This window comes from Urocampus carinirostris, chromosome 15, assembly GCF_059441175.1.
Source record: "Urocampus carinirostris isolate Australia breed hairy pipefish chromosome 15, RoL_Ucar_1.0, whole genome shotgun sequence".
NCBI lineage: Eukaryota > Metazoa > Chordata > Actinopteri > Syngnathiformes > Syngnathidae > Urocampus > Urocampus carinirostris.
In genome coordinates this window covers 15,150,766-15,294,944 of record NC_142363.1, presented here as the reverse complement: position 1 = coordinate 15,294,944, position 144,179 = coordinate 15,150,766, and the positions used below count along the sequence as shown (strand labels likewise).

The 144,179-nt window shown below is 46.7% G+C and overlaps 1 protein-coding gene and 1 non-coding gene across 2 annotated transcripts; one reads left to right on the top strand and one right to left on the bottom strand.

Annotated features, from left to right (window-relative positions):
- Positions 1-68,710: 68,710 nt before the first annotated feature.
- Positions 68,711-137,266, bottom strand: LOC148351672 (fibroblast growth factor receptor-like 1). Its single transcript, XM_088354663.1, has 7 exons — positions 137,013-137,266; positions 134,053-134,148; positions 98,130-98,402; positions 87,174-87,260; positions 86,785-87,069; positions 77,908-78,261; positions 68,711-73,737 (listed from the first exon to the last, which is right to left on the bottom strand). Exons 2-7 carry the CDS (start codon positions 134,114-134,116, stop codon positions 73,304-73,306), a joined length of 1,497 nt encoding a protein of 498 aa, XP_088210789.1. The 5' UTR covers positions 134,117-134,148; positions 137,013-137,266; the 3' UTR covers positions 68,711-73,303.
- On the top strand, positions 126,927-127,121 carry LOC148351673 (U2 spliceosomal RNA). Its single transcript, XR_015852969.1, has one exon. It is a non-coding gene; the product is annotated as a U2 spliceosomal RNA (small nuclear RNA).
- Positions 137,267-144,179: the final 6,913 nt, after the last annotated feature.

The window sequence follows — 144,179 nt, the reverse complement described above, 5'->3', positions numbered from 1 at the left end:
TGCGCGTATTATCGGGCCGGTGTTTGGGGATTTGCGCGCATATTATCGGCCCGGTGTTTGGGGAATTGTGCCCGCCACTAGTGGCTGAGAACTGGGCTAGTGTTGGGGGACTTGTGCCCTCCAATAGTGGCTGAAATCCGGGCCGGTGTTTGGGGAATTGTGCGCGTATTATCGGGCCGGTGTTTGGGGATTTGTGCGCGTATTATCGGGCCGGTGTTTGGGGAATTTTGCGCGTATTATCGGGCCGGTGTTTGGGGATTTGCGCGCGTATTATCGGGCCGGTGTTTGGGGAATTGTGCCCGCCACTAGTGGCTGAAATCCGGGCCGGTGTTTGGTGAATTGTGCGCGTATTATCGGGCCGGTGTTTGGGGATATGCGCGCGTATTATCGGGCCGGTGTTTGGGGAATTGTGCCCGCCACTAGTGGCTGAGAACTGGGCTAGTGTTTGGGGACTTGTGCCCGCCAATAGTGGCTTAAATGCGCACCGGGGCTATACCCGGGTCGGACGACCGATTTGCATCGACCAGAAAGTACAAGACCGTTAAATAGGTGAAAGTTCAATCGTTTGAGAGGCGGCGCTTTTGAATCCTCCCAAACGAGTGCCCTCCAGTGGCGCTTTTGCGGATGTGGCCTGCTCGTAGAGCTGTGCTGTCGGGGCCGGCGCCGGGATTGCCTCTTGCGGTTCGTTCTCGGCTTGTGTTTAGGCTGCGCGCCCCGTTAAAACCGCGCACGGGTGTCCGGCGGGTCACACGTCGGAGTGAGCTCATAAAAAAAAGTTTTTCAAATTTTAAAGTATTGAAACCGGACTTCTAGAGATGCCTTGGACGAGCGCGTTCCCCCTTGTGCCTGCCAATAGTGGCTGAAATCCGGGCCGGTGTTTGGGGAATTGTGCGCGTATTATCGGGCCGGTGTTTGGGGATTTGCGCGCATATTATCGGCCCGGTGTTTGGGGAATTGTGCCCGCCACTAGTGGCTGAGAACTGGGCTAGTGTTGGGGGACTTGTGCCCTCCAATAGTGGCTGAAATCCGGGCCGGTGTTTGGGGAATTGTGCGCGTATTATCGGGCCGGTGTTTGGGGATTTGTACGCGTATTATCGGGCCGGTGTTTGGGGAATTTTGCGCGTATTATCGGGCCGGTGTTTGGGGATTTGCGCGCGTATTATCGGGCCGGTGTTTGGGGAATTGTGCCCGCCACTAGTGGCTGAAATCCGGGCCGGTGTTTGGGGAATTGTGCGCGTATTATCGGGCCGGTGTTTGGGGATATGCGCGCGTATTATCGGGCCGGTGTTTGGGGAATTGTGTCCGCCACTAGTGGCTGAGAACTGGGCTAGTGTTTGGGGACTTGTGCCTGCCAATAGTGGCTTAAATGCGCACCGGGGCTATACCCGGGTCGGACGACCGATTTGCATCGACCAGAAAGTACAAGACCGTTAAATAGGTGAAAGTTCAATCGTTTGAGAGGCGGCGCTTTTGAATCCTCCCAAACGAGTGCCCTCCAGTGGCGCTTTTGCGGATGTGGCCTGCTCGTAGAGCTGTGCTGTCGGGGCCGGCGCCGGGATTGCCTCTTGCGGTTCGTTCTCGGCTTGTGTTTAGGCTGCGCGCCCCGTTAAAACCGCGCACGGGTGTCCGGCGGGTCACACGTCGGAGTGAGCTCGTAAAAAAAAGTTTTTCAAATTTTAAAGTATTGAAACCGGACTTCTAGAGATGCCTTGGACGAGCGCGTTCCCCCTTGTGCCTGCCAATAGTGGCTGAAATCCGGGCCGGTGTTTGGGGAATTGTGCGCGTATTATCGGGCCGGTGTTTGGGGATTTGCGCGCATATTATCGGCCCGGTGTTTGGGGAATTGTGCCCGCCACTAGTGGCTGAGAACTGGGCTAGTGTTGGGGGACTTGTGCCCTCCAATAGTGGCTGAAATCCGGGCCGGTGTTTGGGGAATTGTGCGCGTATTATCGGGCCGGTGTTTGGGGATTTGTACGCGTATTATCGGGCCGGTGTTTGGGGAATTTTGCGCGTATTCTCGGGCCGGTGTTTGGGGATTTGCGCGCGTATTATCGGGCCGGTGTTTGGGGAATTGTGCCCGCCACTAGTGGCTGAAATCCGGGCCAGTGTTTGGGGAATTGTGCGCGTATTATCGGGCCGGTGTTTGGGGATATGCGCGCGTATTATCGGGCCGGTGTTTGGGGAATTGTGTCCGCCACTAGTGGCTGAGAACTGGGCTAGTGTTTGGGGACTTGTGCCTGCCAATAGTGGCTTAAATGCGCACCGGGGCTATACCCGGGTCGGACGACCGATTTGCATCGACCAGAAAGTACAAGACCGTTAAATAGGTGAAAGTTCTATCGTTTGAGAGGCGGCGCTTTTGAATCCTCCCAAACGAGTGCCCTCCAGTGGCGCTTTTGCGGATGTGGCCTGCTCGTAGAGCTGTGCTGTCGGGGCCGGCGCCGGGATTGCCTCTTGCGGTTCGTTCTCGGCTTGTGTTTAGGCTGCGCGCCCCGTTAAAACCGCGCACGGGTGTCCGGCGGGTCACACGTCGGAGTGAGTTCGTAAAAAAAAGTTTTTCAAATTTTAAAGTATTGAAACCGGACTTCCAGAGATGCCTTGGTCGAGCTCGTTCCCCCTTGTGCCTGCCAATAGTGGCTGAAATCCGGGCCGGTGTTTGGGGAATTGTGCGCGTATTATCGGGCCGGTGTTTGGGGATTTGCGCGCATATTATCGGCCCGGTGTTTGGGGAATTGTGCCCGCCACTAGTGGCTGAGAACTGGGCTAGTGTTGGGGGACTTGTGCCCTCCAATAGTGGCTGAAATCCGGGCCGGTGTTTGGGGAATTGTGCGCGTATTATCGGGCCGGTGTTTGGGGATTTGTGCGCGTATTATCGGGCCGGTGTTTGGGGAATTTTGCGCGTATTATCGGGCCGGTGTTTGGGGATTTTTGCGCGTATTATCGGGCCGGTGTTTGGGGAATTGTGCCCGCCACTAGTGGCTGAGAACTGGGCTAGTGTTGGGGGACTTGTGCCCGCCAATAGTGGCTGAAATCCGGGCTGGTGTTTGGGGAATTGTGCGCGTATTATCGGGCCGGTGTTTGGGGATATGCGCGCGTATTATCGGGCCGGTGTTTGGGGAATTGTGCCCGCCACTAGTGGCTGAGAACTGGGCTAGTGTTTGGGGACTTGTGCCCGCCTATAGTGGCTTAAATGCGCACCGGGGCTATACCCAGGTCGGACGACCGATTTGCATCGACCAGAAAGTACAAGACCGTTAAATAGGTGAAAGTTCTATCGTTTGAGAGGCGGCGCTTTTGAATCCTCCCAAACGAGTGCCCTCCAGTGGCGCTTTTGCGGATGTGGCCTGCTCGTAGAGCTGTGCTGTCGGGGCCGGCGCCGGGATTGCCTCTTGCGGTTCGTTCTCGGCTTGTGTTTAGGCTGCGCGCCCCGTTAAAACCGCGCACGGGTGTCCGGCGGGTCACACGTCGGAGTGAGTTCGTAAAAAAAAGTTTTTCAAATTTTAAAGTATTGAAACCGGACTTCCAGAGATGCCTTGGACGAGCGCGTTCCCCCTTGTGCCTGCCAATAGTGGCTGAAATCCGGGCCGGTGTTTGGGGAATTGTGCGCGTATTATCGGGCCGGTGTTTGGGGATTTGCGCGCATATTATCGGCCCGGTGTTTGGGGAATTGTGCCCGCCACTAGTGGCTGAGAACTGGGCTAGTGTTTGGGGACTTGTGCCCGCCAATAGTGGCTTAAATGCGCACCGGGGCTATACCCGGGTCGGACGACCGATTTGCATCGACCAGAAAGTACAAGACCGTTAAATAGGTGAAAGTTCAATCGTTTGAGAGGCGGCGCTTTTGAATCCTCCCAAACGAGTGCCCTCCAGTGGCGCTTTTGCGGATGTGGCCTGCTCGTAGAGCTGTGCTGTCGGGGCCGGCGCCGGGATTGCATCTTGCGGTTCGGTCTCGGCTTGTGTTTAGGCTGCGCGCCCCGTTAAAACCGCGCACGGGTGTCCGGCGGGTCACACGTCGGAGTGAGTTCGTAAAAAAAAGTTTTTCAAATTTTAAAGTATTGAAACCGGACTTCCAGAGATGCCTTGGACGAGCGCGTTCCCCCTTGTGCCTGCCAATAGTGGCTGAAATCCGGGCCGGTGTTTGGGGAATTGTGCGCGTATTATCGGGCCGGTGTTTGGGGATTTGCGCGCATATTATCGGCCCGGTGTTTGGGGAATTGTGCCCGCCACTAGTGGCTGAGAACTGGGCTAGTGTTGGGGGACTTGTGCCCTCCAATAGTGGCTGAAATCCGGGCCGGTGTTTGGGGAATTGTGCGCGTATTATCGGGCCGGTGTTTGGGGATTTGTGCGCGTATTATCGGGCCGGTGTTTGGGGAATTTTGCGCGTATTATCGGGCCGGTGTTTGGGGATTTTTGCGCGTATTATCGGGCCGATGTTTGGGGAATTGTGCCCGCCACTAGTGGCTGAAATCCGGGCCGGTGTTTGGGGAATTGTGCGCGTATTATCGGGCCGGTGTTTGGGGATATGCGCGCGTATTATCGGGCCGGTGTTTGGGGAATTGTGCCCGCCACTAGTGGCTGAGAACTGGGCTAGTGTTTGGGGACTTGTGCCCGCCAATAGTGGCTTAAATGCGCACCGGGGCTATACCCGGGTCGGACGACCGATTTGCATCGACCAGAAAGTACAAGACCGTTAAATAGGTGAAAGTTCTATCGTTTGAGAGGCGGCGCTTTTGAATCCTCCCAAACGAGTGCCCTCCAGTGGCGCTTTTGCGGATGTGGCCTGCTCGTAGAGCTGTGCTGTCGGGGCCGGCGCCGGGATTGCCTCTTGCGGTTCGTTCTCGGCTTGTGTTTAGGCTGCGCGCCCCGTTAAAACCGCGCACGGGTGTCCGGCGGGTCACACGTCGGAGTGAGTTCGTAAAAAAAAGTTTTTCAAATTTTAAAGTATTGAAACCGGACTTCCAGAGATGCCTTGGACGAGCGCGTTCCCCCTTGTGCCTGCCAATAGTGGCTGAAATCCGGGCCGGTGTTTGGGGAATTGTGCGCGTATTATCGGGCCGGTGTTTGGGGATTTGCGCGCATATTATCGGCCCGGTGTTTGGGGAATTGTGCCCGCCACTAGTGGCTGAGAACTGGGCTAGGGTTGGGGGACTTGTGCCCTCCAAAAGTGGCTGAAATCCGGGCCGGTGTTTGGGGAATTGTGCGCGTATTATCGGGCCGGTGTTTAGGGATTTGTGCGCGTATTATCGGGCCGGTGTTTGGGGAATTTTGCGCGTATTATCGGGCCGGTGTTTGGGGATTTTTGCGCGTATTATCGGGCCGGTGTTTGGGGAATTGTTCCCGCCACTAGTGGCTGAGAACTGGGCTAGTGTTCGGGGACTTGTGCCCGCAAATAGTGGCTGAAATCCGGGCTGGTGTTTGGGGAATTGTGCGCGTATTATCGGGCCGGTGTTTGGGGATATGCGCGCGTATTATCGGGCCGGTGTTTGGGGAATTGTGCCCGCCACTAGTGGCTGAGAACTGGGCTAGTGTTTGGGGACTTGTGCCCGCCAATAGTGGCTTAAATGCGCACCGGGGCTATACCCGGGTCGGACGACCGATTTGCATCGACCAGAAAGTACAAGACCGTTAAATAGGTGAAAGTTCAATCGTTTGAGAGGCGGCGCTTTTGAATCCTCCCAAACGAGTGCCCTCCAGTGGCGCTTTTGCGGATGTGGCCTGCTCGTAGAGCTGTGCTGTCGGGGCCGAAGCCGGGATTGCCTCTTGCGGTTCGTTCTCGGCTTGTGTTTAGGCTGCGCGCCCCGTTAAAACCGCGCACGGGTGTCCGGCGGGTCACACGTCGGAGTGAGTTCGTAAAAAAAAGTTTTTCAAATTTTAAAGTATTGAAACCGGACTTCCAGAGATGCCTTGGACGAGCGCGTTCCCCCTTGTGCCTGCCAATAGTGGCTGAAATCCGGGCCGGTGTTTGGGGAATTGGGCGCGTATTATCGGGCCGGTGTTTGGGGATTTGCGCACATATTATCGGCCCGGTGTTTGGGGAATTGTGCCCGCCACTAGTGGCTGAGAACTGGGCTAGTGTTGGGGGACTTGTGCCCTCCAATAGTGGCTGAAATCCGGGCCGGTGTTTGGGGAATTGTGCGCGTATTATCGGGCCGGTGTTTGGGGATTTGTGCGCGTATTATCGGGCCGGTGTTTGGGGAATTTTGCGCATATTATCGGGCCGGTGTTTGGGGATTTTTGCGCGTATTATCGGGCCGATGTTTGGGGAATTGTGCCCGCCACTAGTGGCTGAAATCCGGGCCGGTGTTTGGGGAATTGTGCGCGTATTATCGGGACGGTGTTTGGGGATATGCGCGCGTATTATCGGGCCGGTGTTTGGGGAATTGTGCCCGCCACTAGTGGCTGAGAACTGGGCTAGTGTTTGGGGACTTGTGCCCGCCAATAGTGGCTTAAATGCGCACCGGGGCTATACCCGGGTCGGACGACCGATTTGCATCGACCAGAAAGTACAAGACCGTTAAATAGGTGAAAGTTCTATCGTTTGAGAGGCGGCGCTTTTGAATCCTCCCAAACGAGTGCCCTCCAGTGGCGCTTTTGCGGATGTGGCCTGCTCGTAGAGCTGTGCTGTCGGGGCCGGCGCCGGGATTGCCTCTTGCGGTTCGTTTTCGGCTTGTGTTTAGGCTGCGCGCCCCGTTAAAACCGCGCACGGGTGTCCGGCGGGTCACACGCCGGAGTGAGTTCGTAAAAAAAAGTTTTTCAAATTTTAAAGTATTGAAACCGGACTTCCAGAGATGCCTTGGACGAGCGCGTTCCCCCTTGTGCCTGCCAATAGTGGCTGAAATCCGGGCCGGTGTTTGGGGAATTGTGCGCGTATTATCGGGCCGGTGTTTGGGGATTTGCGCGCATATTATCGGCCCGGTGTTTGGGGAATTGTGCCCGCCACTAGTGGCTGAGAACTGGGCTAGGGTTGGGGGACTTGTGCCCTCCAATAGTGGCTGAAATCCGGGCCGGTGTTTGGGGAATTGTGCGCGTATTATCGGGCCGGTGTTTGGGGATTTGTGCGCGTATTATCGGGCCGGTGTTTGGGGAATTTTGCGCGTATTATCGGGCCGGTGTTTGGGGATTTTTGCGCGTATTATCGGGCCGGTGTTTGGGGAATTGTTCCCGCCACTAGTGGCTGAGAACTGGGCTAGTGTTCGGGGACTTGTGCCCGCAAATAGTGGCTGAAATCCGGGCTGGTGTTTGGGGAATTTTGCGCGTATTATCGGGCCGGTGTTTGGGGATATGCGCGCGTATTATCGGGCCGGTGTTTGGGGAATTGTGCCCGCCACTAGTGGCTGAGAACTGGGCTAGTGTTTGGGGACTTGTGCCCGCCAATAGTGGCTTAAATGCGCACCGGGGCTATACCCGGGTCGGACGACCGATTTGCATCGACCAGAAAGTACAAGACCGTTAAATAGGTGAAAGTTCAATCGTTTGAGAGGCGGCGCTTTTGAATCCTCCCAAACGAGTGCCCTCCAGTGGCGCTTTTGCGGATGTGGCCTGCTCGTAGAGCTGTGCTGTCGGGGCCGAAGCCGGGATTGCCTCTTGCGGTTCGTTCTCGGCTTGTGTTTAGGCTGCGCGCCCCGTTAAAACCGCGCACGGGTGTCCGGCGGGTCACACGTCGGAGTGAGTTCGTAAAAAAAAGTTTTTCAAATTTTAAAGTATTGAAACCGGACTTCCAGAGATGCCTTGGACGAGCGCGTTCCCCCTTGTGCCTGCCAATAGTGGCTGAAATCCGGGCCGGTGTTTGGGGAATTGGGCGCGTATTATCGGGCCGGTGTTTGGGGATTTGCGCACATATTATCGGCCCGGTGTTTGGGGAATTGTGCCCGCCACTAGTGGCTGAGAACTGGGCTAGTGTTGGGGGACTTGTGCCCTCCAATAGTGGCTGAAATCCGGGCCGGTGTTTGGGGAATTGTGCGCGTATTATCGGGCCGGTGTTTGGGGATTTGTGCGCGTATTATCGGGCCGGTGTTTGGGGAATTTTGCGCATATTATCGGGCCGGTGTTTGGGGATTTTTGCGCGTATTATCGGGCCGTTGTTTGGGGAATTGTGCCCGCCACTAGTGGCTGAGAACTGGGCTAGTGTTGGGGGACTTGTGCCCGCCAATAGTGGCTGAAATCCGGGCTGGTGTTTGGGGAATTGTGCGCGTATTATCGGCCCGGTGTTTGGGGATATGCGCGCGTATTATCGGGCCGGTGTTTGGGGAATTGTGCCCGCCACTAGTGGCTGAGAACTGGGCTAGTGTTTGGGGACTTGTGCCCGCCAATAGTGGCTTAAATGCGCACCGGGGCTATACCCGGGTCGGACGACCGATTTGCATCGACCAGAAAGTACAAGACCGTTAAATAGGTGAAAGTTCTATCGTTTGAGAGGCGGCGCTTTTGAATCCTCCCAAACGAGTGCCCTCCAGTGGCGCTTTTGCGGATGTGGCCTGCTCGTAGAGCTGTGCTGTCGGGGCCGGCGCCGGGATTGCCTCTTGCGGTTCGTTCTCGGCTTGTGTTTAGGCTGCGCGCCCCGTTAAAACCGCGCACGGGTGTCCGGCGGGTCACACGTCGGAGTGAGTTCGTAAAAAAAAGTTTTTCAAATTTTAAATTATTGAAACCGGACTTCCAGAGATGCCTTGGACGAGCGCGTTCCCCCTTGTGCCTGCCAATAGTGGCTGAAATCCGGGCCGGTGTTTGGGGAATTGTGCGCGTATTATCTGGCCGGTGTTTGGGGATTTGCGCGCATATTATCGGCCCAGTGTTTGGGGAATTGTGCCCGCCACTAGTGGCTGAGAACTGGGCTAGTGTTGGGGGACTTGTGCCCTCCAATAGTGGCTGAAATCCGGGCCGGTGTTTGGGGAATTGTGCGCGTATTATCGGGCCGGTGTTTGGGGATTTGTGCGCGTATTATCGGGCCGGTGTTTGGGGAATTTTGCGCGTATTATCGGGCCGGTGTTTGGGGATTTTTGCGCGTATTATCGGGCCGGTGTTTGGGGAATTTTGCGCGTATTATCGGGCCGGTGTTTGGGGATTTTTGCGCGTATTATCGGGCCGATGTTTGGGGAATTGTGCCCGCCACTAGTGGCTGAAATCCGGGCCGGTGTTTGGGGAATTGTGCGCGTATTATCGGGCCGGTGTTTGGGGATATGCGCGCGTATTATCGGGCCGGTGTTTGGGGAATTGTGCCCGCCACTAGTGGCTGAGAACTGGGCTAGTGTTTGGGGACTTGTGCCCGCCAATAGTGGCTTAAATGCGCACCGGGGCTATACCCGGGTCGGACGACCGATTTGCATCGACCAGAAAGTACAAGACCGTTAAATAGGTGAAAGTTCTATCGTTTGAGAGGCGGCGCTTTTGAATCCTCCCAAACGAGTGCCCTCCAGTGGCGCTTTTGCGGATGTGGCCTGCTCGTAGAGCTGTGCTGTCGGGGCCGGCGCCGGGATTGCCTCTTGCGGTTCGTTCTCGGCTTGTGTTTAGGCTGCGCGCCCCGTTAAAACCGCGCACGGGTGTCCGGCGGGTCACACGTCGGAGTGAGTTCGTAAAAAAAAGTTTTTCAAATTTTAAAGTATTGAAACCGGACTTCCAGAGATGCCTTGGACGAGCGCGTTCCCCCTTGTGCCTACCAATAGTGGCTGAAATCCGGGCCGGTGTTTGGGGAATTGTGCGCGTATTATCGGGCCGGTGTTTGGGGATTTGTGCGCATATTATCGGCCCGGTGTTTGGGGAATTGCGCCCGCCACTAGTGGCTGAGAACTGGGCTAGTGTTGGGGGACTTGTGCCCTCCAATAGTGGCTGAAATCCGGGCCGGTGTTTGGGGAATTGTGCGCGTATTATCGGGCCGGTGTTTGGGGATTTGTGCGCGTATTATCGGGCCGGTGTTTGGGGAATTTTGCGCGTATTATCGGGCCGGTGTTTGGGGATTTTTGCGCGTATTATCGGGCCGGTGTTTGGGGAATTGTTCCCGCCACTAGTGGCTGAGAACTGGGCTAGTGTTCGGGGACTTGTGCCCGCAAATAGTGGCTGAAATCCGGGCTGGTGTTTGGGGAATTGTGCGCGTATTATCGGGCCGGTGTTTGGGGATATGCGCGCGTATTATCGGGCCGGTGTTTGGGGAATTGTGCCCGCCACTAGTGGCTGAGAACTGGGCTAGTGTTTGGGGACTTGTGCCCGCCAATAGTGGCTTAAATGCGCACCGGGGCTATACCCGGGTCGGACGACCGATTTGCATCGACCAGAAAGTACAAGACCGTTAAATAGGTGAAAGTTCAATCGTTTGAGAGGCGGCGCTTTTGAATCCTCCCAAACGAGTGCCCTCCAGTGGCGCTTTTGCGGATGTGGCCTGCTCGTAGAGCTGTGCTGTCTGGGCCGAAGCCGGGATTGCCTCTTGCGGTTCGTTCTCGGCTTGTGTTTAGGCTGCGCGCCCCGTTAAAACCGCGCACGGGTGTCCGGCGGGTCACACGTCGGAGTGAGTTCGTAAAAAAAAGTTTTTCAAATTTTAAAGTATTGAAACCGGACTTCCAGAGATGCCTTGGACGAGCGCGTTCCCCCTTGTGCCTGCCAATAGTGGCTGAAATCCGGGCCGGTGTTTGGGGAATTGGGCGCGTATTATCGGGCCGGTGTTTGGGGATTTGCGCACATATTATCGGCCCGGTGTTTGGGGAATTGTGCCCGCCACTAGTGGCTGAGAACTGGGCTAGTGTTGGGGGACTTGTGCCCTCCAATAGTGGCTGAAATCCGGGCCGGTGTTTGGGGAATTGTGCGCGTATTATCGGGCCGGTGTTTGGGGATTTGTGCGCGTATTATCGGGCCGGTGTTTGGGGAATTTTGCGCATATTATCGGGCCGGTGTTTGGGGATTTTTGCGCGTATTATCGGGCCGATGTTTGGGGAATTGTGCCCGCCACTAGTGGCTGAAATCCGGGCCGGTGTTTGGGGAATTGTGCGCGTATTATCGGGCCGGTGTTTGGGGATATGCGCGCGTATTATCGGGCCGGTGTTTGGGGAATTGTGCCCGCCACTAGTGGCTGAGAACTGGGCTAGTGTTTGGGGACTTGTGCCCGCCAATAGTGGCTTAAATGCGCACCGGGGCTATACCCGGGTCGGACGACCGATTTGCATCGACCAGAAAGTACAAGACCGTTAAATAGGTGAAAGTTCTATCGTTTGAGAGGCGGCGCTTTTGAATCCTCCCAAACGAGTGCCCTCCAGTGGCGCTTTTGCGGATGTGGCCTGCTCGTAGAGCTGTGCTGTCGGGGCCGGCGCCGGGATTGCCTCTTGCGGTTCGTTCTCGGCTTGTGTTTAGGCTGCGCGCCCCGTTAAAACCGCGCACGGGTGTCCGGCGGGTCACACGTCGGAGTGAGTTCGTAAAAAAAAGTTTTTCAAATTTTAAAGTATTGAAACCGGACTTCCAGAGATGCCTTGGACGAGCGCGTTCCCCCTTGTGCCTGCCAATAGTGGCTGAAATCCGGGCCGGTGTTTGGGGAATTGTGCGCGTATTATCGGGCCGGTGTTTGGGGATTTGCGCGCATATTATCGGCCCGGTGTTTGGGGAATTGTGCCCGCCACTAGTGGCTGAGAACTGGGCTAGGGTTGGGGGACTTGTGCCCTCCAATAGTGGCTGAAATCCGGGCCGGTGTTTGGGGAATTGTGCGCGTATTATCGGGCCGGTGTTTGGGGATTTGTGCGCGTATTATCGGGCCGGTGTTTGGGGAATTTTGCGCGTATTATCGGGCCGGTGTTTGGGGATTTTTGCGCGTATTATCGGGCCGGTGTTTGGGGAATTGTTCCCGCCACTAGTGGCTGAGAACTGGGCTAGTGTTCGGGGACTTGTGCCCGCAAATAGTGGCTGAAATCCGGGCTGGTGTTTGGGGAATTGTGCGCGTATTATCGGGCCGGTGTTTGGGGATATGCGCGCGTATTATCGGGCCGGTGTTTGGGGAATTGTGCCCGCCACTAGTGGCTGAGAACTGGGCTAGTGTTTGGGGACTTGTGCCCGCCAATAGTGGCTTAAATGCGCACCGGGGCTATACCCGGGTCGGACGACCGATTTGCATCGACCAGAAAGTACAAGACCGTTAAATAGGTGAAAGTTCAATCGTTTGAGAGGCGGCGCTTTTGAATCCTCCCAAACGAGTGCCCTCCAGTGGCGCTTTTGCGGATGTGGCCTGCTCGTAGAGCTGTGCTGTCGGGGCCGAAGCCGGGATTGCCTCTTGCGGTTCGTTCTCGGCTTGTGTTTAGGCTGCGCGCCCCGTTAAAACCGCGCACGGGTGTCCGGCGGGTCACACGTCAGAGTGAGTTCGTAAAAAAAAGTTTTTCAAATTTTAAAGTATTGAAACCGGACTTCCAGAGATGCCTTGGACGAGCGCGTTCCCCCTTGTGCCTGCCAATAGTGGCTGAAATCCGGGCCGGTGTTTGGGGAATTGGGCGCGTATTATCGGGCCGGTGTTTGGGGATTTGCGCACATATTATCGGCCCGGTGTTTGGGGAATTGTGCCCGCCACTAGTGGCTGAGAACTGGGCTAGTGTTGGGGGACTTGTGCCCTCCAATAGTGGCTGAAATCCGGGCCGGTGTTTGGGGAATTGTGCGCGTATTATCGGGCCGGTGTTTGGGGATTTGTGTGCGTATTATCGGGCCGGTGTTTGGGGAATTTTGCGCATATTATCGGGCCGGTGTTTGGGGATTTTTGCGCGTATTATCGGGCCGTTGTTTGGGGAATTGTGCCCGCCACTAGTGGCTGAGAACTGGGCTAGTGTTGGGGGACTTGTGCCCGCCAATAGTGGCTGAAATCCGGGCTGGTGTTTGGGGAATTGTGCGCGTATTATCGGCCCGGTGTTTGGGGATATGCGCGCGTATTATCGGGCCGGTGTTTGGGGAATTGTGCCCGCCACTAGTGGCTGAGAACTGGGCTAGTGTTTGGGGACTTGTGCCCGCCAATAGTGGCTTAAATGCGCACCGGGGCTATACCCGGGTCGGACGACCGATTTGCATCGACCAGAAAGTACAAGACCGTTAAATAGGTGAAAGTTCTATCGTTTGAGAGGCGGCGCTTTTGAATCCTCCCAAACGAGTGCCCTCCAGTGGCGCTTTTGCGGATGTGGCCTGCTCGTAGAGCTGTGCTGTCGGGGCCGGCGCCGGGATTGCCTCTTGCGGTTCGTTCTCGGCTTGTGTTTAGGCTGGGCGCCCCGTTAAAACCGCGCACGGGTGTCCGGCGGGTCACACGTCGGAGTGAGTTCGTAAAAAAAAGTTTTTCAAATTTTAAATTATTGAAACCGGACTTCCAGAGATGCCTTGGACGAGCGCGTTCCCCCTTGTGCCTGCCAATAGTGGCTGAAATCCGGGCCGGTGTTTGGGGAATTGTGCGCGTATTATCTGGCCGGTGTTTGGGGATTTGCGCGCATATTATCGGCCCAGTGTTTGGGGAATTGTGCCCGCCACTAGTGGCTGAGAACTGGGCTAGTGTTGGGGGACTTGTGCCCTCCAATAGTGGCTGAAATCCGGGCCGGTGTTTGGGGAATTGTGCGCGTATTATCGGGCCGGTGTTTGGGGATTTGTGCGCGTATTATCGGGCCGGTGTTTGGGGAATTTTGCGCGTATTATCGGGCCGGTGTTTGGGGATTTTTGCGCGTATTATCGGGCCGGTGTTTGGGGAATTTTGCGCGTATTATCGGGCCGGTGTTTGGGGATTTTTGCGCTTATTATCGGGCCGATGTTTGGGGAATTGTGCCCGCCACTAGTGGCTGAAATCCGGGCCGGTGTTTGGGGAATTGTGCGCGTATTATCGGGCCGGTGTTTGGGGATATGCGCGCGTATTATCGGGCCGGTGTTTGGGGAATTGTGCCCGCCACTAGTGGCTGAGAACTGGGCTAGTGTTTGGGGACTTGTGCCCGCCAATAGTGGCTTAAATGCGCACCGGGGCTATACCCGGGTCGGACGACCGATTTGCATCGACCAGAAAGTACAAGACCGTTAAATAGGTGAAAGTTCTATCGTTTGAGAGGCGGCGCTTTTGAATCCTCCCAAACGAGTGCCCTCCAGTGGCGCTTTTGCGGATGTGGCCTGCTCGTAGAGCTGTGCTGTCGGGGCCGGCGCCGGGATTGCCTCTTGCGGTTCGTTCTCGGCTTGTGTTTAGGCTGCGCGCCCCGTTAAAACCGCGCACGGGTGTCCGGCGGGTCACACGTCGGAGTGAGTTCGTAAAAAAAAGTTTTTCAAATTTTAAAGTATTGAAACCGGACTTCCAGAGATGCCTTGGACGAGCGCGTTCCCCCTTGTGCCTACCAATAGTGGCTGAAATCCGGGCCGGTGTTTGGGGAATTGTGCGCGTATTATCGGGCCGGTGTTTGGGGATTTGCGCGCATATTATCGGCCCGGTGTTTGGGGAATTGTGCCCGCCACTAGTGGCTGAGAACTGGGCTAGTGTTGGGGGACTTGTGCCCTCCAATAGTGGCTGAAATCCGGGCCGGTGTTTGGGGAATTGTGCGCGTATTATCGGGCCGGTGTTTGGGGAATTGTGCGCGTATTATCGGGCCGGTGTTTGGGGAATTTTGCGCGTATTATCGGGCCGGTGTTTGGGGATTTTTGCGCGTATTATCGGGCCGGTGTTTGGGGAATTGTGCCCGCCACTAGTGGCTGAGAACTGGGCTAGTGTTGGGGGACTTGTGCCCGCCAATAGTGGCTGAAATCCAGGCTGGTGTTTGGGGAATTGTGCGCGTATTATCGGGCCGGTGTTTGGGGATATGCGCGCGTATTATCGGGCCGGTGTTTGGGGAATTGTGCCCGCCACTAGTGGCTGAGAACTGGGCTAGTGTTTGGGGACTTGTGCCCGCCAATAGTGGCTTAAATGCGCACCGGGGCTATACCCGGGTCGGATGACCGATTTGCATCGACCAGAAAGTACAAGACCGTTAAATAGGTGAAAGTTCAATCGTTTGAGAGGCGGCGCTTTTGAATCCTCCCAAACGAGTGCCCTCCAGTGGCGCTTTTGCGGATGTGGCCTGCTCGTAGAGCTGTGCTGTCGGGGCCGGCGCCGGGATTGCATCTTGCGGTTCGTTCTCGGCTTGTGTTTAGGCTGTGCGCCCCGTTAAAACCGCGCACGGGTGTCCGGCGGGTCACACGTCGGAGTGAGTTCGTAAAAAAAAGTTTTTCAAATTTTAAAGTATTGAAACCGGACTTCCAGGGATGCCTTGGACGAGCGCGTTCCCCCTTGTGCCTGCCAATAGTGGCTGAAATCCGGGCCGGTGTTTGGGGAATTGTGCGCGTATTATCGGGCCGGTGTTTGGGGATTTGCGCGAATATTATCGGCCCGGTGTTTGGGGAATTGTGCCCGCCACTAGTGGCTGAGAACTGGGCTAGTGTTGGGGGACTTGTGCCCTCCAATAGTGGCTGAAATCCGGGCCGGTGTTTGGGGAATTGTGCGCGTATTATCGGGCCGGTGTTTGGGGATTTGTGCGCGTATTATCGGGCCGGTGTTTGGGGAATTTTGCGCGTATTATCGGGCCGGTGTTTGGGGATTTTTGCGCGTATTATCGGGCTGGTGTTTGGGGAATTGTGCCCGCCACTAGTGGCTGAGAACTGGGCTAGTGTTGGGGGACTTGTGCCCGCCAATAGTGGCTGAAATCCGGGCTGGTGTTTGGGGAATTGTGCGCGTATTATCGGGCCGGTGTTTGGGGATATGCGCGCGTATTATCGGGCCGGTGTTTGGGGAATTGTGCCCGCCACTAGTGGCTGAGAACTGGGCTAGTGTTTGGGGACTTGTGCCCGCCAATAGTGGCTTAAATGCGCACCGGGGCTATACCCGGGTCGGACGACCGATTTGCATCGACCAGAAAGTACAAGACCGTTAAATAGGTGAAAGTTCAATCGTTTGAGAGGCGGCGCTTTTGAATCCTCCCAAACGAGTGCCCTCCAGTGGCGCTTTTGCGGATGTGGCCTGCTCATAGAGCTGTGCTGTCGGGGCCGGCGCCGGGATTGCATCTTGCGGTTCGTTCGCGGCTTGTGTTTAGGCTGCGCACCCCGTTAAAACCGCGCACGGGTGTCCGGCGGGTCACACGTCGGAGTGAGTTCGTAAAAAAAAGTTTTTCAAATTTTAAAGTATTGAAACCGGACTTCCAGAGATGCCTTGGACGAGCGCGTTCCCCCTTGTGCCTGCCAATAGTGGCTGAAATCCGGGCCGGTGTTTGGGGAATTGTGCGCGTATTATCGGGCCGGTGTTTGGGGATTTGCGCGCATATTATCGGCCCGGTGTTTGGGGAATTGTGCCCGCCACTAGTGGCTGAGAACTGGGCTAGTGTTGGGGGACTTGTGCCCTCCAATAGTGGCTGAAATCCGGGCCGGTGTTTGGGGAATTGTGCGCGTATTATCGGGCCGGTGTTTGGGGAATTGTGCGCGTATTATCGGGCCGGTGTTTGGGGAATTTTGCGCGTATTATCGGGCCGGTGTTTGGGGATTTGCGCGCGTATTATCGGGCCGGTGTTTGGGGAATTGTGCCCGCCACTAGTGGCTGAAATCCGGGCCGGTGTTTGGGGAATTGTGCGCGTATTATCGGGCCGGTGTTTGGGGATATGCGCGCGTATTATCGGGCCGGTGTTTGGGGAATTGTGCCCGCCACTAGTGGCTGAGAACTGGGCTAGTGTTTGGGGACTTGTGCCCTCCAATAGTGGCTTAAATGCGCACCGGGGCTATACCCGGGTCGGACGACCGATTTGCATCGACCAGAAAGTACAAGACCGTTAAATAGGTGAAAGTTCTATCGTTTGAGAGGCGGCGCTTTTGAATCCTCCCAAACGAGTGCCCTCCAGTGGCGCTTTTGCGGATGTGGCCTGCTCGTAGAGCTGTGCTGTCGGGGCCGGCGCCGGGATTGCATCTTGCGGTTCGTTCTCGGCTTGTGTTTAGGCTGCGCGCCCCGTTAAAACCGCGCACGGGTGTCTGGCGGGTCACACGTCGGAGTGAGTTCGTAAAAAAAAGTTTTTCAAATTTTAAAGTATTGAAACCGGACTTCCAGAGATGCCTTGGACGAGCGCGTTCCCGCTTGTGCCTGCCAATAGTGGCTGAAATCCGAGCCGGTGTTTGGGGAATTGTGCGCGTATTATCGGGCCGGTGTTTGGGGAATTTTGCGCGTATTATCGGGCCGGTGTTTGGGGATTTGCGCGCGTATTATCGGGCCGGTGTTTGGGGAATTGTGCCCGCCACTAGTGGCTGAAATCCGGGCCGGTGTTTGGGGAATTGTGCGCGTATTATCGGGCCGGTGTTTGGGGATATGCGCGCGTATTATCGGGCCGGTGTTTGGGGAATTGTGCCCGCCACTAGTGGCTGAGAACTGGGCTAGTGTTTGGGGACTTGTGCCCGCCAATAGTGGCCTAAATGCGCACTGGGGCTATACCCGGGTCGGACGACCGATTTGCATCGACCAGAAAGTACAAGACCGTTAAATAGGTGAAAGTTCTATCGTTTGAGAGGCGGCGCTTTTGAATCCTCCCAAACGAGTGCCCTCCAGTGGCGCTTTTGCGGATGTGGCCTGCTCGTAGAGCTGTGCTGTCGGGGCCGGCGCCGGGATTGCCTCTTGAGGTTCGTTCTCGGCTTGTGTTTAGGCTGCGCGCCCCGTTAAAACCGCGCACGGGTGTCCGGCGGGTCACACGTCGGAGTGAGTTCGTAAAAAAAAGTTTTTCAAATTTTAAAGTATTGAAACCGGACTTCCAGAGATGCCTTGGACGAGCGCGTTCCCCCTTGTGCCTGCCAATAGTGGCTGAAATCCGGGCCGGTGTTTGGGGAATTGTGCGCGTATTATCGGGCCGGTGTTTGGGGAATTGTGCCCGCCACTAGTGGCTGAGAACTGGGCTAGTGTTGGGGGACTTGTGCCCTCCAATAGTGGCTGAAATCCGGGCCGGTGTTTGGGGAATTGTGCGCGTATTATCGGGCCGGTGTTTGGGGATTTGTGCGCGTATTATCGGGCCGGTGTTTGGGGAATTTTGCGCGTATTATCGGGCCGGTGTTTGGGGATTTTTGCGCGTATTATCGGGCCGGTGTTTGGGGAATTGTGCCCGCCACTAGTGGCTGAGAACTGGGCTAGTGTTGGGGGACTTGTGCCCGCCAATAGTGGCTGAAATCCGGGCTGGTGTTTGGGGAATTGTGCTCGTATTATCGGGCCGGTGTTTGGGGATATGCGCGCATATTATCGGGCCGGTGTTTGGGGAATTGTGCCCGCCACTAGTGGCTGAGAACTGGGCTAGTGTTTGGGGACTTGTGCCCGCCAATAGTGGCTTAAATGCGCACCGGGGCTATACCCGGGTCGGACGACCGATTTGCATCGACCAGAAAGTACAAGACCGTTAAATAGGTGAAAGTTCAATCGTTTGAGAGGCGGCGCTTTTGAATCCTCCCAAACGAGTGCCCTCCAGTGGCGCTTTTGCGGATGTGGCCTGCTCGTAGAGCTGTGCTGTCGGGGCCGGCGCCGGGATTGCCTCTTGCGGTTCGTTCTCGGCTTGTGTTTAGGCTGCGCGCCCCGTTAAAACCGCGCACGGGTGTCCGGCGGGTCACACGTCGGAGTGAGTTCGTAAAAAAAAGTTTTTCAAATTTTAAAGTATTGAAACCGGACTTCCAGAGATGCCTTGGACGAGCGCGTTCCCGCTTGTGCCTGCCAATAGTGGCTGAAATCCGGGCCGGTGTTTGGGGAATTGTGCGCGTATTATCGGGCCGGTGTTTGGGGATTTGCGCGCATATTATCGGCCCGGTGTTTGGGGAATTGTGCCCGCCACTAGTGGCTGAGAACTGGGCTAGTGTTGGGGGACTTGTGCCCTCCAATAGTGGCTGAAATCCGGGCCGGTGTTTGGGGAATTGTGCGCGTATTATCGGGCCGGTGTTTGGGGATTTGTGCGCGTATTATCGGGCCGGTGTTTGGGGAATTTTGCGCGTATTATCGGGCCGGTGTTTGGGGATTTGCGCGCGTATTATCGGGCCGGTGTTTGGGGAATAGTGCCCGCCACTAGTGGCTGAAATCCGGGCCGGTGTTTGGGGAATTGTGCGCGTATTATCGGGCCGGTGTTTGGGGATATGCGCGCGTATTATCGGGCCGGTGTTTGGGGAATTGTGCCCGCCACTAGTGGCTGAGAACTGGGCTAGTGTTTGGGGACTTGTGCCCGCCAATAGTGGCTTAAATGCGCACCGGGGCTATACCCGGGTCGGACGACCGATTTGCATCGACCAGAAAGTACAAGACCGTTAAATAGGTGAAAGTTCAATCGTTTGAGAGGCGGCGCTTTTGAATCCTCCCAAACGAGTGCCGTCCAGTGGCGCTTTTGCGGATGTGGCCTGCTCGTAGAGCTGTGCTGTCGGGGCCGGCGCCGGGATTGCCTCTTGCGGTTCGTTCTCGGCTTGTGTTTAGGCTGCGCGCCCCGTTAAAACCGCGCACGGGTGTCCGGCGGGTCACACGTCGGAGTGAGTTCGTAAAAAAAAGTTTTTCAAATTTTAAAGTATTGAAACCGGACTTCCAGAGATGCCTTGGACGAGCGCGTTCCCCCTTGTGCCTGCCAATAGTGGCTGAAATCCGGGCCGGTGTTTGGGGAATTGTGCGCGTATTATCGGGCCGGTGTTTGGGGATTTGCGCGCATATTATCGGCCCGGTGTTTGGGGAATTGTGCCCGCCACTAGTGGCTGAGAACTGGGCTAGTGTTGGGGGACTTGTGCCCTCCAATAGTGGCTGAAATCCGGGCCGGTGTTTGGGGAATTGTGCGCGTATTATCGGGCCGGTGTTTGGGGATTTGTGCGCGTATTATCGGGCCGGTGTTTGGGGAATTTTGCGCGTATTATCGGGCCGGTGTTTGGGGATTTTTGCGCGTATTATCGGGCTGGTGTTTGGGGAATTGTGCCCGCCACTAGTGGCTGAGAACTGGGCTAGTGTTGGGGGACTTGTGCCCGCCAATAGTGGCTGAAATCCGGGCTGGTGTTTGGGGAATTGTGCGCGTATTATCGGGCCGGTGTTTGGGGATATGCGCGCGTATTATCGGGCCGGTGTTTGGGGAATTGTGCCCGCCACTAGTGGCTGAGAACTGGGCTAGTGTTTGGGGACTTGTGCCCGCCAATAGTGGCTTAAATGCGCACCGGGGCTATACCCGGGTCGGACGACCGATTTGCATCGACCAGAAAGTACAAGACCGTTAAATAGGTGAAAGTTCAATCGTTTGAGAGGCGGCGCTTTTGAATCCTCCCAAACGAGTGCCCTCCAGTGGCGCTTTTGCGGATGTGGCCTGCTCATAGAGCTGTGCTGTCGGGGCCGGCGCCGGGATTGCATCTTGCGGTTCGTTCGCGGCTTGTGTTTAGGCTGCGCACCCCGTTAAAACCGCGCACGGGTGTCCGGCAGGTCACACGTCGGAGTGAGTTCGTAAAAAAAAGTTTTTCAAATTTTAAAGTATTGAAACCGGACTTCCAGAGATGCCTTGGACGAGCGCGTTCCCCCTTGTGCCTGCCAATAGTGGCTGAAATCCGGGCCGGTGTTTGGGGAATTGTGCGCGTATTATCGGGCCGGTGTTTGGGGATTTGCGCGCATATTATCGGCCCGGTGTTTGGGGAATTGTGCCCGCCACTAGTGGCTGAGAACTGGGCTAGTGTTGGGGGACTTGTGCCCTCCAATAGTGGCTGAAATCCGGGCCGGTGTTTGGGGAATTGTGCGCGTATTATCGGGCCGGTGTTTGGGGAATTGCGCGCGTATTATCGGGCCGGTGTTTAGGGAATTTTGCGCGTATTATCGGGCCGGTGTTTGGGGATTTGCGCGCGTATTATCGGGCCGGTGTTTGGGGAATTGTGCCCGCCACTAGTGGCTGAAATCCGGGCCGGTGTTTGGGGAATTGTGCGCGTATTATCGGGCCGGTGTTTGGGGATATGCGCGCGTATTATCGGGCCGGTGTTTGGGGAATTGTGCCCGCCACTAGTGGCTGAGAACTGGGCTAGTGTTTGGGGACTTGTGCCCTTCAATAGTGGCTTAAATGCGCACCGGGGCTATACCCGGGTCGGACGACCGATTTGCATCGACCAGAAAGTACAAGACCGTTAAATAGGTGAAAGTTCTATCGTTTGAGAGGCGGCGCTTTTGAATCCTCCCAAACGAGTGCCCTCCAGTGGCGCTTTTGCGGATGTGGCCTGCTCGTAGAGCTGTGCTGTCGGGGCCGGCGCCGGGATTGCATCTTGCGGTTCGTTCTCGGCTTGTGTTTAGGCTGCGCGCCCCGTTAAAACCGCGCACGGGTGTCTGGCGGGTCACACGTCGGAGTGAGTTCGTAAAAAAAAGTTTTTCAAATTTTAAAGTATTGAAACCGGACTTCCAGAGATGCCTTGGACGAGCGCGTTCCCGCTTGTGCCTGCCAATAGTGGCTGAAATCCGAGCCGGTGTTTGGGGAATTGTGCGCGTATTATCGGGCCGGTGTTTGGGGAATTTTGCGCGTATTATCGGGCCGGTGTTTGGGGATTTGCGCGCGTATTATCGGGCCGGTGTTTGGGGAATTGTGCCCGCCACTAGTGGCTGAAATCCGGGCCGGTGTTTGGGGAATTGTGCGCGTATTATCGGGCCGGTGTTTGGGGATATGCGCGCGTATTATCGGGCCGGTGTTTGGGGAATTGTGCCCGCCACTAGTGGCTGAGAACTGGGCTAGTGTTTGGGGACTTGTGCCCGCCAATAGTGGCCTAAATGCGCACTGGGGCTATACCCGGGTCGGACGACCGATTTGCATCGACCAGAAAGTACAAGACCGTTAAATAGGTGAAAGTTCTATCGTTTGAGAGGCGGCGCTTTTGAATCCTCCCAAACGAGTGCCCTCCAGTGGCGCTTTTGCGGATGTGGCCTGCTCGTAGAGCTGTGCTGTCGGGGCCGGCGCCGGGATTGCCTCTTGCGGTTCGTTCTCGGCTTGTGTTTAGGCTGCGCGCCCCGTTAAAACCGCGCACGGGTGTCCGGCGGGTCACACGTCGGAGTGAGTTCGTAAAAAAAAGTTTTTCAAATTTTAAAGTATTGAAACCGGACTTCCAGAGATGCCTTGGACGAGCGCGTTCCCCCTTGTGCCTGCCAATAGTGGCTGAAATCCGGGCCGGTGTTTGGGGAATTGTGCGCGTATTATCGGGCCGGTGTTTGGGGATTTGCGCGCATATTATCGGCCCGGTGTTTGGGGAATTGTGCCCGCCACTAGTGGCTGAGAACTGGGCTAGTGTTGGGGGACTTGTGCCCTCCAATAGTGGCTGAAATCCGGGCCGGTGTTTGGGGAATTGTGCGCGTATTATCGGGCCGGTGTTTGGGGATTTGTGCGCGTATTATCGGGCCGGTGTTTGGGGAATTTTGCGCGTATTATCGGGCCGGTGTTTGGGGATTTTTGCGCGTATTATCGGGCCGGTGTTTGGGGAATTGTGCCCGCCACTAGTGGCTGAGAACTGGGCTAGTGTTGGGGGACTTGTGCCCGCCAATAGTGGCTGAAATCCGGGCTGGTGTTTGGGGAATTGTGCTCGTATTATCGGGCCGGTGTTTGGGGATATGCGCGCGTATTATCGGGCCGGTGTTTGGGGAATTGTGCCCGCCACTAGTGGCTGAGAACTGGGCTAGTGTTTGGGGACTTGTGCCCGCCAATAGTGGCTTAAATGCGCACCGGGGCTATACCCGGGTCGGACGACCGATTTGCATCGACCAGAAAGTACAAGACCGTTAAATAGGTGAAAGTTCAATCGTTTGAGAGGCGGCGCTTTTGAATCCTCCCAAACGAGTGCCCTCCAGTGGCGCTTTTGCGGATGTGGCCTGCTCGTAGAGCTGTGCTGTCGGGGCCGGCGCCGGGATTGCATCTTGCGGTTCGTTCTCGGCTTGTGTTTAGGCTGCGCGCCCCGTTAAAACCGCGCACGGGTGTCCGGCGGGTCACACGTCGGAGTGAGTTCGTAAAAAAAAGTTTTTCAAATTTTAAAGTATTGAAACCGGACTTCCAGAGATGCCTTGGACGAGCGCGTTCCCGCTTGTGCCTGCCAATAGTGGCTGAAATCCGGGCCGGTGTTTGGGGAATTGTGCGCGTATTATCGGGCCGGTGTTTGGGGATTTGCGCGCATATTATCGGCCCGGTGTTTGGGGAATTGTGCCCGCCACTAGTGGCTGAGAACTGGGCTAGTGTTGGGGGACTTGTGCCCTCCAATAGTGGCTGAAATCCGGGCCGGTGTTTGGGGAATTGTGCGCGTATTATCGGGCCGGTGTTTGGGGATTTGTGCGCGTATTATCGGGCCGGTGTTTGGGGAATTTTGCGCGTATTATCGGGCCGGTGTTTGGGGATTTGCGCGCGTATTATCGGGCCGGTGTTTGGGGAATTGTGCCCGCCACTAGTGGCTGAAATCCGGGCCGGTGTTTGGGGAATTGTGCGCGTATTATCGGGCCGGTGTTTGGGGATATGCGCGCGTATTATCGGGCCGGTGTTTGGGGAATTGTGCCCGCCACTAGTGGCTGAGAACTGGGCTAGTGTTTGGGGACTTGTGCCCGCCAATAGTGGCTTAAATGCGCACCGGGGCTATACCCGGGTCGGACGACCGATTTGCATCGACCAGAAAGTACAAGACCGTTAAATAGGTGAAAGTTCAATCGTTTGAGAGGCGGCGCTTTTGAATCCTCCCAAACGAGTGCCCTCCAGTGGCGCTTTTGCGGATGTGGCCTGCTCGTAGAGCTGTGCTGTCGGGGCCGGCGCCGGGATTGCCTCTTGCGGTTCGTTCTCGGCTTGTGTTTAGGCTGCGCGCCCCGTTAAAACCGCGCACGGGTGTCCGGCGGGTCACACGTCGGAGTGAGTTCGTAAAAAAAAGTTTTTCAAATTTTAAAGTATTGAAACCGGACTTCCAGAGATGCCTTGGACGAGCGCGTTCCCGCTTGTGCCTGCCAATAGTGGCTGAAATCCGGGCCGGTGTTTGGGGAATTGTGCGCGTATTATCGGGCCGGTGTTTGGGGATTTGCGCGCATATTATCGGCCCGGTGTTTGGGGAATTGTGCCCGCCACTAGTGGCTGAGAACTGGGCTAGTGTTGGGGGACTTGTGCCCTCCAATAGTGGCTGAAATCCGGGCCGGTGTTTGGGGAATTGTGCGCGTATTATCGGGCCGGTGTTTGGGGATTTGTGCGCGTATTATCGGGCCGGTGTTTGGGGAATTTTGCGCGTATTATCGGGCCGGTGTTTGGGGATTTGCGCGCGTATTATCGGGCCGGTGTTTGGGGAATTGTGCCCGCCACTAGTGGCTGAAATCCGGGCCGGTGTTTGGGGAATTGTGCGCGTATTATCGGGCCGGTGTTTGGGGATATGCGCGCGTATTATCGGGCCGGTGTTTGGGGAATTGTGCCCGCCACTAGTGGCTGAGAACTGGGCTAGTGTTTGGGGACTTGTGCCCGCCAATAGTGGCTTAAATGCGCACCGGGGCTATACCCGGGTCGGACGACCGATTTGCATCGACCAGAAAGTACAAGACCGTTAAATAGGTGAAAGTTCAATCGTTTGAGAGGCGGCGCTTTTGAATCCTCCCAAACGAGTGCCGTCCAGTGGCGCTTTTGCGGATGTGGCCTGCTCGTAGAGCTGTGCTGTCGGGGCCGGCGCCGGGATTGCCTCTTGCGGTTCGTTCTCGGCTTGTGTTTAGGCTGCGCGCCCCGTTAAAACCGCGCACGGGTGTCCGGCGGGTCACACGTCGGAGTGAGTTCGTAAAAAAAAGTTTTTCAAATTTTAAAGTATTGAAACCGGACTTCCAGAGATGCCTTGGACGAGCGCGTTCCCCCTTGTGCCTGCCAATAGTGGCTGAAATCCGGGCCGGTGTTTGGGGAATTGTGCGCGTATTATCGGGCCGGTGTTTGGGGATTTGCGCGCATATTATCGGCCCGGTGTTTGGGGAATTGTGCCCGCCACTAGTGGCTGAGAACTGGGCTAGTGTTGGGGGACTTGTGCCCTCCAATAGTGGCTGAAATCCGGGCCGGTGTTTGGGGAATTGTGCGCGTATTATCGGGCCGGTGTTTGGGGATTTGTGCGCGTATTATCGGGCCGGTGTTTGGGGAATTTTGCGCGTATTATTGGGCCGGTGTTTGGGGATTTTTGCGCGTATTATCGGGCTGGTGTTTGGGGAATTGTGCCCGCCACTAGTGGCTGAGAACTGGGCTAGTGTTGGGGGACTTGTGCCCGCCAATAGTGGCTGAAATCCGGGCTGGTGTTTGGGGAATTGTGCGCGTATTATCGGGCCGGTGTTTGGGGATATGCGCGCGTATTATCGGGCCGGTGTTTGGGGAATTGTGCCCGCCACTAGTGGCTGAGAACTGGGCTAGTGTTTGGGGACTTGTGCCCGCCAATAGTGGCTTAAATGCGCACCGGGGCTATACCCGGGTCGGACGACCGATTTGCATCGACCAGAAAGTACAAGACCGTTAAATAGGTGAAAGTTCAATCGTTTGAGAGGCGGCGCTTTTGAATCCTCCCAAACGAGTGCCCTCCAGTGGCGCTTTTGCGGATGTGGCCTGCTCATAGAGCTGTGCTGTCGGGGCCGGCGCCGGGATTGCATCTTGCGGTTCGTTCGCGGCTTGTGTTTAGGCTGCGCACCCCGTTAAAACCGCGCACGGGTGTCCGGCAGGTCACACGTCGGAGTGAGTTCGTAAAAAAAAGTTTTTCAAATTTTAAAGTATTGAAACCGGACTTCCAGAGATGCCTTGGACGAGCGCGTTCCCCCTTGTGCCTGCCAATAGTGGATGAAATCCGGGCCGGTGTTTGGGGAATTGTGCGCGTATTATCGGGCCGGTGTTTGGGGATTTGCGCGCATATTATCGGCCCGGTGTTTGGGGAATTGTGCCCGCCACTAGTGGCTGAGAACTGGGCTAGTGTTGGGGGACTTGTGCCCTCCAATAGTGGCTGAAATCCGGGCCGGTGTTTGGGGAATTGTGCGCGTATTATCGGGCCGGTGTTTGGGGAATTGCGCGCGTATTATCGGGCCGGTGTTTAGGGAATTTTGCGCGTATTATCGGGCCGGTGTTTGGGGATTTGCGCGCGTATTATCGGGCCGGTGTTTGGGGAATTGTGCCCGCCACTAGTGGCTGAAATCCGGGCCGGTGTTTGGGGAATTGTGCGCGTATTATCGGGCCGGTGTTTGGGGATATGCGCGCGTATTATCGGGCCGGTGTTTGGGGAATTGTGCCCGCCACTAGTGGCTGAGAACTGGGCTAGTGTTTGGGGACTTGTGCCCTCCAATAGTGGCTTAAATGCGCACCGGGGCTATACCCGGGTCGGACGACCGATTTGCATCGACCAGAAAGTACAAGACCGTTAAATAGGTGAAAGTTCTATCGTTTGAGAGGCGGCGCTTTTGAATCCTCCCAAACGAGTGCCCTCCAGTGGCGCTTTTGCGGATGTGGCCTGCTCGTAGAGCTGTGCTGTCGGGGCCGGCGCCGGGATTGCATCTTGCGGTTCGTTCTCGGCTTGTGTTTAGGCTGCGCGCCCCGTTAAAACCGCGCACGGGTGTCTGGCGGGTCACACGTCGGAGTGAGTTCGTAAAAAAAAGTTTTTCAAATTTTAAAGTATTGAAACCGGACTTCCAGAGATGCCTTGGACGAGCGCGTTCCCGCTTGTGCCTGCCAATAGTGGCTGAAATCCGAGCCGGTGTTTGGGGAATTGTGCGCGTATTATCGGGCCGGTGTTTGGGGAATTTTGCGCGTATTATCGGGCCGGTGTTTGGGGATTTGCGCGCGTATTATCGGGCCGGTGTTTGGGGAATTGTGCCCGCCACTAGTGGCTGAAATCCGGGCCGGTGTTTGGGGAATTGTGCGCGTATTATCGGGCCGGTGTTTGGGGATATGCGCGCGTATTATCGGGCCGGTGTTTGGGGAATTGTGCCCGCCACTAGTGGCTGAGAACTGGGCTAGTGTTTGGGGACTTGTGCCCGCCAATAGTGGCCTAAATGCGCACTGGGGCTATACCCGGGTCGGACGACCGATTTGCATCGACCAGAAAGTACAAGACCGTTAAATAGGTGAAAGTTCTATCGTTTGAGAGGCGGCGCTTTTGAATCCTCCCAAACGAGTGCCCTCCAGTGGCGCTTTTGCGGATGTGGCCTGCTCGTAGAGCTGTGCTGTCGGGGCCGGCGCCGGGATTGCCTCTTGCGGTTCGTTCTCGGCTTGTGTTTAGGCTGCGCGCCCCGTTAAAACCGCGCACGGGTGTCCGGCGGGTCACACGTCGGAGTGAGTTCGTAAAAAAAAGTTTTTCAAATTTTAAAGTATTGAAACCGGACTTCCAGAGATGCCTTGGACGAGCGCGTTCCCCCTTGTGCCTGCCAATAGTGGCTGAAATCCGGGCCGGTGTTTGGGGAATTGTGCGCGTATTATCGGGCCGGTGTTTGGGGATTTGCGCGCATATTATCGGCCCGGTGTTTGGGGAATTGTGCCCGCCACTAGTGGCTGAGAACTGGGCTAGTGTTGGGGGACTTGTGCCCTCCAATAGTGGCTGAAATCCGGGCCGGTGTTTGGGGAATTGTGCGCGTATTATCGGGCCGGTGTTTGGGGATTTGTGCGCGTATTATCGGGCCGGTGTTTGGGGAATTTTGCGCGTATTATCGGGCCGGTGTTTGGGGATTTTTGCGCGTATTATCGGGCCGGTGTTTGGGGAATTGTGCCCGCCACTAGTGGCTGAGAACTGGGCTAGTGTTGGGGGACTTGTGCCCGCCAATAGTGGCTGAAATCCGGGCTGGTGTTTGGGGAATTGTGCTCGTATTATCGGGCCGGTGTTTGGGGATATGCGCGCGTATTATCGGGCCGGTGTTTGGGGAATTGTGCCCGCCACTAGTGGCTGAGAACTGGGCTAGTGTTTGGGGACTTGTGCCCGCCAATAGTGGCTTAAATGCGCACCGGGGCTATACCCGGGTCGGACGACCGATTTGCATCGACCAGAAAGTACAAGACCGTTAAATAGGTGAAAGTTCAATCGTTTGAGAGGCGGCGCTTTTGAATCCTCCCAAACGAGTGCCCTCCAGTGGCGCTTTTGCGGATGTGGCCTGCTCGTAGAGCTGTGCTGTCGGGGCCGGCGCCGGGATTGCATCTTGCGGTTCGTTCTCGGCTTGTGTTTAGGCTGCGCGCCCCGTTAAAACCGCGCACGGGTGTCTGGCGGGTCACACGTCGGAGTGAGTTCGTAAAAAAAAGTTTTTCAAATTTTAAAGTATTGAAACCGGACTTCCAGAGATGCCTTGGACGAGCGCGTTCCCGCTTGTGCCTGCCAATAGTGGCTGAAATCCGGGCCGGTGTTTGGGGAATTGTGCGCGTATTATCGGGCCGGTGTTTGGGGATTTGCGCGCATATTATCGGCCCGGTGTTTGGGGAATTGTGCCCGCCACTAGTGGCTGAGAACTGGGCTAGTGTTGGGGGACTTGTGCCCTCCAATAGTGGCTGAAATCCGGGCCGGTGTTTGGGGAATTGTGCGCGTATTATCGGGCCGGTGTTTGGGGATTTGTGCGCGTATTATCGGGCCGGTGTTTGGGGAATTTTGCGCGTATTATCGGGCCGGTGTTTGGGGATTTGCGCGCGTATTATCGGGCCGGTGTTTGGGGAATTGTGCCCGCCACTAGTGGCTGAAATCCGGGCCGGTGTTTGGGGAATTGTGCGCGTATTATCGGGCCGGTGTTTGGGGATATGCGCGCGTATTATCGGGCCGGTGTTTGGGGAATTGTGCCCGCCACTAGTGGCTGAGAACTGGGCTAGTGTTTGGGGACTTGTGCCCGCCAATAGTGGCTTAAATGCGCACCGGGGCTATACCCGGGTCGGACGACCGATTTGCATCGACCAGAAAGTACAAGACCGTTAAATAGGTGAAAGTTCAATCGTTTGAGAGGCGGCGCTTTTGAATCCTCCCAAACGAGTGCCCTCCAGTGGCGCTTTTGCGGATGTGGCCTGCTCGTAGAGCTGTGCTGTCGGGGCCGGCGCCGGGATTGCCTCTTGCGGTTCGTTCTCGGCTTGTGTTTAGGCTGCGCGCCCCGTTAAAACCGCGCACGGGTGTCCGGCGGGTCACACGTCGGAGTGAGTTCGTAAAAAAAAGTTTTTCAAATTTTAAAGTATTGAAACCGGACTTCCAGAGATGCCTTGGACGAGCGCGTTCCCGCTTGTGCCTGCCAATAGTGGCTGAAATCCGGGCCGGTGTTTGGGGAATTGTGCGCGTATTATCGGGCCGGTGTTTGGGGATTTGCGCGCATATTATCGGCCCGGTGTTTGGGGAATTGTGCCCGCCACTAGTGGCTGAGAACTGGGCTAGTGTTGGGGGACTTGTGCCCTCCAATAGTGGCTGAAATCCGGGCCGGTGTTTGGGGAATTGTGCGCGTATTATCGGGCCGGTGTTTGGGGATTTGTGCGCGTATTATCGGGCCGGTGTTTGGGGAATTTTGCGCGTATTATCGGGCCGGTGTTTGGGGATTTGCGCGCGTATTATCGGGCCGGTGTTTGGGGAATTGTGCCCGCCACTAGTGGCTGAAATCCGGGCCGGTGTTTGGGGAATTGTGCGCGTATTATCGGGCCGGTGTTTGGGGATATGCGCGCGTATTATCGGGCCGGTGTTTGGGGAATTGTGCCCGCCACTAGTGGCTGAGAACTGGGCTAGTGTTTGGGGACTTGTGCCCGCCAATAGTGGCTTAAATGCGCACCGGGGCTATACCCGGGTCGGACGACCGATTTGCATCGACCAGAAAGTACAAGACCGTTAAATAGGTGAAAGTTCAATCGTTTGAGAGGCGGCGCTTTTGAATCCTCCCAAACGAGTGCCGTCCAGTGGCGCTTTTGCGGATGTGGCCTGCTCGTAGAGCTGTGCTGTCGGGGCCGGCGCCGGGATTGCCTCTTGCGGTTCGTTCTCGGCTTGTGTTTAGGCTGCGCGCCCCGTTAAAACCGCGCACGGGTGTCCGGCGGGTCACACGTCGGAGTGAGTTCGTAAAAAAAAGTTTTTCAAATTTTAAAGTATTGAAACCGGACTTCCAGAGATGCCTTGGACGAGCGCGTTCCCCCTTGTGCCTGCCAATAGTGGCTGAAATCCGGGCCGGTGTTTGGGGAATTGTGCGCGTATTATCGGGCCGGTGTTTGGGGATTTGCGCGCATATTATCGGCCCGGTATTTGGGGAATTGTGCCCGCCACTAGTGGCTGAGAACTGGGCTATGGTTGGGGGACTTGTGCCCTCCAATAGTGGCTGAAATCCGGGCCGGTGTTTGGGGAATTGTGCGCGTATTATCGGGCCGGTGTTTGGGGATTTGTGCGCGTATTATCGGGCCGGTGTTTGGGGAATTTTGCGCGTATTATCGGGCCGGTGTTTGGGGATTTTTGCGCGTATTATCGGGCTGGTGTTTGGGGAATTGTGCCCGCCACTAGTGGCTGAGAACTGGGCTAGTGTTGGGGGACTTGTGCCCGCCAATAGTGGCTGAAATCCGGGCTGGTGTTTGGGGAATTGTGCGCGTATTATCGGGCCGGTGTTTGGGGATATGCGCGCGTATTATCGGGCCGGTGTTTGGGGAATTGTGCCCGCCACTAGTGGCTGAGAACTGGGCTAGTGTTTGGGGACTTGTGCCCGCCAATAGTGGCTTAAATGCGCACCGGGGCTATACCCGGGTCGGACGACCGATTTGCATCGACCAGAAAGTACAAGACCGTTAAATAGGTGAAAGTTCAATCGTTTGAGAGGCGGCGCTTTTGAATCCTCCCAAACGAGTGCCCTCCAGTGGCGCTTTTGCGGATGTGGCCTGCTCATAGAGCTGTGCTGTCGGGGCCGGCGCCGGGATTGCATCTTGCGGTTCGTTCGCGGCTTGTGTTTAGGCTGCGCACCCCGTTAAAACCGCGCACGGGTGTCCGGCGGGTCACACGTCGGAGTGAGTTCGTAAAAAAAAGTTTTTCAAATTTTAAAGTATTGAAACCGGACTTCCAGAGATGCCTTGGACGAGCGCGTTCCCCCTTGTGCCTGCCAATAGTGGCTGAAATCCGGGCCGGTGTTTGGGGAATTGTGCGCGTATTATCGGGCCGGTGTTTGGGGATTTGCGCGCATATTATCGGCCCGGTGTTTGGGGAATTGTGCCCGCCACTAGTGGCTGAGAACTGGGCTACTGTTGGGGGACTTGTGCCCTCCAATAGTGGCTGAAATCCGGGCCGGTGTTTGGGGAATTGTGCGCGTATTATCGGGCCGGTGTTTGGGGAATTGTGCGCGTATTATCGGGCCGGTGTTTGGGGAATTTTGCGCGTATTATCGGGCCGGTGTTTGGGGATTTGCGCGCGTATTATCGGGCCGGTGTTTGGGGAATTGTGCCCGCCACTAGTGGCTGAAATCCGGGCCGGTGTTTGGGGAATTGTGCGCGTATTATCGGGCCGGTGTTTGGGGATATGCGCGCGTATTATCGGGCCGGTGTTTGGGGAATTGTGCCCGCCACTAGTGGCTGAGAACTGGGCTAGTGTTTGGGGACTTGTGCCCTCCAATAGTGGCTTAAATGCGCACCGGGGCTATACCCGGGTCGGACGACCGATTTGCATCGACCAGAAAGTACAAGACCGTTAAATAGGTGAAAGTTCTATCGTTTGAGAGGCGGCGCTTTTGAATCCTCCCAAACGAGTGCCCTCCAGTGGCGCTTTTGCGGATGTGGCCTGCTCGTAGAGCTGTGCTGTCGGGGCCGGCGCCGGGATTGCATCTTGCGGTTCGTTCTCGGCTTGTGTTTAGGCTGCGCGCCCCGTTAAAACCGCGCACGGGTGTCTGGCGGGTCACACGTCGGAGTGAGTTCGTAAAAAAAAGTTTTTCAAATTTTAAAGTATTGAAACCGGACTTCCAGAGATGCCTTGGACGAGCGCGTTCCCGCTTGTGCCTGCCAATAGTGGCTGAAATCCGAGCCGGTGTTTGGGGAATTGTGCGCGTATTATCGGGCCGGTGTTTGGGGAATTTTGCGCGTATTATCGGGCCGGTGTTTGGGGATTTGCGCGCGTATTATCGGGCCGGTGTTTGGGGAATTGTGCCCGCCACTAGTGGCTGAAATCCGGGCCGGTGTTTGGGGAATTGTGCGCGTATTATCGGGCCGGTGTTTGGGGATATGCGCGCGTATTATCAGGCCGGTGTTTGGGGAATTGTGCCCGCCACTAGTGGCTGAGAACTGGGCTAGTGTTTGGGGACTTGTGCCCGCCAATAGTGGCCTAAATGCGCACTGGGGCTATACCCGGGTCGGACGACCGATTTGCATCGACCAGAAAGTACAAGACCGTTAAATAGGTGAAAGTTCTATCGTTTGAGAGGCGGCGCTTTTGAATCCTCCCAAACGAGTGCCCTCCAGTGGCGCTTTTGCGGATGTGGCCTGCTCGTAGAGCTGTGCTGTCGGGGCCGGCGCCGGGATTGCCTCTTGCGGTTCGTTCTCGGCTTGTGTTTAGGCTGCGCGCCCCGTTAAAACCGCGCACGGGTGTCCGGCGGGTCACACGTCGGAGTGAGTTCGTAAAAAAAAGTTTTTCAAATTTTAAAGTATTGAAACCGGACTTCCAGAGATGCCTTGGACGAGCGCGTTCCCCCTTGTGCCTGCCAATAGTGGCTGAAATCCGGGCCGGTGTTTGGGGAATTGTGCGCGTATTATCGGGCCGGTGTTTGGGGATTTGCGCGCATATTATCGGCCCGGTGTTTGGGGAATTGTGCCCGCCACTAGTGGCTGAGAACTGGGCTAGTGTTGGGGGACTTGTGCCCTCCAATAGTGGCTGAAATCCGGGCCGGTGTTTGGGGAATTGTGCGCGTATTATCGGGCCGGTGTTTGGGGATTTGTGCGCGTATTATCGGGCCGGTGTTTGGGGAATTTTGCGCGTATTATCGGGCCGGTGTTTGGGGATTTTTGCGCGTATTATCGGGCCGGTGTTTGGGGAATTGTGCCCGCCACTAGTGGCTGAGAACTGGGCTAGTGTTGGGGGACTTGTGCCCGCCAATAGTGGCTGAAATCCGGGCTGGTGTTTGGGGAATTGTGCTCGTATTATCGGGCCGGTGTTTGGGGATATGCGCGCGTATTATCGGGCCGGTGTTTGGGGAATTGTGCCCGCCACTAGTGGCTGAGAACTGGGCTAGTGTTTGGGGACTTGTGCCCGCCAATAGTGGCTTAAATGCGCACCGGGGCTATACCCGGGTCGGACGACCGATTTGCATCGACCAGAAAGTACAAGACCGTTAAATAGGTGAAAGTTCAATCGTTTGAGAGGCGGCGCTTTTGAATCCTCCCAAACGAGTGCCCTCCAGTGGCGCTTTTGCGGATGTGGCCTGCTCGTAGAGCTGTGCTGTCGGGGCCGGCGCCGGGATTGCATCTTGCGGTTCGTTCTCGGCTTGTGTTTAGGCTGCGCGCCCCGTTAAAACCGCGCACGGGTGTCCGGCGGGTCACACGTCGGAGTGAGTTCGTAAAAAAAAGTTTTTCAAATTTTAAAGTATTGAAACCGGACTTCCAGAGATGCCTTGGACGAGCGCGTTCCCGCTTGTGCCTGCCAATAGTGGCTGAAATCCGGGCCGGTGTTTGGGGAATTGTGCGCGTATTATCGGGCCGGTGTTTGGGGATTTGCGCGCATATTATCGGCCCGGTGTTTGGGGAATTGTGCCCGCCACTAGTGGCTGAGAACTGGGGTAGTGTTGGGGGACTTGTGCCCTCCAATAGTGGCTGAAATCCGGGCCGGTGTTTGGGGAATTGTGCGCGTATTATCGGGCCGGTGTTTGGGGATTTGTGCGCGTATTATCGGGCCGGTGTTTGGGGAATTTTGCGCGTATTATCGGGCCGGTGTTTGGGGATTTGCGCGCGTATTATCGGGCCGGTGTTTGGGGAATTGTGCCCGCCACTAGTGGCTGAAATCCGGGCCGGTGTTTGGGGAATTGTGCGCGTATTATCGGGCCGGTGTTTGGGGATATGCGCGCGTATTATCGGGCCGGTGTTTGGGGAATTGTGCCCGCCACTAGTGGCTGAGAACTGGGCTAGTGTTTGGTGACTTGTGCCCGCCAATAGTGGCTTAAATGCGCACCGGGGCTATACCCGGGTCGGACGACCGATTTGCATCGACCAGAAAGTACAAGACCGTTAAATAGGTGAAAGTTCAATCGTTTGAGAGGCGGCGCTTTTGAATCCTCCCAAACGAGTGCCCTCCAGTGGCGCTTTTGCGGATGTGGCCTGCTCGTAGAGCTGTGCTGTCGGGGCCGGCGCCGGGATTGCCTCTTGCGGTTCGTTCTCGGCTTGTGTTTAGGCTGCGCGCCCCGTTAAAACCGCGCACGGGTGTCCGGCGGGTCACACGTCGGAGTGAGTTCGTAAAAAAAAGTTTTTCAAATTTTAAAGTATTGAAACCGGACTTCCAGAGATGCCTTGGACGAGCGCGTTCCCGCTTGTGCCTGCCAATAGTGGCTGAAATCCGGGCCGGTGTTTGGGGAATTGTGCGCGTATTATCGGGCCGGTGTTTGGGGATTTGCGCGCATATTATCGGCCCGGTGTTTGGGGAATTGTGCCCGCCACTAGTGGCTGAGAACTGGGCTAGTGTTGGGGGACTTGTGCCCTCCAATAGTGGCTGAAATCCGGGCCGGTGTTTGGGGAATTGTGCGCGTATTATCGGGCCGGTGTTTGGGGATTTGTGCGCGTATTATCGGGCCGGTGTTTGGGGAATTTTGCGCGTATTATCGGGCTGGTGTTTGGGGAATTGTGCCCGCCACTAGTGGCTGAGAACTGGGCTAGTGTTGGGGGACTTGTGCCCGCCAATAGTGGCTGAAATCCGGGCTGGTGTTTGGGGAATTGTGCGCGTATTATCGGGCCGGTGTTTGGGGATATGCGCGCGTATTATCGGGCCGGTGTTTGGGGAATTGTGCCCGCCACTAGTGGCTGAGAACTGGGCTAGTGTTTGGGGACTTGTGCCCGCCAATAGTGGCTTAAATGCGCACCGGGGCTATACCCGGGTCGGACGACCGATTTGCATCGACCAGAAAGTACAAAACCGTTAAATAGGTGAAAGTTCAATCGTTTGAGAGGCGGCGCTTTTGAATCCTCCCAAACGAGTGCCCTCCAGTGGCGCTTTTGCGGATGTGGCCTGCTCATAGAGCTGTGCTGTCGGGGCCGGCGCCGGGATTGCATCTTGCGGTTCGTTCGCGGCTTGTGTTTAGGCTGCGCACCCCGTTAAAACCGCGCACGGGTGTCCGGCGGGTCACACGTCGGAGTGAGTTCGTAAAAAAAAGTTTTTCAAATTTTAAAGTATTGAAACCGGACTTCCAGAGATGCCTTGGACGAGCGCGTTCCCCCTTGTGCCTGCCAATAGTGGCTGAAATCCGGGCCGGTGTTTGGGGAATTGTGCGCGTATTATCGGGCCGGTGTTTGGGGATTTGCGCGCATATTATCGGCCCGGTGTTTGGGGAATTGTGCCCGCCACTAGTGGCTGAGAACTGGGCTACTGTTGGGGGACTTGTGCCCTCCAATAGTGGCTGAAATCCGGGCCGGTGTTTGGGGAATTGTGCGCGTATTATCGGGCCGGTGTTTGGGGAATTGTGCGCGTATTACCGGGCCGGTGTTTGGGGAATTTTGCGCGTATTATCGGGCCGGTGTTTGGGGATTTGCGCGCGTATTATCGGGCCGGTGTTTGGGGAATTGTGCCCGCCACTAGTGGCTGAAATCCGGGCCGGTGTTTGGGGAATTGTGCGCGTATTATCGGGCCGGTGTTTGGGGATATGCGCGCGTATTATCGGGCCGGTGTTTGGGGAATTGTGCCCGCCACTAGTGGCTGAGAACTGGGCTAGTGTTTGGGAACTTGTGCCCTCCAATAGTGGCTTAAATGCGCACCGGGGCTATACCCGGGTCGGACGACCGATTTGCATCGACCAGAAAGTACAAGACCGTTAAATAGGTGAAAGTTCTATCGTTTGAGAGGCGGCGCTTTTGAATCCTCCCAAACGAGTGCCCTCCAGTGGCGCTTTTGCGGATGTGGCCTGCTCGGAGAGCTGTGCTGTCGGGGCCGGCGCCGGGATTGCATCTTGCGGTTCGTTCTCGGCTTGTGTTTAGGCTGCGCGCCCCGTTAAAACCGCGCACGGGTGTCTGGCGGGTCACACGTCGGAGTGAGTTCGTAAAAAAAAGTTTTTCAAATTTTAAAGTATTGAAACCGGACTTCCAGAGATGCCTTGGACGAGCGCGTTCCCGCTTGTGCCTGCCAATAGTGGCTGAAATCCGAGCCGGTGTTTGGGGAATTGTGCGCGTATTATCGGGCCGGTGTTTGGGGAATTTTGCGCGTATTATCGGGCCGGTGTTTGGGGATTTGCGCGCGTATTATCGGGCCGGTGTTTGGGGAATTGTGCCCGCCACTAGTGGCTGAAATCCGGGCCGGTGTTTGGGGAATTGTGCGCATATTATCGGGCCGGTGTTTGGGGATATGCGCGCGTATTATCGGGCCGGTGTTTGGGGAATTGTGCCCGCCACTAGTGGCTGAGAACTGGGCTAGTGTTTGGGGACTTGTGCCCGCCAATAGTGGCCTAAATGCGCACTGGGGCTATACCCGGGTCGGACGACCGATTTGCATCGACCAGAAAGTACAAGACCGTTAAATAGGTGAAAGTTCTATCGTTTGAGAGGCGGCGCTTTTGAATCCTCCCAAACGAGTGCCCTCCAGTGGCGCTTTTGCGGATGTGGCCTGCTCGTAGAGCTGTGCTGTCGGGGCCGGCGCCGGGATTGCCTCTTGCGGTTCGTTCTCGGCTTGTGTTTAGGCTGCGCGCCCCGTTAAAACCGCGCACGGGTGTCCGGCGGGTCACACGTCGGAGTGAGTTCGTAAAAAAAAGTTTTTCAAATTTTAAAGTATTGAAACCGGACTTCCAGAGATGCCTTGGACGAGCGCGTTCCCCCTTGTGCCTGCCAATAGTGGCTGAAATCCGGGCCGGTGTTTGGGGAATTGTGCGCGTATTATCGGGCCGGTGTTTGGGGATTTGCGCGCATATTATCGGCCCGGTGTTTGGGGAATTGTGCCCGCCACTAGTGGCTGAGAACTGGGCTAGTGTTGGGGGACTTGTGCCCTCCAATAGTGGCTGAAATCCGGGCCGGTGTTTGGGGAATTGTGCGCGTATTATCGGGCCGGTGTTTAGGGATTTGTGCGCGTATTATCGGGCCGGTGTTTGGGGAATTTTGCGCGTATTATCGGGCCGGTGTTTGGGGATTTTTGCGCGTATTATCGGGCCGGTGTTTGGGGAATTGTGCCCGCCACTAGTGGCTGAGAACTGGGCTAGTGTTGGGGGACTTGTGCCCTCCAATAGTGGCTGAAATCCGGGCCGGTGTTTGGGGATTTGCGCGCGTATTATCGGGCCGGTGTTTGGGGAATTGTGCCCGCCACTAGTGGCTGAAATCCGGGCCGGTGTTTGGGGAATTGTGCGCGTATTATCGGGCCGGTGTTTGGGGATATGCGCGCGTATTATCGGGCCGGTGTTTGGGGAATTGTGCCCGCCACTAGTGGCTGAGAACTGGGCTAGTGTTTGGGGACTTGTGCCCGCCAATAGTGGCTTAAATGCGCACCGGGGCTATACCCGGGTCGGACGACCGATTTGCATCGACCAGAAAGTACAAGACCGTTAAATAGGTGAAAGTTCAATCGTTTGAGAGGCGGCGCTTTTGAATCCTCCCAAACGAGTGCCGTCCAGTGGCGCTTTTGCGGATGTGGCCTGCTCGTAGAGCTGTGCTGTCGGGGCCGGCGCCGGGATTGCCTCTTGCGGTTCGTTCTCGGCTTGTGTTTAGGCTGCGCGCCCCGTTAAAACCGCGCACGGGTGTCCGGCGGGTCACACGTCGGAGTGAGTTCGTAAAAAAAAGTTTTTCAAATTTTAAAGTATTGAAACCGGACTTCCAGAGATGCCTTGGACGAGCGCGTTCCCCCTTGTGCCTGCCAATAGTGGCTGAAATCCGGGCCGGTGTTTGGGGAATTGTGCGCGTATTATCGGGCCGGTGTTTGGGGATTTGTGCCCGCCACTAGTGGCTGAGAACTGGGCTAGTGTTGGGGGACTTGTGCCCTCCAATAGTGGCTGAAATCCGGGCCGGTGTTTGGGGAATTGTGCGCGTATTATCGGGCCGGTGTTTGGGGATTTGTGCGCGTATTATCGGGCCGGTGTTTGGGGAATTTTGCGCGTATTATCGGGCCGGTGTTTGGGGATTTTTGCGCGTATTATCGGGCCGGTGTTTGGGGAATTGTGCCCGCCACTAGTGGCTGAGAACTGGGCTAGTGTTGGGGGACTTGTGCCCGCCAATAGTGGCTGAAATCCGGGCTGGTGTTTGGGGAATTGTGCGCGTATTATCGGGCCGGTGTTTGGGGATATGCGCGCGTATTATCGGGCCGGTTTTTGGGGAATTGTGCCCGCCACTAGTGGCTGAGAACTGGGCTAGTGTTTGGGGACTTGTGCCCGCCAATAGTGGCTTAAATGCGCACCGGGGCTATACCCGGGTCGGACGACCGATTTGCATCGACCAGAAAGTACAAGACCGTTAAATAGGTGAAAGTTCAATCGTTTGAGAGGCGGCGCTTTTGAATCCTCCCAAACGAGTGCCCTCCAGTGGCGCTTTTGCGGATGTGGCCTGCTCGTAGAGCTGTGCTGTCGGGGCCGGCGCTGGGATTGCATCTTGCGGTTCGTTCTCGGCTTGTGTTTAGGCTGCACGCCCCGTTAAAACCGCGCACGGGTGTCCGGCGGGTCACACGTCGGAGTGAGTTCGTAAAAAAAAGTTTTTCAAATTTTAAAGTATTGAAACCGGACTTCCAGAGATGCCTTGGACGAGCGCGTTCCCCCTTGTGCCTGCCAATAGTGGCTGAAATCCGGGCCGGTGTTTGGGGAATTGTGCGCGTATTATCGGGCCGGTGTTTGGGGATTTGCGCGCATGTTATCGGCCCGGTGTTTGGGGAATTGTGCCCGCCACTAGTGGCTGAGAACTGGGCTAGTGTTGGGGGACTTGTGCCCTCCAATAGTGGCTGAAATCCGGGCCGGTGTTTGGGGAATTGTGCGCGTATTATCGGGCCGGTGTTTGGGGATTTGTGCGCGTATTATCGGGCCGGTGTTTGGGGAATTTTGCGCGTATTATCGGGCCGGTGTTTGGGGATTTGCGCGCGTATTATCGGGCCGGTGTTTGGGGAATTGTGCCCGCCACTAGTGGCTGAAATCCGGGCCGGTGTTTGGGGAATTGTGCGCGTATTATCGGGCCGGTGTTTGGGGATATGCGCGCGTATTATCGGGCCGGTGTTTGGGGAATTGTGCCCGCCACTAGTGGCTGAGAACTGGGCTAGTGTTTGGGGACTTGTGCCCGCCAATAGTGGCTTAAATGCGCACCGGGGCTATACCCGGGTCGGACGACCGATTTGCATCGACCAGAAAGTACAAGACCGTTAAATAGGTGAAAGTTCGATCGTTTGAGAGGCGGCGCTTTTGAAACCTCCCAAACGAGTGCCCTCCAGTGGCGCTTTTGCGGATGTGGCCTGCTCGTAGAGCTGTGCTGTCGGGGCCGGCGCCGGGATTGCCTCTTGCGGTTCGGTCTCGGCTTGTGTTTAGGCTGCGCGCCCCGTTAAAACCGCGCACGGGTGTCCGGCGGGTCACACGTCGGAGTGAGTTCGTAAAAAAAAGTTTTTCAAATTTTAAAGTATTGAAACCGGACTTCCAGAGATGCCTTGGACGAGCGCGTTCCCCCTTGTGCCTGCCAATAGTGGCTGAAATCCGGGCCGGTGTTTGGGGAATTGTGCGCGTATTATCGGGCCGGTGTTTGGGGATTTGCGCGCATATTATCGGCCCGGTGTTTGGGGAATTGTGCCCGCCACTAGTGGCTGAGAACTGGGCTAGTGTTGGGGGACTTGTGCCCTCCAATAGTGGCTGAAATCCGGGCCGGTGTTTGGGGAATTGTGCGCGTATTATCGGGCCGGTGTTTGGGGATTTGTGCGCGTATTATCGGGCCGGTGTTTGGGGAATTTTGCGCGTATTATCGGGCCGGTGTTTGGGGATTTTTGCGCGTATTATCGGGCCGGTGTTTGGGGAATTGTGCCCGCCACTAGTGGCTGAGAACTGGGCTAGTGTTGGGGGACTTGTGCCCGCCAATAGTGGCTGAAATCCGGGCTTGTGTTTGGGGAATTGTGCGCGTATTATCGGGCCGGTGTTTGGGGATATGCGCGCGTATTATCGGGCCGGTGTTTGGGGAATTTTGCCCGCCACTAGTGGCTGAGAACTGGGCTAGTGTTTGGGGACTTGTGCCCGCCAATAGTGGCTTAAATGCGCACCGGGGCTATACCCGGGTCGGACGACCGATTTGCATCGACCAGAAAGTACAAGACCGTTAAATAGGTGAAAGTTCAATCGTTTGAGAGGCGGCGCTTTTGAAACCTCCCAAACGAGTGCCCTCCAGTGGCGCTTTTGCGGATGTGGCCTGCTCGTAGAGCTGTGCTGTCGGGGCCGGCGCCGGGATTGCCTCTTGCGGTTCGGTCTCGGCTTGTGTTTAGGCTGCGCGCCCCGTTAAAACCGCGCACGGGTGTCCGGCGGGTCACACGTCGGAGTGAGTTCGTAAAAAAAAGTTTTTCAAATTTTAAAGTATTGAAACCGGACTTCCAGAGATGCCTTGGACGAGCGCGTTCCCCCTTGTGCCTGCCAATAGTGGCTGAAATCCGGGCCGGTGTTTGGGGAATTGTGCGCGTATTATCGGGCCGGTGTTTGGGGATTTGCGCGCATATTATCGGCCCGGTGTTTGGGGAATTGTGCCCGCCACTAGTGGCTGAAATCCGGGCCGGTGTTTGGGGAATTGTGCGCGTATTATCGGGCCGGTGTTTGGGGATTTGTGCGCGTATTATCGGGCCGGTGTTTGGGGAATTTTGCGCGTATTATCGGGCCGGTGTTTGGGGATTTTTACGCGTATTATCGGGCCGGTGTTTGGGGAATTGTGCCCGCCACTAGTGGCTGAGAACCTGGCTAGTGTTGGGGGACTTGTGCCCGCCAATAGTGGCTGAAATCCGGGCTGGTGTTTGGGGAATTGTGCGCGTATTATCGGGCCGGTGTTTGGGGATATGCGCGCGTATTATCGGGCCGGTGTTTGGGGAATTGTGCCCGCCACTAGTGGCTGAGAACTGGGCTAGTGTTTGGGGACTTGTGCCCGCCAATAGTGGCTTAAATGCGCACCGGGGCTATACCCGGGTCGGACGACCGATTTGCATCGACCAGAAAGTACAAGACCGTTAAATAGGTGAAAGTTCTATCGTTTGAGAGGCGGCGCTTTTGAATCCTCCCAAACGAGTGCCCTCCAGTGGCGCTTTTGCGGATGTGGCCTGCTCGTAGAGTTGTGCTTTCGGGGCCGGCGCCGGGATTGCATCTTGCGGTTCGTTCTCGGCTTGTGTTTAGGCTGCGCGCCCCGTTAAAACCGCGCACGGGTGTCCGGCGGGTCACACGTCGGAGTGAGTTCGTAAAAAAAAGTTTTTCAAATTTTAAAGTATTGAAACCGGACTTCCAGAGATGCCTTGGACGAGCGCGTTCCCCCTTGTGCCTGCCAATAGTGGCTGAAATCCGGGCCGGTGTTTGGGGAATTGTGCGCGTATTATCGGGCCGGTGTTTGGGGATTTGCGCGCATATTATCGGCCCGGTGTTTGGGGAATTGTGCCCGCCACTAGTGGCTGAGAACTGGGCTAGTGTTGGGGGACTTGTGCCCTCCAATAGTGGCTGAAATCCGGGCCGGTGTTTGGGGAATTGTGCGCGTATTATCGGGCCGGTGTTTGGGGATTTGTGCGCGTATTATCGGGCCGGTGTTTGGGGAATTTTGCGCGTATTATCGGGCCGGTGTTTGGGTATTTTTACGCGTATTATCGGGCCGGTGTTTGGGGAATTGTGCCCGCCACTAGTGGCTGAGAACTGGGCTAGTGTTGGGGGACTTGTGCCCGCCAATAGTGGCTGAAATCCGGGCTGGTGTTTGGGGAATTGTGCGCGTATTATCGGGCCGGTGTTTGGGGATATGCGCGCGTATTATCGGGCCGGTGTTTGGGGAATTGTGCCCGCCACTAGTGGCTGAGAACTGGGCTAGTGTTTGGGGACTTGTGCCCGCCAATAGTGGCTTAAATGCGCACCGGGGCTATACCCGGGTCGGACGACCGATTTGCATCGACCAGAAAGTACAAGACCGTTAAATAGGTGAAAGTTCTATCGTTTGAGAGGCGGCGCTTTTGAATCCTCCCAAACGAGTGCCCTCCAGTGGCGCTTTTGCGGATGTGGCCTGCTCGTAGAGCTGTGCTGTCGGGGCCGGCGCCGGGATTGCATCTTGCGGTTCGTTCTCGGCTTGTGTTTAGGCTGCGCGCCCCGTTAAAACCGCTCACGGGTGTCCGGCGGGTCACACGTCGGAGTGAGTTCGTAAAAAAAAGTTTTTCAAATTTTAAAGTATTGAAACCGGACTTCCAGAGATGCCTTGGACGAGCGCGTTCCCCCTTGTGCCTGCCAATAGTGGCTGAAATCCGGGCCGGTGTTTGGGGAATTGTGCGCGTATTATCGGGCCGGTGTTTGGGGATTTGCGCGCATATTATCGGCCCGGTGTTTGGGGAATTGTGCCCGCCACTAGTGGCTGAGAACTGGGCTAGTGTTGGGGGACTTGTGCCCTCCAATAGTGGCTGAAATCCGGGCCGGTGTTTGGGGAATTGTGCGCGTATTATCGGGCCGGTGTTTGGGGATTTGTGCGCGTATTATCGGGCCGGTGTTTGGGGAATTTTGCGCGTATTATCGGGCCGGTGTTTGGGGATTTTTGCGCGTATTATCGGGCCGGTGTTTGGGGAATTGTGCCCGCCACTAGTGGCTGAGAACTGGGCTAGTGTTGGGGGACTTGTGCCCGCCAATAGTGGCTGAAATCCGGGCTGGTGTTTGGGGAATTGTGCGCGTATTATCGGGCCGGTGTTTGGGGATATGCGCGCGTATTATCGGGCCGGTGTTTGGGGAATTGTGCCCGCCACTAGTGGCTGAGAACTGGGCTAGTGTTTGGGGACTTGTGCCCGCCAATAGTGGCTTAAATGCGCACCGGGGCTATACCCGGGTCGGACGACCGATTTGCATCGACCAGAAAGTACAAGACCGTTAAATATGTGAAAGTTCAATCGTTTGAGAGGCGGCGCTTTTGAAACCTCCCAAACGAGTGCCCTCCAGTGGCGCTTTTGCGGATGTGGCCTGCTCGTAGAGCTGTGCTGTCGGGGCCGGCGCCGGGATTGCCTCTTGCGGTTCGGTCTCGGCTTGTGTTTAGGCTGCGCGCCCCGTTAAAACCGCGCACGGGTGTCCGGCGGGTCACACGTCGGAGTGAGTTCGTAAAAAAAAGTTTTTCAAATTTTAAAGTATTGAAACCGGACTTCCAGAGATGCCTTGGACGAGCGCGTTCCCCCTTGTGCCTGCCAATAGTGGCTGAAATCCGAGCCGGTGTTTGGGGAATTGTGCGCGTATTATCGGGCCGGTGTTTGGGGATTTGCGCGCGTATTATCGGGCCGGTGTTTGGGGAATTGTGCCCGCCACTAGTGGCTGAAATCCGGGCCGGTGTTTGGGGAATTGTGCGCGTATTATCGGGCCGGTGTTTGGGGATATGCGCGCGTATTATCGGGCCGGTGTTTGGGGAATTGTGCCCGCCACTAGTGGCTGAGAACTGGGCTTGTGTTTGGGGACTTGTGCCCGCCAATAGTGGCTTAAATGCGCACCGGGGCTATACCCGGGTCGGACGACAGATTTGCATCGACCAGAAAGTACAAGACCGTTAAATAGGTGAAAGTTCTATCGTTTGAGAGGCGGCGCTTTTGAATCCTCCCAAACGAGTGCCCTCCAGTGGCGCTTTTGCGGATGTGGCCTGCTCGTAGAGCTGTGCTGTCGGGGCCGGCGCCGGGATTGCCTCTTGCGGTTCGTTCTCGGCTTGTGTTTAGGCTGCGCGCCCCGTTAAAACCGCGCACGGGTGTCCGGCGGGTCACACGTCGGAGTGAGTTCGTAAAAAAAAGTTTTTCAAATTTTAAAGTATTGAAACCGGACTTCCAGAGATGCCTTGGACGAGCGCGTTCCCCCTTGTGCCTGCCAATAGTGGCTGAAATCCGGGCCGGTGTTTGGGGAATTGTGCGCGTATTATCGGGCCGGTGTTTGGGGATTTGCGCGCATATTATCGGCCCGGTGTTTGGGGAATTGTGCCCGCCACTAGTGGCTGAGAACTGGGCTAGTGTTGGGGGACTTGTGCCCTCCAATAGTGGCTGAAATCCGGGCCGGTGTTTGGGGAATTGTGCGCGTATTATCGGTTCGGTGTTTGGGGATTTGTGCGCGTATTATCGGGCCGGTGTTTGGGGAATTTTGCGCGTATTATCGGGCCGGTGTTTGGGGATTTTTGCGCGTATTATCGGGCCGGTGTTTGGGGAATTGTGCCCGCCACTAGTGGCTGAGAACTGGGCTAGTGTTGGGGGACTTGTGCCCGCCAATAGTGGCTGAAATCCGGGCTGGTGTTTGGGGAATTGTGCGCGTATTATCGGGCCGGTGTTTGGGGATATGCGCGCGTATTATCGGGCCGGTGTTTGGGGAATTGTGCCCGCCACTAGTGGCTGAGAACTGGGCTAGTGTTTGGGGACTTGTGCCCGCCAATAGTGGCTTAAATGCGCACCGGGGCTATACCCGGGTCGGACGACCGATTTGCATCGACCAGAAAGTACAAGACCGTTAAATAGGTGAAAGTTCAATCGTTTGAGAGGCGGCGCTTTTGAAACCTCCCAAACGAGTGCCCTCCAGTGGCGCTTTTGCGGATGTGGCCTGCTCGTAGAGCTGTGCTGTCGGGGCCGGCGCCGGGATTGCCTCTTGCGGTTCGGTCTCGGCTTGTGTTTAGGCTGCGCGCCCCGTTAAAACCGCGCACGGGTGTCCGGCGGGTCACACGTCGGAGTGAGTTCGTAAAAAAAAGTTTTTCAAATTTTAAAGTATTGAAACCGGACTTCCAGAGATGCCTTGGACGAGCGCGTTCCCCCTTGTGCCTGCCAATAGTGGCTGAAATCCGGGCCGGTGTTTGGGGAATTGTGCGCGTATTATCGGGCCGGTGTTTGGGGATTTGCGCGCGTATTATCGGGCCGGTGTTTGGGGAATTGTGCCCGCCACTAGTGGCTGAAATCCGGGCCGGTGTTTGGGGAATTGTGCGCGTATTATCGGGCCGGTGTTTGGGGATATGCGCGCGTATTATCGGGCCGGTGTTTGGGGAATTGTGCCCGCCACTAGTGGCTGAGAACTGGGCTAGTGTTTGGGGACTTGTGCCCGCCAATAGTGGCTTAAATGCGCACCGGGGCTATACCCGGGTCGGACGACTGATTTGCATCGACCAGAAAGTACAAGACCGTTAAATAGGTGAAAGTTCTATCGTTTGAGAGGCGGCGCTTTTGAATCCTCCCAAACGAGTGCCCTCCAGTGGCGCTTTTGCGGATGTGGCCTGCTCGTAGAGCTGTGCTGTCGGGGCCGGCGCCGGGATTGCCTCTTGCGGTTCGTTCTCGGCTTGTGTTTAGGCTGCGCGCCCCGTTAAAACCGCGCACGGGTGTCCGGCGGGTCACACGTCGGAGTGAGTTCGTAAAAAAAAGTTTTTCAAATTTAAAAGTATTGAAACCGGACTTCCAGAGATGCCTTGGACGAGCGCGTTCCCCCTTGTGCCTGCCAATAGTGGCTGAAATCCGGGCCGTTGTTTGGGGAATTGTGCGCGTATTATCGGGCCGGTGTTTGGGGATTTGCGCGCATATTATCGGCCCGGTGTTTGGGGAATTGTGCCCGCCACTAGTGGCTGAGAACTGGGTTAGTGTTGGGGGACTTGTGCCCTCCAATAGTGGCTGAAATCCGGGCCGGTGTTTGGGGAATTGTGCGCGTATTATCGGGCCGGTGTTTGGGGATTTGTGCGCGTATTATCGGGCCGGTGTTTGGGGAATTTTGCGCGTATTATCGGGCCGGTGTTTGGGGATTTTTACGCGTATTATCGGGCCGGTGTTTGGGGAATTGTGCCCGCCACTAGTGGCTGAGAACTGGGCTAGTGTTGGGGGACTTGTGCCCGCCAATAGTGGCTGAAATCCGGGCTGGTGTTTGGGGAATTGTGCGCGTATTATCGGGCCGGTGTTTGGGGATATGCGCGCGTATTATCGGGCCGGTGTTTGGGGAATTGTGCCCGCCACTAGTGGCTGAGAACTGGGCTAGTGTTTGGGGACTTGTGCCCGCCAATAGTGGCTTAAATGCGCACCGGGGCTATACCCGGGTCGGACGACCGATTTGCATCGACCAGAAAGTACAAGACCGTTAAATAGGTGAAAGTTCTATCGTTTGAGAGGCGGCGCTTTTGAATCCTCCCAAACGAGTGCCCTCCAGTGGCGCTTTTGCGGATGTGGCCTGCTCGTAGAGCTGTGCTGTCGGGGCCGGCGCCGGGATTGCATCTTGCGGTTCGTTCTCGGCTTGTGTTTAGGCTGCGTGCCCCGTTAAAACCGCGCACGGGTGTCCGGCGGGTCACACGTCGGAGTGAGTTCGTAAAAAAAAGTTTTTCAAATTTTAAAGTATTGAAACCGGACTTCCAGAGATGCCTTGGACGAGCGCGTTCCCCCTTGTGCCTGCCAATAGTGGCTGAAATCCGGGCCGGTGTTTGGGGAATTGTGCGCGTATTATCGGGCCGGTGTTTGGGGATTTGCGCGCATAATATCGGCCCGGTGTTTGGGGAATTGTGCCCGCCACTAGTGGCTGAGAACTGGGCTAGTGTTGGGGGACTTGTGCCCTCCAATAGTGGCTGAAATCCGGGCCGGTGTTTGGGGAATTGTGCGCGTATTATCGGGCCGGTGTTTGGGGATTTGTGCGCGTATTATCGGGCCGGTGTTTGGGGAATTTTGCGCGTATTATCGGGCCGGTGTTTGGGGATTTGCGCGCGTATTATCGGGCCGGTGTTTGGGGAATTGTGCCCGCCACTAGTGGCTGAAATCCGGGCCGGTGTTTGGGGAATTGTGCGCGTATTATCGGGCCGGTGTTTGGGGATATGCGCGCGTATTATCGGGCCGGTGTTTGGGGAATTGTGCCCGCCACTAGTGGCTGAGAACTGGGCTAGTGTTTGGGGACTTGTGCCCGCCAATAGTGGCTTAAATGCGCACCGGGGCTATACCCGGGTCGGACGACCGATTTGCATCGACCAGAAAGTACAAGACCGTTAAATAGGTGAAAGTTCTATCGTTTGAGAGGCGGCGCTTTTGAATCCTCCCAAACGAGTGCCCTCCAGTGGCGCTTTTGCGGATGTGGCCTGCTCGTAGAGCTGTGCTGTCGGGGCCGGCGCCGGGATTGCCTCTTGCGGTTCGTTCTCGGCTTGTGTTTAGGCTGCGCGCCCCGTTAAAACCGCGCACGGGTGTCCGGCGGGTCACACGTCGGAGTGAGTTCGTAAAAAAAAGTTTTTCAAATTTTAAAGTATTGAAACCGGACTTCCAGAGATGCCTTGGACGAGCGCGTTCCCCCTTGTGCCTGCCAATAGTGGCTGAAATCCGGGCCGGTGTTTGGGGAATTGTGCGCGTATTATCGGGCCGGTGTTTGGGGATTTGCGCGCATGTTATCGGCCCGGTGTTTGGGGAATTGTGCCCGCCACTAGTGGCTGAGAACTGGGCTAGTGTTGGGGGACTTGTGCCCTCCAATAGTGGCTGAAATCCGGGCCGGTGTTTGGGGAATTGTGCGCGTATTATCGGGCCGGTGTTTGGGGATTTGTGCGCGTATTATTGGGCCGGTGTTTGGGGAATTTTGCGCGTATTATCGGGCCGGTGTTTGGGGATTTTTGCGCGTATTATCGGGCCGGTGTTTGGGGAATTGTGCCCGCCACTAGTGGCTGAGAACTGGGCTAGTGTTGGGGGACTTGTGCCCGCCAATAGTGGCTGAAATCCGGGCTGGTGTTTGGGGAATTGTGCGCGTATTATCGGGCCGGTGTTTGGGGATATGCGCGCGTATTATCGGGCCGGTGTTTGGGGAATTGTGCCCGCCACTAGTGGCTGAGAACTGGGCTAGTGTTTGGGGACTTGTGCCCGCCAATAGTGGCTTAAATGCGCACCGGGGCTATACCCGGGTCGGACGACCGATTTGCATCGACCAGAAAGTACAAGACCGTTAAATAGGTGAAAGTTCAATCGTTTGAGAGGCGGCGCTTTTGAAACCTCCCAAACGAGTGCCCTCCAGTGGCGCTTTTGCGGATGTGGCCTGCTCGTAGAGCTGTGCTGTCGGGGCCGGCGCCGGGATTGCCTCTTGCGGTTCGGTCTCGGCTTGTGTTTAGGCTGCGCGCCCCGTTAAAACCGCGCACGGGTGTCCGGCGGGTCACACGTCGGAGTGAGTTCGTAAAAAAAAGTTTTTCAAATTTTAAAGTATTGAAACCGGACTTCCAGAGATGCCTTGGACGAGCGCGTTCCCCCTTGTGCCTGCCAATAGTGGCTGAAATCCGGGCCGGTGTTTGGGGAATTGTGCGCGTATTATCGGGCCGGTGTTTGGGGATATGCGCGCGTATTATCGGGCCGGTGTTTGGGGAATTGTGCCCGCCACTAGTGGCTGAAATCCGGGCCGGTGTTTGGGGAATTGTGCGCGTATTATCGGGCCGGTGTTTGGGGATATGCACGCGTATTATCGGGCCGGTGTTTGGGGAATTGTGCCCGCCACTAGTGGCTGAGAACTGGGCTAGTGTTTGGGGACTTGTGCCCGCCAATAGTGGCTTCAATGCGCACCGGGGCTATACCCGGGTCGGACGACCGATTTGCATCGACCAGAAAGTACAAGACCGTTAAATAGGTGAAAGTTCTATCGTTTGAGAGGCGGCGCTTTTGAATCCTCCCAAACGAGTGCCCTCCAGTGGCGCTTTTGCGGATGTGGCCTGCTCGTAGAGCTGTGCTGTCGGGGCCGGCGCCGGGATTGCCTCTTGCGGTTCGTTCTCGGCTTGTGTTTAGGCTGCGCGCCCCGTTAAAACCGCGCACGGGTGTCCGGCGGGTCACACGTCGGAGTGAGTTCGTAAAAAAAAGTTTTTCAAATTTAAAAGTATTGAAACCGGACTTCCAGAGATGCCTTGGACGAGCGCGTTCCCCCTTGTGCCTGCCAATAGTGGCTGAAATCCGGGCCGGTGTTTGGGGAATTGTGCGCGTATTATCGGGCCGGTGTTTGGGGATTTGCGCGCATATTATCGGCCCGGTGTTTGGGGAATTGTGCCCGCCACTAGTGGCTGAGAACTGGGCTAGTGTTGGGGGACTTGTGCCCTCCAATAGTGGCTGAAATCCGGGCCGGTGTTTGGGGAATTGTGCGCGTATTATCGGGCCGGTGTTTGGGGATTTGTGCGCGTATTATCGGGCCGGTGTTTGGGGAATTTTGCGCGTATTATCGGGCCGGTGTTTGGGGATTTTTACGCGTATTATCGGGCCGGTGTTTGGGGAATTGTGCCCGCCACTAGTGGCTGAGAACTGGGCTAGTGTTGGGGGACTTGTGCCCGCCAATAGTGGCTGAAATCCGGGCTGGTGTTTGGGGAATTGTGCGCGTATTATCGGGCCGGTGTTTGGGGATATGCGCGCGTATTATCGGGCCGGTGTTTGGGGAATTGTGCCCGCCACTAGTGGCTGAGAACTGGGCTAGTGTTTGGGGACTTGTGCCCGCCAATAGTGGCTTAAATGCGCACCGGGGCTATACCCGGGTCGGACGACCGATTTGCATCGACCAGAAAGTACAAGACCGTTAAATAGGTGAAAGTTCAATCGTTTGAGAGGCGGCGCTTTTGAAACCTCCCAAACGAGTGCCCTCCAGTGGCGCTTTTGCGGATGTGGCCTGCTCGTAGAGCTGTGCTGTCGGGGCCGGCGCCGGGATTGCCTCTTGCGGTTCGGTCTCGGCTTGTGTTTAGGCTGCGCGCCCCGTTAAAACCGCGCACGGGTGTCCGGCGGGTCACACGTCGGAGTGAGTTCGTAAAAAAAAGTTTTTCAAATTTTAAAGTATTGAAACCGGACTTCCAGAGATGCCTTGGACGAGCGCGTTCCCCCTTGTGCCTGCCAATAGTGGCTGAAATCCGGGCCGGTGTTTGGGGAATTGTGCGCGTATTATCGGGCCGGTGTTTGGGGATATGCGCGCGTATTATCGGGCCGGTGTTTGGGGAATTGTGCCCGCCACTAGTGGCTGAAATCCGGGCCGGTGTTTGGGGAATTGTGCGCGTATTATCGGGCCGGTGTTTGGGGATATGCGCGCGTATTATCGGGCCGGTGTTTGGGGAATTGTGCCCGCCACTAGTGGCTGAGAACTGGGCTAGTGTTTGGGGACTTGTGCCCGCCAATAGTGGCTTAAATGCGCACCGGGGCTATACCCGGGTCGGACGACCGATTTGCATCGACCAGAAAGTACAAGACCGTTAAATAGGTGAAAGTTCTATCGTTTGAGAGGCGGCGCTTTTGAATCCTCCCAAACGAGTGCCCTCCAGTGGCGCTTTTGCGGATGTGGCCTGCTCGTAGAGCTGTGCTGTCGGGGCCGGCGCCGGGATTGCCTCTTGTGGTTCGTTCTCGGCTTGTGTTTAGGCTGCGCGCCCCGTTAAAACCGCGCACGGGTGTCCGGCGGGTCACACGTCGGAGTGAGTTCGTAAAAAAAAGTTTTTCAAATTTAAAAGTATTGAAACCGGACTTCCAGAGATGCCTTGGACGAGCGCGTTCCCCCTTGTGCCTGCCAATAGTGGCTGAAATCCGGGCCGGTGTTTGGGGAATTGTGCGCGTATTATCGGGCCGGTGTTTGGGGATTTGCGCGCATATTATCGGCCCGGTGTTTGGGGAATTGTGCCCGCCACTAGTGGCTGAGAACTGGGCTAGTGTTGGGGGACTTGTGCCCTCCAATAGTGGCTGAAATCCGGGCCGGTGTTTGGGGAATTGTGCGCGTATTATCGGGCCGGTGTTTGGGGATTTGTGCGCGTATTATCGGGCCGGTGTTTGGGGAATTTTGCGCGTATTATCGGGCCGGTGTTTGGGGATTTTTACGCGTATTATCGGGCCGGTGTTTGGGGAATTGTGCCCGCCACTAGTGGCTGAGAACTGGGCTAGTGTTGGGGGACTTGTGCCCGCCAATAGTGGCTGAAATCCGGGCTGGTGTTTGGGGAATTGTGCGCGTATTATCGGGCCGGTGTTTGGGGATATGCGCGCGTATTATCGGGCCGGTGTTTGGGGAATTGTGCCCGCCACTAGTGGCTGAGAACTGGGCTAGTGTTTGGGGACTTGTGCCCGCCAATAGTGGCTTAAATGCGCACCGGGGCTATACCCGGGTCGGACGACCGATTTGCATCGACCAGAAAGTACAAGACCGTTAAATAGGTGAAAGTTCTATCGTTTGAGAGGCGGCGCTTTTGAATCCTCCCAAACGAGTGCCCTCCAGTGGCGCTTTTGCGGATGTGGCCTGCTCGTAGAGCTGTGCTGTCGGGGCCGGCGCCGGGATTGCATCTTGCGGTTCGTTCTCGGCTTGTGTTTAGGCTGCGCGCCCCGTTAAAACCGCGCACGGGTGTCCGGCGAGTCACACGTCGGAGTGAGTTCGTAAAAAAAAGTTTTTCAAATTTTAAAGTATTGAAACCGGACTTCCAGAGATGCCTTGGACGAGCGCGTTCCCCCTTGTGCCTGCCAATAGTGGCTGAAATCCGGGCCGGTGTTTGGGGAATTGTGCGCGTATTATCGGGCCGGTGTTTGGGGATTTGCGCGCATATTATCGGCCCGGTGTTTGGGGAATTGTGCCCGCCACTAGTGGCTGAGAACTGGGCTAGTGTTGGGGGACTTGTGCCCTCCAATAGTGGCTGAAATCCGGGCCGGTGTTTGGGGAATTGTGCGCGTATTATCGGGCCGGTGTTTGGGGATTTGTGCGCGTATTATCGGGCCGGTGTTTGGGGAATTTTGCGCGTATTATCGGGCCGGTGTTTGGGGATTTGCGCGCGTATTATCGGGCCGGTGTTTGGGGAATTGTGCCCGCCACTAGTGGCTGAAATCCGGGCCGGTGTTTGGGGAATTGTGCGCGTATTATCGGGCCGGTGTTTGGGGATATGCGCGCGTATTATCGGGCTAGTGTTTGGGGACTTGTGCCCGCCAATAGTGGCTTAAATGCGCACCGGGGCTATACCCGGGTCGGACGACCGATTTGCATCGACCAGAAAGTACAAGACCGTTAAATAGGTGAAAGTTCTATCGTTTGAGAGGCGGCGCTTTTGAATCCTCCCAAACGAGTGCCCTCCAGTGGCGCTTTTGCGGATGTGGCCTGCTCGTAGAGCTGTGCTGTCGGGGCCGGCGCCGGGATTGCCTCTTGCGGTTCGTTCTCGGCTTGTGTTTAGGCTGCGCGCCCCGTTAAAACCGCGCACGGGTGTCCGGCGGGTCACACGTCGGAGTGAGTTCGTAAAAAAAAGTTTTTCAAATTTTAATGTATTGAAACCGGACTTCCAGAGATGCCTTGGACGAGCGCGTTCCCCCTTGTGCCTGCCAATAGTGGCTGAAATCCGGGCCGGTGTTTGGGGAATTGCGCGCATATTATCGGCCCGGTGTTTGGGGAATTGTGCCCGCCACTAGTGGCTGAGAACTGGGCTAGTGTTGGGGGACTTGTGCCCTCCAATAGTGGCTGAAATCCGGGCCGGTGTTTGGGGAATTGTGCGCGTATTATCGGGCCGGTGTTTGGGGATTTGTGCGCGTATTATCGGGCCGGTGTTTGGGGAATTTTGCGCGTATTATCGGGCCGGTGTTTGGGGATTTGCGCGCATATTATCGGCCCGGTGTTTGGGGAATTGTGCCCGCCACTAGTGGCTGAGAACTGGGCTAGTGTTGGGGGACTTGTGCCCTCCAATAGTGGCTGAAATCCGGGCCGGTGTTTGGGGAATTGTGCGCGTATTATCGGGCCGGTGTTTGGGGATTTGTGCGCGTATTATCGGGCCGGTGTTTGGGGAATTTTGCGCGTATTATCGGGCCGGTGTTTGGGGATTTTTGCGCGTATTATCGGGCCGGTGTTTGGGGAATTGTGCCCGCCACTAGTGGCTGAGAACTGGGCTAGTGTTGGGGGACTTGTGCCCGCCAATAGTGGCTGAAATCCGGGCTGGTGTTTGGGGAATTGTGCGCGTATTATCGGGCCGGTGTTTGGGGATATGCGCGCGTATTATCGGGCCGGTGTTTGGGGAATTGTGCCCGCCACTAGTGGCTGAGAACTGGGCTAGTGTTTGGGGACTTGTGCCCGCCAATAGTGGCTTAAATGCGCACCTGGGCTATACCCGGGTCGGACGACCGATTTGCATCGACCAGAAAGTACAAGACCGTTAAATAGGTGAAAGTTCAATCGTTTGAGAGGCGGCGCTTTTGAATCCTCCCAAACGAGTGCCCTCCAGTGGCGCTTTTGCGGATGTGGCCTGCTCGTAGAGCTGTGCTGTCGGGGCCGGCGCCGGGATTGCATCTTGCGGTTTGTTCTCGGCTTGTGTTTAGGCTGCGCGCCCCGTTAAAACCGCGCACGGGTGTCCGGCGGGTCACACGTCGGAGTGAGTTCGTAAAAAAAAGTTTTTCAAATTTTAAAGTATTGAAACCGGACTTCCAGAGATGCCTTGGACGAGCGCGTTCCCCCTTGTGCCTGCCAATAGTGGCTGAAATCCGGGCCGGTGTTTGGGGAATTGTGCGCGTATTATCGGGCCGGTGTTTGGGGATTTGCGCGCATATTATCGGCCCGGTGTTTGGGGAATTGTGCCCGCCACTAGTGGCTGAGAACTGGGCTAGTGTTGGGGGACTTGTGCCCTCCAATAGTGGCTGAAATCCGGGCCGGTGTTTGGGGAATTGTGCGCGTATTATCGGGCCGGTGTTTGGGGATTTGTGCGCGTATTATCGGGCCGGTGTTTGGGGAATTGTGCGCGTATTATCGGGCCGGTGTTTGGGGATTTGCGCGCGTATTATCGGGCCGGTGTTTGGGGAATTGAGCCCGCCACTAGTGGCTGAAATCCGGGCCGGAGTTTGGGGAATTGTGCGCGTATTATCGGGCCGGTGTTTGGGGATATGCGCGCGTATTATCGGGCCGGTGTTTGGGGAATCGTGCCCGCCACTAGTGGCTGAGAACTGGGCTAGTGTTTGGGGACTTGTGCCCGCCAATAGTGGCTTAAATGCGCACCGGGGCTATACCCGGGTCGGACGACCGATTTGCATCGACCAGAAAGTACAAGACCGTTAAATAGGTGAAAGTTCTATCGTTTGAGAGGCGGCGCTTTTGAATCCTCCCAAACGAGTGCCCTCCAGTGGCGCTTTTGCGGATGTGGCCTGCTCGTAGAGCTGTGCTGTCGGGGCCGGCGCCGGGATTGCCTTTTGCGGTTCGTTCTCGGCTTGTGTTTAGGCTGCGCGCCCCGTTAAAACCGCGCACGGGTGTCCGGCGGGTCACACGTCGGAGTGAGTTCGTAAAAAAAAGTTTTTCAAATTTTAAAGTATTGAAACCGGACTTCCAGAGATGCCTTGGACGAGCGCGTTCCCCCTTGTGCCTGCCAATAGTGGCTGAAATCCGGGCCGGTGTTTGGGGAATTGTGCGCGTATTATCGGGCCGGTGTTTGGGGATTTGCGCGCATATTATCGGCCCGGTGTTTGGGGAATTGTGCCCGCCACTAGTGGCTGAGAACTGGGCTAGTGTTGGGGGACTTGTGCCCGCCAATAGTGGCTTAAATGCGCACCGTGGCTATACCCGGGTCGGACGACCGATTTGCATCGACCAGAAAGTACAAGACCGTTAAATAGGTGAAAGTTCAATCGTTTGAGAGGCGGCGCTTTTGAATCCTCCCAAACGAGTGCCCTCCAGTGGCGCTTTTGCGGATGTGGCCTGCTCGTAGAGCTGTGCTGTCGGGGCCGGCGCCGGGATTGCCTCTTGCGGTTCGTTCTCGGCTTGTGTTTAGGCTGCGCGCCCCGTTAAAACCGCGGACGGGTGTCCGGCGGGTCACACGTCGGAGTGAGTTCGTAAAAAAAAGTTTTTCAAATTTTAAAGTATTGAAACCGGACTTCCAGAGATGCCTTGGACGAGCGCGTTCCCCCTTGTGCCTGCCAATAGTGGCTGAAATCCGGGCCGGTGTTTGGGGAATTGTGCGCGTATTATCGGGCCGGTGTTTGGGGATTTGCGCGCATAATATCGGCCCGGTGTGTGGGGAATTGTGCCCGCCACTAGTGGCTGAGAACTGGGCTAGTGTTGGGGGACTTGTGCCCTCCAATAGTGGCTGAAATCCGGGCCGGTGTTTGGGGAATTGTGCGCGTATTATCGGGCCGGTGTTTGGGGAATTGCGCGCCTATTATCGGGCCGGTGTTTGGGGAATTGTGCGCGTATTATCGGGCCGGTGTTTGGGGATTTGCGCGCGTATTATCGGGCCGGTGTTTGGGGAATTGTGCCCGCCACTAGTGGCTGAAATCCGGGCCAGTGTTTGGGGAATTGTGCGCGTATTATCGGGCCGGTGTTTGGGGAATTGTGCGCGTATTATCGGGCCGGTGTTTGGGGATTTGCGCGCGTATTATCGGGCCGGTGTTTGGGGAATTGTGCCCGCCACTAGTGGCTGAATCCCGGGCTAGTGTTGGGGGACTTGTGCCCGCCAATAGTGCCTGAAATCCGCGCCGGTGTTTGGGGACTTATAGGCCGACACTAGTGCCTCAAAACCGGGCTGCTGTTTGGGGACTTGTCGGGCCAACATTGGCTTGCAGCACTTGGAAAATTGCACTAAGTCCGATTGTCGGGTCACCAGGGGCTCGCGGGACTTAGAATTTCTGCCACTCCCTGGCCGGTGTGCCGGTGTTTGGGGACTTATAGGCCGACACTAGTGCCTCAAAACCGGGCTGCTGTTTGGGGACTTGTCGGGCCAACATTGGCTTGCAGCACTTGGAAAATTGCACTAAGTCCGATTGTCGGGTCACCAGGGGCTCGCGGGACTTAGAATTTCTGCCACTCCCTGGCCGGTGTTTGGGGACTGGCTGCCGCCTCTTGTGGGCCGGTCCCCGGCCGCTGTTTGGGGACCGGCTGCCGCCTCCTGTGGGCCGGTCCCCGGCTTTTGTTTGGGGATTTGTGCGCGTATTATCGGGCCGGTGTTTGGGGAATTGTGCCCGCCACTAGTGGCTGAATACATAATAATAATAATAATAATAATAATAATAATAATTTCCTTGTATTGTCATTCTGTGTAACAATGTACACAGAACGAAATGTCGATTGCACTGGGCTAGTGTTGAGGGAACGTCGGGCCCTCAAGTTCGGTGGCTTGGAGCGGATTTTTGAGGTACTGCACTCCCATTGGAAATGCATTGGCCATAGGAATACATGGGCGCTCCGTCCACTACCATGTAATTCCCCCACAATATCTGCCCCCGCGTGGCCGCGGGATGCTACCGCAGCCCCGGTGGGAATGAATGGGCCTTTCGGAGGCCATAAATACAGCGCCGGGCCGGTGTTTGGGGAATCGTGCCCGCCACTAGTGGCTGAATCCCGGGCTAGTGTTGGGGGACTTGTGCCCGCCAATAGTGGCTGAATCCCGGGCTAGTGTTTGGGGACTTGTGCCCTCCAATAGTGGCTGAAATCCGGGCCGGTGTTTGGGGAATTGTGCGCGTATTATCGGGCCGGTGTTTGGGGATTTGTGCGCGTATTATCGGGCCGGTGTTTGGGGAATTTTGCGCGTATTATCGGGCCGGTGTTTGGGGATTTGCGCGCGTATTATCGGGCCGGTGTTTGGGGAATTGTGCCCGCCACTAGTGGCTGAAATCCGGGCCGGTGTTTGGGGAATTGTGCGCGTATTATCGGGCCGGTGTTTGGGGGTTTGCGCGCATATTATCGGCCCGGTGTTTGGGGAATTGTGCCCGCCACTAGTGGCTGAGAACTGGGCTAGTGTTGGGGGACTTGTGCCCTCCAATAGTGGCTGAAATCCGGGCCGGTGTTTGGGGAATTGTGCGCGTATTATCGGGCCGGTGTTTGGGGATATGCGCGCGTATTATCGGGCCGGTGTTTGGGGAATTGTGCCCGCCACTAGTGGCTGAGAACAGGGCTAGTGTTTGGGGACTTGTGCCCGCCAATAGTGGCTTAAATGCGCACCGGGGCTATACCCGGGTCGGACGACCGATTTGCATCGACCAGAAAGTACAAGACCGTTAAATAGGTGAAAGTTCAATCGTTTGAGAGGCGGCGCTTTTGAATCCTCCCAAACGAGTGCCCTCCAGTGGCGCTTTTGCGGATGTGGCCTGCTCGTAGAGCTGTGCTGTCGGGGCCGGCGCCGGGATTGCCTCTTGCGGTTCGTTCTCGGCTTGTGTTTAGGCTGCGCGCCCCGTTAAAACCGCGCACGGGTGTCCGGCGGGTCACACGTCGGAGTGAGTTCGTAAAAAAAAGTTTTTCAAATTTTAAAGTATTGAAACCGGACTTCCAGAGATGCCTTGGACGAGCGCGTTCCCCCTTGTGCCTGCCAATAGTGGCTGAAATCCGGGCCGGTGTTTGGGGAATTGTGCGCGTATTATCGGGCCGGTGTTTGGGGATTTGCGCGCATATTATCGGCCCGGTGTTTGGGGAATTGTGCCCGCCACTAGTGGCTGAGAACTGGGCTAGTGTTGGGGGACTTGTGCCCTCCAATAGTGGCTGAAATCCGGGCCGGTGTTTGGGGAATTATGCGCGTATTATCGGGCCGGTGTTTGGGGATTTGTGCGCGTATTATCGGGCCGGTGTTTGGGGAATTTTGCGCGTATTATCGGGCCGGTGTTTGGGGATTTTTGCGCGTATTATTGGGCCGGTGTTTGGGGAATTGTGCCCGCCATTAGTGGCTGAGAACTGGGCTAGTGTTGGGGGACTTGTGCCCGCCAATAGTGGCTGAAATCCGGGCTGGTGTTTGGGGAATTGTGCGCGTATTATCGGGCCGGTGTTTGGGGATATGCGCGCGTATTATCGGGCCGGTGTTTGGGGAATTGTGCCCGCCACTAGTGGCTGAGAACTGGGCTAGTGTTTGGGGACTTGTGCCCGCCAATAGTGGCTTAAATGCGCACCGGGGCTATACCCGGGTCGGACGACCGATTTGCATCGACCAGAAAGTACAAGACCGTTAAATAGGTGAAAGTTCAATCGTTTGAGAGGCGGCGCTTTTGAATCCTCCCAAACGAGTGCCGTCCAGTGGCGCTTTTGCGGATGTGGCCTGCTCGTAGAGCTGTGCTGTCGGGGCCGGCGCCGGGATTGCATCTTGCGGTTCGTTCTCGGCTTGTGTTTAGGCTGCGCGCCCCGTTAAAACCGCGCACGGGTGTCCGGCGGGTCACACGTCGGAGTGAGTTCGTAAAAAAAAGTTTTTCAAATTTTAAAGTATTGAAACCGGACTTCCAGGGATGCCTTGGACGAGCGCGTTCCCCCTTGTGCCTGCCAATAGTGGCTGAAATCCGGGCCGGTGTTTGGGGAATTGTGCGCGTATTATCGGGCCGGTGTTTGGGGATTTGCGCGCTTATTATCGGCCCGGTGTTTGGGGAATTGTGCCCGCCACTAGTGGCTGAGAACTGGGCTAGTGTTGGGGGACTTGTGCCCTCCAATAGTGGCTGAAATCCGGGCCGGTGTTTGGGGAATTGTGCGCGTATTATCGGGCCGGTGTTTGGGGATTTGTGCGCGTATTATCGGGCCGGTGTTTGGGGAATTTTGCGCGTATTATCGGGCCGGTGTTTGGGGATTTGCGCGCGTATTATCGGGCCGGTGTTTGGGGAATTGTGCCCGCCACTAGTGGCTGAAATCCGGGCCGGTGTTTGGGGAATTGTGCGCGTATTATCGGGCCGGTGTTTGGGGATATGCGCGCGTATTATCGGGCTAGTGTTTGGGGACTTGTGCCCGCCAATAGTGGCTTAAATGCGCACCGGGGCTATACCCGGGTCGGACGACCGATTTGCATCGACCAGAAAGTACAAGACCGTTAAATAGGTGAAAGTTCTATCGTTTGAGAGGCGGCGCTTTTGAATCCTCCCAAACGAGTGCCCTCCAGTGGCGCTTTTGCGGATGTGGCCTGCTCGTAGAGCTGTGCTGTCGGGGCCTGCGCCGGGATTGCCTCTTGCGGTTCGTTCTCGGCTTGTGTTTAGGCTGCGCGCCCCGTTAAAACCGCGCACGGGTGTCCGGCGGGTCACACGTCGGAGTGAGTTCGTAAAAAAAAGTTTTTCAAATTTTAATGTATTGAAACCGGACTTCCAGAGATGCCTTGGACGAGCGCGTTCCCCCTTGTGCCTGCCAATAGTGGCTGAAATCCGGGCCGGTGTTTGGGGAATTGCGCGCATATTATCGGCCCGGTGTTTGGGGAATTGTGCCCGCCACTAGTGGCTGAGAACTGGGCTAGTGTTGGGGGACTTGTGCCCTCCAATAGTGGCTGAAATCCGGGCCCGTGTTTGGGGAATTGTGCGCGTATTATCGGGCCGGTGTTTGGGGATTTGTGCGCGTATTATCGGGCCGGTGTTTGGGGAATTTTGCGCGTATTATCGGGCCGGTGTTTGGGGATTTGCGCGCATATTATCGGCCCGGTGTTTGGGGAATTGTGCCCGCCACTAGTGGCTGAGAACTGGGCTAGTGTTGGGGGACTTGTGCCCTCCAATAGTGGCTGAAATCCGGGCCGGTGTTTGGGGAATTGTGCGCGTATTATCGGGCCGGTGTTTGGGGATTTGTGCGCGTATTATCGGGCCGGTGTTTGGGGAATTTTGCGCGTATTATCGGGCCGGTGTTTGGGGATTTTTGCGCGTATTATCGGGCCGGTGTTTGGGGAAATGTGCCCGCCACTAGTGGCTGAGAACTGGGCTAGTGCTGGGGGACTTGTGCCCGCCAATAGTGGCTGAAATCCGGGCTGGTGTTTGGGGAATTGTGCGCGTATTATCGGGCCGGTGTTTGGGGATTTGTGCGCGTATTATCGGGCCGGTGTTTGGGGAATTTTGCGCGTATTATCGGGCCGGTGTTTGGGGATTTGCGCGCGTATTATCGGGCCGGTGTTTGGGGAATTGAGCCCGCCACTAGTGGCTGAAATCCGGGCCGGAGTTTGGGGAATTGTGCGCCTATTATCGGGCCGGTGTTTGGGGATATGCGCGCGTATTATCGGGCCGGTGTTTGGGGAATCGTGCCCGCCACTAGTGGCAGAGAACTGGGCTAGTGTTTGGGGACTTGTGCCCGCCAATAGTGGCTTAAATGCGCACCGGGGCTATACCCGGGTCGGACGACCGATTTGCATCGACCAGAAAGTACAAGACCGTTAAATAGGTGAAAGTTCTATCGTTTGAGAGGCGGCGCTTTTGAATCCTCCCAAACGAGTGCCCTCCAGTGGCGCTTTTGCGGATGTGGCCTGCTCGTAGAGCTGTGCTGTCGGGGCCGGCGCCGGGATTGCCTTTTGCGGTTCGTTCTCGGCTTGTGTTTAGGCTGCGCGCCCCGTTAAAACCGTGCACGGGTGTCCGGCGGGTCACACGTCGGAGTGAGTTCGTAAAAAAAAGTTTTTCAAATTTTAAAGTATTGAAACCGGACTTCCAGAGATGCCTTGGACGAGCGCGTTCCCCCTTGTGCCTGCCAATAGTGGCTGAAATCCGGGCCGGTGTTTGGGGAATTGTGCGCGTATTATCGGGCCGGTGTTTGGGGATTTGCGCGCATATTATCGGCCCGGTGTTTGGGGAATTGTGCCCGCCACTAGTGGCTGAGAACTGGGCTAGTGTTGGGGGACTTGTGCCCTCCAATAGTGGCTGAAATCCGGGCCGGTGTTTGGGGAATTGTGCGCGTATTATCGGCCCGGTGTTTGGGGAATTGTGCCCGCCACTAGTGGCTGAGAACTGGGCTAGTGTTGGGGGACTTGTGCCCTCCAATAGTGGCTGAAATCCGGGCCGGTGTTTGGGGAATTGTGCGCGTATTATCGGGCCGGTGTTTGGGGATTTGTGCGCGTATTATCGGGCCGGTGTTTGGGGAATTTTGCGCGTATTATCGGGCCGGTGTTTGGGGATTTGCGCGCATATTATCGGCCCGGTGTTTGGGGAATTGTGCCCGCCACTAGTGGCTGAGAACTGGGCTAGTGTTGGGGGACTTGTGCCCTCCAATAGTGGCTGAAATCCGGGCCGGTGTTTGGGGAATTGTGCGCGTATTATCGGGCCGGTGTTTGGGGATTTGTGCGCGTATTATCGGGCCGGTGTTTGGGGAATTTTGCGCGTATTATCGGGCCGGTGTTTGGGGATTTTTGCGCATATTATCGGGCCGGTGTTTGGGGAATTGTGCCCGCCACTAGTGGCTGAGAACTGGGCTAGTGTTGGGGGACTTGTGCCCGCCAATAGTGGCTGAAATCCGTGCTGGTGTTTGGGGAATTGTGCGCGTATTATCGGGCCGGTGTTTGGGGATATGCGCGCGTATTATCGGGCCGGTGTTTGGGGAATTGTGCCCGCCACTAGTGGCTGAGAACTGGGCTAGTGTTTGGGGACTTGTGCCCGCCAATAGTGGCTTAAATGCGCACCTGGGCTATACCCGGGTCGGACGACCGATTTGCATCGACCAGAAAGTACAAGACCGTTAAATAGGTGAAAGTTCAATCGTTTGAGAGGCGGCGCTTTTGAATCCTCCCAAACGAGTGCCCTCCAGCTGCGCTTTTGCGGATGTGGCCTGCTCGTAGAGCTGTGCTGTCGGGGCCGGCGCCGGGATTGCATCTTGCGGTTTGTTCTCGGCTTGTGTTTAGGCTGCGCGCCCCGTTAAAACCGCGCACGGGTGTCCGGCGGGTCACACGTCGGAGTGAGTTCGTAAAAAAAAGTTTTTCAAATTTTAAAGTATTGAAACCGGACTTCCAGAGATGCCTTGGACGAGCGCGTTCCCCCTTGTGCCTGCCAATAGTGGCTGAAATCCGGGCCGGTGTTTGGGGAATTGTGCGCGTATTATCGGGCCGGTGTTTGGGGATTTGCGCGCATATTATCGGCCCGGTGTTTGGGGAATTGTGCCCGCCACTAGTGGCTGAGAACTGGGCTAGTGTTGGGGGACTTGTGCCCTCCAATAGTGGCTGAAATCCGGGCCGGTGTTTGGGGAATTGTGCGCGTATTATCGGCCCGGTGTTTGGGGAATTGTGCCCGCCACTAGTGGCTGAGAACTGGGCTAGTGTTGGGGGACTTGTGCCCTCCAATAGTGGCTGAAATCCGGGCCGGTGTTTGGGGAATTTTGCGCGTATTATCGGGCCGGTGTTTGGGGATTTTTGCGCGTATTATCGGGCCGGTGTTTGGGGAATTGTGCCCGCCACTAGTGGATGAGAACTGGGCTAGTGTTGGGGGACTTGTGCCCGCCAATAGTGGCTGAAATCCGGGCTGGTGTTTGGGGAATTGTGCGCGTATTATCGGGCCGGTGTTCGGGGATATGCGCGCATATTATCGGGCCGGTGTTTGGGGAATTGTGCCCGCCACTAGTGGCTGAGAACTGGGCTAGTGTTTGGGGACTTGTGCCCGTTAATAGTGGCTTAAATGCGCACCGGGGCTATACCCGGGTCGGACGACCGATTTGCATCGACCAGAAAGTACAAGACCGTTAAATAGGTGAAAGTTCAATCGTTTGAGAGGCGGCGCTTTTGAATCCTCCCAAACGAGTGCCCTCCAGTGGCGCTTTTGCGGATGTGGCCTGCTCGTAGAGCTGTTCTGTCGGGGCCGGCGCCGGGATTGCATCTTGCGGTTCGTTCTCGGCTTGTGTTTAGGCTGCGCGCCCCGTTAAAACCGCGCACGGGTGTCCGGCGGGTCACACGTCGGAGTGAGTTCGTAAAAAAAAGTTTTTCAAATTTTAAAGTATTGAAACCGGACTTCCAGAGATGCCTTGGACGAGCGCGTTCCCCCTTGTGCCTGCCAATAGTGGCTGAAATCCGGGCCGGTGTTTGGGGAATTGTGCGCGTATTATCGGGCCGGTGTTTGGGGATTTGCGCGCATATTATCGGCCCGGTGTTTGGGGAATTGTGCCCGCCACTAGTGGCTGAGAACTGGGCTAGTGTTGGGGGATTTGTGCCCTCCAATAGTGGCTGAAATCCGGGCCGGTGTTTGGGGAATTGTGCGCGTATTATCGGGCCGGTGTTTGGGGATTTGTGCGCGTATTATCGGGCCGGTGTTTGGGGAATTTTGCGCGTATTATCGGGCCGGTGTTTGGGGATTTGCGCGCGTATTATCGGGCCGGTGTTTGGGGAATTGTGCCCGCCACTAGTGGCTGAAATCCGGGCCGGTGTTTGGGGAATTGTGCGCGTATTATCGGGCCGGTGTTTGGGGATATGCGCGCGTATTATCGGGCCGGTGTTTGGGGAATTGTGCCCGCCACTAGTGGCTGAGAACTGGGCTGGTGTTTGGGGACTTGTGCCCGCCAATAGTGGCTTAAATGCGCACCGGGGCTATACCCGGGTCGGACGACCGATTTGCATCGACCAGAAAGTACAAGACCGTTAAATAGGTGAAAGTTCTATCGTTTGAGAGGCGGCGCTTTTGAATCCTCCCAAACGAGTGCCCTCCAGTGGCGCTTTTGCGGATGTGGCCTGCTCGTAGAGCTGTGCTGTCGGGGCCGGCGCTGGGATTGCCTCTTGCCGTTCGTTCTCGGCTTGTGTTTAGGCTGCGCGCCCCGTTAAAACCGCGCACGGGTGTCCGGCGGGTCACACGTCGGAGTGAGTTCGTAAAAAAAAGTTTTTCAAATTTTAAAGTATTGAAACCGGACTTCCAGAGATGCCTTGGACGAGCGCGTTCCCCCTTGTGCCTGCCAATAGTGGCTGAAATCCGGGCCGGTGTTTGGGGAATTGTGCGCGTATTATCGGGCCGGTGTTTGGGGATTTGCGCGCATATTATCGGCCCGGTGTTTGGGGAATTGTGCCCGCCACTAGTGGCTGAGAACTCGGCTAGTGTTGGGGGACTTGTGCCCTCCGAAAGTGGCTGAAATCCGGGCCGGTGTTTGGGGAATTGTGCGCGTATTATCGGGCCGGTGTTTGGGGATTTTTGCGCGTATTATCGGGCCGGTGTTTGGGGAATTGTGCCCGCCACTAGTGGCTGAGAACTGGGCTAGTGTTGGGGGACTTGTGCCCGCCAATAGTGGCTGAAATCCGGGCTGGTGTTTGGGGAATTGTGCGCGTATTATCGGGCCGGTGTTTGGGGATATGCGCGCGTATTATCGGGCCGGTGTTTGGGGAATTGTGCCCGCCACTAGTGGCTGAGAACTGGGCTAGTGTTTGGGGACTTGTGCCCGCCAATAGTGGCTTAAATGCGCACCGGGGCTATACCCGGGTCGGACGACCGATTTGCATCGACCAGAAAGTACAAGACCGTTAAATAGGTGAAAGTTCAATCGTTTGAGAGGCGGCGCTTTTGAATCCTCCCAAACGAGTGCCCTCCAGTGGCGCTTTTGCGGATGTGGCCTGCTCGTAGAGCTGTGCTGTCGGGGCCGGCGCCGGGATTGCCTCTTGCGGTTCGTTCTCGGCTTGTGTTTAGGCTGCGCGCCCCGTTAAAACCGCGCACGGGTGTCCGGCGGGTCACACGTCGGAGTGAGTTCGTAAAAAAAAGTTTTTCAAATTTTAAAGTATTGAAACCGGACTTCCAGAGATGCCTTGGACGAGCGCGTTCCCCCTTGTGCCTGCCAATAGTGGCTGAAATCCGGTCCGGTGTTTGGGGAATTGTGCGCGTATTATCGGGCCGGTGTTTGGGGATATGCTCGCATATTATCGGCCCGGTGTTTGGGGAATTGTGCCCGCCACTAGTGGCTGAGAACTGGGCTAGTGTTGGGGGACTTGTGCCCTCCAATAGTGGCTGAAATCCGGGCCGGTGTTTGGGGAATTGTGCGCGTATTATCGGCCGGTGTTTGGGGATTTGTGCGCGTATTATCGGGCCGGTGTTTGGGGAATTTTGCGCGTATTATCGGGCCGGTGTTTGGGGATTTGCGCGCGTATTATCGGGCCGGTGTTTGGGGAATTGTGCCCGCCACTAGTGGCTGAAATCCGGGCCGGTGTTTGGGGAATTGTGTGCGTATTATCGGGCCGGTGTTTGGGGATATGCGCGCGTATTATCGGGCCGGTGTTTGGGGAATTATGCCTGCCACTAGTGGCTGAGAACTGGGCTAGTGTTTGGGGACTTGTGCCCGCCAATAGTGGCTTAAATGCGCACCGGGGCTATACCCGGGTCGGACGACCGATTTGCATCGACCAGAAAGTACAAGACCGTTAAATAGGTGAAAGTTCTATCGTTTGAGAGGCGGCGCTTTTGAATCCTCCCAAACGAGTGCCCTCCAGTGGCGCTTTTGCGGATGTGGCCTGCTCGTAGAGCTGTGCTGTCGGGGCCGGCGCCGGGATTGCCTCTTGCGGTTCGTTCTCGGCTTGTGTTTAGGCTGCGCGCCCCGTTAAAACCGCGCACGGGTGTCCGGCGGGTCACACGTCGGAGTGAGTTCGTAAAAAAAAGTTTTTCAAATTTTAAAGTATTGAAACCGGACTTCCAGAGATGCCTTGGACGAGCGCGTTCCCCCTTGTGCCTGCCAATAGTGGCTGAAATCCGGTCCGGTGTTTGGGGAATTGTGCGCCTATTATCGGGCCGGTGTTTGGGGATATGCGCGCATATTATCGGCCCGGTGTTTGGGGAATTGTGCCCGCCACTAGTGGCTGAGAACTGGGCTAGTGTTGGGGGACTTGTGCCCTCCAATAGTGGCTGAAATCCGGGCCGGTGTTTGGGGAATTGTGCGCGTATTATCGGGCCGGTGTTTGGGGATTTGTGCGCGTATTATCGGGCCGGTGTTTGGGGAATTTTGCGCGTATTATCGGGCCGGTGTTTGGGGATTTGCGCGCGTATTATCGGGCCGGTGTTTGGGGAATTGTGCCCGCCACTAGTGGCTGAAATCCGGGCCGGTGTTTGGGGAATTGTGTGCGTATTATCGGGCCGGTGTTTGGGGATATGCGCGCGTATTATCGGGCCGGTGTTTGGGGAATTATGCCTGCCACTAGTGGCTGAGAACTGGGCTAGTGTTTGGGGACTTGTGCCCGCCAATAGTGGCTTAAATGCGCACCGGGGCTATACCCGGGTCGGACGACCGATTTGCATCGACCAGAAAGTACAAGACCGTTAAATAGGTGAAAGTTCTATCGTTTGAGAGGCGGCGCTTTTGAATCCTCCCAAACGAGTGCCCTCCAGTGGCGCTTTTGCGGATGTGGCCTGCTCGTAGAGCTGTGCTGTCGGGGCCGGTGTTGTGCCCGGCAGGCCACATGTGGCCCGGCAGGCTTCTGGATTCGGCCCTCCAAACCAACGTGGTCAAAATATGACGATAGTAAATTAATTACTACTTATAAAACACGATTTTGGTGGCAACTTTGTTCCCGTTGGACCTTTGTGTGTCTATGACAACACAAACTACAGAGATACCAAAAATACTATGAAATGACCACGAAACCAAATATCAAATTCAAAAACAGTGATCTATATATTATTTTACTTTCATTCAGAAAAGAAATACTAAAGAAAAACTAAAAAAAAAAAAAAAAACGACAACGGTAATACTATGATACAAATATACTAAGACAGAATTATTACCCCAGAAATACAACAAAAATACTCCTACAGTAATACCAGAGTTCTACTGTGGAAATAATACTCAAATACAAGAAAAATAAAACTAATACTACAAAAATACTACAGATATACAACAGAATTTCTACAAAGGAAATACGACAAAAGTACTACAGAAATACTACAAAAATACAACAATCAAACTGCAGTAAAAACACAGAACTAATACAGCTGTATACTGTACCACAATCTACTATAAAAACACAATAAAAATTAAAAAATACGACTGCAAAAGTAATAAAAAATATCTACAAAAATGAAATGACAGTAAAACTACAATAAAAATCAGAATTAAGAAATATTACAAAAATACAACAACAAAAAACTACACCGATACTACAAAACTATATATCAAATGAAATGCTTAAATAAGGGACATAATATATAAATTTATATTGTTCTATAACCAATTTGATGAGAGTAAATGGTGAAAGTAAGAAAATGTGTCAAATATAGTTTAAACTCCAACACAAACCCCTCAAAAAGAGAAAAAAGTTTATACGAGCGCGTCGCAGAAAAGAACTTACCTGCACTCGCCACACAAGCAGCTTGAAAGAGGCTTCAAAGATGATTTGATCCAGAATTTGGCGTCAGCAAATAGAACATTTTCAAATTCTGGACAGCAGCTTTAAATATGAGAATAGTGATTTCATAATGCAGATCTTAGAGTTTGCTCATTTAGACCGCATTGTTTTTATCATATATGAAATTCAGATTTAATACCATTACATGTGTACCAATACCTGTAATAACTATGGATATGTGTTTGTTAAATATATGTATTTTAATAAGGAAAAAGACCAAATTGAATGAATTGGTAAATAAAGTTTTGCTTAATACTAGAAATGTTCATGAACAATTTGTTTATATGTAAATCAGTAATTGCAGTTTGTACTTGTAATAATAACAGGCAGTTGTTAAAAACGTTTTATGTTTTTGGCAATAGTTGTTTGTAGCTATGATTTTTTGTAAGGTTGAGGCAAATTCCGGTGCTGTGAAATGCCCTCGGACATTTGATCTGCAACCTCAGTGTGTTTAAATCTAGACATAAAACACACATATGTCGAAGTGACACTGAATCTCTAATACCCCCAATAAGCAGGTAGGCCCCTTGCATGGCTGCCTCCCTGTTGGCGTGTGAGTGTGTGTGTGTGAATGGGTAAGTGTGAAGCACATTGTAAAGCGCTTTGGGAGGACATTGACTTGAAAACCGCTATATAAATGCAGACCATTTACCATTTAGTAATCTCTTTCACAAGAAATATAACATGTAGATGTTTACAAATGTATTCATTAATGACCAAATGGCATAGGTCTCCAGGATGTGCCCCTTGGCCACATTTTTGAACCCATTGCAGCCCCTGACTCTAAATAGTTGCCCACCTTTGCTCTAAGGACTATTTTTTAGATAGCTTTTTGTTTTTGTCATAACAATACAAATCAGTTCCTCACTTTACTGTTCTTTGGTGGCAATCTGAGGAGCAAAGCCAAAGCCAGGGGGTGGGGGTGGGTTTAAGTACAAGCTTGAAACATATGAAACCGTCTGAAGTACATTGATTTGGACAAAAGATGGCGCCAGTGACTAGCCGCCCATGTTTCACCAAACGCTTTAATCTTAAAGATCCACAATTGTGTTTTTATTTTTCAAACAAGCATGCGTCTGTTTATAAAGATGGTCAAGTGCAAGGCAAGTCGAAAGAGGTCAAGTTAATTCTCTTTTGTCCAAACACAAAATTCGGCATTTCTTACGTCCAAATCCTTTTCACTTGTTTTTATTACCTCTTTATTTCTAACTTTTTTTAAACCCCTTTTTTTGATATTTTATTCCTTTTTCTCTATCCTTTTTTTCTTTTTTTATATTCCTCATTTTCTTCTTTGAATATTTCCCTATTTTTGCTTATATTTTTCTCCTTTTTAAAATTTTTTCCTCACCTTTTCTCATTTTTTTCTTTGTTTTATTTTACTTTCTTTTTCATTTTCTTCTTTCATGACCTTGCTTATCATTTTTGTGCTTTACTTAATTTTTACACTCATTATTCACTTTTTCCCGTTTTCTTTTTTTTATTTATATTTCTTAATTTTTCTTTTCTTGTTTAGCCTATTCTCTTATTTTTTTTAAAAAAATTCTGTTTCTTCTTTTTCCCCCGTTTTCATACTTTTTCTGTATTTGTCTCTTCTTTCTTTTTCCTTGTTTCCTTTTCTACATGTTCTTCTTTTTTTGCCTCTTTATTCTTTTTTCCCATTCCCCTTTTTCTGTGTTTCTTCCGAAAGGCTGGGCAAAGACGATGTGAAGAAAATGTTGCATTTTGGTCACTTTGAGTCTCTGTAGTCTGTAATCCTCATTTTGTTTGTAGCACTTGTTTACAGTTGCACCACACAATACAGCGACATACAGTTGCCAAATATTACACACTGTCCCTTTAATGACAGAAATAGCCGCGTCACTTCGTCTTCTAGACGCATTTGTAATAATTGTAGACCCTATGTGTTAATCTCGTATGAGCTTGGGGCCACATGGTTTAAAAACTGTCAAGGGGGGCGGACTAGATGTTTAAAGAGAAAGAAAGAAGGAGGGAGAGGGAGTACGAGAGATAGAGAAAGACGAGATTAAGAGGGAAAAAGAAAGAGAGAAAGCAAGGGAAAATGAGAGAGAGAGAAAAGTAAAAGTAGAAGGGAAAGAGAAGAGTGAGAGAAAATGAGAAACAGGATACAGTAAGAAAGACAGAATCAAGAGAGCGAGGGAGAAAGGAGACAGAGAAAGAAGGAAAAGAGAGGGGAATAGAGAACAAGAGAAAGAAAATATATAGAGAAAGACAAAGAGTGACACAGAGTAAAAGAGAAAGTCAGAGTGACAGAAAAATAAAGGGGGAAAGAGAGAGAAAAAGACACACAACAAGAAAAAAACAGAGAAAGGCAAAGAGAGGAGAAAGTCCAAGAACGAGGCAGAGAAAGAGAGAAGAGAGCAGAAAAATACTGCTCGTCTATGAGAGTGACGCCTGGCTTTGGCGACATAAAGTGGACACATTCAAAACAGCAGCTACCAAAGCACTTAAATCAGCGTTGTCTCGCGCGCCGCCTTCAAACCGTTTGCGGGCTTGATCCGGCCCACGGGCCGCATTTTTGGCACACCTGTTGAAACTTATTCGAAACAAAGTGAAACTCAATCCAAAATGTTATTTAGTTTGGACCTTATGAAACGAGGGTGGAGGATTTTAATCACGGTGTAGAACAAGAACACTGGAGATAAACAAAAAATGCGTTCGGATCTTTCTAATAAATATCAAATAAAGGAAAGCGGCGTCGAAGCGCCGATGGTTTTCGAACAGAACATTTGAGATTGTCCGGAATAAAAACATTTGCATACACAACTAAAAGAACTACTTGTGAATAAACTGTACTTCAAATATACCTACCACGACACAAAGAATACTTCAAATAACACCACAAAAAATGCTGAAACGCAGAAAAATAGAACTTCTTTTGATACAATAAATTAAGTATTCATCAATCGGTTGGATGACAAACGAACACCAACGCACAGAATTCGGTGAGGAAATAATACAATCTAATAGGACCTTGTTTTTCTTTTCTTTTTTGTCCCACTAGGCAACATAAGGTACTCGACTCATTCCTTGCAGTCGCAGACATTGGAAGTAGACATATTTCTTTTTCTTACTTCAGATGACGCTTAGCTTGTGAGCAATCTCCCCTCTAAGAAGCTTTTCCGCTCACAAGAAAATAGAGCCAGCTCACAAAAATCAGGGCTCAAAATTGCTAATTAAGAAGCGAATTAAGTCAAAGTTACAGTGCATGAAGGTAAAATACACGGGTTCCCCTGACGTTGTCTTCTAAATGCGGTATTTTGAAGTCCATGTCAAAGTAGAACAAAGTTGAGTAAAGTCGGTAGAGTTTTTCGAGAACCGGCTTCTTCGACTCGGCTCACTAAAAAGAACCGGCTCTTTCGGGTCCCAAACGGCTCTTCAGGTTGTTTTTGCTTCTTTAATCCCAACATGTCCAAATATTATGTAAAATTATGCACAAAAAAAGAAGGGGGGAATAGAACAAAAAAGAAAAAATACCAAAATGAAAAAGTAGTAAAAAGCAGAGAAAAAATAAACAAAGAAAGAAACAAATGAAAAAAGTAAATAGAGAACATAAAGAAAAAATAACTGTTAGGAAAAAATAAACAAAGAGATTTTTTTTAAAAGGAATTTAAAAAACTGGAAAAAAAACAGGGAAAAAGAAGAAAAAGTTTGTGTTGCATACAAATAATTTCCAATTATACCAAGTCAGTCTTGTTGCCAACATTGTACTTCCACTACAAAATGTGATCAAATACAGTTGTGTATCGTGCAACCGACTAAATAAGCCCCCAAAAATGTTAGTATTATGAGACAAAAGATACCAGGAAAAAAAAGAAATGGAAATCTTCTGAAAGAATTGTTGTAAAAACAAATTACGTTTAAAGGCCGTACAACCTTTGCAATAATACATGAGTCAATTCATTCAAAAGTGAAAATTTTTTTTGCATTGCCGGAAACTCAGCAAAATGTAACTTGATGTTAAGTTTTGGACATGTTTGATAATGACTTAGTTGCCACACTTGGGACTGCTGTTGCTCACTGTTGTTTCAAGCGTTGCTCACCAACTTTGTGTGAACGCTGAAAATTAGAGGGAACATTGGTAACATCGTGTATTTTGTCGTGTATTTTGTCACCTATTTGGTCCCATATTATTTTACATGTTTTGTGGTGTATTGTGTCGCATACTTTCTTCATTATTTTGGCATGTATTTGGTCGTGTTTTTTTGTCAATTATTTCGTCATGTATTTTTCCACATGTTTTGTCTTGTTATGTTGCATATAAGGTTGCATATTTTCTAATGTTTTATGTCATGTATTTAGTCGAATATTTTGTGATGTTGCGTAATGTCGCATTTTTTGTCGAATATTTTCTTACGTATCATGTCGCATATTCCGTCATGTATTTTGTCACACCTTTTTGCGTATTTTGTTTTGTGAAATAGTGTATTTTGTTGTGTATTTCGTGGCATATTTTGTCCCTTATTATTTCACGCGTTACTTTATGCATTTTGTTGCGTTAAATGAATACATGACAAAAAGAATGACAAGATGTATACATAAAAGTAGCAATTTGCATTTATGTCATATATTTAAGAATGAAATCATCTATGTGTGTGGCCTACAGAACATTTGTAGGTATCGATTTAGTTATACTTTCATGTCTACGTATGGCAGGTTCAGTCCCCAATACTCATCTCAAATGAATACAAGATCTTTGCTTTGTAACCGATCTTCACCGAACGAGATTTGATTGCAGTTTTCGTCCAAGCTAAATCAAAACTCTTCAACGGAGCTTTGCGAACGTGTCATTGAACTCAGCATCAGCACTGGAAAACAATGAGGAATCGTGCAGGTCGGCTTCATATTTTGTCCAGAGAAACAGATAGTGGTCAACATTCCAAAAGGACAACCTGAGTGGGATGTCACAAACCCTTACAAACGATTCCGGTGAAAATCGTCTCCAAAACGGACGTTTTCTCCGTCACGCAAACGCGACGACCCGACTTTCTTAAATTGAGTTCACAGGCGAGGAGAGGAAGAGCTTTTGTGGCAACGTTTGGACACAATGGAGGAAAAAAAATCCAGTCATATGTATTAATACATGTACATACAAATATATGCCATGCTGATGCCATTTACACAGAGAAAATACATAATAACTTAATCAATGACCCAAACAGAATTTATTCCTTTACTTATGCATTTTGTCATCTATTTATTTTAATATTTATTTTGTCATATATTTTGTCCATTTATCGTGTAATTTATCGTGCATCCTGTCGCGTACTTTGTCATTTATTTAACTGTGTATTTGCTCGAATTTTTTGTATTGTTTCATTTTGTCAAGTACTGTGTGATTTTTTTTGCCATATTTTTTATTAGGTATTTTGTCAGGTACTTTTGAAGGTATTTTGTCGTTTTTCTGTGTGCATTCTGTCATTTGTTTGTTGTGTATTGTGTCATGTATTATGTTGTGTATTTCATCATGTACAGTACTTTGTCGGGCATTTTTTCATGTATTTTGTTGTGGATTTTATGTGATAATTTGTCAGGTATTTTGTTGTGTATTTCATCATGTACAGTGCTTTGTCGGGTATTTTTTCATGTATTTTGTTGTAAATGTCAGATATTTTGTCATTTATTTAATTGTTTATTTTGTGGTTTATTCATTATGTATCTTGCGCATTTTGATCACAAAACACAAGACAAAATTAATGACAAAATACACAAAAAAGGTATTTAAACACCATCCCGTTTGTGTTTTCTTATTTTGCCATGTATTTGTATTTTTCTTTATATTTGATCACAAAATGCACGACAAAATACACGACAAATGTATTTATAGAGTATTTAGTCATTTTCTCTGTATTTCTTTTGTAATTTCTTTTGTTGCTCATTTTGTCATGTATTTTGTCGTGTATTTCATCACAAAATACAAGGCAAATTTATTATAGAGTCATGCAGTTTGTCATTTATTTTGTGATTTATTTTGTCATGAAAAATACAAGACAAAAAATATAGAAACAAATAAATAAAAATAAATGATAAACTGCATAAATAGATATAAAAATTGCATTTATGTCATATAAATAGTAATTTATTTATGGGTTCCGTTCTTGTATGGCATACATTTGTAGGTATTCATGTCTTTATACATTTATTCGTACATGTGGAAGGACCTGTCCTCCACAGGATGCACACAAATACACAAAATACAAGCAACATCCCCGTTATTTCATGTTTTTTCGACTGGCCGATAGGTCCCCCACCCCACCTCCTTTGATCCGCTAACACTGAAAATGAATGTGTTGATGCTGGTGCACTTTTCCGTCCACGTGCGAGTGCGTGTGCGTGTGAATGTCAGTGTAAATTTTGGGATAGATTTTCGTGTTGTTGCCTCCCTGGTTGAGGAGGAGCTGCTGCTGCTGCTGCTGCTGCTGCTGCGCCAGATATTCCTCGTAATTGAGGGAGCCCATGCAATCTTTGTCCGGGCTGGATGATCCGGAAGACGGCGCCGCGCAGTTTCGATCCCGCTCCCGACACGGCGTTACCCGGTGGGGGGCGGCCGAGGGCGGGGGCGGACACTGCTTTTTACTTTGGCAGAACCACAACAGCACAGAGCCGAAGATAAAGACGATCCCGGCGGGAATTCCGATGATGACTGGCCACGGAAGCGAGTTGGAGGTGGCGGGGAAGATTGGCATGACGGGGGGCTTGGTGTCTGCAAAAGAGGGCAGGAGATATTAGATATATAATTAGTGATAACATAGTTACAACTCGAGGTAAGATCTTAGTCCTGAGCCTGACCCGAAAACATCCTCCCTCCTCCCGAGTCCTCACAAATAAAAATCCGGTTACCTGGTTAGTTCGGACTTAAATACCTGCGGGCCAGGGTCAGGCTGGATATTTTAGGCCTGATACTACCTCTAGGTACAACATAGTCAAACCATAGTGATTACACAATAACAGGTGATATTATATACCGTATTTTACGGACTATAAGGTCCACCCAAAAAAGATATAATTGGCCAGAAATGACAAGATTTTAAGTCACGGTACCAGATATGTTAGCAAAATGAAATAACAGGAATTAAAAAACGCAATAAAATTTTGTTTCACTTTTCCTCACCTCAAAATAAGCATTATTGTAACTACTTACTATGTGACAAACGTTTTAAATAAGTGCAGCCATGTGTTTATATCTTTCAGGATGAGCAATACACTTCCCACAATGCCTTTCTCGTCATTTAGTTCAGAATTGTTTGCACTTCCCGAAAACTTGTGCGTCAGAGATACAATACCGTATTTCAGTGGTTCCCAACCGCTTCTGTGCCATGGACCGGTTTCAAGTCTGGTAATATTCTCGCTGCCTAGACCAATAACATCAACCCTTTGGTTGTGGGTATTCCCCTTAACCACTAAGGTTGTAGGGAGCACCAAGTCCTGTGGTGTGTCTTGGGCAAGTACAGCTTAGTGGCGCCCATTCCTCTTCAGGCCAACAAATTGGTACTGTGACTAAAAATGGCTTGATGATGAAAACAAACCTAATGCGTTATCATGTAGCCCTCATGCAGGGCTTCTCAGTTTTTTTCTGCCAGGGGTGCGCCTCACTATTGGAGAATCACTTCCCAAGTGGTAGAGGTAAGATCTTAAGCCCGAACCTGACTCGAACCAACCCGAGCCTGAACGGAAATGTCAATCATTACTTTGGGTTCGTGTCGGGCTGGGCTTGACACATTAGTTAGCCAATGAAAATCGATATTTAATTTTATGCCATTTTCCAGGAGTGTATTCAAATCACAGCTGAAAATAACATGGACAAGACAATCCGTAATTCATTTTTACGCACTATTATTACACGCAAGAGTGAAGAATCATTGATTTGACTTCTGGAAAAAGAAGTCAAACATTTACAACTCTTTCACAATGTCTAATAATTGGACAAAGTAAAATACATATATTCCAAACAGGCACTTTTGGAAACGTCTAAACTAAACCTACCATGGAAAAAGTTGGAAAATACAATGTTGCAAAAAAAATATTTCAGGCATGAATAAAAAAATGTTCATTTCTGCGTGTTCCAACTCAGATTACTCAATGAAAGGAGCACTTACAGTAATTATTTTAGTATTAAATTTCAAAAAGAGACCAAAACCGTGCATCTGTCCATCCATTATCTGCACCGCTTATCCTCACTTGGGTCACGGCGGGTGTTGGAGCCCATCCCAGCTATCTTCGGGCAGTGGGCAGGGGTCACCCCGAACTGGTTGCAAGCCAGTCGCAGGGCACACAGAGACAAACCACACCTTCGCTCATTTACACCTTGGACCGGCCAATTAACCTGACATGCATGTTTCTGGAATGTGGGAGGAAACCAAAGTGCCCGGAGGAAACCCACACAAGCAAGAGGAGAACATGCAAACTCCGCAATGGAAAGCCTGGAAGCCGGATTCGAACTCATGACCTTAGAGCTGTACCACGGACCCGCTAACCACTTAGCTACAGTGCTGCACTAAAAGCATCCATATTCTCCTAATGGTTTAGGAACAGCATTCATTTTACTGTGGGTACGACTTGGATTAGGATTTTAGGCGAATTTTACAGGAACATTAAGGGGTTAAGTAACTGCAGAAGGGAGACTTATTTTAATTGGTTTATTGATATTGATATGGGACACTGGCTCTGGCATTATTATTATATAATACATTTTATCAAATCATCAAACGTCACACAGTAAAACAAAATGCGCTGAAGAATTAACTTTTGTCTGGAGAGGGGGTTTAGTGGTCTTGTTCTATTTCGTCTTAAAATATATGGTGTGGCTCTCTGAAGAAAAATATTTTTGCTTTTATGGCTCTTTGGGTCAAAAAGAATTCTGACCCCTGCTCTACCAAGTGGTCTTGACTTTACTGGGGCTACCAAACCCTACTAGTTTCATATGAGCATTCACCGAACCCTAAAGAGCGTCATATGGAGGTGCGAAAATCGTTTATTAATGGGTACAAATCCAAGAGCAGGCCGAGTGGCCTTATCATGGAATCTTTGGGACTCCTTTATATAAATCATCGCCAAGATTTGGTTCAAATTGAGGACACCCGATGCAAGCGCTCAGCAACCGAGCCGCTTTATAAAATGCTTTCTTACGCAGAAAGGAGAAGGCCTCCAATCTCGTTTTACTTGTGTATAATGACATTAAGACCATCAATTCGACTGCAGTTCTGTGTTGTGTGTTATTGTTTATAAATCTATAGTTGTTATTTTGTTAAAGTCATATACGCTCAGTTGCTCATGACGTCATCTTGAGGTAAGTTTAACTCTTTTCGTGGGTGGTTCTGGTTCACATTCACCATGAAATCCGAGGGATCTTTGTACTTGTATGGAACGGTAAAAACAACATACCTGCCGGTTTGATGCTGGATCAAACGCTTCAAACACATAATCGAAAATCTCTGCTCATTTCCCTAATTAGCTATTGTCACTTTCCACAATACACCCACCACTTTGTCAAACTCTGCAGAAAATCAATTAAATTCCAATTTCCATCTTGTTGAAATGTTTCATTAATGACTTTTGTTTGGATACATTCAGTTATGTGCTTGTTAATTAATGTATGTTTGTTTTTGGACAAATTAGTAATTTATTGTCAACTATACGGCTGCAACAAATAATTTATAAAATCGATTAAAATCAATCATGAAGAGCATTGGCAACAAAATAGATAATTAGATCATCAATTCGTTTTAGCAAGTAACTTATAGTCACCAATGCAAACAAGAGTCATACAATTCTGCTGTGATGCTGAGAGTTGTAGTAGGGCTTTGGTCCGGCAGAGGAGGCCATTTTATTTACTTTTTTTTTAGATTAAAAAAAGGTGTTGCATTTTCTTAAATTGTAAATATTAAACATTGCATCGCTACAACAAAATTGAAATGTGTTTGACTGTTTCATCATGAAACAAATTTTCAAGGGAACAGGCAGTGCTGCAGAAATACAGAGAAAAAATATGTAAGTAACACGTTTAACTCTACACAAGAGGCAGACTCTTAAGCATATATAATTTTCATATTGGGAATGTTAATCATATTCCAAAATTTAAAACAAGTTTGTTGAAAAAAAAATGAAAGGTGTGTTTACATTTGTGATATATTTTTTTGTGGATAAATAAAAAATGTGATACACTGTACATAAATTGAAATATTTTGCTCTTTCTTAATTGTCTTGTATGATAAGTCCAAATACAATATAAGGATAAGGTGGTAGGAAAAGATGATTTTACATATTTGTACGTTTATAGCATACGCTTCTCTGTATTTTTGCTTATTGTCAAGTTAATTGACAAACGCTTATATTTTTTTATTGTTTTATACAACAGAATAAACTGTTATTTTGTGCACTATGTTTAATCTCTCCAAAACTTCAATATTTGAATGAAGGAGGAAATTAAAAAACATCTTTAAAAAATCTGTTTCATCGATTAATCGAAAAAATAGTCGACAGATTCATCAATTATAAAAATAATTATTAGTTGCAGGCCTTGTCAAATAAATGAACCGCATTTTCATGAATAAAAGAGTAGATTTTCAAAATTATGAGACTGAGTGTTAATTTATAGAGTGGACATTTTGCGTCCTCCTTCAGGAATCTTGAGGTAACCGCAATCAGGACTCGATTTAATTATAAACACGAGATAAAAACTCTATAGCAAGAACAGATTAATGAGCATACCATCATTTCTTATGGGGATAAAATAAAATTAGACCTCAATAAAATTATATTAAGTCCGGATTAAGTTTGAAAACTGAGGTACCACTGTATTGGGTTGGTCCCATAATTGACCCAAGTATTTTTGGAGTGTGTGTTTGCATCATGGTATAACTTTGTGGGCCCCCACCTGGCATCACAGTGAGGAAGGCGCTGCGGAAGCTGTACCCCATGGTGTTGGCACCTAAGCAGATGTACATGCCGGCGTCCTCCTCCTTTGCTCGGGTAATGAGAAGCTTGTTGAGGTAGGAGCCGTCGGGTCGCGACCACACCTCCCCCGTGGGCAGCACCACAAAGCGGTGGTCTCCCACTTCAATGGTGGAATTGTAGCGGTTCTCCTCGTTGCTCTCCACTCGTTTCAGCCATTGGATCACCGGCTTCACATCGCTCCTCACTTTGCACTGAAGCGAAGTGGTGGCGCCATAGTCCACCGTGGTGTTGAGAGGGTGAGTGCCCGTCAGAACCGGTTTGGAGTTGGTCCTCTCTGCAGACGCAAATTAAGACATGTTTTCGGTGGATAAAATACAGAGCTTGGCCTCAGGCTCACGACCCTGAAAGAGGATAGAGGAGCAGATGTAAGGCTCTAAGTATGTGTGATTAGTTTCCTCTTTTTCTTTGCTCCTGGTTGTACAGTGCAGGCAGCTGGACTTTAATCAGAACCAGATTGAGTGGTGGGCTTTTGAGTTAAAACGTCCCCGCCCCCCCAGGGCCTCCCTCTCCTCTCCGCTTCCTCAATTTGCTTCTCATGAACGTGCGCTCAACCAGCATGATGCGATGGAGTCAGCGGTAGGTACAATAATGTTTGAAAGCCTACAGTCCTTCCACTATGAGAAACTAAAAAATGCAAGCAATAACGAGCATGCTTTATGTATTTTTACATCCATACTAGCAAAAATATATAACAAAAAGATTTTCTTTTCTATTTTTAGATCACAATGAAGTTGCTCCATCCCAATTTTTATACTTCAAATGACAGCTTTCCATTAAGCTGCATCTGTAGTTATTTTACTACACGTTCCCCACACTGCAGGGGTTTCCAAACGTTCCCTCCTATTACCACATATAGAAAAAATTGTGATAAGTTTAGGTAAGTTCACAGTTGTATAAAAACAACAAATTTGATTAAAAAATGATGAAAAACATCAAAATCTTACCCTAGACAAACGTCTTATTGCTTACTCTATCTACACCGATTTCTACTGTAAAATAGGAAAAGTAATCCAGAGGTGGGGAGCATGGCAGGGCAGTGGTTAATGGTTGATGTCATGAGATCGAACTTCCTGTGTGGAGTTTGCATGTTCTCCCCGTGCTTGCGTGGGTTTCCTCCGGGCACTACGGTTTCCTCTCACGTTCCAAAAACGTGCATTTCAGGTTAATTGGCTGGTCCAAATTGTCCCTAGGTGTGAATGAGTGAGTGAGTTGTCTGTCTAAGGGTGCCCTGGGATTGGCTGGCAACCAGTTCAGGGCTGACCACTGCCTGAAGATAGCTCTGATGGGCTCCAGCACCCCCGCGACCCTACTGAGGATAGGCGGTGCAGATAATGGATAGATGGATGGATAATCCAGAGGTGGCAACTTTTCAGATTTTGAAAATAAAGTCCCAATAACATTTAAGAGTGCCATTTTTACCTTAAAAGTGCTGCTTAGACAATGTTGTGACTTTAAATAGTAAATACAGTAAGACCTCGGTATTTTTTAATTTTATTTATTTATTTAAATTTTTTTAGACCCGGTTAATAGGGAGCAAAACCACCCGCTAAAAGTGAAAATATGCGAAGTAGCGACGCCCCTTCAAAAAAATAAAATAAAAATTATATATATACATATATATATATATATATATACATATATATATATATATATATATATATATATATATATATATATATATATATATATACTGGACTGTCTCAGAAAATTAGAATATTGTGATAAAGTTCTTTATTTTCTGTAATGCAATTAAAAAAACAAAAATGTCATACATTCTGGATTCATTACACATCAACTGAACTATTTCAAGCCTTTTATTATTTGAATATTGCTGATTTTGGCTTACAGCTGAAAAAAACTCAAAAATCCTATCTCAAAATATTAGAATACTTCCTCAGACCAAGTAAAAAATAATTTTATAACAGCAAAACTAAATCAAACATTTGAAAATGTCCATTGATGCACTCAGTACTTGGTTGGGAATCCTTTTGCACGGATTACTGCATCAATCCAGCGTGGCATGGAGGCAATCAGCCTGTGGCATTGCTGAGGTGTTATTGATGCCCAGGATGCTTCGATAGCGGCCTTCAGCTCATTTGCATTTGCAGGTCTGGTGTCTTTCATCTTCTTCTTAACTATACCCCACAAATTCTCGATGGGGTTCAGGTCAGGGGAATTAGCAGGCCAATCAAGGACAGTGATGCCATGGTCAGTGCACCAGTTACTGGTGGTTTTGGCACTGTGGGCAGGTGCCAGATCATGCTGGAAAATTAAATCCTCATCTCCATAGAGCTTTTCAGCAGATGGAGGCATGTAGTGCTCTAAAATCTCTTGGTACACAGTTGCATTTACTCTGGACTTGATGAAACACAGTGGACCAACACCAGCAGCTGACATGGCTCCCCAAACCATTGCTGACTGTGGGAACTTCACACTGGATTTCAAGCAACTTGGATTTTGCTCCTCTCCAGCCTTTCTCCATACTCTGGCGCCTTGACTTCCAAATGAAATGCAAAACTTGCTTTCGTCTGAAAAGAGGACTTTGGACCACTCTGCAACTGTCCAGTGCTTCTTCTCCATAGCCCAAGTCAGACGCTTCTTCCGTTGTCTTGAGTTCAGAAGTGGCTTGACCATGGGAATACGGCTATTGTAGCCCATTTCCCGGACACGTCTGTGAACTGTGGCTTTTGATACCTGGACTCCAGCTTCAGCCCACTGTCTTTGAAGCTCCCCCAAATTCTGGAAGCGGCTCTTCTTCACAATTGTGTTAAGGCTGCGGTCATCTCTCTTGGTTGTGCAGCGTTTCCGGCCACATTTTTCCCTTCCAACAGACTTTTTGTGGATATGCTTTGAAACTGCACTCTGTGAACCGCCTGCTCTTTGAGAAATTTATTTTTGTGTCTTACCCTCCTGATGGAGGGTATCAATGATGGTCCTCTGGACAGCAGTCAGATCAGCAGTCTTCCCCATACTTGTGATTTAGTTTACTGAACCAAGCTGAGTGTTTTTAAGGCTCAGGAAACCTCGCAAGGTGTTTTGAGTTAATTAGATGATTCAGGTGATTAGTTGAATAGCCTACTTGTATACTTTTTCATGATATTCTAATATTTTGAGATAGGATTTTTGAGTTTTCTTAAGCTGTAAGCCAAATTCAGCAATATTAAAATAATAAAAGACTTGAAATAGTTCAGTTGATGTGTAATGAATCCAGAATGTATGACATTTTTGTTTTTTTAATTGCATTACAGAAAATAAAGAACTTTATCACAATATTCTAATTTTCTGAGACAGTCCAGTATATACTCTTTTTCTTTGCTCCTGGTTGCGAGGGTTTCCTGAGCCTTAAAAACACTCAGCTTGGTTCAGTAAACTAAATCACTGCTGATCTGACTGCTGTCCAGAGGACCATCATTGATACCCTCCATCAGGAGGGTAAGACACAAAAAGAAACTTCTCAAAGAGCAGGCTGTTCACAGAGTGCAGTTTCAAAGCATATCCACAAAAAGTCTGTCGGAAGGGAAAAATGTGGCCGGAAACGCTGCACAACCAAGAGAGATGACCGCAGCCTTAACAAAATTGTGAACAAGAGCCGCTTCCAGAATTTGAGGGAGCTTCAAAGACAGTGGGCTGAAGCTGGAGTCCAGGTATCAAAAGCCACAGTTCACAGACGTGTCCGGGAAATGGGCTACAATAGCCGTATTCCCATGGTCAAGCCACTTCTGAACTCAAGACAACGGAAGAAGCGTCTGACTTGGGCTATGGAGAAGAAGCACTGGACAGTTGCAGAGTGGTCCAAAGTCCTCTTTTCAGACGAAAGCAAGTTTTGCATTTCATTTGGAAGTCAAGGCGCCAGAGTCTGGAGAAAGGCTGGAGAGGAGCAAAATCCAAGTTGCTTGAAATCCAGTGTGAAGTTCCCACAGTCAGCAATGGTTTGGGGAGCCATGTCAGCTGCTGGTGTTGGTCCACTGTGTTTCATCAAGTCCAGAGTAAATGCAACTGTGTACCAAGAGATTTTAGAGCACTACATGCTTCCATCTGCTGAAAAGCTCTATGGAGATGAGGATTTCATTTTCCAGCATGATCTGGCACCTGCCCACAGTGCCAAAACCACCAGTAACTGGTGCACTGACCATGGCATCACTGTCCTTGATTGGCCTGCTAATTCCCCTGACCTGAACCCCATCGAGAATTTGTGGGGTATAGTTAAGAAGAAGATAAAAGACACCAGACCTACAAATGCAAATGAGCTGAAGGCCGCTATCGAAGCATCAATAACACCTCAGCAATGCCACAGGCTGATTGCCTCCATGCCACGCCGGATTGATGCAGTAATCCGTGCAAAAGGATTCCCAACCAAGTACTGAGCGCATCAATGGACATTTTCAAATGTTTGATTTAGTTTTGCTGTTATAAAATTATTTTTTTTACTTGGTCTGAGGAAGTATTCTAATATTTTGAGATAGGATTTTTGAGTTTTTTTCAGCTGTAAGCCAAAATCAGCAATATTCAAATAACAAAAGGCTTGAAATAGTTCAGTTGATGTGTAATGAATCCAGAATGTATGACATTTTTGTTTTTTTAATTGCATTACAGAAAATAAAGAACTTTATCACAATATTCAAATTTTCTGAGACAGTCCAGTATATGTAACCGCGGTGTACTTGTCCCACCAAAAGATCCACATTCACACATTTTATTGAGACAGCTCTGATCAAGGTAACAAATGATCTCCTACTGGCAATGGATTCTGGCGCTTCATCACTTTTGCTGCTGCTGGATCTTAGTGCTGCTTTTGACACTGTGGACCATAATATCTTACTAGAACGGCTCAAAAAATGGATTGGTCTCTCAGGAACCGTCCTCTCATGGTTCAGATCCTACCTCTCAGATAGGACGCACTGTGTTAAATATGGTGAAATGACATCTGAGCCCTTTAATGTTACCTGCGGTGTTCCGCAGGGTTCAGTGCTTGGCCCCCTTCTTTTCAGCATTTACATGCTTCCATTAGGTGATATTATTCGCAAGTACAATATCAGCTTCCACTGCTACGCAGACGACACTCAACTATATCTTCCGTTGGAGGAATCTCCCACACTAAACTGTGGAAATTTGGAGGCCTGCCTCATTGAGATAAAAGAGTGGATGTCACTCAATTTCTCTCGTCTTAACTCTGAAAAGACCGAAATGTTAGTCATTGGTCTATCTAAATGCCGTGACTTATTCTCAAAAACTGCTGTGAACATTGACAAATGTCACATCACACAGAGTGACTCAGTTAAAAATTTAGGTGTCATATTTGACCCTGATCTATCCTTTGAAATGCATATAAAGAAAATTACTAGAACCGCTTTCTTCCATCTTCGTAACATTGCTAAAATCCGTTCAATACTGTCTCAGTCTGATGCGGAAATTATAATTCATGCATTTGTTACCTCCCGTCTCGATTACTGTAATGCACTACTCTCTGGTCTCCCGAAGTCTAGAATCAAGTCTCTTCAGCTGGTACAAAATGCCGCAGCGAGGCTTTTAACTAGGACAAAAAAGTACGATCACATAACACCGATTTTGGCTAACCTGCATTGGCTCCCAGTTAGCCATAGATGTGACTTCAAGGTTCTCTTAGTATTGTACAAAATCATACACGGACTTGCTCCCTCTTATCTTTCAGATCTGATTTGCCCCTATGTCCCGGTCCGAAGCCTACGATCTGAGAGTGCCGGTCTTCTGGTGATCCCAAGAGCAAAGAAGTGTTCTGCTGGTTCGAGAGCGTTCTCCATCCGGGCACCGGTGCTGTGGAATGCTCTTCCCCCTGAGATCCGATCTGCAACTTCAGTGGAAATGTTTAAATCTAAACTTAAAACTCACTTCTACTCCATAGCATATGAATAACCTACTCTTCTTGTCGGCTGAAAAATAGTCTGTGTAATATAGTGTAATAATCTGTGAAGCCCTTTGAGACTCTTCGTGATTTAGGGCTATACAAATAAAGATGACTTGACTTGACTTGACGCTGGACTGGATGATGAGGTTTTTATTACAGTTACTGCAAATGGATGAGTCACAACATTAGCTTTTCTGTTGGCTTTGATCTCTTTGATCTCATTGCAGTTCTCTCTCTTGTAAGACTGCCGACAAAGCATATCAAAGAGCTTTCTTTTCACTTTACAGAAAATACATTTTAGAATATCACAATACATTTTTACATCTTTACATTTTAACAAGATACTTTTAACAAGAGATCGTATAGTGGATTTTTAACGTTTACAATGGATTCAACATATTTTTCTTTCGTCTGAATTTTAACCAACATCATCCTTTTTTAATGTATATGGAAAAATAGAAATAAAAACAATAATGAGTATAAAGTTCGGGTACAAGTTACCTGCAAATGGATGAGTCACAACATTAGCTTTTCTGTTGGCTTTGATCTCTTTGATCTCTACAAGGGGAATTAATATTTAGTAAAACAGAAACAAAACGAAAATAAACCCAAACAGCTTGACAATATCAATCACATTACTGTGCATGTTGAGATATTTGTCAGCTGGGGTTATAATGTTTAAAATTAACTTCATTTGTGGAGCACCAAAATAGGTGTCTTACCATTGCAGTTCTCTCTCTTGTAAGACTGCCAACAAACCCCGCCTCCCTGTCACATGTCAGAAGCCAAAGCCAAAACCAAACCCCACACCAGCAGATAGCACTGTTGGACTCATCATTGCAGGACATTTACCAAAAACTATACACATATTTCAGCAGGAATTTCAATAAAACAAAAGTTATTATTACACCCGTTACATATATATATATATATATATATATATATATATATATATATATATATATATATGTGCCCTGCAATTGGCTGGCAACCAGTTCAGGGTGTCCCCTGCTCATTGCCCGGAGATGGCTGGGATGGGCTCCAGCCCCCCCGCGACCCTAATGAGGATAAGCGGTACGGATGATGAGATGAGATATATATATATAATAATAATAATAATAATTTCCTTTGTATTGTCATTCTTTGTAACAATGTACACAGAACGAAATGTCGATACACCTGACCCGTTGTAGCGAGTCGATGCAGCCGCAGCCAGAGGGCGCCATATACTATATATATATATATATATATATATATATTTTTTTTTTTTTTTTTTTTTTTTAACCATTACAGACCGCGAAGCTCTGAAGCTGCGAACGTCGAACCGCGAAGTCCCACTGTAGTCTATATATAGTATAGTTTATATAGCATGTTTTCAAGGATTAACACTATACATTGCTTGACTTTATTTAGGTTTTCATAGAAAATGTGTTCTTTTTAAGTTGCTATGAACTAGCAATTGTAGCGTGTAGTTGAATTGCTGAAAATCCTTTCCTGAGGCTATCAGATAGCATCCATATTAGTGTGGATGCGCCTCCACCAGGTCCCTTTCCTCACATGGTAGGTAAGTACCTTGCCATAGGTGTGTTCAGTATATAATTGTACAAGCAAAATGGCTCGGCGTTGCTGCACCAATATATGATAGGATTCGGCTGGTTGGAATGGTCGGGAGCTGCAGTACACAGTTTGGCTGCCAGTGGGCATTTAGAGACCCCACGAAAGCAGACCACTCGAAAGCAGATGTTTTTATCAAACTTGTCTACAGGGAGTGCCTTGACACGAAACCTAACAAAGGACACTAACAGAGGTGTAAAGTACAACTGTGTAAATGTTCATGAAAATTGGTTCTGCTGTTCTAGAGTTTAACATGCACACACACACACACACACACACACACACACACACACACACACACACACACACACACACACACACACACACACACACACACACACACACACACACACACACACACACACACACACACACACAATTATAATTTATAAAGTAGTTAAGATTAAATTGAGCTTATATTTAATGGATGGATAACTCATTTAATGCCATAATGTATAAATATGTTTGCAAATGAATTGTCCCTTAGTGCCGAAACGTAAAATTGTGTCTTTCTTGTTTTATTTTAAAAAACTATTAAAAATGGTTTCATCAGTAAGTATCAATCCTCTGAAATGGTTTCAATATAATAAATCACCATTACATGGATGGAGTTTTTTTTATCAGGGAAGCCCTTTCATCCTATATCCGGCTAATACATGTGTATAGGCGGCCCCATATGGCAGGTAGGTCGTAGTGAAGCAATGTTGTAAGTCGCAAGGCATTGACTGATACCGATAACTCTTTAACAGCTTTTTCGTTTTAAAAAAAAAGATGACAGCGTCCCATTGTCATCGTCCGGTCGGAGAGGGTTGACTCTACATGCATGTCTACAGGGAATGTGACCTCCATCGCCATGGTGACCAAAATTGTGTGATCCATTCACCAGAAACATCGGGTGCTAAAAAGTTCTCGCAAAGTTCATGTATCATTCCTTCATTAGTTCATGCTTAGTTCATCCAGCAGTTCAGTATTCTTGCAATAAACTGTTATTTTGCAAGCAAAGTGCCCTTGTGTTGTTTACGGAGAGCATTGTTAAGATATTGGAGGTATCACAACAGCAAAAAACAAAAGCACCAAAGTGAAAGTTCTGCTTGAAATGCATCCTTTCACATAACGCCATTTTTCCATTTTCAAAAATGTTCAACTGTTGCTTACTACACGAACGAACTGTATTTGCGGTTCTTGGTTTTTGGGAAAAAGGAGGGAATTTCTATTTTCTTACTGTACATTGAATGTTTTTGTACACTTTGAGTGTCAATTAATTGGCTGAAAAATGCTTTTAAAATCGGATTTGATACTCACGTATGACCTCCACTTTATACGTAGCGTTGATTTCCCCCACCCGATTGGACACCCTGCAGGTGTACCTGCCGCTGTGCTCCGGCATCAGGTTCTTCAGGGTCAGGGTCCACTTGTTCTGGCGGCCCTCGCCCACTTCTCGCTCGGTTAGCGGCCGGTCGTCTTTCAACCAAACGATTTCCGGCTGAGGAGTCCCACTCGCCGTGCATTTGAGGCGGACCGAGCTGCCCACGGGCCGGGCTATCACCCTTTTCCTCATTTTGGAGGGTTGGGTAAAGCGGGGGCGCACTAATGACCAAGCACAAAAACAAAAGAGAATTCCTCACTCTTCTAATAAATCTTGGCTTATCTTATTATTACAGTCATGTGGAATTGAGCTGGGCAAGACTTACCGAGCTTTCCTGATAAGCCGTCAGAATCGTGCTCTGAATGTGCTTCGTCCAACACGGCCGGTCTGGTCCTACCAGAACCCGAGTCATCTGGTGAAACAGCAGAAAAATGCTAAATGTGCTGAAGTCATAGAATCTATTTTCATTTATTCTGCAGAACCAAATTTACACGTATTTGCTATAAAACACACCTTTTGTAACACTAGTTATCTTAACCATTTATTCTAGTAATTTGGAAAGTGCACTGAACAAGCCCACAGACTATTTTTGTTTGATCAGATTTATTCAATTTTGCACGTTAATTAGCATGCTGCTTAAAGGGACAGAGTGCATTATTTGACCATTAGATGTCACTGTAATGTATTGTGCAACTGAAAATGAATGCTAAAAAGCACAGGAAGAATGCAAACTACAGAGACTCAAATTAAGCCAACTTCACTATCTTTCTTCTCATTTTTTGTCCAGCCATTTGCGAGATTTTCGGTGTCACGTAGCAGCAATATATAAGATACAAAATTCATCAGCTGCCTTTAGGTGAGGCTAATGGTATGGAAAATAAATGCAAATTTTTCCTGACCTGGGAGTATTATAAAAAATGCATGTTAAAGGTAAAATGTTGCTTAATATTTAAATCAAGATTACATATAAAAATAAATTAAGTGAATTATTTCAAATTAGACAAACAGAAGAACTAAACAAAAATAACTAAACAAGAAAGTTTGATATTTCAATTAATTATTTGTCCTTCTTATCCTTTAAAAAATGTGTTCTCTATCGTCAAACACCGTAGCCAATTTTTAATCATACAAAAATAATAACTTGTTAAATAGGTTAAGTAATATCTAAAATGAGCAAAATTATCTGACAACAAACTTGAATTATTATTATTATTAATTGGAAAGATTAGTATTTCACTCACTTTGCCTTATTTTTTTCCTCTATAATTCTAATAGAATTTCTGCAGCTTACTAAAGGTTTCGTTTCAATTTTTCATAAACTTCTAAATACAGTAAAATACCATACCATATGTTACTCAATAAAGAATGGTGCAAGTATAGCCTGGTGGCGCTTATCCATTAGGGGACATTGTAGATGGTTTCGACGAGTATATGTCACTATATTGTGTAGTGCAACCGACAACATGTTCTATAAAGCAGAAAGAAGAATACAGACTACGGTGACTCAAAGTGACCAAAATCAAATTATTATTTGTCTCTTTTTTTTGGACCAGATTTACGCAAGGTTTAGGGTTTTTCGGGTACTGGTAGCAGCAAGATGGTGGACAATCATGTCCGCTTCCTCCAGATAATGCTCATGGTATGTAAAATAAATGAAAATTTCTCTACCTAAGAGTTCATATGAGTTATAAGTAATTACGGTAAGATATTATTTAAATCATTATTATTTTTCTAATGATTGAATTTCTTACCATCAGGAGGCGCCTAATAACACACTGACCTTTAAAGTTAAAAAGTTAACTAAATTACTAATTTTAGAACCTTTATTATTATTATTTTAAAAATCTTTAAAATCTACAATTATAAAACTTTCTGCTAGCTGAAAATAAAAAAAAATTCACAAGGGATCCATCATTTTCAAAAAAAGGTTCAAAGCCACTAATGTAGGGCATACAATATCGTAGTGCGGTTATATTACAAAAACAGGACCTCAATGACCTCGAGCAACGCCGCCAAGTTGCCCCCCTAAGGACCCCGTTAGCAAATCCTATGGACCTTTCCAAACAGCCATTGGCCAGTGAATGAGGCAAAATGGTAAGCAGAGTAGCGTAAAAACAAAGCAGGCCCCGCATTTACCATTCAAATGACGCTGGGACGGTATCACCCCAGCCCCTTCTTGGCGCCATCTCTGTAAATGTATGCACGCATGCATTGCATGTAATACGATGCGTTTTTCATGAGTGCAATTCCAGGAGAGACAGCTGTGGTGTTTCTGTCATTGGCTGACATCATGCTAAGACGCAGCTTACGGTAAGTAGAATGACAAAAACCAGGTTGAGAATTTATGACCTTTTAATTAGGCAGTGATTCATTTGCCAATTATTTCAATAATAATTAGAGGACAGTTTGAGAAAGCATAGGCAGGGATCAGAAACATGGTGTGGCTCTTTTGATGGTACAATCTAGATCGGCGATAAAACAAAATATAACTCATATAAGCCAGGGGTGAACTAAGCTGTGTTATACCACTAAGTCAAAATAAACAAACTCGTGAAATAATTTCTAATACGGCCGCTAACCTTTGACCTTTTGATTGACACAAATCTTGGCCAATTGCAAGCATTTTTGTCATGGTCCTTAGCCTGCCATAGCCTTTAAATACCTGTATGAATATCTGAATGTTATAGCCAGTAGTGACCGATTCAAATGTTGATTGACACATTGGTTGGCCAATGAAATTCTGAAAAGAACGATACACAGATGTACGGAGTGTATTCAAATAAAACCCCTTATTAAACATGCGTAACGCCACTCGTGATTCATTTTCACGCACCGTTATTACGCGTAAGTGTGCACAATAGTGATAGAAACACGGAAAGAAAAGTCAAGCATTCACTACTCTTTCAAAATGTCGAAAATATTGGCTAAAGTAAATTATACAGTTGCCAAGGTTTAAAGCTGTAGACTGGTTGTCTTCAAATGGCCATTTATAGTAAGGCCTAGACTTACTTTTAGAATTGATTCATAAAATACAATGTTTTGTTTATCAGATTGTGATCAAATTTGATAAGGTACCAGGTAAGGCTGCAAGCTATTGTCTCACTTGTTTTCCAGCTAAGATGTGCATGCTACACTCATCTGCAGGCATTTGATTAGGAAAAAAAAATTTGTGTGTTATTTTCAAAAGAGACCAAAATCGTTCATATTCTCCAAACAGTTCAAGAACAGCATTCAAATTACTTTGGGTACGTCTTGGATTGGGATTTTAGGCGAATTACAATGTACTTCTGTTCTTATTCTGCCAAATTTTACGTTTTAATATCCTAAAAATGTTCCATAAAGTATTTAAATATGACTGGTTGATGGGACTTTTGAGATATAAGGGGCCTAGATCACATGATAGCTGGAATTTAAAAAAGCCTTCCCAGTAGACTTTTGCAAAACACGCTATTGAGACATTTAAAAAACAACCGCATGACCTCGAGAAAAGTTTCTACTGAGTTGAATAGAAATTCATATAGTATATCAGTCCAATTTCTGTGCCTTTTTGGCGCAATTTTGTCATTGTTGAATAGTACTTTTGGCGATATGATATTTGAAGCTTTTTTGCGCCACTCTCAAACTGTGTGTGCCTAGGTAAAAGCATCGTCGCTGTCACTGCTTTACACACCTTTACAGTCTGGCATGCTCCAGTACCTTGAAGGGTTCCACTGGGTCGGGTAAAGAGAGCAGATGTGACTTCTAACCCCTCCTCGTCCCTCCACCTCCCAAAAACCCTGAAAGCTCCGGAGGGTTGGAGGTACAAGCCCTCCTTTGTTTGTCCCCTACAGGACCAGGCCTAACCATGATGTCACGGCTATTTGAAGGGCCTTCCACTGGCCAACTATAATAACCCATTCCTTTAAAAACATTCTGCACTGGAAGAAATCTCTCTCTGTTTGGCGCTCCACATTCCACCCGGTTCCTGAACCTCCCAATCCAAACAGAACGTGGTCCCTCATAGCCGGGGCTTTTTTGATGGTGCCCCCAAACCCACCCCTGCAGACATCCAATTCCTTTCTACGTTGTGGCAAAATTTAGGAAACAATGCTGCCCTTTATGCACTGCTTATGGCTAATCTTGCCGCAATTGTATATACAATTGTTGGCGTACGAGGCTGCGTAGACGGAGGTGAGGTTGGACATCACATGACTGCCAATAGATTATTTTTTTTATACTTCCAAATTAACAGAAGTGGTTTTATATTGCAAAGTGAATACAGGCTACAACTTATATTTATGGAGGAGATACATATATTTTTACTATAAGTCAGTGTTTCTCAAACGGTGTTATACATGTTACTAGGGGGCACATAATATTCAAAATAAAATAAAAAATATATCTATAAAGTCACTAAAAAAGGTGTGACTATATCTGGAAAATGTATGTACTGTGCATAAAATACCTGTTCATTCAGAGGGCTATTTATTTTAAAATATAAGGTAATCATTTCTGGTTTAGTAAAAAAACATATTCTGAGCACATTGATATGGTGATAATGTATGTGTAAAATACCTCTATCCCCAAAAAACTGTTGTGTCGGCAGAATGTTTCTTTTTTGACATATATATTCTACAAACTTATTCAAGAATAACGAGAAACTTTGTTAGATCAAATCAAAAGATATCAAATATGGAAAAAGGCATTATACATTTTTTAAATGTAATATATATTTTTTAATAATTTAAATGGTTCTTAAAATAATTCTAGAAAAAAAATAATTAAAATGGGAAGAATTACATGCCATTAAACAAGTAAATTTTACATGGAAATATATCTTTTAACTCATTTTACTTAACGCTTTGATTCTGTTTTTTTTATTCTTTTTTTTTAACTGGGTAAAATAATTTTATTTTAAAATTGTCAAAGGAAGAATACCATATAGACCACAGGTGTCAAACAGGCGGCTCGCGGGCCACATCAGGCCCGCTAAGGGATTCAATCCGGCCCACGAGACAACACTCAGAGAAGCGCAAGAGAAAAACAAGCTGCAGGTTGAAATATGTCAACTTGATGTTGCCAAAGCCAGGTGCCTCTCACAAAGACACTGTCCGTCTGTCTCTCTCTCTCTCTTCCACACCTTTTCTCCCACTCTCTGTCTCTGTCTCTTTCACTCTCTGTGTCTCTCTTTTTCTCTTCCTTTGTTGCTCTTTGTCTCTTTCTCTCTGTGTGTCTTTTTAACTTATTTTGCTCTAACTTCATTTTTTCCTTTTCTCTCTTTTCTCTTTCTCTCTTCCTACCCTTTGCGCTTTCTCTTTTCTTTTATCTGCTTCTGTCTTTGTATTTCTCTTTGGATTTCTTTCTTCCTCTCCCTTTCTTTCCCCCTCTCTCACGACTTCTCTTTTTATCTCTTTTGTTTCTCACGCTGTCTCACTCTCCCTTTTTCTTTGTCCCGCTCTCTCTCTTCTTTTCCCTCCCTCTTTCTCTTATTTCTTTATCTCTCTTTTTCTTTCTCTTTAATCTACTAGTCCAGCCCCAACAGAATGTTTGTTCTATCGTGTGGCCCCCGAGTTAAAATGAGTTTGACACCCCTGATATAGACTAAGGTGTCAAGTTTAAATAAATTAGATTCAATAATTTCTTTTAGGTCATTTTTTATATACCTCCAAACAAATAGGTCTGCGCTAATTAGGGGTACTTAGCAAAAACAAATATTTTCCAAGGGGAACATAACTAAAAAGATTCAAAATAAGAACCACTGCTTTGAGTAATAGTTTGGCTCTTAAAGAGACATTGTGTTTTATAAAGCGCCTCCTTTTGGTAAATAAAATGAATTGAAAACAACAACAACAAAAAACACTGATTTGAATAATAGGCAAAAATACACCAACTGTCATATAAACGTGCATTTTTAAAATTTCCTGTCATTAAAGAATGTTTTAATTATTTTACATAAAATAAGGCTCGCCTGGTGGGAGCATAATTGTCTGCCATCTTGCTGCCAAGGCAGGTATGTCCAGAGTTTAGCCCGGGGAACAGTGACGGCCCGTGATCAAATTTCTACTAGCCGGCGGCCTCTGTCATAAAATAATAATATGTGACCCGCCAGTAATGTTGACCGCAGTATAAAATAATTTTTTACCAAAAATAAATAAATAGGCAGCATTTCACCAGATGATGGCAGTGTCCCTTTGGCTACCTTGTCCTTGGCTTTCTGTAAGAATTTTAGACCACCCCATTTCCGACATGGCGACTGTAAATAAAAAAAGTAAAGTTAGCTGTGAGGGCCGCCGCTTGTAGGACAAGTGGAAATTGGAGTACTTTTTTCACCGAAATCTGAAACAAGTGCGTATGCCTAATTTGCCAAGAGACAGGCTGTTTTTAAAGAATACAATATCAAGTTGCACTGCCAGATTAAATATGCTGACTACAAAAGCTAACTGGAAACAAACGCTGTGAAAAGGTGAAGCAACCATATGCTGTTTAAACGACACAACAGCACTTTTCCATGAGACCCTGCGAGTGAAATGAAAATTCTACAGAAGCCCTCAAACATTTTCAGCTACCAAATCTGGTTCGCCAAATATGGACAGCCCTGTGCTAACGGTCCCAGCAAAAAACAAAAACCTTGCGAAATGCTGGGCAAAAAAACTGAGAAGTAAAATGGTGCGTTTTGTCACTTTGAGATTCTGTAGTTTGTATTCTTCCATGTGCTTAATAGCTCTCATTTCTGGTTCCATTAGACAATACACCAACATCTAGTGGTCCCTTTAAACAAAGTTTGCAAATTAATTTATGGCATATAACAAGCTTAGTCATAATCTACATACAGTATGAGTAGCTATATTTTCATGAATTATGCATGTCGAATAAGTATTAAAAAGGTTTAAAATTAGTTATCCTCATCTGAACATTTTGCATAGGATTTTCCATCAACAAAAATGTCTTTAAATAAGTGTTGTTGGATGGAGTTTATTGGTTGAAATCAATTACATATCATAATTGAATAGACAGAGAGATAAACTGCTGTCTTGCTGCTAAAGCTACCCAAAAATGTTCAAGTTAAAGGCTGGTCACTGGGTCTCTGTAGTTTGTATTCTTCCTTGTGTTTTCTATCACTCATCTACACAATACAGCGACATCTAGTGGTCGAATGATAAACAGTGAAAGTAATGTATAAAGAGCAGGAGTTCACATAGTTAAAAAAGAGGCTTGCAATGCAATCAGCCCGAATCCTTGCACTCTCCTGTTACAGTGATTGGGTAGCTGACGCCATCCGCTCCCACTTCATTCACAAATCCAGTTACAGGAAACAGGTCTCTGGCCTCCTGTGCCAGCTGAATCACAGGAAAAAGCCGGATGATTTGGGGCCTCAATGAGCTCCAGATGTTAATGGCGACAAGAGGATGCAAGGGGAAAGTTCATCACACTCCGCTTCCACAGGTGATTAAGGACACACAAAACTCGCTGTTAAGCCTCAAATCATCATCGGATCGGAGGAGGAAAAAAAAAGAAGAAGAAATGCGATCAGCTCTCAATTATTCCCTGGTTTGTTGCTAATAAAATCCACACATAAACACGACATGCGTATGTTTATGTGTCTTGCTAGATCCTAAAGAGGGGGTCTGGAAGTGATGGGGCCAGTTGTCAGGAGACCACCCTAAATAGGCCTAAACAGACAGCTGGAGGGATTGAGGAGGCGCCGCGCTGCAGCGACTGACAAAGATTCTTCAGATAGTTTGAGGGAGGACAGGCTGTCCACAGCAGATGGGGAAAAGACCCACCTCCTTACGTTCCATCCCAACATTTTCATCCCCGCTCTCACATCCGTACTGATGAGTCGATGCATCTTCATCTACGCTTAGTGAGTTTTGCCTCAAGGTGAATTGACCGCCTGCTAACATGATTTAGTGCCTAAATCTGAGCACATGCTTGGATTTCATTAGCCAGGAAATGTTGCTAATTTCAAGCAGTGTTGGGAATAACTCTGTTATAAATAACAGCATTACGTAACGCCGTTATTTTTTTAGTAACGGGATAATCTGACTTTGTATTTTTTCCGCGCCGTTCCAACGCTGTTATCGTTACTGACGGTCAAATGCTGTGCGTTACTTTGGCTGCAGAACGCCAACGGCAGCATGTCCCTGCACACCTGACGATATTTCCAGTGGCGCGTTTTTTGCTCTCCTTAGAGTTCGTTAAGTCACGTCTTTTCGGATCATGTAACTGTTCAAAATGCTATATAGTTAAATAGCGAGTACGAATGTAGTATTTACTAATGTCCCAAAAGGAAAGACGGGCTACGTCTCAACTGACTAGTGAGCAGACAAAGTGTCTCTATGAGCCAGCTCTTGGAAGTGGGAGCCAGCTACCGACCATCAAGAGCTGGTTCTCTTCGAGATGCTCATTTTTTCTTGTGATTGGTGAAATGTATTTTTTCTGAAATTCTGTGCTGTTGACGTTGACTTTGTTTAGTATAAAAAAAAGGTTAACGTTGTTTTGTATTTTGTATTTTACTTTGTAGATTTATAAATATTTTAATTTATGTTTCCTTTGTTATTCAGTGTTAAAATTATGTGTATTTTTTTCTTTATTTTTTACCTTTTTAATAGCCAGAAAAAGAAAGCTTTCATGTGAAACTTAAGAAACTATTGTTGAGCTACCAAATGAACCCATACCATGTGATAAATTGCCAGGAAGCTTAAGATCTCCTACAACGGTGTGTACTACTCCCTTTAGAGAACAGTACAAACAGGCTCTAACCAGAGCAGAAACAAAAGTGGGAGGCCCTGTTGCAAGGACATTAGCGTGTCTAGTTTGAGAAAAATACATCTTAAGGGTCCTCATCTAGCAGCTTGGTTAAATAGTTCCCGCAAAAAAAACATCCTCAGTGAAGAGAGGACGCTGAGATGCTGGCCTTCAAAGGCAGAGTGGCAAAGACAAAGCCATATCTGAGACTGATTATTTTTGGCCAACAAAAAAAAAATAAATGGAGAAATCATTTGATAAATAACATTGTGACTTTTTGATGGACAACTAAAACTTGTCTAAGTGACACCAAACTTTTGGTAAATGGTGAGGGAATACTCTAAATTAATTATTTTCATTTAGTATGTATGAATCATTTCTTTTATACACCACGTTTTGCAGTACTGTAATACAAAGTCATCAATTTAAGCAAAATAAACTACCAAATGAATGACACTAGCAATAACATTTTCTATAGCTCCTCTCAGACTCTACACTCAGGGTTTGCACACCACTAGAAGGCATCTATATTTACTCCCTTAAAGGGGTCATAAAAAAATCTAGAAAAAGACCAATGTAAAGGGAGGCTAAAAATGACATGTGATCAATTCAGAACTAACTCCACATGAAAGCGTCTGTAAAAAAACTGAATGGCCTTTACGTAATGACGCTAACAAGGCCGACTTTGATAACATACGGCATGCGCAACGAACCTTGACATTAAAGCCGTCTGTTATCCTCCACTGTAATCTTTCATTTCAGAACAATCGGCAAGGAGACTGGAAATAAACATGCGTCCATTCGATTCCCAACACACAGCCTGTTTTATTACAGTAACGCACCTAATTCTAAACACGCTTCCACATCTGCCTGATTATGGTCCTTCTTCTAAAGCCAGCGACGGTGCACATTCTCCAGCCCTAATTAGGCATCTTAGAGTAATTAGAGTAAACACAACCTTTACGCTCCACTCCGCTCATTCATCATGCTCCGCCCCTGCCCAAAAGGAAATACACCCGGTGCACACAGACAAACAGGCACAAAAGCTGTTGTTTGCCACATTTCACCCTTTACGCCTCATTCATCAGCTGTGGTGACAGTTTCCATGGATTGCATTTTCTGAGGTTGTCCCTCCTGCCAACAGAGAATAGCCTACAGAGGAGGAAGATCCCCAGATCTATTTGATTCACCAAGGATGAAGTAGTATGAAACAATATCCTTTGCTGCTGTTGACTTTGGGCACTGAGAGGTAGCGGGTGTAGCACACTCAAACGAGAAAAGGATTTAGCACTAAACCCCTGTAAAGCCACTTGCTTCTAAACATCACCTCAAGGGCCTGAGGGTCTTTCTTCAATGAATTCAACTGCAATCAGATTTTAGTAAATTAATGTGATATGTTAAGAAAAAAATTCCACCTTTTCAGATTTGTTATCGGCAACAGATTGTTCACACTATCGGATCTTTCTTCCGAAAAGAGGATCTTTTTGATTCTGAGCTTTACTACTGATCGTCAAGCCCTGCAAAAAATTGTAAGTTAGGGCTATATAAAAACAAAGAAACCCAGATAAAACATTGGATCAGGAAAAAAAATGGATTCTCATTTTTTCCAATAATCCACTGTAGAAAATAGGTTGATTTTGGTGAAATATCACCTTTTGGAGTACAAATCAGAAAGCATCTTAGCATGTCATCGCGGTGAGCAAGAAGGCAAAAAAATAATAATAAATAATAATATTAATAATAATTTGATCACGACCGTTGGAATTTCTTATGATTTCCTTTCATGTCATGCTAAAGAAAAAATGACCAAGGTTTTAATTTCAATATTTCAAATATGCAAGTTTGTACCAGATGGTACCAAAGCTAAAAATAAAACAATTCAAAACCATTTACTGTACTTTTAAGGAGAGCTTCATTGGCAGAGACCCGTACCTTATTTTTTGGCATTTCTCAATTTTTTCCATCTTTGACTCAATCTACGTTGTCACTGTTTTCCACTTTTCTGCCCCCTTGTAGTTAACAGTACTGGGTCTTATTATTATGGGCAAAAAAGGCAATAAAATGGACGGACTAAATCACTATAAGATGAGATGCGATCCCTCTCAAACACAATCGAGAGACCGGTGATTGACTGCAGAAAACATGGAATGAGGGGGGCGCATGAGGACACGGCACGGACGTGGGCTATTGTGGACACAAGATAGAGGCTTAGATACTGGGGCCATGCTAAGCGCCTGAGTCAGCAAGATAGTCTGACCTACAAGGATTGAGCTCAGCAGAGCTAAACCTGACTCTGCCCATCTTAAACCCCCTTGTGTTCATCTTGTTTTATGCGCATATTAGTCAACACCTTGGTTTGAATATTGAATTTTATAGTTCTAAATTTGGCTTCTATGCGAGTACAAAAAAATAAGGCCAAGGCATTGCTCAACGGATTCCAATCCTAAAAGGAATTTGACAGCACTGAGCCGACGATGGCTCAGTTCATTTCAGGGGAAAAAAGTTTCATACCTGACATCAAATTGCATGAAAATGAGTAGTTAGCTGTTTTTACCGATGACAATGAGTGTGTAGTTGACATTGACGCTGCCGAAGCCGTTCGTGGCTTTACAGATGTACGTGCCGGTGTCGTCTGCTTCCACCTCCTTGATTTTCAAGCCCATGCGCAGGATACGGAAGCGGATCCAGCCGCTGTGGATGTTGCGTCCGTCTTTGGTCCACATGATAAGCGGCGGAGGGTCTCCTTCCACTGGGCAAGGCAACTTGATGGCACTACCGATGTGAACGGTCTGTCGGTGGACAACCTTCTCAGACACCCGTGGAGGTCCTGAGAATGTAAACACACATGCATACCGATTATAATCAATTATAGGAATGCATGCACTATGAAGTAAATAAACAAGAACCATGGAAGGGTTCTTCAAAGTGATGTCAAACTGCAGAGCTGACAAGTTTAACAGGTTTCACAGCTGCGTTTAAGCAACGTTTCCAATCTTGAAACGATATTACACATATGGTTTTCAAAAACATATTTGAAATCTCACTTAAACCATTAAATTAACTATGTTAATTTAATGTTTTTGTTCACCCTTTGAGTTGAATTTTACAGTGTGAAAAGTGTCATCCCAAAAACATGCCTGTCAGGGTAATTGGCTGGTCTTAATTGTCCCTAGGTGTGAGTGAGCGAGTGAGTTCTCTGTGTGACCTGTAACTGACTGGCAACCAGTCACTGCCTGAAGATTGCTGGAATGGGCTAGTGAGGATAAGCGGCACAGAAAATTAATGGGTGGGATGGGATGATGTCACTCACCCCATAAAATATTTCACAAATGTTGTCAGGATTATATAAACTGTAGTCTGATATTTTGTTGAGATACGGCTTGTTTAAAAAATATGTATGTATTAGTGACATTTGATTGACACATGTAATAATTACACATTTACTTATTCCATCTCATCTCATTAGCCGTATCGCTTATCCTCATTAGGGTCGCAGGGGGGCTGGAGCCCATCCCAGCCATCTCCAGGCAGTGGGCAGGGGACACCCTGAACTGGTTGCCAGCCAATCGCAGGGCACACAGGGACAGACAACTCACTCGCTCATTCACACCTAGGGACAATTTGGACCGGCCAATTCACCTGAAATGTATGTTTTTGTTTGTATTAAAGCAGAAGACAACCCAAAGGATTTCCTAAAGACAAGATGTTGAATGGGCCTCGGCGTGTCTAAATACAGAATTTTTAATAACATTGTGTTTGATGAAAATCAATCCACTTTTTTAATCCATTTCTGGTGTGGTCACTTTGAAAGTTGGTAACGACGTCAATGTTGCTAGGCTCACAACCAACGTCAGTTCACCTGCATTCGAAGCAGATCCATGATTGGTTATTTGCTTAACTCTTAAGCAATTAACCAATAAAACCTATTTACTTATTTACTTAAATACTTATTCATCCCTTAGGGGGCACAGTCCATATCATTATTCAACATCAACTGTACTAAATGGCCGCCTCTAGAGATGTATATTAGGGAATCGTTTGGGTTGAGTTCCGCTTTGATTTTGGAAAATCATCATATAAAAAAAGAATTTATTAAAGGGAAAATAGAACTTTGTTGTGCACAAAGGGTAGATTTTTGGCACACGTGTCACCAAATTGAAGAAAATAACATCTTGGTCAGTAGCAGATGGAATGAGAACAAGGTAGTTTGTCATATTCTTGTCCGATTACCCAGAAATGCTGAAACCAGATTGTAATAATTGGACAAGGCCTGTCGTCTACAGCCGGCAGAGAGGGCAAAGTGTTCTGGCTCAAGTTTTTGTGTAGCGTGCAAGAGATCAAAGCTGTTGAGGGGCGAAGGAGAAGGGGGCATTGGGGCGTGCGGGGCGGGTCGCACTTCGGCGGACAGCGGCGGCTCTTAATTGGCAAGGGTTTGCTCCCTCAGATCTGGTGTAGTGAAGCGGGCTGAAACACCCTGTGATGGTGTTAGGAGGTCTGCACCACTGCTCGCACAACACCAGGCACAACTGAGCGAGCCCCAATCCTTGACCCACCCCCCCTAAAAGCTAAACAAAACCCTAGAACACTGAGCGAACCAGACAGCCAATCAAATGCCACTATACCCTATCACTAGTCAGGGCCTCTGAACAAATGGCCTGCTCTGGTTGCAGAAAAAACAATGTGGAGGGTAAGTACACATGGCTTCTCCCAATACATACACACACATGCTCAAATAAACACACAGTCACATTCCTCTGGTGCATTTCACACATAATGGTAAACAAGAACTTTATTGAAGGGGCTAAAAAGGGGGGAGGTGAACCAGGTAACTCCATCTGGTTGTTTAATCCGTCAAATTGCCGACAAATGGATGGGAGCAGTGTGTCCAACATTTGGGCAGCTTTATCAGCAAAAAAGAGAAAAAAAATGTGTGTGTATGCGTGGGGGGGGGGGGGTGATTTTAGGGACTAAATCTTATCATGTTAGTACTATGTCATTATTATTATTAAAATGAAATGAAATGATCTAGTATGTTGTTATTATTAAGAGTTGTGCTAAAATATGCTCAGTACACCACAAAGGGATCTTTTTCGAAAAAGGAAATTGGGCGATAATAAACTGATTCCATAAAGATTTATTCAGAGTCGAGGTAAGATCTTAATTTCGGGTCTGATAGGGCCTAAAATGTCAATCATGATAATAATAATAATAATAATTTCCTTTGTATTGTCATTCTTTGTAACAATGTACACAGAACGAAATGTCGATACACCTGACCCGTTGTAGCGAGCCGATGCAGCCGCAGCCAACAGAGGGCGCCGCCATTTTTACCAATGTTATAAGTCTTAGGTATGACTCGGCCGAGGCGCGAACCAGCGACCTCCCAGTCTCAAAGCGGGCGCCCTACCATCTAGGCTACTGAACAATCATTATTATCAGGTTGGGCTGGGTTTCTCACTTGCTGCCTTTTTAAAAAAATTATCACCCACCTAACATTGTTCTTCTTTGTCTCTCAAACTCTCTTTCTCTTAAAGCGCCACAATAGACTCTAAAGGGCGTACCTCTGCTTTGGTTTATGGCCCAATCTTTAACCAGTCAAAATGACAGAGAGCCATACAATTTTCCCGTCAACTTTTCAAAAAAATCTGTCACTAATGTAAAATTGTCGGTTAATGTAACGCCTGCCGACACATAAATATAAAATATGTAAATGTTTATGCAGTCTTGTTTAATTTATGTTGTGTTACAAAAGACAGGCTTTGATTTCATATCATAAATCAACCCCCTCCTCCTGAATCCTCACAAATTAAATTGTGTGCTTGCTTCGGGCTCCATCCTGCAAATTAAGTTGATTGGTTGGCCTGGGTCAGGTCGGGCTGTATTTCTTTTATACCTCTAATCAGAGTTGTTATTTAGAACTTATCATACTAAGTAAAAAAGTGATGATGTTAAGGATTTCTAAAGCCAATTAGAATATAGATGATATCAATATGAAACAGTTTCTATATGTCTACAGAAAATTTTACTAAAATGTGGTGACCCCTTCTGTGCTGTACATACACTTAAAATAAAAAGCATGTTCATTTACAGCGATGCATTTTATCAAGCTGACATAGAGGAAAGTGGAAGTGTCTGCTTACATCTATGAAGTCAACACAGCCAGAATCTTCCTCGCTGTGGTCCTAGCCTTACCCCTTTTTCCCACAGTTCAACAGACGCAGTGCTGTGTCTTCTTTACCACAATTGGGTCACGGTGCTAGTGACCTGATCTTGCTAAGTTCAGAAAATTGGCGTCCAGTTTCTGGTGAGATGTGCAGGTACCAACAGGTACACTACAAATAATATGAAGATGTTGTAGCCTGGGGAGTTGTCTAATATGAAATGAAATGAAATGAAATGATCTGCATTTATATAGTGCTTTTCAAGTCAATGACTTCCCAAAGCGCTTTACATTGTGCTTCACATTTCCCAATAGCGGCCGTGATGTGTGCAGCCATGTAAGGCGCTAACCTGCTTATTGGGGGTAATTGGGGGTTCAATGTCTTACCCAAGGACACTTCGACATGTAACACGGACAAGCCGGGATTCGAACTGGGATCCCTTAATCCTAAAACGATCGCTCTACCTCCTGAGCTACCATATTAACTTATCCAAAATCAGATGAAATTATAGATTATGTTGCCTGTAGTGATTTTTTAATCTAAATTGTGTCATGATTACTGATTCTGATACTGTTGGCGCCAACAGCCCTGGTCGCTGATTGGCTTATTGACACATTTTAAACCCTCCCGGCTCCCTGTTACCGGTGTCAGACCGTTTGCGAACCTATGCTCCCAGCTAGGCAAGCCCATACTTTCCGACATTTTCCTGCCCTGTTTTCTCCTGCCTGATACCTGTTGCCGACCTGTTTCCGGATCCATTTCTGCCCTGATCTGCCATCCCGACCACCGACCTTTTTTACCCTGTTTCCTGCCTGATACCTGTTGCCGACCTCTTTTCTGAACTCGATACCGCCCTTGCTCTCCCGTCCCGGCTAGTGACCAGTATCCCTGCAATCTACGATTATCCTAGCTCGACGCAAAAGTGCCACTTCCGCGTTCCAGCCACCTGCTATCCATGTCTGTCGATCATCGGATTGTGGAAGCAAGCCCTGCTCTCCCTCTTTATCAATAAAACTGAGTAAACGAACGCTACTGGGTCCTGTCTCTGTTTATGACTTGTGACAAATTGGGCACATATTTGGTTTCAATTTGGATGATTATAGCTCAAGGGTGGGCAAACCTTTTGAGTGGCAAGCTGCATTAGGTTAAAATTAGGGCGGACCCAGGGGTTAAAAAAAAAATGATTTAATTGATTCTTTTGTATCTAACGATGCAGAATCTCAATTTTGATAGTTTGGCAATGAATGAGGATAATATTGTATTTTTCTGATATTTATCTAATAATAAATACACAGTGCTGTTCAAAATAATGGCAGTGCAATGTGACTGACTAACCAGAATATCTCAGGTCTAAGTACATTTTTTTAAAAACAAACAAGACCAAGCATTCATAATAGCCATGCTCCAATTATATTGTATGCCATGTATAACGTTCTATTATTGTAGTAGTAGATCATTTTGAAACATTCAGAATTAAAACAAACTAACATTTTATACCACTTTTTAAACATTCAATTTTACAATATGCATAAAAAAACTAAAAATGCAAATGTTTTTGTGACAAATAAATGTGTTTTTTTTAAAGTCAAATTAAAAAAAAAAACTAAGTTCACTAAGGCATTCAAATTATTTGAATGTACCTAATGTTTTAAGAAAAAAATATTCTTACGGAGGAGGGCCACAGATAGACACTAGAGACAAAAGTGGCACTAAGACAATGTAGTTTTATTTGTAGTATTTAAAAAATAAATAAAAATAGTTCGGCAAGCCAGAATAAAGAGCCTGGCGAGCCATAAAGGTCTCTCGGGCCATACTTAACTATTTCAAAACACATTTCATGACATGTTTGGGATCCAGACACTGTACTCGAAGATACTTAAAATTAAATAAATCATTGTTTTCCTCCTTGGCCCGGTCCCTCTTCAAAATTTTAGAACACAATGAGGCACGTGATTCAAACTGTTTACCCACCACTAGGATAAGTGAAACACAAAATGGACGAATGCATGATTTCTTATAGGACACATGGCTTTTAGATCCAGAAAATTGGAGGTTAACCAGCTTCTTACCATGGATAGTGCGTGACCTTGGAGGTCTCGTTGAACTTTAAATTCAGACAAGTGAGTGTAACCAAAGCGAAACTAAAATAACCCAAAACAAATCTGGCATATCATCCTCTATGATACATTGAGACTACAGTAGCACACTGTTATACGCCTTCAACATATGTTTCCACTTTCATTTACTGCCTTATATCACTGTCATTCTCACTGTGGCGGGGATATCCTAAACAATATGGGATATTATTTAGGACCACTCCGGATCCAGACATTTATAAATGAGCCTAATGCACGAGAAGGCTTTGTCTAGTGTGCCAAGTATCTGGAATGTGCAACAAATTATTTCCTCCCTCAATCTCGGCTTTAGAAGAAATCTTTTGAACTCCCTTCTGAAAAACAAGCCAGCAAGAGGTGGCGAAATCAAGGACGTGGCCTGCATCACGTAATAAGTATTTGCTCTGGCGCGTATGACCGCTATCCTTTCTTCGGCGGAGTCTCTCCTCCGCCTCTTCCCTCTCAAGGACAGGTTCTTTTAACCTTGAAGTTGAAAGTACCGAAACCACAGAGGCACCCTGTGCAGAACGGAATAACTATCGGTGTGATTGAAAAACACCCAAATGCGAAATTGAATCACAGAATCATGCCGAATAATTAACCGGAGCTGCACTCAATTCCTGTATCATAAGGCTGGCTCGATTCTTAGCGCAGAGTTAATGATAAATGCTAGAGGGCCAGCTTCATGTCAAATTGGCAAATTGTGACTCACTGCTCTCTGTATGGAAAACGATACATGCGGCCATATGGGCTTCCCCTTTTGCTGCGCTGGTATGGAGCGCCCTATAATAGCGGGGGCTCCATGTGTGAATGGAATCTTTCATAGTTTAAGAGGTGGAGCAGGAGAGGAGGATCCTTGGAGACTCATAGAATTAACTATGTTTGTTTTTGCTCAGTTAGGTGACAGATTCAGTTAAGAGAAAGGGGCACATTCAATAATTTGCATTCTTGGGAAATACCAAATATAGACTTAGAGAAGTGTTTTGCAATCACTTTGTTGTGGCACAATAGTGTGCCCAGGAACCTTGTCTAGTGTATTACAGAAATTCTTAATAATAACATAAGGCGCACATAAAAGTCTCAGATTTTTTTCAAATTGTGCGGTGTGCCTGATCGTCAGGGTGAAGTGCCGGCGTCTCCACTAAAGGGGGATGTGTGAGCGTGTATGTAAGGCTAGGTTCACAATGCAGAGCGTAATGCTCAATTTCGATTTTTGTTTTTGTGAAATTGTTCACATTTCCAACTAAATGCAACTTGTATGCGATCTCCTGTGACTTCTATGCGTCTCATGTGGGGACGCAACAAGTGTCACGCATGCGCAGAAGAGAACACGTGACTTCACACACAATGCGTAACTTGTCTGGGGAAGTACTCATTTATACTAACGCAAGAGTGTATCTTGCAATTGGAACGTTATTGTGCTACCAGAGGCTGAAGAGGGTTGTCCCCCTAAATATTAATCAAATCCAAAACCTCACTTTCCCTTCATTGAATGCTTTCTGTGTTTTTGTTTGCCATGGTCTGTTGATTGAAACCGAGCTGCGGGAGGATAGAAGATTAATGAATCGATGGTTCGCAAGTGGAGCAAGCTGAAAAACGAGCTTTGACAGGTCAACAAGCTGCAGCGGAGCTTTCGCGGAAATAAGGCGAGTCGGCTCGCGTTAAAGGAAAGAGTCAAGCAGTGGATCATCGAGGAAGACTTTTCAGACCTCTTTGTGCGTATCGCCATGGTGCTTTTTAAATTTCGTTTTATCTGTGTGTTTTGCGTTTAAATCAATACTTAAATAAACCAGAACCAAACTCCGTCTTGTTACTACTGTATTATTAAACACGCACACTTGTATGCTTGTCTGTGTTGTCATAATGCGGCCACAGCACAGAGGGCACACACATCATATCATGCGGTGCTCACTGTGCATGTGTTAAAAAAAGAAATAGAACCATCTAATGAGAGTGCACATTTTAACACTGTGTGCCCTATTGTTATGAAAATACGGTACTTATAATTAGCTTTATTATCTGCCATCTAGATAAGTAAAAAGGTGGAAAAATTATTATATGTGCATTTTCTGATGTGTTTTTCTCCTTTGCCATCACGGGCATTAATTTGTAAATAAGATTTGTATATAATAATTAACAAAATAAGTGTTGATTGATTGATAAAATTAAATCAAGCAGTCTCTCCAAACCTACTTTTGGATATATGTTTACCGGAGCTGCATAATTTTATTGTAATTCTAAATAGACACGTAAAAAATGCATTTTGTGTGTTTTTTTTTATTTTTTATTTATTTTTTGTTATTTTTATTTTTTTATAATGTAGGTCCCAAACAAGATATTGTATTATTTTAATATAGGCAGGAAGTCTGCTACTGAGCACCTGACAGTTCCTATCCATAAACAACGCCAAATTGAGACAGCAATACCTTTCTCTGGCACAATCGGGCCATTCAGAGGGTCACTATTAAAAATAGTGACAACGGCGCCGTAGCCGTGACATTGGCTTTGTTGGGGATTCCTGAAATCTTCTTCCAAGGGTGAAGAAAGGTGTGAGTTGAGTCAGTCAAGTCACATTTATTTGTACAGCCCTTCATAAAGAATTACATAGGACTGTACAGGCCACAATTAGAGAAATTGTAAAAGATTCCAGATTGATCATTTCCAAAACAAAATCCATGATTATTATTTTGAATATAGACTATAGTAAAAAAAATGAATAAATAATTTATCGGTTATCGGTTTTGGAATCGGTCTCTAGAGGTTGTATTTTATCAGGTGTCGGTATCAGTAAGAAAAAACTGTTATAATGCATCTTTAATTTTTGCCACCAAGGCAATGGCAAAGAGAGGGATACCACAGAATCCTAAAAAAAAAAAGTTAGGAAAAATGTACACATTCTCTCCCATAGAAAAACAAGGGCAGCAATGCTAAATAATGCTCTATTGGCGGATTATTGTCTCAAATCATATTCGGACATTTGCATCTGAAGACAATTTACGGTAGACATTTTAGGAGATGTAGCAGACCCAAAACAGGAATATTAAATTTTCGATTCAATTGATTCTGGGTGTGCATTTAGATTTTCTTCCAAATAGCTTTAAAGGAGGTGTAAAAGCCCAAAAGCTCAAGTGAAGATATAACTATTTACTTAAATGTTAAGAAGGACAGACAGATAGTATGTAGAGAGTGCTTCCTCCTCTTTCTACTCGATAGCACTGTGTTAAACCAACAGACCATACAAATGCAGGCGGACATCATAGAGAAAGCACAGTCTAGTCTAATGGAGCCTGCGCTTGCGGGGCCCTATTCCATTTTGCGGCTCTTAGAACCCCAGGCTCAATTGTGTAATGAATGTCGCCAAATGAAACAAAAAACAGAAGGTTGAGGGAAAGAAACATGAGCTAGAAACCCAAACCACCAACGGTTACTCCACTTGCGATTGAGCAAAAGCAAAAAAGGTGAGGAGGAGGCTGAAGCCTTGGGAGTGTGAGAAAGGCCACATGTTTTTGTTAGGAGCTGGCTATAGATTTCAAGCAAAGATACAAATCAGCATATAAAACAAGCGAGAAGTCTAAGGTAGTTATTCTCTAATGGAGGTACAAGTACCCTAGGGTATTCAGAACGACTAAAAGGCATGGTTGTGATTGTGAACTAAACAACTATATCTCAAAAGAAGCATCAATGTGAAATCACATCACTTGCTTCCCTTCTATACAAAAGAAAAAGTTGGTAATCATACTCAAAGTTTTGCTGTACAGTATTTCATACTTATTTTTAATAGTAAAATAAAGCTCTATGTTAGGGGTCTCCAACATAGTGCCCATGGGCACCAGGTATCTCCCAGGAGCACCCCAGTAGCACCTCAGTAGTCCGCAGACTGTTTCTGAAAATAGGTCACCAGTGATTAGGAAATTTGACTTCTGGCATGAGAAATCATTGACATGATCAGTGTCTTTAAAAACAATGTACCGTAAATTCCGGACTATAAGCCGCTACTTTTTTCCTAAACTTTCAACCCTGCGGCTTATTCAGTGATGCGGCCAATTTATGTAATTTTTCTAACGGCCGCCAGCGAAAGGTAATTTTTTTGCAAGTCTGCCAGTGGATCCTGACAGCGTGGGGCAGCATCAAAAAATCCACCATCACCAACGGGTTCCGAAAAGCCGGTCTGCTGCTTGACGGAGAGGAGGGCACCGAATCAGGAGTGGATGAAAGTTCCAGCGACAGCACGAGTGAGGCTGCGGGAGCGTGGGACGACGTCTATATGACAAAGTTTCTTTCCGACACTGAGGAAGACGACTTTAATGGCTTCAGTTCTAAGGAGGAAGATGATCCGATCTGCAACCTCAGTGGAAATGTTTAAATCTAAGCTAAAAACTCACTTCTACTCCATAGCATATGAATAATCTACTCTTCTCGTCGGCTGAAAAATAGTCTGTGTAATATAGTGTAATAATCTGTGAAGCCCTTTGAAACTCTTCGTGATTTAAGGCTATACAAATAAAAATGACTTGACTTGACTTGACTGGAAGGTTTACCGTGATTTTTACAAGTACGTTATGTTTTTTTACCAGACCCGTTACTATGTTGCGAGAGTGTTGCTAGCGTGTTTTGGAATAAAAGAGCGTGGGACGACGTCTATATGACAAAGTTTCTTTCCGACACTGAGGAAGACGACTTTGATGGCTTCAGTTCTAAGGAGGAAGATGAGGACGGTTTACCGTGATTTTTACAAGTACGGTATGTTTTTTTACCAGACCCGTTTAGTGTGTAGCGAGCGTTTTGCTAGTGTGTTGCTACCATTAACTGCCATGTCACAGGCACCGTTTGGGATGAAAGTTATATTATTATTATTATTATTAAAGCTTTGAAATCTCTCTCGGTGTACCGTCTTTCTTTGTAAATATGTGTAACCAATGTATAATATGTATTTGCAACTGTATATTTTTGTAATGTATTCATTTGTATTTATTTTAGACACGTATTCTGATATGTTTTGCACGGGCGAATGAAAAAGGAGGGGCGAACAAACGCGGGGTGACGGAAAGTGGGGACCGGTAAAGGTGAGGAACAGACAGACCTGTTTGTGGACACGGCGGACAATAGTGGATATATATTTTTCCCACACTTACCTTTGGAAATATACACTTTTTTCCTTGGATTACTTTCAACGGGATCCGGACTCTGCAGGTCTGCATCAAACCTTAAGTAACGGTATCATTTTCCGTTCATTTTGCCGGCTGTGATTTTTGCACTGTGTACTTTAATGAAGGACATTTTGTTTCAATCGCGAGACTTAGTCGGGTTTGGGTTAATTTTGTGTTTGTGTTAAATTTTTTAATGTGGCTGCTTGCGGCTTATATACAGGTGCGGCTTGTGTAAGTACAAAATCGGTTTTCCTCTTAAAATGTGGTGGGTGCGGCTTATAATCAGGTGCGCTCTATAGTCCGGAATTTACGGTATTAGGTGTTGACTGTGCGTATTTTAACCCGACTTCTAATAATTGCAACTTGATGATAACATAATAACATTGTAACAACATATTAATAACATAAGTTGCTATTTAAGAAATGTATTTCAAACCGCTAATCAGTATAAAAAATGTTCAGGTTTTAAACGGTTGGCCCCTTAAAATGATACTTTGTATTTACCAAAATAATGTGTTTAAAAGTATAGAAAAATAAGAAAATATTTAATTAAATTGACACTTTGCCAAAAATGTTTGTCAAAACTACGATACTACGAAAGCACCCCTGAGTTTTCTCTCCTTTTATTTCTTTAATATTTATGTATTTGTTTTGTTGCTCATTCCTGTATAAACAATAGAGTAGAATAGAATAGAATAGAATAGAACAGAATGGAATAGAATGTAATGGAATAGAATAGATTAGAATGGAATAGATAAAATAGAATAGATAAAACAGAATCGATAAAATACAATAGAAAAAAGAATAGGAAAAAAGAATAGAATAGAATAGAATAGAATAGAATAGAATAGAATCAAATAGAATAGAATAAATTGAATAGAATAGAAGCTTCCATTGTCATTGATAACACGTAGTGACCATTGTTTGCAACGAGATTAGAGATGACAGTCCCGGATAAACACATATTAAAGACCTAAAAGAGAAAAAAGAGATAAAAGAATGTCACGATAAATATACTTATTTTTGTTGTGAAAAATTTAAAAGATCATCAGACAAGCGCGACATTGGGGATACTAGGGTGAATAAACATGTTACTAGGGGTATTTAGAGAGCATATAACACACACTTGTGTATAACGAGCACCCCTGATTATTGAATAGATATTGGTTTTAAATTTGCTTCACTTTTTCTCAGATCATAGTTTGCATTCGGATGTAACAGGTACTGAACCCGGGTTGCGGCAGTGAGAGCACAGAATTTGAGCTACTGGACCACCAGAGGTTTAGATTACATAAGAAAAGGAATTGGATTTTATCTCATTATCACACTATTTTTGACAACAAAACCAGAGAGAAATGTTAATTCACCCGTGCGTTTACATGTTATATTGACAATAAACTCACCACTGCGACCCAGAAACGAATCCCACTAGAACCAATGTTTTGTGGTACAACCCAGTGTATAATGCGCACCAAAACTTATTTGTTTGGTAAAATAAACAAAACATGTGCTTATACATGAATAAATATGGTAAATGAAAACAATTTCAAGAAACAAATGGATACTATTGTACGGAAGGAAGAAGACTGTAGAGGAATTCGAGAATCTTCTGACAGTAGCAAGACGACTGTGCAGGGGCCAAGAATGCTGTCTTTTCTTCACTGACAAAAAGACCAAGCATCTTGGTGAGAAAATCAATACCCCTTCACTTTTCTGTCTAATCAATAGATCAGAGCTAAATAGGACCAGTAGGGACAAAGGGTCTTTCAGTCTTTTTCAGAACCGTCTTGATGTGGGCTGAATAGCGAAAGCATCCTCGGTGGGAATGGTAGAAGCTAAGCGATTAGATGACTAGAAGAACAGCAGGAGAGGGCAAAACACAGGAAAAGAGGTAAGGAGACGCTCCCTGATTAAAGCAGAATCACTGAAACAAGGCAATCCTCTTGTTCTCACCCACTTTACCCCACAAAAACAGGCAGAGCCTGTAGACTTCATCAAAAGAAGAAAAAAAAGAAGAAGAAATGACTCTGGCATCATAAAACCTCTCGAAACATCTCCATCACGCGGCCTGCCCATAACTGGGCCTACTGTGGCGCCTTTGAACTCCAAGCTGCTATATTTCATTAAACTTGACGGGCGTCCGCTGGGACGGCCTGCCTAAGTCGGAGGACCCCAGCGTGTGTGCGTGCGCTTGTGTTTTTGTGCAAGAGTGAGTTTCTGCAAAGGAGGCGAGAAGTACTGTCCTCTGAATTTCGACACGCCACAAATCCACACTCCGCTCACAATAAATCAACGAGGTGTAAGCGGCTTTATCGTTTTAGCGTCTCTGCAGTGTTTCAACAAAGACCACCTTTGTTTACATCTTAATGACAGTTAAACTGATTTTTTTTCTCCTCTAAAATATGTCAAAGTGCCACTTAAAGGGACAGTGTGTGTTATTTAGTGCCTCTTACAGGGTAAAAAAAAAAACATAAATTAAAAAAATATAAGTTGATCTAAATATTTCCATGATGGCAAATTAGGAAAAGCCTCACCTTGCCTCCATATCCCTGATAATTAATAACCTATTCTGTAAGAGATTGCACAGCACAAAACTTGAACCAAAGTTAAAATCTTGAAAACAATTGTGCTGATTTTATTTATCTTTTATAATACTTAAAAAAAAAAGTTGATTCCACTGTCAGATCAGTTATGCACATTTTAAGCATTATTTTAAAAAAACATTCTAGGAAAAAACAGATAAAAAAACTACAACTTGAAAAAAGTTTAAAAATATTGTGAAATAAAACATTACAGCAAAATTATTAACCAAACTAAATAACCTTCATTACTTCCTGAGCCACAGTGACCAAAAATGATAAGTGTTATACCGGCAGTGTTGTGAATATTGGCGATATAAATAAGACGTTATTTATATTCAGTAGCGGGCTATTTTATTAAAAGTATTCTATCCGCCATTACCATTACAGAACGTCTTTTACCGCTTGTTGCCGTTGATCCTGGTCATCTGCAGGTTCTCTTATTTCCTAACAATTAAGTACAACGTAAGAAAAGTTTGGCTTTGTTCAGTTATTCTTGATTTTAAAGAAACTACAGGAATCAAAATATATTCCCCACAATAATTTATGCAATGATTGTGATGACATTCTCATGTCTATACTCTAAGGCTTTTTTTTTCCAGAGCCCTGCCAGATTCTTGGTATGCCCCCAAGTGCCATACCTGCATATCGTCAAAACCCCTGTTTCGAAATCCTGAATCTTTTTTTGTTTTGACAGCCTAGTTTCTTGCTTTAGGGATGGGCAAATTAGTACAATGGACCAATAGGAACAATAGATTAGGCTAAGTATTTATCTTTTAAGAAATATGAAGCGTCACCCTCGGGGACATCTGCTGACCAATAGTAAAATGATTCATTCATCAACAGCAGAAATGTGTTACCAACTTCGCAGTAAGCAGAATAACTGTTGGATTCCATCATCACTTCATTTATAAATTCAGCAATATGCATATAATTTTATTGGACGAAATGAGAGAGATAATGCACAGTACAAAATTTCAGCCGGAAAATGTGGTAAAAGTAATTCTATCCATCTACATTGGTCATATCCCTCAAGAGGGGTGACCGACAGCAAGACAAGCACATAGAATAATCAAAAACTCAGCAAAATGTTTTGGACATGTTTGATAATTAATTATCTTGCCACACTTGGGATTATGGTTGCTCACTGTTGTTTCAAGCGTTGCTCACCGACTTTGTGTGAACGCTCAGACCTGTGGAAAATTAGAGGGAACATTGATGGCAACCCAAATGCACAAACACCCAAACAAGTTAAGCACCTCGGCACCCAAGTTGGTCATGCTTTCGTCCCTCCAGAGGAAACGGGACACAAGAAAGCGGCCATGTCACTCGGGTCAGGGTGACAAATCACACTCGATAGCTTTCACCGGTTTACCCCTGCCGCATCATACAGGTGCCCTGCCCATCCCTTACAACACGTCTAAACATCCCACTATCCTTTTACAACACCTCTCCACTCATTCCTATCACCAACAAGAGCTCTAGCCTCCACTAAATTTAGACCTCTTTCCTGCAATGCACTCATAACACCATCCATCAATCGCGGCCTTCCTCTTGGTCTCCTCCCATTTACTTCTGCAATCATAAGTCCTAGTCAGGTGAACTTATTCCATTGGGAGATCAGTTGCTCGTTTTAATGTTTACTTTAAAAATTAAGTACCTAAAATAATTTTTATTTGTAAGTATGTCTATATCATATACTTGAAAGGGAAGTTATGATATGGTAAAACAAAAAATGTAATACTTAAAATGGGCAAAGTTTTCTGCCAGTGGAGCAAAATGTTTCTTTCATTAACAACTATTTAAACGTCCCCAATACATATGGACATAACAATTACACTATATTTTTTGGTTGCCTATTGTTTCTTTATTTGTATATTCAAATTCATAATGAGTCCATAGTTTGTCAACAAGCCCCACAGTGGCCCCTCTTTTGTTTTGTTGCTGGGATACTACGCTCATACCTTTCAGTTTTTTTTAGCTTCAAACCTGAGCGGTCGCATGTACAATCCACTGCCAAGTTTCCAGTAAAAAATATTTGGTCTCAAATATCGTAAACATGGCCATCCATCTTTCTACAGTGATGCTGCAGTGCTGCCCCATTACTGTAGCGACTGAAGTTTGAAATGTAGGCCTGCCTTTGGCCAAACGTGCCCTGTCACAAAGGGGCCACAATGAGTAGCACTCTACCGGCTTTATCTCACTCCATTAGGCGGGGTACTGGTCTGCACACTAGGAATGAGTGTGCGCTTTGGGCCACTTATCTGAGGAAAGGCACCCAGGGTTTTTGTGTGTGTGTGTGTGTGTGTGTGTTTGGGGGGGTATGATGTCTGGGAATGGAGAGAAAGGCCAGATAGAGTGACAGACTGAAGGACAGGACGAGTGGTCCCGACGGTGAAGTTGGGGGTAGGGGGCACATAAATGAACTTGAATCCAACGAGGGGTTTCTCTACAGAGGCAAAAGATGGCCGAGAGCTCTCCCCTAACACATAGGGAGAGGAGGGCCGCACAGGGGAGTAAAAGAGGATTAGACGGGCCAGGCGGTGGTAACCAAGAATCCCAACAATCTCACACCCAGATCGTAGGCATAGGCTCAGCCACATGACCCACTCCAACAGACCTCTTTCTCTCTGTAGCCTGCAGAGGAAAGCACTGACAAGCACCTGTTTATGGCTGTCTGTCACTGTTTGGTGATGGATGGACCAATTGCTGCTGGATTTTATGCAGATGCTTTCATGTATGTGCCACAGTAACTATTTACTCAAATGCAGTTGGGCGGTTGACTGAGAAAGCATTCCCAACGAGCAACAGACTTTGGGCCAACATTGATGTTGGATTTTGGGCCAAATCTGGTTTGAGCTGTTAAAGAATTGATTAAGTCCCAAAATATAAGTATAAAATTCGGTTGTGTTTAACCCATCCTACAGTACATGGTCCAAATTTAGTAAAAAAATAGTCACTTAAAGAGGTATTTTAAAGGTATTTGAAAATTCGTTTGAGATTTCGCCTTTCAACCAAATACAGATGTCTTTTGGAAGGGATTTTGGCGTCTTTTCAATGAATGAATTGTTGCTGCTATTTCAAACAGACGGATCTCCATTTTTTTTTTTGCAGTACTGCACTTTGTTATTATAACCATTCCATTGATATAAATGTTTTTTTTTAAATGACAAAAAATTGAGACTTTTTAAAACGGCAGCGATTAGTTGTAGCATGTCATTTTAAACCCTTCAAAGCATAAAAAATATAGGCAGAAAATATGATTGGACAGTGTCTTACTTTCAGCACAGTGGTAATGACTTTTGTTATTAAAAGAAGTTATTTTTGTAAAGAAAATTCACACAAAGAAGTCAGACTTTGCTCTCCCAGGCTGTTCTGGGATTGACTCGCAGTGTGTTCAAAGCAGTCAGAATTTTGGAAAAATCAAAAGAAAAAGCTGTGTCGCCAGAATGTTTTTATTTCTAGGTATGTTCCGAATAACGAGCTCGGTGGTCTCGGGGGTAGGGAGCGCGCCCCGAGACTGGGAGGTTGCTAGTTTGAGCCTCGGCCGGGTCATACCTAAGACTTACAACATTGATACCCAACCCCCTGCTTGGTGCTCGGCATTAAGGGTTGGAATTGGGGGGTTTGGTCACCTAATGACTCCCAACGAGATGTTGAAACACATCAGTGGGGTTGAGCGAGGGGCCTGGGAATCCCCTCCTCTCCCAGAAAGAGTCACGTGCGTGGCACAGTTCTGAGGTCATGAGATCCAACCTTCCAGTGTGGAGTTTGCATGATCTCCCCGTGCTTGCGTGGGTTTCCTCCGAGCACTCCGGTTTCCTCCCACATTCCAAAAACATGCATTTCAGGTTAATTGGCCGGTCCAAATTGTCCCTCGGTGTGAACGAGCGAGTGAGTTGTCTGTCTCTGTGTGTCCTGCAACTGGCTGGCAACCAGTTTAGGGTGTCGCCTGCCCACTGCCCGAAGACAGCTGGGATGGGCTCCAGCACACCCGCGACCCTACAAAGGATAAGCGTTGCAGATAATGAATGAATTTATATATATATATATATATATATATATAAAATGTTCCGAATGTGGGCGCCATGATGTGTAACAGGTTAGCATATCTGCTTCACATTTGGTAGTTTTCAGCTACCAGTCTTCCTGTGTCGAGTTTGCATGTTCTCCCCTTGCCTGAGTGTTTTTTTCTTCCTCCCACATTCCCCCACATAAAAAGAAACATGCATGGAAGTTCGATTGGCAAGTAGAAATTATCCCTAGGAATTAGTGTGTGAGTGAATAATTGTCTCTGTTATTGGCTGGCAACCGGTCCCTTGCCCACTGCTCGAAGTCAACTAGGATTCGCTCCAGCATCTCCATGAACGTAGTAAGGATAAGCGGCAGTAAAACTACTGAATGAATTTCCAGAAGATTAACATCGAAGGTCTCCTCTAAAATAAAAATGTCCAAAAGGATCCCTTCGGTAATTGTATCATTTTGTTGCAAGCCAAGCTGAGGAAACAAACTCACAGTGATGAGTCCCCACAATACGTGGGAAAAGATGGGAGCAAAATGCAAGATTGTGCTGGAATTCTGACAATTGATTGGAGCACAACTTTGTTTTTAATGAGGATTTTTGAATAAGAAATAGCCAAACCCTCCTAAAATGTAATTGAGCTATATTTGTCGTTTTTTAACTTTTTTTAAATGTACTTTTTAACCAGTTTTTAGTGAAAAGTCCAATATGCAACTACAAACCAACAACAAAAGAAAAAAAAAATTGGTCACCTTTTTTTTCCAAGCTACATCCTGTGTAGCTTATTGTGATTCTAAGATGCCCAAATATATCCTTTGTTCCCAATATTTTAGTGCGTCCTAAAGTCAAAGGAGATTTTGTGGGGGACAGTATTAGGACAAACAACTAGCTGCAGATGTTCAATTCTCTACCGTCACTCCGGGTTGATATGGTACCAGACAGTGACCAGACATTCTCTCATTATAGATTGTGTTGCATTTGACACCACTTAGTGATAATAGAGTGATGGCACAATGCTTTTGAGCTCTCTATCAGCTCTTCTCCGAGTTTAGAAGCTCACAGACAGGAAAGTCCATGATACTGGGGACCGTCAGATCTTTCCAGGAAGTGAGATTCAGTGTGGATACAAGTTGCCAATGGACCGGCAAAGCTCCCACTGACAGCAATGGGGCCCTCCTCACAATCCGGCAATATTGTGTGGAATCAATCTCTCATCATGGAGCAGTTGAGCCTGTTATTAGTGTGTGTTGCTTATCATTTCAATGTGACAATTTGTTTCCGAGTTCACCTTTCCATCAAAATCTAGCAATGTTTAGTGCCTTCTATTCATCTCAAACTGCCCGCCTTTTTTTCGTTTGTTTGAAATATTCAATGTTCCCTGCCATGATGTTTTTTATGCTAGCAACGATTTTTTTAAAGTATTAATTAAAACAAACTCCAGCTTGTTTAAGATGACCTAGTCACTATGTCATAGTGGGATGTTGTGTGTTAGTAGAGTACAAAAATATATCTTAATATAAGCAACGCCATTCCAAGCTGAGCAGGCTTGCCTCTGCACACAGAAACTTACAGTATGTCATTGTTGCAAAACATGCGCTAAATATTCTGACCATTTTCATCAACCTCATTTTTAAGACTGTACTTCCACATCTTAAATAACCCGCACTTTCACAGCTTAAATACATTCTATTTTAAAATTCAGATTCAAAATCCTGGATTATAATGGGAGCACTTTTTCCTTAAATATTTTGGGAGTTTTTAGCATATAGTTTTTACATTCTATAAACTCCTTTAAGCAGACCGTAACTGTAAGGCTGCAACAAACAATTATTTTAATAATCGATTAATTAATGTCAAATAGTCTAAATCTGTTTCCATTTTACTCCATGTATTCTAGAACAGAGTATTACTTTCAAATACAATTGCAGAAAATAAGTTTCTCCAAGTGCTCATATTTAATTTATTAAAATTTGTGTCAGAAAAACAGGAAAAATTATCATTATTTTTCACAAAAAAAGAGCAAACTGCTGGATTTAGGCCAAAACAATCTATATCCCAAGCGAACTTTTTTCAAAAGGCCCCACGAATTGTCACTCAGTAAATAAAACATCACCCACCGATGTTGGTTGATCAATAATAAGACATTTTAAAACACATTAACCAAATAGTTACCGTATACGTTTTGGTACTGACAAAAGTGAAATGTTCGTTCTGATTTCAATGCAAACATTGAAAAATGATGAAAATCTAACATGAAGATGCTGAAATTCTGAGGATTTGGAAAATTTCTAAACCAAATAGTGTTTAAAGGATTACAAACGCTGCCCTACTTACGGATGATGCTTCGTCTGTTGAATTTGTTCGTGAGTTGCTTCAGTGCTGTTTTGTATGTTTAAGGTTTATATTAGTATGTTTAAGGCTTGTATAAGTAACCTGTATGGTTTTGTACTAAAAAATAAACATTTAATAAAAAAACATGTGCTCTATAAAGATAAACAAAGTTAAGTTTAACTTAATTTTGGGAGATGAGCTTCAACAGTTTGGCGACTTCCTCCTCCGTGGTGAAAAGTGGCCAAACAAAAACGTTCCGACCATTTTCTCAACCGCATCAAACTTTCTTATTCCACTTTCATTTCAAATGAAACAGCTTGCCTCTTCTTTACACTTTACACCAACCATATTGAATGGATGAACGAGATATTAAACATTAAAAATGTCAAAGTCCTTAGCGCGCTGGAGATACAGTATAGAATGTTTACGCACAAATTAGGAAGAGGGAGCGGATTTCTTCTACTGGGTGGATGCTGGGTGACCTCTCAAAGCGCCTTGACACGCCAGTAGCGGCAGAAAGAAGCACTACAGCAATGTCCGGATATTTTTCAACATCCCCAAAAAAATGTTCGTATCTACAGTTTTTTATAAGTCGAATGGTCGTAAGGGAAGGAGCGTCTGCAAACGATTATATGAAGCTTGATTAAATGCAAAAAGTGTCGGGGTTGGAGGAAGAACTATCATTTGTTTTAAAGCAATATTTTTCTCCATATTATTTGCGTCTTTGGCCTCCAAAAAACATCTGTAAACATAATTAAAGGCTCATCTCTTCTATTAATCATTTCTGCTTGAACACATTTAAACAGATACATTATTCATGTAAATAAGTTGACGGAGTATGAATGGAGGCCACATGTGCCTAATACATCTAAAGTGTGGCTACTCCAGAGCCCAAGTCATTTACTTTTGTACATAAGGTAATGTAATCTATTTCGCTACACTCCGCAGTGTGGAATTGTGCAGCCTTGCTGTAAAGAATGACAGATTATGCTCCCTGCTCATAAAAAAAGATCATTTTTTGCCTTCCTTTTCCGCTCTGATCCAAGTTGGAGCAGGGACATAATGTCCATTCATCACAAAACAACTGGCCCCAGTCCTCATCTCTGCATTAGTGTTAGCAAATCATAGTGAAGCATGACAGCTTACGCTTCAGCAGTGAAAACGGAAGTTTTGATGAAGTGTGACAGGCACTGGCCAGCACCGCTTTGAAACTCAATCAAAAGGGACAATGCAGCAAAGAATTTCCTAGGTCAATCAAAAGAATCTCTAATGAAGAGGAAAATGAGACTGAAAAAAAGCCAAAAAGCTATGTGGCGTCTCATTGAAGGCTATCAGAGGTGAACTGAAAGGAGCAATGGAAACTGGGAGGAGGGAACGTAAGCCAGCAGAGGCCCCATTCAAATTTTCTCACCCAAAGGTTCCCTGTCTCGGCTTTCTTCGGACTAAGCCAAGCCGTCGCTTTTTCTACAGCAATAACTTTCTATCGACTATTACTAGCACAACAGGGGGATGTGTGTTTGTGTACTGGAAAGAGGGGATACACATGTGCTTGTTGCTAGGACAAGTGATTAACACCACAAAGTGAGGATTTACAATCATGTCTAAGTGTGAGGGAGAGTAAATAAGGCTTCTTGACATGATTTTCTCTTGTGATAATGAGACTATAAAGTGGCACAGCTGGCAATGACAAGTGCGGCAAACAAACAATCAGAGGGGTTGGTAACCAATGCTTCAGCAGTTCACTGGGTAGCGTCACAATGACTGTAAGCTTTAACCTGCTGAGCCAAAGCCACATCCTGAAGTCGACTTTCATTCACCGTCTGCATCTTTTTCTCAGAGATGACAAAAGGTTGTCAATTTTTTTTTTGTTGGAGATTTAGATTTTTTTTTCAGACTCAAATTTGGAGTAGTCATTAAAACCGATAGACTTAATACATAATATTCCCTTGCCTCTACAAGAAATGACTGATATTTTTAAATAAATAACTGAATCCCAAACTATATTTCTTAATATTACATTTAATGGCAGTTTATCATTCCTTTAATTTTAGGTTCCTGACTGTTAAATGTCAACTACAATGGTATAGACTACCATATAGCCTATAGTGGCACGGATACCAATAGTTGGGATTCAAAGGTATTTATTTAAAAACACGAGACATTTTTACAGGGGGCAGGGAATTTTACATACTAGTAGTATGGCTATCGAAGACTACGACAGATTTGGCTATCCGTCTGAAAAAAATTGGTATTGAACATACCAGGTTCTAAACCAAGTCATTATGTATTTTTGAAAATGTATAACAAAGCTACCTTGAACAAAATCATTTGACGATTGTTTTTAAATTTGTAATTCTTAGGGTTGCTGTTCAGTGTCTCATAACTCATTTACAGGTAGCCCAGTTTCGTTACAATAGCACTTTGGCATAAACTACCATTCAAAAGTTTGTAGTTGTAAGGAAAATCATTATTTTTTTAACACGAAACTAATCAAAAATACACCCTATACATTGTTAGCGAGGTAAATTACCATTTGAACAGCAAATAGTGTTTTTTAGTGCAATATCTACATAGGTGTATAGAGGCTAATTTCCAGTAAGCAGCACTCCAGTGTTCTAAAAGTACACTTATGGGTGTTTAGAAAACCCCTATGTAATAATTTTAGCACAGCTAAAAACAGTTTAGCTGGTAAGAGAAGCTAGAGGTAAGACCTTGGCCCAACCCAATCTGGCTTGCTCCTACTGAAAGTGATTGGGTTAGTAAGATACAAAATTTTAATTCTGACCCTCTCACTGCAACGCAGAAAGACCAAATATTGAAACTTGTGTACAGATGTGCTGTTTTGGGGGTCTTTTCCTCTACAGAGAAAAGGTAATAGCTCAACTAGGCTACTAATTTCTATGGGTTTACAAAGCATAAAAACTTGGATTAGGTGAATTGCCCAGCAAGAGAAAGCCTTGGCACAACAAGGAAAACTAGAAGAGGTTGTGGCCCATTGAAAGAGGCAGAAAACGGCATTAAGCAAGACAAACACTTCCCACTGAGGAGCCGCAGAGTAGTTGTAAAGTCCCATGTAAGTGTTGACCCCCGCTCCCACATGCGGGCTCGCCTCCAGCCACTCAGAATACTCTCTCTTTGGCCGGCTTGTAACATTGGCAGCCTGACAGTCAGTCCGCTGCCATCTGACGCCTAACCAAGCAGCTGTCAAAGAGCACAAATGGATGCTACTAGCTTGACTGGTAGATTATGGAATTCAGAGCGGCAATGTGCGTAAATATGGTAGGTATTTGATATGTGAATAAAAGGCGGTCTTCATTGACTTGAAAAGCGCTATATAAATGCATTTACTTGTCAAAGTTTAACAGAGTCAAAAAAATAAATGTCAAACTAGTTTCCAAAGTTCTACACGAGCACAGGTTGGCGCAAATGCTGCAACTGATGCTTCAAATGCTGCTGACGCGGGTCCGAGCATTACTGCTCTTCGGAGGTATGATCTTAGGCCTGAGCCTGGCCCATCCTGAAATTTGGGCGTAATCGGGCAGAAACACCCTTCTTCCTCCTGAGTCCTCACAAATAAAATGTGATAATTCAGGTCCCTCAAATTAAGTTAATTGGGCGAGCTGGTTTGAGCATTAATACCCGAAGGGCCGAGCAGGGTTGGGCTGAATTTTTTAGGCCCAATCTTACCTTGACTGCTATGGTTGCCACTGGTATGCCTTCTAGCAATTGATAGGAACTATCATGTCATCTACGTCCGGGCAACATTAACCCTTCGTTGACCAAGTATCATACAGACCTCTTGGAATGATTTTTTACTATGACCATGGAAAAGTCAGAAATCATGTTATGAGTCATTACTTTTGGCCCTTTTTTAAAAAAAAAACACACTTTCAATATCTGGCAGACATAGTAGTAACAGTTTAAAATTAAAAAACAAAAAATGGACTAGGATTTTATAATGAAGTAGTTACTGGAACTGAACATAAACACATTGTAAAACAACATGAACTGGAAATATGAACTGTTATAGATATATACAAAAAAAGTTTTTGAGTCTTGCTCTCTTAGTTGTCCATATATTGTCAACTATTTTTCACCATGACCAGGCAATGTGGCATATTTGGTGATGCAATTCCTGGAGACAGAGATCCACATTATACTTAACCCATCAATTCAATGGCCCTTTGACAATCAAAACTAAAGAAGTAAAGTTCAAAGTATATTTTTTTATGATTATGATTGGTTACAGAAAACAATAAAAGCGTTAGAAAATGCACTACTTATTATGCCTCCTATATTTCATTTCTTGCCCGTGATCAGTAAGTTGCCACACGTAGATGCCAGTGAGATAATACTTTGGGAAGTTGCTGCCAACTTGTTGGTGTTTTGGAGAACTACTTTGATTTAATTTGTCCAACGGTTGCGGAGTTATGGTCATTTGAATACCGCTTGTAAAACGGGGGCGCACATTCTGTAATCAATTAAACAAAGTTAAACTTGGGGCGGTATCATAGAACATAGTCACGTCATTCTCGACGGGATGTGCTGCATCCATCTTAGTCATTTTGATAGTAGGGTAATGTAGGGACATACAGCATGTGCTGCATTCATTATAAGGCTTGTATAAGGCTTTTAATTTTTTTGCAGCTCCTGACAAATTACTTTTTTTTTCTGGTCCAAATATAGCTCTTTCAATATTTTGTGTTGCAGACCCCAGGGCTAGCTTGTTGTTCTGACTGCAGAGATTGATAAAAAAAAGTACTGGGGCTCTAAATTTTCTACTAGTACTTAATTTTCATCTTTGATTCATCCATCCATCCATTATCTGCACCGCTTATCCTCAGTAGGGTCACGGGGGTGGTGGAGCCCATACCAGCTATCTTCGGGCAGGGGACATCCTGAACGGGTTGCCAGACAGTCGCAGGGCATACAGAGACAGACAACTCACTCGCTCATGCACACATAGATCGATTTGGACCGGCCAATTAACATTACATGCATGTTTTTGGAATGTGGGAGGAAACTGGAGTGCCCGGAAGAAACCCACGCAAGCTAGGGGAGAACAAGCAAACTCCACACAGGAATGTTCAATCTCATGACCTCAGAACTGTGTCGTACACGCGCTAACCACTGCTCTGCCGTGCTGCCTCTCTGATTCATACGATGGTTATTTTATTGTTTATTTAAGTACTTGAATTTACCTTGATTGTTTTGTTTTATTTTTAAATTAAATGTAATTTATTGTTGACTGGATGGACTTTGAGGATTTGATGATCTGCTTGAATGGTTGTTTAAAAAAAATCAATACAGCTACAGTACTTTTCTACTTTTATGCAAGTAATTAATTGGATGACTACTTTTTACTTCTACCTAAGTAATATAATACTAAAGTAACAGTATTTTGGCGACACTACCCACCTCGGTTGAAAACAACAGCGACAATTTTTGGCCACATTTTGACCACATCACACGGGCACAGCAATTTTAGACATCTATTTTTGGTACAAATCAAGGACCAGACACCAGTTGAAACATATAAAAGACGTCTGGTGTTCAGTTGGATGTAATTTCTATTTTATGATTCCATTTAGAGCTACAGTAGATAGCATATTTTCATGCAGTCTTTTAAAAAATTAATTGTCAAAAACTGTGACAAACCGGTAATTATTTCAAATACAAAGTTTGCTAAAGAATTTGCCTTTTCATGGACTCAATATTGAGAAACATTTCATCTTGTGGTATTTGTGTAATGTCTATCGCATTGTATAGGGTACCAAGAGATTCCCAACCCTGATTAATCATCTGACTTGTTGGTTTTGTGTGGTTAACCGATGCAGACCTGAGAAACTTGTGTGGTCTAAAAGCCTAAGCAAACTGTGAATTAGCATACAGCTGACGGATATAAACATGGATAGTGGACAATGCCTTGTTGAAACTCCACATGAATGCTAATTTGAGTGGTCATTCAAATCGGTCAATGAGAGAGTGTTACTAACAGGGATTATATGACCCCTCTTGAGTAAACAGCAAGTGACCTCCATTACGGCTACTTATCAGAGCTACAACCCTTTCCTTTCTTTCCATGTGAGGGGTGAAGTCTGACACATTCCTCCTCTCTGCCAACTGCCTGGGTCAACGCTTTCTGCTGATAGACGGGTAACACCAATTGTTTTTGTGGTCAAGTGGAGAGAAAAATAAACAAATGGGAGATGTTGAGCAGGCTCTGTAATAATTTTTCTTCTCCTTATCGGGACTTTTCCTGGGGTTTCTAGTTTTATAAATGTACCCTACATTTCAAAACAGTCTAGAGCAGAACCAACTAACCCAGGAGTTGGTAACCCAAAATGATGAAGGAGCCACATCGGACCCCAGAAAACCCACAGAAGAATCATGTTTGGGGCTGCAAAAAATTAAAAGCTTGATGTAAACATTTGGAGGAAGGAAACAAATACTGTACAATCTTTTTGACCCAAAGAGCCATAAATGCAAAAATGTTTTGTTTTTTTCTTTGAGAGCGAGAGCAACACGATATAATTAAAGACCAAACCGCAAACCCGCTCTTCAGACAAAAGCTAATTCTTCAGCACAAATTCACGTTTAGTTTGTCTGTGGGTTTTTATCAAAACGTGTCTCAACAGTGAACAAACATTATTTAATGAGCTTCCAAATAAAGGATTCTTCAAAGATGTACAACCAAGACGGGGGTCTGCTGTTGTGACGCCTTGACTGTAAACTGTAGTTAAGACTCTGCACTATATATACAGGACAAAAACGTATGCTAATTCAAATGTCTCCGTCTTTGCAAGTGCTATAATAGGCTTTGAATGTAACATTACACTAAGTAATTGTGAAATTTTTATTTTATCCCCGAGCCAGATTTACTTACCAAATCGTTAGACCTTCAGCTACTCACAACTATTTTTTTCTAATTTTTTTATGTCCTTTAAGGCATACAAAAAAATATTCACATACCTTTATTGGTATTTATTTATTTTATTTTTTTCCCCAAAACCCCTCAAGAGACCACTGGATGTCCCTGCATTGTATAGTGCAAACAAAAACAAGTATTAGAAAGCTCAAGGAGGAATACAAATAACAAATATTTTTACCAAACTGTACCACTCCAAACCCCCTCTGGCGGCCAAATTGGATACTACCGTTCCCGACCACTAACCACTCCAAGCAGCCAGGTCTAATCTTCTATGATTGCCATTACCAGGCCATTTTGCTTGTTGGCAAAATAATCGAGTGATTAATTATCAAAATAATGGTTTGTTGCAGCCCTAATCATGTCAACTTATAGTTCTCACGAAAACCTCAATTGAGGCGCCACAACATCACTGATCACTCCGCCCAGTCTACAAGCAGTGTTTAAAATTAATCTGCCCCGCGCATACTGGACGTAATCATCATAATTCCGCCATTGTTTGTCACAAATGAACTTCAACTCCGTAAACAGGCGCTAGGATGAGCTGAGAAAGATTGAAGGAGAGTGTGTAAAGGTCAACCCATGCCTTGTTTTAACAACAGCACATTAAGTTAACCTACTTCCTCCAGCTTTACAGAGGCAATAAAGTGAAGGAAATGCAAGCAAGGCTGACTGTCTGCTTTGTGCGATGAAGTCTCAGTCTTTCGGATGGCGCTCGACCCGAAAGTGAGCCATGTTTACCTTTCTGAACCTTGAAACGGAATTTTCAAACATAATACACAAGGCAAGCTATTCTTTGCGCACCTCAACACCCTCCCTAGAGCATCTAACCTTGGCCTCTGCTAGTCTGTAGATATTTCAAAACTACAAGAGGCATTGAGTTACTCTTCAATCTCACTTCATTATGCGTTAAGGAAATGGAAAACTGTGGTTGGAGCCAAATGGCCTTGTGATTTTAACAGCCACTGGCACACTGAGCATCACAATAGCTCCTTGTTATGAGAGCGTGATGTAACGCCACCGTAAAATGTATATTTCCCGCCGGCGTTGCAGAGAGCGCGCTAAGTTTGTCCAGATGGTTGCGAAGGTAAATTCACGTGTTGGTTTCTTCTGTGTGACTGTATGTGCTGCCGCATTAGTTTGTTGATCATTAAAATGCAAGGAAACAATTTGTTGTTCTAGCTAGCATAGACATGTGGTTCTCTTTTGATTCTCCCTTGTGCAAAACTTTGGACAGTATAAAGTTTTCCACAATACAGTTCAATTATAGCACAGGTCACTTTGTTTCATAGTGGTCCTTGATTTAATTCATAAAACTGTAGTAGATATGTTTGATATCAATTTTATTTAGATAAATAACAGCTTTTGAGTTGTCACTGATACCAAGTAACAAATACCACTAGTACTTTGATTGAATCAAATGGCCTCCTAAAAAAAAACCAATATATCTTTCCTATATCACAGTGTTTTCAAACATTTTCAGTGATGTCAATTTTGTGAAAATGTCTTCCAGCTGGTGGAATTAATAATATTAAACTTAATTTTATCATTGTGATTATTATTAGTAGTATTGGTATTTCTATTGATACTAATACTACTACTAACAATAATATTTAATCTGTTTTTATTTTAAAGGGACAGTGAATTATTAATGACTCCTGGTGGTAAAAAAAAATCATTAAATAAAAAAACAATATTTGTTTAAATAATAAGCAAAACTGCATGAACTATTATATGAACGTGCATTTTTTTTAAAATACCCAGAGATCAAGAAATGTGTATTAATTTTACATAACGTAAGGCTCACTTAGAGGGAGCTGACATGAATGCCCACCAACATCTCGCTGCTACAGGTACCCTAAAAAACAAAAATCTAGCAAAAATCTGGGGAGAAAAATTTGAAGAAAATGGGTGCGGTTTGGTCCCCATGACTTTCCGTAGTTTCTATACTTCATTTCTTTACTTCAACGCGTTTTCGGTTGCACTGCAGCAGGCGTGTCCAGAGTCCGTCCCAGGGGTCACAACTGATGATGAAAAGCATGTCATCAACAAGGCTTTAAAGTCAGGACCTTAACTTGGCCCTTTGGCTTTGATGCAGTGGCAGTATCGTAGCCCATGAGGTTTATCTGGCTTTTGTTTAGGGCTAGGACCTTAACTTTGCCATGATCTTTGATTTTTGCAATCCGGAGATGGAATAAGAGCTTGTTCTGTCCACTCCACGCATCGGCCCGGTACTGCAGTACCTCCGGGAACGGTGCATTCGCAATGATCGCAGCAAGGCTTTAGGGCTAGGACCTTAGCTTGGCCTTTTGGCTGAGAGTAAGTGTCCCGGCTCCTAGGCTTTGTAGCGTATTATGAACTGACCGATAATGGATAATGGATAATGAATAACGAAGATAGATCAATAACCCTTAAAAACCCCAAACCCCCCAGTTATGGCCCGAGCTACAATTTTTACTGGCCCACAGCCTCTCTCATAGAATTAATAATATGTGGCCCGCAAGTAATGTTGACTGCAGTGCAAAATAAATTTGTAAAAAAATAAGTCACTGTTTCACCAGATGATGGCAGTATCCCTTTGGCCACCTTGTCCTTGGCTTTCTGTGAGATCTCTAACCCACCCCATTTCCGACATGGCAACTGTAAATAAAAATAGGAAAGTAAACTGTGAGGGCCGCCACTGCCAGGACAAGTGGAAATTGCAGTATTTTTTTCACCAAAATCTAAAACAATTGCGTCTGCTTCATTTGCAAGATGACTGGGGCTTTTTAAAAAAAAATAATATAACGTAAAAAGGCACTGCCAAATGAAACATGCAGACTATAAAAAGCTAACTGGAAACAATCACTGTGAAAAGGTAAAGCAACTTGAAGCCGTTTTTTTGTTTTTTTTTTCACGAAAGCCAGCGAGTGAAATGTAAATGCTATAAAGGCGAGCTACGAGGTTGCGATGCTGATCACCAAGCACTGCAAACCTTTCACGGAGGGTGAATTTATTAAAGACTGTTCAGAGAATATCAGGATAATAGTCGGCCATCACACATTTGCAGCTTACTAAATCTGGCCTGCATTCTGAAGTTTGGACAGCCCCCTGCACTACAGAATACAGCGACATCTAGTTGTCAAATAATACACACTGACACTTTAACACAAAAATTCATGTTCCCAAAAAAACATAAAGAGGAAAACATTAATCTAAAGAAAAATTTACCCTGAAAAAAATCAACTACAAAATATAGTAAAGTATTTATTTGTCCCCCCGAAAAATATTTAATAACAGAAGACTATTTTCTCCTTGTTATACATTTTTTAATATCTTTTATTGCTTCTGTTCAGATATTTTGTTGTAAAATAAGAAATATATTATTAAATCTCCAAACGAAATTGCCTGTCAACAAAGAAAAAGCAAAAGCAAAATCAATACCTAAAAGAAAAGAAAATAGGAAGTGATATGAAATATAACAGGAAAGTTCCTATATACATGTAAACTTCCATCCATCCATCCATTATCTGCACTGCTTATCCTCAGTCGGGTCACAGTGATGCTGGAGCCCATCGCAGCCGTCTTCGGGCAGTGGGCAGGGGACACCCTCAAGTGGTTGTCATGTAAACATTTTCATAAAAAATAAACAGCAGAAATAATTTAAAACCATAAATTAGTTAAATTATTGTTTGTATGCTATTTTTGCCACTTTCCCATCTGCATTTCCCTGGGTTAAAAAACTGCAGTGGAAATGAATTTAATTGTTTTCTTGCTTTTTGGGGTTTTTTGTTGTTGTTTTTTACAAATGCACAATTGATAAACACTGCAAGCGATCTAAGTAGAGGAAAAAGTATCGAGGAAAAAAAACCTAAATAATCGTTTTATTATTGAATCTTATATACGTGAATCAAAATGTAATTGTAAGCCTCAGAAAAGACCCCCAGCCCTCCAGCTAAGGCATCTTTACGCCAGTAATTTCCTAGTCCGGCCCCCGTGAGAATATTTTTTCTACCATGTGGCCTCCGAGGTAAAATTAGTATGACAGCCCTGCATTACACTTTTGCATATAAAAAAGTTCTTCTTCAAAATGTTACAAAAGACTTAATAAGACCCAGCCAACTATTTTTAACGCCCATCCCTACTTTACAACACCCATATAACATTTGTTCAGCTTTCCTGAAACTCTTGTTGATGTACTTTTGTCAACACAAAATCACAAAAAGCAGTGAACGGGGAACAGAAAAGTCCCAGTGCTCTCTGAGCCTGTCAGCAACATAAGAAAATGTGCTGGGACACATCAGTGGGCACCTCCTCCAACTGCTAGGGGTGCTTGGGGCACCATGGAAGAGGAAGGGCAAGGGGTCCCTATGCTGGAATGGGGGCGGGTGGGCAATTCTCGCTTGGCCCAGGCGCAAAGACTTTCCGATCCAGAAAGAAAGGGAGTGAGGGCCAGGGTGGTTTCCATATGTTTGTGTGCCACAAGGACGGGGGAGCGTGCAGTATCAGATGTCACCTGATGACTGACAGCAACAGGCTTAAAATGCTTTCGTCAAACTCACTGCCTCTGCATTGGCGAAACCGACAGCGGGGGACCGACACGTTCAATGTCGTTATACTGTTTCCACGAAAAAACGAGGGGGTTGTGGGGAGAAAGGGGTCTAGTCTTTATGATTTCATCTACCGTTTTTTCCAGACTATAAGCAGGGTTCGTACACCTTTTTCATGGCAAAATTGGAGCACTTTTTAGGGACTTTCAAAGCCAATTTTACCATATCTCCAGTTCGGTTAAAAGAAAAGAATTCGGCATGAATCATGGATTTTGCAGAGCCACAAATATATCTGTCATTTCCATATGCGATTTTCTATGTTGTGTGTGCATTTAAGACATAGGAGATTTAGGCCTTGAGTAAATCACAAATGTATTTGTTTTTGAGATAAAACCTTCCCTATTTAGTTGTTGGGTAAAAATTAAATATGTAGCTGACATTTTCAGCTGCAGGAAGTTCTTTCGATTACAATTTACCACTGGGAAACGCCATATTCATTTTTTACATGGCCCATAATAAATGTCAATAATTGATACATAATTCTTGCTTTAATAGACAATTTATAGTTCCCTGTTTAGGTGTAGCATGCGCATGTCTTCTTGGGCACAACCCGTAGAAGGCGGTGTTGCTTCATAGGACAATGCCGTAAAAAATAATGCCAGCTGACATTAATCATGATTGAAGAATAAAAGCAATAGCAAAGCGAAGCGACCTGACAGCAGTGTCTGTGTTATTTTTAAGCAGACTTGTTGAGAAACACGGCAACGACTACAAGCATTGATAAGCACTTTACACAAAATTCAAGCACTTTTTAATCCTTGGAAACACAATGTTTAAATTATAGCATTTTCAAGGATTTCAAGCAACTGTAAAAACCCTGTGTAAGGTGCACCCAAAATCTAAATCTGAAAAAAATTGAGTTTGCACTTTATAATCTGGTCCACGGACAAATTTGGAAATGCGTTAGAATATTTAAGCAATTATGCTGACCACAATTGCACAACAATGGTGGCAACAGAGATTGAACCAGAATGCAATAGTAAGAGCACCGAATCTTAACCACCACACCGCTATAGACATTGATGGTTTTTCACAATTGCATAACATAAAGGGAATGGGAATTGAACCTGGATCACAGCAGGGAGAGTACCAGATCCACTAGACCAGTGGTTCTCAATTGTTTGACTTCAGGACCCACAGTCCTACCTCAATTACAAGAAAAGTTCCTCCTCAAATTTATTGAATGAAAAAAAAGTGCAGTTTGAACCAGAGAATATATTGACGTTTTTTACCTAATGGCCAGCAAAACGTCCTTAATATCCCTTATGCTCAATTACCTGCATCTTTTATAAAATCCTAAACATTTCAGACTTAACATGTAGAAACGTGAAATTATATATATATAAATACATGTCAAAACAACTCAAAATTATGTCCTTTTAGCAGAGAAAACCCACTTACTGAACTTAAAAATAATCAACACTGCACTCAAAACTAAATCAAAACAAATGGTGCAATTCAATATTATCCAAGTACACAAAACTAACTCTTTTCTGATTAGCACCAGACCACTAGAAGTACTGTCGACACATGAAAAGGCACTAAGTCTTATCCCATTATCACATTATTTTGAATCACGTTATGATGTGTTAGAGGAGAGAAAATGTTGTTTCACTTTTTATCAACTTAAACTAAGCGTCGTAAGTGACAAACGTTTTAAATATGTGCGACCATGCATTTATTTATACCTTTAAGGATGACCGAGGTACTTCCGATTATGCTGTTCTCTTTATTCAGTTCAGATGTACAGAATTACTTCCCACAATGCCTCTCTCGTCATTTAGTTCAGAATTCCGTGCGCTTTGTAAAGACTTTGCAAGTTGGCTGTACCACGGACCGGTTCAATGTCTGACAATATTCTTGCGGCACAGCCCAAAAATAATGGTTTAGTGGGAAGGATCCGGTGTGTGGAGCGCCGCGATCTGACATTTGATTCCTGTGGCATCCAATTTTATGCAATTGTGACCAGTGATATATTCCGACAGATCAATACTAGTGCAAATACAGCACTTTTTATTTTTTAGCAACCATAGCCCTTTATGTATGAAAAAAATAATCACAAAAGGCTACTTTTTTGGGGCATGCCTAATACTCTGGTGTGCCTTACAGTACGTAAAAAACGTTAAATTTGTCACAAATGTCATCGTGTATCGTTAAATTTTACAGGGGCTGTTTTACAGGGGTGCAGATGCTGCAGCCTGTATTTCTCATGCTGTCGGACACAATCTGTTGTTGCTGCTCGGTGTAACTTGTATTCGCTCTGTTTCCACATGATCGTTCCGAATCATCCTGCAGTGTCTGCCAAGTACTTATCTGTCAGCGCATCTGCATGAGAGGTCTCGACGGAGAAATGATGAGGAGCAGACTTTATTTTACGTCCCATCTGTTCGACAGGGAACAGGAAAAATGGCCCCTAATCTTATTTCGCCTTTGCGACTTGTTTACTCTTGGTGCAGTTGTGTCGCAAAAGCCTGGCCGCCACGCAGTGAATGAAGCTTTGTCTCCGCATTGAGCAAATCTAACCCCCCCACGGACTCCGACCGACCCTTCGAAATAAACATTAGCCCGTTTTCATGCCCCTATGCCGAATGCAGGTAGCCCCTCTACACATGAGATACATTTGTTCCTGAATTGAGCTTGTATTTAGAATTTCTTGTATCTTTAAGAAATTTTCCACATAAGAAATAACTGAAAACGAATCAAGCCGTTCCCGACATCCCAAAATTATCCAAGTTGACTCTAAATAACTATAAAACACAGCTTCCTAAACACGAAAAACACATTCATATTGGGTCTGCAACTAATGATATTTTAATAATTGATGAATCGGTCAATTATTTTTTTCTATGAATTAATAAATCCGAGGGCAGCACGATGGAGCAGTGGTTAGCGCGTGTGCGGCAAAATTCTGAGGTCATAAGATCGAACCTCCTGTGTGGAGTTTGCATGTTCTCCCCGTGCTTGCGGAGGTTTCCTCCGGGCACTCCGGTTTCCTCCGGGCACTCGGGTTTCCTCCCACATTCCAAAAACATGCATGTCAGGTTAATTGGCCGATCCAAATTGTCCCTAGGTGTGAATGAGCGAGTGAGTTGTCTCTCCCTGTGTGCCCTGCGACCGGCTGGCAACCAGTTCAGGGTGTCCCCTGCCCACTGCCCGCAGATAGCTGGGATGGGCTCCAGCACCCTCGCGACCCTACCGAGGATAAGCGGTGCAGATAATGGATGGATGGATGGATGATGAATCTGATTTTTTTTAAACATTCTTTATTTCCTCCTCTTTATTTAAATATTGAAGTTTTAGACAGATAGAAAAAAAGTGGGCAAAACAAAAAAGATTCTATAATATAAAAGCATATGAAATCCAAGTGTTTGTCAAATACCCGAACAACAAATAAAAATACATGCAAATGTATGCGATACAGATGCAATAATGTAAGATGCTTTTTTAGAAAATGCATAAAAAAGGAGAGAGGTACTATCGAAGGAGAATGGGAATACTTTGTCGTTTAAGGGGACCTCATGCATCAAAATATGGTCTCGACTCTCGAGGCACCCCCTACATGTTCGTTTGTTTATAGAAATTAACATTGTATGATAGTTCATGTATTTCTGCCTATTATTCAAATCAATGTTTTTTTTTTACTGAATACTATTTTTGTACCACTAGGAGGCACTGAATATTACACAAAAAGACACCTTTAACATAACATGAGGCTCACCTAGATTCATCTGACATGATTGTCCGCCATTGTGGGACAATGGAATGGACACTGGAATGAAAATGAGAAGAAAAATGGTGTGGTGACCACATTGAGTGTCTGTAGTTAGTGTTCTTGCTTGTGCTTTGAATCACTTGTTTTTAGTTGCACTACACATTCCAGCAACATTAACTGGTCAAATAATACACGCCTATGTATGAATAATATGTAACAATATTGGTGCGCCCTATGGTGCGGAAAATACGGTAAATTAAAAGACAAGTAGAATTGATTAATGGATAAAATCACTAGGCTCTAGTACTACCTATCTCACTTGTTTACAGGTGATTTGTTTAACAAGTGGCTGGTTCTCCTCGACTTCATTTCATAATGTCACTCGTTCCCTCAGATTGCATCAGACATGCTTGCAACAGCCAGCGACACAAGGTGAAATCACAGAGATGGCATCCGTGTGTCATTACTGGTGGTGGGAACCCACTGACAAGCACGCTACACGTTCTCTTTAAAAAGCCATGCGCTGACCCCGGCACGAGAAACTGTGAATTGTGGTCAGTTTCTCGGCCAGTCGGCAGCGGGTGGGCCACGTTCTTTACACAGACTTGTATTCTTTCACCCCGGGAAGCTGATGGATGATGTTTGTTTGGTTAAGCTCTGGAGAATGTGCGCACACACATATGCACGCATGTGAGTAGAAGCAAGTTTGCCCTTCTCTCATTCCCCAGTCAGTGTTGATTTTGGGTTCCTTTTCAGGGTTTTTCACTTACTTTTCAGTCTCTACTTCTCTGTGTGAAAACATTAACCGAGACTTTACCTCCCCTATGCTTGAGTTATAATGAGCTATAAACGCGGGAGCCCAAGTCAAGCAAGAAGGCATTCACATTCATCTCACCTCGTGCACTGTGTACCAGCAAAACGGCCTCCAAGAAGAATAGGACAATCTTCAGGACGGTCATAGCGTCCCGGCACAGCTTTGTTTGCTTTCAAACTGAAACACACATGGGCACAATGTGACATTGTAAATAGGAAATATTATTAGGACACTCCATTAGTAGTTTTTAACATCTGTCTTGATGTTAGTTTTGCAATATGGCTCCATTTTAGATTACTGTCTTCCCCTTGAGGAATATTTTGGGCATGTACCCCATAACCAGTGCAAAGTCATATAACATCTACATCAACTTTTGGCCAAAAATGTTCCCGTTTGATTTAAGTTTTTGAGGTGTTTAGTACAAAATTACCCATTCTGTTGGGATGTTTATAAAGATAATGGGATTTTTTAATCCCGTTTTTCAGGGCTTATTTTACACTATTCATGTCCAGTGTTTGGGATTGTTTGTACACTGCTGACAGAAAATATTGGGTTGAAAAAAACACATTTTGAAGTTGTTTTAAGAAATGTTGTGAGTAAAATTCAATAACCCAGTTTTATCATTATTTTCTACAGTAAGGCAATAAATTCAAGTAACTTATTATTTTAAAATAAAAGACAATCATTTGATTTTAGGGGTTGTTTTAAACTGACATTTTTGTTTATTTAAATGACATAAGCAAATTGTTTTATATAAAACTCACATTTTCATGGGATAATTTAAACTAATTAGTGGATCTCCTCCAGCACCGAACTTCTTTTTGATAAAGGATGTTTTGATAAATCCTACATTGTCTGTTTTAGACATGTTTTAGTCCCAAAATAGGCTAATCTAGAATTGGATATTGCTCAGCCTATCCAGCATTGTGCATATTTAAGCCAAAATTGGTCATTGTTTTGTTAACCTCATCTGAATATGTTCGAATTTAATAACAAAATATCTATGTTTTCTTTACATTACCGGAGTGTATTTTCAGTGTTTTTTTAGCAGTTTTTGCTGGGTGGGATGGGTACCAGATGACCCAAATTGGGTTATTTTTGGACCCACTTGTCTCCAGATTTAAGCCTTCTAAATATAATAGGTATTTGAAGTACATTCTACCTACAATACAGTGAACATTTCTATGTCACGGTTCACGTTTTAGAGTCTTGCTACTTTACTGATTTGCATATTGCATCGTGTTCTGCATTCTGATTGGCTATATACTCTTTATATTGTTTGACTGTACGGTGGTTAATTGTTTAAAAAAATCATACAGCACTTTTAAACAATTGCTTGAGTCTGTAAAAGGGCTTTATTTTTCGTTTTATTGTATAGTAGAGGGGGCAGGACGGCAGCGCAGTGGTTAGCGCGTGTGCGGCACAGTTCTGAGGTCATGGGATCAAACCTTCCTGTGTGGAGTTTGCATGTTCTCCCCGTGTTTACGTGGGTTTCCTCCGGGCACTCGGGTTTCCTCCCACATTCCAAAAACATGCATGTCAGGTTAATTGGCCGATCCAAATTGTCCCTAGGTGTGAATGAGCGAGTGAGTTGTCTGTCTCTGTGTGCCCTGCGACTGGCTGGCAACCAGTTCAGGGGGTCCCCTGCCCACTGCCCGAAGATTGCTGGGATGGGCTCCAGCACCCTTGCGACCATACTGAGGATAAGCGGTGCAGATAATGGATGGATGGATAGTATAGTATTTAATGTTATAATAATTGTATATTAATAAATACAGGTTTGTACTTCAATATCAACAGTGACATGAGGTCAGGGCAGGCAGGTAAGGCAGTGCCTCAACTGTCATCATGGAAATATAAAATGAAAAAAATGATATGGTTGTATTAACTACACAATTTTCGGATTTGCTTTTTCAAAATGGTTGACGTTTATACATTGCTCTCTTGCTATGCCAGCCAAACAATGAATAAGATGTAGGTTTATTTATTTGTAGACATGAATCTCACCGCACATCACTGCCTAGACCATGTACGGAAAACATAAACCCCTCAATAAACCTGGGTTCATTGTACATAATTTAGTATTTGAGTTTCAAATGATTTAAATGTGTATGTTTTTCTTGATATTAGACAAAATATCACATACCGCCTAGACCAGTAGTCCACAACCTTCGTTTTACCACCAACCAGGTTAATATCCGACTATATTCTCATGCCCACAGCCCAATAATAATAATAATAAGCCAAAATTCACTATGAAATCACTAGACAACTAGGAACCTAGACGGCATAAGATAAGGCATTCTATTTTATCTCATCACTATGCCATTTTCACTCACTGTACCACGTTGTACAATGTTGTTTTTGCTGAATTATTTTCCCATAATTCTCCATTATATCGTGGCACCACAAAGTAATGTGATGATGGATAAAGTATAATGCCTTTTCCTTTGTCATCTTTAATCTTCTCAGGATAGAGGTTCCGATTTGATGCTCCCACCGCTGCAATCAGAATTTGATTTCCAGTACAGTATTTGCCAACTACTGCCCAAGAATGCCTTTATGCAATCCGATTTGAGAACAACTGCTCTCCGTTAATTCTATTAATAACGAATCAATACTTTTTCATAAATTTGGAAATTATTTTTGGGTAGCAAAACTCCATTCTACTGTGAAAACATGTTTACTGGATAAACTGTGTATATCTATCTATCGACCCTGGTCATACCCCTCGAGAGGGATGACCGATACTGTATAAATGATTTCAACAAATTATTAGTCACTCCGATTTTTTTAAACCTTGAACTATAAAAAGGAAGTCTGTGGGTTTTTTTTGGTAGGACATTCTTGATTTAGAATGCTGTAAAAGTGGTCCAAAAATTTCTGCCACTGAGTTTCCAGTGATGATACAGTCACATTTAAGGGGAGGGGAGCGGAAAGTTCCTTTAAGGTTTCACTCATGCAGTCCCATTTCAGTTAACTTAAACGTCATTTTAAAAACACATAAATGTGATTATTATCAAAACATATTTTTGACCAACCTGTGTGACAACTCAATGAAGTCAAGCTCGCGGCGGACTCTTGACAGTTTTCGCTAAACTCCGCGTTGGGTCCATGAATCAAAAGTCCCAACGTGAGGACTTCTTTAAAAACTCCGCTAAAAGGCTAAAAGAAAAACCTTGTCGCCGACATTTAAAAAAGGGAACACAGTAAGAAGGACAAGCTTTGTTTCGTCTCCTTCATAAGAGGTACTGTAAACTAAACTATGGGGACCAGCGTGCCACTTTTTTTTTGCCTCCTCTGACCAACAAGTGACTCGTGCCGTGCGCGAGATGACAAAGCGCGTGCTCGCGGAATTCCCTGACCAATCAGAGGCCGAGTTTGTGTTAACCCGTTCATTCCTATGATGCTAGCTAGCGTTAAAACAGGAGCGCTCCAACCTTTCTCAAGCTGAGAGCTACTTTTTCTTACTAATAGGCGTAAAGGGCACCCTCTTTCATATGAAGACTAAAAAGCCATCTAAATAGCCAGATAGAAAGCTAGAAAGAAAGCTAAATAGTTATCTAGAAAGGAGACCAAAATTTAGCTTCATAACTAGCAAAAAAAAGGTAAAATGTTAGCTAGATAGCATACAAATAAATGTAAAATAATACCTAGATAGCTTGCTAAATAACAAAAAAGGGGAAATGTTAGCTAGGTAGAACACAAAAAAATGTAAAATACTCGCTAGATTGCTTAGTAAGTAGCAAAAATAGTAAGATGTTGGCTAGATAGCATGCAAAACATTTCTTAAATGAAAGACTAATAGCTTGCTAAATAGCAAAAAAAAAAAAGGTGAAATGTTGGCTGAATAGCGTGCAAAAAAATGTAAAATGCTAGCCATATAGCTTTCTAAATATCAAAAAAGGTCAAATGTTAGCTAGATAGCATACAAATATCTAAAATAGATAGCTTGCTAAATCTCAAAAAGATCAAAGGTTAACTGGATAGCATACAAAAATCTAAAATATATATCTTGCTAAATAGCAAAAAAAGGTAAAATGATAGCTAGATAGCATGCAAAAGAATGTAAAATGCTAGCTAGATAGCTTGCTAAAAAGCAATCAAGGTAATTTTTTAGCTAGATAGCATACACAAATCCAAAATATGAGCTAGATAGCTTGCTAAATAGCAAAAAAGTCAAATATTAGCTAGATAGCATGCAAAAACATGTAAAATGCTAGCTCGATAGCTTGCTAAATATCTAAAAAGGCGGGATGATAGCTAGCGACAAAGCAAAATGTTAGCCAAATAGCTAGTTAAAAAAAAACGCTAGTATTTTTGCTCATTACCTTTACAAAACCCATAAATTGGGATTCAGTTTGTTGCATTTCCTTTCAAATTAATCCATAAAAAGATGAATAAATACATATGTTTAATACACGAATAGATTCTCATTCTCCCACCTGAATTAATTTCTCGAAAAAAAGTATCAATACTTTAAATTTATTTTGTCCGGGAAACCCTTGAACTGTAATTTATTTATTTGAATTTCTAAAGCAACAACTTATCATGTTATTACTATGTTGTCACTATGTTATTACCAGCTTGATTATTAAAAATAGGGTTGCATAGACTCAGTCAACCATTAAAAAAAAACACTATTACTAGAAAATAACAATGACCCAGCACTGATGAGCTATTTTCAGAACATGTCCGTGGGCACCTCAACTGTCCTCATGGGGCACTCTGGTGCCCACGGGCACTAGATTGGAGACCCCTTCGTTAAAAAAAAAACAAAACACAAGGCTACGGGTGTTGGGGCTGCTCATGGGCGTAACCAGCGTTTTTTGGGTGGTGCTTAAGCATCCTCAAATTCAACCCAAGCACCCCCTAAGATTATAACATTTTTAAAACTTTTTTTTCTTAATCAAGGACAGGATAGGATTCAATATAATGAAAGCGCTAGCTAAACTATATAAAAAGGTAAAACAAAACAAAAATATGAACACTGCAGCGTCGGAAATACTCCACTATCTTAAAGTGGTTCAGTCTATTTGACCGCTTTCGACCCTTCCCGCTCTCCTTTCGCTTGGCTAGTGTCACTTGCGGCATAGCGGCAGAGTCTGTGGAGCCTCCATTGTATCAGGGTGAGATTATGTGATGATGGGAGCCGAAGAGGGGCAAAATTCAATTAAAAAATGATCATTCAAATAATAAAAACGACGTTAAAACAAACTTTCAATTGATGAAAAGGACCTTTCAAAATAAAAAGCCTTTTAAAAATATTTTGAATAAAATGTTATCATAAATGAACAAGGTACATCCCTTTAAGTGAAATAAAAATAGGGTTTTAACCAGCAAGACACTTTAGGTGCTCAGCACTCCCAATGCTCTGAACCTAAAATCACCTCTGCTTATAAACAAAACCGGAGCTGAAAATAAAACTTTGAATTAACAAATTGATCTGCCATTGAGACCCTTGTTTTATCCAATGACACCCTTTTTATAAAATTGTTTTTAGAATATAACTAGATTCGTCTTTATTGACATTATTTGAGAGACATTGTGTAAAAACTCAACACTGCTATGCAAACTCAACACTGTCCTCTAGCGACCAGATAGAGCAGCAGGTTTGCATTCGGGGCGGAGGTAGCTCATGGATGGGTTAGAGTGCTCGTCTTGGAACGAAGGGTGGCAGGTTTTATTCCCAACTCTACCGAGTTAAATGTCGAAGTGTCCTTTTGCAAGGCACTGAACCCCCAATTCCCTCGGAGCCTCGCAGGACTGACGCCGCTATCGGTGTGTGAGTGTGTGTGTCAACGGGTAAGTGGGAAGCACATTGGGAGGTTTTCAGTGACTTGGACTGCTTTATATAAATGAAAACCTTTCACCATATTTTTAGCACAAAATAAACCTAGTTCACAAAAAAATTGATTGATTTGAAAAATAAGCAGAAATATCTAAAACATTTAAATGTGCATTTGTTTTTTTTTAGATTTTTCCAAATACTCCTAGGTCAAGAAATCTCTATCTATTTTACATAAAAGAGGCTCACCTTGCAGTTTGGTCACTTTGAGTCTCCGCGATTTGTAGTTGTAGTCTTCCTTATGTTTTGTAGCACTCGTTGTCAGTGGATTACACAATACGGCAACATCTAGTGATGAAATAATAGACACTGTCCCTTCAAAGGTTTTTGAATTCAACCAAAGCAAAAATGACCATTCTATGTACATTCATAGTTGTCTTTTGTCTTGAAAGACATTTAAAAAAAATTGAGACAAATTTTTGTTGAAAAGTTGAAAGTCTAACAAATTGTACCGAAATGTGTTATTAAAAAAATATTTTAAGAATGGTTAGCAATTGATTAAGATGGGTTTGTTCATTTGGAGATTCCGTATTTTGTAATCCTCCTCGTACTTTGTAGCACTCGTCAATTGCGCTACACAATTCAGTGGTATCTAGTAGTTTAATGTCACACTGTCCCTTTAGCAACATAGTGAACACCGTTAACGAGATTAGACATGTCACTCCAGGATAAACACGTAATAAAGACTTAATAGAGAAAAATCAGATAAATTGTCATGATCACTCATTACCCTCACCTGTGCCCGTTCGTTTGGCGCCAGCTGCTTCTGGTTACCTGATTGGTTCCCGTCCTATTTAAGCTCAGTCCTTTCACTCGCCTGTTGTTAGTCCATCAGCAAACCTGTTTTCACAAGGCAAGCATTTTTGACTCTGATTCCCATCTGTCCTGTTTCGTCACCTGTTTTCCTCTCGTCCGTTCCTGATTTCCCCGTTTGTCTCCTGCTACGACCCCTTTTTTTACTCGGACCACGTACTGATCTCCCGTCCTTTCTAACCACCCGTTTTCCCGTCTAACTACGCTACGATCTCCTGCTCCGTAAGATCCACTTCCGCATTCGGAGCACGCTCCGATCCTGTGAGCGGCTTGCTTCCCGCGTCCAGCGAGCACCGGATCGCTGGCGCGGACTTTCCTCTATATTTTAATGAACTTGTGAGTAACGTTACGCATCTGGGTCCTCCTTCTGTTCTGGTCCTGACATAAATAGGTAGAAATATTTTCAAGGTAGTGCTTGGTTAACTCCCACAAATTGTAGGAAATTACATGTTAATCTTTTTTTGTGTGTTTTCTTGTTTTAATTTAGAATTTGTCGTTTCTGCAAAAAAAAAAAGACATGGCACTCCAGGGTAAAACATGTAATAATGACCTTAAAGAGAAAAAAAAGACTATCCCGATAAATAGGCAAAAAAAAAATCAACATCAAATAAGCAGGCTTAAGAACAATTAAAAAAATATCTACAATATAAAATGCTCAGTTTGTACATGTAATGTAATAAGTGCAAAACTATTTTAACCCTGAGGTTGCAGATCTTACATCCGGAGAAAAACAGATGTCACTGTCTGCAAAACATCAACACTTGAAATGTCCGGTGAACATGCAGGGCATAGGTATCCTTCTTCCACTGGAGGCTTTTGGACACACTCGTGGTGAAACCATCGATCGCAGATGTCACAGCAAATCTTTAAAAAAAAAATAGGTTTATTTGTTACCATGTATAGGCAAGTCCTTTTTTTGCACCCCGTGTCATGTTTGACCTTGTTTGTTGGGTTGATTGATTGATTTAATGACCACATAGACATGTTGGTATAATTTGACATAATTTGTCATTTCTACAACTCAGACAAAGAGTAAAGATCCACACAGAGTTTAACTTTTGCTCAAAAAACATACATTTTTATATTGTCGAGTAGGAACTTTTCAGCTGCCTGTAGTGTAATATAAACTACAGTAACAAATGTTAACCCTTTTATCAATTGATTAGGGAGACATGTATATATACATATATATATTATTAAAGCTATGTCATTAAATACAGTTACCCATAATACAATCAGCCTATCCTCTGATATACTTTATCGAGCTTGTCTTGGATGACCTGGAATGTTAAATGACAGTTTCCAGGTACATTTTGGGAAGTTCAGTTATATATGTGCAACAAGACATTTTTCATGTAAGACTGTAGAGCTGTATGCTAAAGTTTTGCCTTTTGGAATATGAGTGATAACTGATATAACAATAACTGGAAGTAGTCAACAAAGCACTCCAATGGAGGGTCAAGAATGACTACAAAATAATGAAATGTCCACACCCTGGTCCAAACCTTTGCTGACACATAACACAACAAATAACAGTCAAGTCACATTTATTTATCTAGCCCTTAATCACAAAAAATGTCTCAAAGGACTGCACAGGATTACAATGACACAATGACCTGATCTTAAACCAACATGCGGGCAAGGAACAACTCAAAACCTCAGCGTGAGGAAAAAGAGAAACCTTGAGAAGGGGCCTCATAAGTGGTCATCCCCCTTCCCGGATGACCAGGGTGAATTACATTTAGCATTAGAGTACACAAACATAGTAAACACTAGGTAACATGTTGAAAATTTGTCCGGAAAGTGCTTGACAGCAGCGAGAAAATACATAGCATTGGAGAAAATACCAAGGCTATGGGTTGTGGGTCAAGAGTAAGAAAGCTAGCACACTGATTTAAACCATTCAGCATACACAGTGACCTGGAATAATAGCTACAGAGTTTCATTTTGGGATATTGTAAAAAAGCCACTCACCTGATTCTTGAAGTAGATAAGTCGCTATATCTAGTCTCAACTTGTTGACTTCACTTTTTGTGGTTTTGATGGTGATATCTTCTCCTTTTAATACCTTCTCTGCAAACTAAAGAGTTTGATTAGTATTTTAGGAATTAAAAGTAAATACACAACCCATGAAGATAGCAAGATCCATGTTATTACATAACCAATTTGATATGACATTTTTTGACATGAACATCTTGATGGTCAGAGGGCATCCTTATAAAATCCCAATTTAGGTACATGTCATGAACATCCGAAATCTCATGACAACAGGCCCACAGGTCAACATTTAATTTAAATACTGTTCATGAATTTGAAGTTGCCATCATTATGTATGTCATTATTTTAATTTTGAGATTCAAAATGTTGTTATAAAAATTCAGACAGCCTTTTATTTTTTATAAATGTATCTCTAATTACTGTACATTGATTGCAGTATCAAAACATAGCCTACATTATTTGTTAATTTGTAATACACTAAAGGCTTAAATTCCTCCACTTTCTTTTTTGCCAGACAAAGTATTTATGTTTTGGTTCCTTCAGAAAAGAGTTTACATAGTTTATTCCTTCAAATAAACATTACTATTCTCACACTGCTTATTTCTTCCTTGCCTATTTGCAGTCTTTTAACGAAGACGATCACATGTTTTTTTCTCGTATTAAATGTCCCTTTTAATTTCATAAAATAATTTAAGTAAAAATGATTCGACCATTTGGTTATTAAAGATATACATGATTCCTCCCTGATTAATCAACATTATAATTCTTGCTTGAGGGGTTTTATGCGACCAAAAACGCACCCCCTCTTAAAACAGGTTTAGTTGCATCCAGCATAGTGTGCTTTTCACTGTGGGGATATGGGCCCGCCACTACTAACCAGGGTAAATTTCATGGACCTGTGACCTTCATAGCCAGAGATAGATGGGGGTGCATTTCTCGGCAGGCAAAAATGCACTCCCTCTTAAAACAGGTTCAGTTGCATCCAGCAAGGTGTGCTTTTCACTGTGAGGATATGGGCCCACCACTAGTAACAAGGGTAAATTTCATGGGCCTGCGACCTTCATAGCCAGAGATAGATGGGGGGTGCATTTCTCGGCAGCCAGGCTGTTGCAGCCAGGCTAGTCCCTCTCACCAGCATTGTTTACATTTGTTAGGTTGACGTTGGATCATTTGTAGTAGAAAAAAAATGACACCGTTGCTGTGACAATATTAGGCACACGATGATGTGTTTATTCAAGTCAAACACAAAATACAATTATCGACGTGTTACGTCTTCGTTTGACTATGAGAAGAAATCAAACACGTTCGTCTCCCGTTTATATGTTGATGGTTTGACAGTTCCCATCTCATTAGCTACACCGCTTATCCTGGTTTGACACTTGTTTCAGCATAATCAGCTTTATGTTAGCGTGCATAACAGTTTAAATACGAGCGATTTGAGTCGGAAAAGGCAAAATAAACACGTTACCTGCTCAAAAGTGGTTTGAATACGGTGTGCATTACCGCTCGATTAAGTTGTATTACATTCAAACAAATGCAAGACGAAGTG

What these genes read in the sequence shown, in the direction of transcription:
- LOC148351672 (XM_088354663.1), bottom strand. Translation starts at nt 134,116, where the DNA reads ATGACCGTCCTGAAGATTGTCCTATTCTTCTTGGAGGCCGTTTTGCTG. An exon ending in GCTGGTACACAGTGCACGAG is followed by an intron (nt 98,403 to 134,052) that starts GTGAGATGAATG and finishes TTACATTCTCAG; the next exon opens with GACCTCCACGGGTGTCTGAG. An exon ending in GTATAAAGTGGAGGTCATAC is followed by an intron (nt 78,262 to 86,784) that starts GTGAGTATCAAA and finishes TTGCGTCTGCAG; the next exon opens with AGAGGACCAACTCCAAACCG.